Here is a 140,913-nt window from a genome sequence, read left to right as displayed (position 1 = left end):
ACACCTCCTTGATGTATAGAATCGGGGATACCCACCTCACTCAGGATTTTGGTAGATTGGTGAGCTTCTCTCTCATTTTGCAGATGCATTTCAAAGGCTACGTTGGTTGGAATACTTTCAAAGGCTGTTAGATTTCTCTAGTTGGCCCATTCTTGCTTTCCCATCTGGCTGTTCTTCAGGCCTATTGCTTTTTAATAGCTTTGCTCTGTTGCCTGCTATATTACTTTCTGAAATGTGAGGTCAGGATTGTGCTGAATCCTATCCCATGGGTGTTAGTCTTCACAGCCAGCTAAAATGTAGTTATGAATCTTTTCATTTTGTTGGGTGTTGTTTTATTGAAGGTTGCATTTCTGGGCACTAGAGAAAGTCTCTAATTCTTTACAAAACTGTCTAATAACTGTCTTTCAGTTTAAATGAGCAGGTTTATAAAAGCTTCCTCCCCATCCCACTAGTCAATGACACTCACTACCTTTTAATACAAAATGGAATATTCCCAGTATCATTCAGGTCTCTAGAATAAACTTACACCAGCTTTTAATGTATATGTGTCTTGTTCCTTCTCTCACTCTTGCCATCTCTTGGACAGTGTACTGTGGTATGGGGACCTGGCTGTGGCTCAAGTCATCAAACTCTCACCTATTAGTCAAGAGGTTGCAGATTCAGGCCCCGCTACAGAGACTTGATCACAAAATGTGAATTGGCACTGCAGTACTGAGGGAATGCTGCACTGTTGACATGACATTTCTTTTGCGAGATTAAATGGACTTGAAATGTTAATTTGCTTCTCTATTGAAGAGTTATATAGCCTCGAAATGTTTCTCTGTGGAAGAGTCTGAATGTAGACTCTGTTTCTCTGTGGAAGAGTCAAATGGAGTCGAAACGTTAACAAAGTTTTTCTCAGTAGTAGATTCATACAGACTCGAAATGTTAACTCTGTTTTTCTCTCTGTAGAAGAATCATATGGACTCAAAACTTTAACTATGTTTTTCTTTGTAGAAGAGTCATGCAGACTCGAAACCTTAACTCCGTTTCTCTGTGGAAGAGTCAAATGGACAAGACATCTTGACTATGTTTTTCTCTGTAGAAGCATCGTACAGACTCAAAACGTTAATTCTGTTTCTCTCTCTGTCGAAGAGTCATACAGACTCAAAATGTTAACTTTGTTTCCCTGTAGAAGAGTCATACAGACTTGTGATGATACTGTGTCTTTAAGAAGTATATTTGAGTCCTGATTTTGTGCAGGATTTTTTAAAAAGTCTGTTCTAACATTGGTGCTGCCCAGTCTGTAACCGGTAGCCTCTGTTGTTACTGCAGCAGCATAATTGCTCCTAATTGTTTTGATCAAGGCTAATGCTGTTCTGTGATTTTAGTGTTTTCCCTTGGGGTTTTTCAGAGAAGGGCTTGATTAGGTTGATTGACAGAAAAATCAGATGGCTGGGTGGAGCTAGGCTTACACAGAGAAATCAGGCTCAGTTTGCTGCTTGGAATTGTTCAAGAGTCTCTCTTTTTTCTCTGGATTTGGAGATTCGGTTCTGTAAAAAATAGGTCTCTTTCTCTGGGATTTTGCTGTTTGAGATGGATCTTTCTTTGGAGGTTTCTGCATGAGGGTCAGAAGATAGGTGTCTTTCTGTACTTGTCTTTATGGGTTAAAGCCTTATATTAATACTTTATAGTAAGTTGACCTTTCTCTTCGCCCTAGCTATGACTTGAACACTACATTCTACACCCTCCTTTCCTTCTGAATGAAAGGTATGCTTTGTCTGAATAGTGCACAAGAAACAATACTTTTGCATACCAAAACATGTGACAATAATAAATCAAATCAAATCTAAATTTTTAAAAAAGGCTGGAAACATACTCAGCATTTCTGTTTTTCTGCTGATTCAAAAAGGAATTTATGTCTATGGGGATGCTGCTTACACTGGAACTTTAGAGATAGCTAGCTGTTAAGAATTATACCATGTCATGTTTAAGTATTTCCAATTGGTAAAATGTATGTTAATTCTTTTTGTTATATTTTTAACCGTGTTGTTAAAAATAAAGTTTGTTTTGACAGTTTCAAGTGGGTCAATTGAATCATACCTGGAGTGAAATACCTTATGCTCACCCTAATGCCAAAATCAAAAAAACGTTGGGGTCTAAGTTAACTCCATAACCTATAGAAACATACAGTGCAGAAGGAGGCCATTTGACGCATCGAGTCTGCACTGACAATTCCACCCAGGCCCTGTCTGTGTAACCCTACACATTTGCCTCACTAATCCCTCTAACCTACGCATCCTGGGACACTAAAGGGCAATTGACCATGGCCAATCAACCTAACCCGCACATCTTTGGACTGTGGGACGAAACCGGAGGACCCGGAGGAAACCCATGCAGACATGGGGAGAATGTGCAAACTCCACACAGTGACACAAGCCAGGAATCCAACCCAGGTCCCAGGCGCTGTGAGGCAGCAGTGCTAACCATGTGTCACCGTGCCACCCTAACTTTTTATGTTTTTTTCGAATATGCAATTGATTTTTTTAAAGAATTAAAATAAATGTAACAAGCCGAGCTCCATTCAGTCATGCAGCTTTCAAGTTTTAATTGGCTTCTTAAAAAATAATGTCTAAGTCTGTTTTAGTCATGATGTGGAGATGCCAGCATTGGACTGGGGTGGGCACAGTAAGAAGTCTCACAACACTAAGTTAAAGTCCAACAGGTTTATTTAGAATCATGAGTTTTTGGAGCGCTGCTCCTTCATCACTCATCTGATGAAGGAGCAGCGCTTCGAAAGCTCATGATTCCAAATAAACCTGTTGGACTTTAACTGAGTGTTATGAGACTTCTTACTAAGCTTGTTGTGAATGCGGAATGGGCAAATAATTGGCAGATGAGGTTCAGCACCAATAAATGTGAGTTGGTACATTCTGATAGGAAGAATGGAGAAGATGAAATGTGGAAGTGAAAGTCTAGATGGGATAGCAGATCCTATGTGATCTCGGAGTACAAATACATCAATCTTTGAAAGTTGCAGCACAGCTCAGCATGGCCATAAATAAAAAGGAAACCAAGCACAAGGTTTATTTCCAGAGGGATAGGATTGAAAAGGAAAGTCATGCCAAATCAATATTGAAACTTGGTTTGACCACACTTAGACTACCGCATGCAGTTCTGGTCACCGTATTATAAAAAAGGATATCGAAGCACTGGAGAGGGTGCAAAGAAGATTTCCAATAATACTAGAAAAGTGAGAGTATCAGGAAAGGATTGATGGGCAGGGCCATTTCTCAATTAGGGCCAAGGGATGACTATACAGAGGTCTTTAAAATTATGAAAGGTTTGCTAGAGTGGTGAATAGCTTAAGTGGAGGCTACGAATATAAGATAGTCGCTAAGCAATCCAGTAGGGAATTCAGAAGAAATTCTTGGCACAAGTAGTTGTAAGAATGTGAAACTTGCTACTGCAAGGAATGGTTAAAACAAGTGGTATAGATGCATTTAAGGGGAAACGAATAATAGGAAATAAATGGTAAACATAGAATCCATACAGTACTGAAGGAGACCATTTGGCCCATCGAGTCTGCACCTGCAACAATCCCAACCAGGCCTATCCCTGTAAGGCCATGTATTTACCTAGCTAATCCCCCTGACACTAAAGGACAATTTACGATGACCTATAAACCTAACTTGCACATCTTTGGCCAGATTTAACTGAGAAGAGATGAGAGGAGGCTTGAGTGGAGCATAAACACTGGCATGACTGATTGGGCCTATGCCATGTATTCTATATATCTTGGAGTTTCTGATCTGGTCCCTAACAGAAGAGTCTTACATACTTGAAATGTTAACTCAGTTTCTCTCTCTACAGAAGCAGCCAGACCTGCTGAGTGTTTCCAGCACTTTCTATTTTCAAATTCATTCACAATTTATTCACTGATTACCTACAGCCTGATTGCAGCCTGTGAGATATAAGAAGGTAATTCCCTACTGAGTGCAGAAGGTCTCCAAGCCCCTGAACATGCATAATGTATTAGTATTATCAGTAACCTGAATAACTCTATAGGGAGCAGTCAGGACAGGAGGGTATGAGCCGCCCTCCACAATTCAGATAAATCACCTCCATTCTGCGTTCAGGGCAGAATTGAGTACTTTTGTTTTTAATACAGAGAAGCATCGCAGGTAGTTAAACTAGTTGTTACGTAGTTACACATCAGTGAATGCAGGAAGGATACTTCAACTGATAGAATCTGCTATTGTGTGAGAGCTTGGAGGAGGGAGGTGAGAGACAAGCAAAAAAAAGGAAATAAAGAAAAGCTCGTTAGCTCTTCCAATATGTCAGAACTGTTTCCCCCCACCCCCACCTATTTTGTCCAAAAGTATATTGCCATAGTGATGAAGAGACAGACACTTCTGAACAATCCTGTTGCGTTTAATCACACACTCAGCAGGCCATTATCCCGAGTGTTACATTTAATGTAACATTTAATGACTAAATCTCTCAGCTTTCTCGTCTCTGTGAATAAACTAATTTGAGTATCATTGCGATGACCACACTGAAACGTTTGTAAAGTTATTCTTATTGCATTGAAGCACCTTGTAGTTCAGCAAGATCTATATACTTCCTGTGATGGTCATTTTGAAATGTTTTGTCATGTGCTTTTAGATATTTTAAAGTCTGTATTTTGGAATGCTAACTTTCCTGTTTTGTTGGCGGGGTGTCAGTTTGGCCCAGTGGTCACACCCTCTCAGCTTTGAATGAGAAACGAGTACAGCTCTAAACCCCTCTCCTGGGCCTTGAGGACATAATGCAGGCTAGCACTTCAGTGTGGCACCAAGGAAGTACAGCAGTGTTAAAGACGCCAAATTTTGCAGATGATATTAAACCAGATGTGACATCTGTTGTAAGGACCCAAACACATAAAGACCCAAGGCATCATTTTAAAGAGGACATGAGGTGCTTCCTTAATTTTGCCTAATATTCCCACCTCAATCAACGAACTAGAAATGACTATGAACAGAAATATTCAGCTGATCTGGCAACATTTGTGAAGAGAGAAATCAAATTTATGTTTCAGGTCGATGATCTTCCATCAGAATTGGAATAAAAAATCATCGAATTCCTTCTGGCAGAAGAAGGCAAAATGGACAACAATCCCATCCAAACCTTAAGCCCTGCTAGTCCCCCTGACACTAAGGGGATAATTTAGCATGGTCAATCAACTTGACCTGCACATCTTTGGACTGTGGGAGGAAACAGGAGCACCTGGAGGAAACCCACACAGACATGTGCAGAATGTGCAAACTCCACACAGACAGTCACCCAAGGCCAGAATTGAACACAGATCCCTGTCACTGTGAGGCAGCAGTGTTAACCACTGTGTCACCATGCTAGAGGAATAACAAGGTTTAAGTAAGTACACAACCTGTGAGAGTGGGGGGAAGGTGAACAAAAGGAAAGGTCAGTGAGAGGGTGGAAGACAGGAAAGATTAAATGACAAAAGGAAGGGGGTGATAATACAACAAGTAAAGAATCAAAAGATGTGTCTAGAAGAGGTGTAAATGGGAAAAGAAAATCAGTACTAACAGATACCATCCAAAAACCAAAGTTAAAAAAACATAAGAGGGTCAGAGGTTATGATCTGAAATTGTTGAGTCTGCCAGAAATTTAGCCTATATGCCATGGGTGAGCAAATTTCCTACGGCCTGCATAACAGTTGTGCACTCTAAAGAGTAATTTGTCATTCAACGTTTTGGGATGTCCTGTGTTTGTGATTAGGCCGGTCATCCCTGTGTTCACTGACTTCAGTTGGCTCCTGGTAAACCAGATCCTCAAATTTAAATTTCTCATCCTTTTATTCATTCATAGAGTCACAAAGTTTACAGCATGGAAACAGGACCGTTGGCCCGACTTGTCCATGCTGCCCTTTTTTTTGGAGCAGCGCTCCAAAAGCTTGTGATACCAAATAAACCTGTTGGACTGTAACTTGACATTGTGAGACTTCTTACTGTCCCCACCCCAGTCCAACACCAGCATTTCCTCATCATGGCTTTTTTTTAACCACTTAGCTAGTCCCAAGTGCCCATGTTTGGCCCATATCCCTCTATACCCATGTTACCCATGTAACTGTCTAAATGCTTTTTAAAAGACAAAATTGTACCTGCCTCTACTACTACCTCTGGCAGCTTGTTCCAGACACTCACCACCCTATGTATGAAAAAAATTGCTTCTCTGGACCCTTTTGTATCTCACCTCTCACCTTAAACCAATGCCCTCTAGTTTTAGACTCCCCTATCTTTGGGAAATGATGTTAACTATCTAGCTGATCTATGCCCCTCATTATCTTATAGACCACAGTAAGATCACCCCTAAGTCTCCTACGCTCCAGGTGTGGGATGTGGGTGTCGCTGGCTAGGCCAGCATTTATTGCCCATCCCTAATTGTCCTTGAGAAGGTGATGGGGTACTGCTTTTTTGACCTGCTGCAGTCCATGTGTAGTTGGAACTCCTGCAGTGCTGTTACGTTCAGTTCCTTCCAAGGCCTCACCCCTACCTAACTCCATACCCATCTCCAGCCTTACAACCTTCCGGGAATTCTGCATCTTACTAAATCGGGCATTTTGAGTATCTCTTGGTGACACTATCACTCTCTGGACTCTAAGCTTTGGAATTCCCACCTTGAACCTCTTCACCTCTCTACTCTATCCCCTCAAGGTGCTCCTTAAGACTCACTGTTTGGCCTGATTTGATTTGATTTATTATTGTCACATGTATTAGTATGCAGTGAAAAGTGTTGTTTCCTGTGCACTATGCAGACAAAGCATACTGTACATAGTACATAGGGGAGAAGGAAAAGAGACGGTGCAGAATATAGTGTTACAGTTATAGCTAGGATGTAGAGAAACAACAACTTAATATAAGGTAGGTCTATTCAAAATCTGAAAATAGGGAAGAAGCTGTTCTTGAGTCGGTTGGTACGTGATCTCAGATTTTTGTATCTTTTCTGGAAGGAAGAAGGTGGAAGAGTATGTCCGGGATGCATGGGGTCCTTAATTATGCTGGCTGCTTTTCCGAGGCAGTGGAAAGTGTAGACAGTGTCAGTGGGTGGGAGGCTGGTTTGAGTGATGGACTGGGCTTCGTTCATGACCCTTTGTAGTTTCTTGTGGTCTTGGATAGAGCAGGAGCCATACCAAGCTGAGATACAACCAGAAAGAATGCTTTCCCAATGAAGAAGGTGAAAGAGATTTTGTCTGGGGTGGGTGGGGTCCTTGATTATGCTGGCTGCTTTTCCGAGGCAGCGGAAAGTGAAGACAGAGTCGATGGATGGGAGGCTGGTTTGCGTGATGGATTGGGCTACGTTCACAACCCTTTGTAGTTTCTCGTGATTTTGGTCAGAGCAGGAGCTTTACCTCGCTGTTATACAACCAGACAGGGTGTTTTCTATGGTGCACCTGTCCTAATGTCCCTTTAACTGGTATGGTGTCAAGGCTTTTTGTTTGATGATCAGCCTGTGAATCACTGTGGGATGTTTGACGATGTTAAAGGTGCTTTAAAAATTCAAGTTCTCGCTTTAATGATTGTGAATGCTGTGCACGTATTTCCAGGGACTTGTCATGGCACCCAGGCGGCCATTCTCCAGACGCAAGCCCATGTCGGCTCAGTTAGTGGGGTTGGAATTTTGTAAAGTAGCATGGTGCTGCAGAAAGCTGGCAGCCCAGAAAAGTGCAGATCATGGAGAAATCCCAATGGTTATTCAGTCATTGGCACATTGGGCAGAATTTTCCAGCCGCTTGCCCCAAGACTGGAAAATCCCACCCAAGACCTTTACATGGTCCATATCCCGCCGGCTACAATTCCTGTGGCGGGCGGGATGGGAAAATTCCGGTGATTGTTCAGGATCTTGTTGTGCACAGTATGGCTTCAAGTCTTGAAAAGTGCAATATAAATGCACAATCTTTCTTTTGATCCAGGAGTAATGCCAACCCCCAACAACCACCCGCACCCCCCACCATTTTTTAATCCCAACACTTCTATAAACACTCAGTTGAAATTCACCTGACACAACAGCATAGTCGAGATTGAGGGGCAAGTACGCTTTATTACCTCACCCTCCCCTTGGCACATTGTGCCAGGGAGAACCTTGCAGACAAACTCTGCCACGATCAGCACACCTCTCACACTTGCAAAGCAAAGTTTTACATCTGCATAACATAAATTGCTGTGGGCAACACAGTCATCATTCCCACACACATGCGATATTAAAGATATATTTTCTTTCTTTTTCCGCTCTTAAAATCACCTTGGATCCATTCCAACACTAGAACATTGGTTGTGGCTGCATGAACTATCTGATTTTGTTTTCGAGGGGGTGAGAAAGAATTCTGAACGTGGTCAATTCTGGCTCGCAAAGTAGGTGGTGCAATTTTAATTACAAATTAGATCACAGTTGAGAGCTGCGGTGGGGACATTCAGTCTGCTGCACATCCCGGGAATGAAAGACCTGACTGACGGATTCTCAGAGGCTCAGGAAGTTTGTGGTCAGGCAGATTTGAACATTCATCTGAAGCAATTCACTGAAACTATTAGTTGAATTTGGAGAATGAGCAGGAACGACTGCTCTGGGCAACTGTTTAGAAATGCAGGGTAATAAAACACTTGAAGACGTTACAGTGTGGGCATGTTTAACCGATGAATAAGTTGGTTGGTTTAACATCTCTACCTTAACTTTTCAGGCTACTGCCTCATTATTTCGTTGCCTTCATCTTTGTGGAGAGGGGATAGGGTTTCTCCCTGCCCTTCCACCAGCCCAAGTAGCATGGTCGGTCAAGTGTTTCACTGCATTGTCAGCTGTGGCAAGGCTGTAGCATTCTCACCTCTTGAGTCTGAAAGTTGTGGGTTCAAGTCCTGCTCCTGAAGCTGAGTACAGAATGGGTCAACACTCATTACTGACTATGTTGCCTCCAGAGATGTAAAACTGAGGCCCTGCCTGTTTGAGTTGGGTGTAAAAGGTCATGTGTCACTGCTTTAAAAAGGAGTTGGGATATTCTCCCTAGTTTCCTAGCCACTATTTACCCCCTCAACCAACACCATCAAAACAGATAACCATTATCACATTGTTGTTTGTGGGAGCATTTACTACACTATAACATCCACTTCAAAAGTACTAATTGACTGAAGCACTTTGGAACATATTGCAAGTACAATGTAAATACATGTTTTTCTTGTTGTAATATGTCTTTATTTGATTCGATTTATTAGTGTCACATGCATTAGTATACTGTGAAAAGTATTGTTTCTTGCATGCGATACAGACAACACATACCATTCATAAAGGAAAGGAGAGACTGCAGAATGTAGTGTTACAGTCATAACTAGGGTGCAGAGAAAGATCAAATTAGTGCGAGGTAGGTCCATTTGAAAGTCTGATGGCGGCAGGGAAGAAGCTGTTCTTGACTCAGTTGGTATGTGACCTCAGGCTTTTGTATCTGCTGCTTCACAGCTCCAGGGTCCCGCGTTCGATTCCTGGCTCGGGTCACTGTCTGTGTGGAGTGTGCACATTCTCCTCGTGTCTGCGTGGGTTTCCTCCGGGTGCTCCGGTTTCCTCCCACAGTCCAAAGATGTGCGGGTTAGGTTGATTGGCCAGGTTAAAATTGCCCCTCAGATGCGTAGGTTAGAGGGATTAGCGGGTAAATATGTGGGGGTAGGGCCTGGGTGGGATTGTGGTCGGTGCAGACTCGATGGGCCGAATGGCCTCCTTCTGCACTGTAGGGTTTCTATGATTTCTATGATCTTTTTCCCAATGGAAGAAGGTGGAAGAGAATATGTCCGGGGTGCGTAGGGTCCTTAATTATGCTGGCTGCTTTGCTGAGGCAGCCGGAAGTGTAGACAGAGTCAATGGATGGGAGGCTGGTTTGCGTGATGGACTGGGCTTCATTCATGATCTATTGTAGTTTCTTGCCGTCTTGGGCAGAACAGGAGCCATACCAAGCTGTGATACAACCAGAAAGAATGCTTTCTAAGGTGCATCTGTAAAGGTTGGTGAGAGTCATAGTGGACATGCCAAATTTCCTTAGTCTTCTGAGAAAGTAGAGGCATTGGTGGGCTTTCAGGAATTTCAGTATGATGTTACTAGAAAGTAATATGCTATGCTGCATATATGACTCTCATGACATGCTTGCTTTCTAGTGATGTCATGCTGCAATGCTTTAAAGGCATATTACAACAATTACTTTTATTCTTTTGCAGTTTTGGATTAAATCTGCCCTCTCAGATAGATGTGAAATATCCCATGTCATTATTTGAGGAAGAGACGTAGTCTCTGACCAGTATTGTGCCTCAACCGACACCTAAATCAGATTAAAAGCAAATTACTGCGGATGCTGGAATCTGAAACTAAAAGAGAAAATGCTGGAAAATCTCAGCAGGTCTGGCAGCATTTGTAAGGGGAGAAAAGAGCTGACGTTTCGAGTCCAGATGACCTTTTGTCAAAGCTAAAAGCCATAAAAAGTGGGAGATATTTATACTGCAGGGTGAGGGAATGAAAGATGAGTCATAATCACAGAAACCAGGGAAACCAGTTAATAGCTGTCCACAGAGAGAATAAAGGGTGTGAATGGCCAAACGACAAGAGAAGCTAAAACAAAGATGTTGGGGAGGTAGTGGGGGGAGGGGGGAGGGTGGGGGAGGAAAATGGATGGGACAGAGGCAAGATTTAGAAAAAGAGAAGCAAAGGAGGAGAAAAGGTAAGGGAAGGGGCATAAAGTAGGGGAAATGAGTGGGAAGAAAAATGAAGACAGACAATAAAGAAATAAAAGGTAGAGAACAGTAAAAAATTCAAATAAAATAGAATGAAAACAAAGAGGTTGAGGTGGGGTTGAGCAAATCATCTGAATTTGTTGAATTCAATGTTGAGATCGGAAGTCTGTAAAATGCCTAGCCGGAAGAGGAGATGCTGTTCCTCCAGTTTGCATTGAGCTTCACTGGAACATTGCAGCAAGCCAAGGACAGATATGTGGGAATGGGAGCAGGATCGTGTGTTAAAATGGCAAGCAACTGGAAGGTCAGGGTCCTGATAACGCACAGACCGAAGGTGCTCAGCAAAGCGATCACCCAGTCTACACTTGATTTCTCCGATATAGAGGAGTCCACATTGGGAGCAGCGAATACAATTGACCAAATTGAAAGAGGTGCAAGTGAAACACTGCTTAACCTGGAATGAGTGTTTTGGACCTTGGATGGTGAGCATGGAAGAGGTAATGGGACAGGTGTTACACCTTCTGTGATTGCATAGGAAGGTGCCATGAGTGACGGGAGAGGTGTTGGGAGTAGTGGAGGAGTGGACTAGGTTATCCCAGAGGGAATGGTCTCTGTGGAATGCTGACCGAGGGAGTGAAGGGAAGATGTGTTTGGTGGTGGCATCACGCTGGAGTTGGTGAAAATGGTGGAGGATTATGCTTTGCATGTGGAGGCTGGTGGGGTGAAATGTGAGAACAAGGGGGACTCTATCCTTGTTCTGGGAGTGAGAGGGGGTGAGGGTTGTAGTGCGGGAGATGGATCGCACGCTGTTGACGGCCCTGTTGACAACTCTAGGTGGGAATCCAAGGTTGAGGAAAAAGGAGCACATATTAGAAGCACCACTTTGGAAAGTGGCATCATCGGAACAAATGCGACGGAGGCGAAGGAGCTGAGAGAAAGGGATGGAGTCCTTACAGGATGTGAGGTGTGAAGAGCTGTAGTCCAGATAGCTGTGGGAGTCAGTGGGCTTGTAGTGAATATTAGTAGATAGTCTATTGCTGGAAATGGAGACAGAAAGATCAAGGAAGGGAAGTATCTGAGATGGATCAGGTGAAGGTGATGGAGGGGTGGAAACTGGAAACGAAGTTGGTGAATTTTGAGAGGTCTGGATGAGAGATGAAGCGGCACCAGAATTCAACAACTTCAGATGATTTGCTCTACCCCACCTCGACCCCTTTGTTTTCATCCTATTTTATTGAATTTTTTACTGTTCTCTACGGTTTATTTCTTTATTGTCTTTCTTCATTTTTCTTCCCACTCTTTCCCCTACTTTACGCCCCTTCCCTTACCTTTTCTCTCCCTTTGCTTCTCCTTTTCTAAATCTTACCTCTGTCCCATCCATTTCCCCCCCCCCCCCCCCCCAACATCTTCGTTTTAGGTTCTCTGCCATTTGGCCATTCACACCCTTTATTCTCTGTGGAAGATATGAACTAGTTTCCCTGGTTTCTGTGGCTATAACTCATCTTTCATTCCCTCCCCCTGCAGTATAAATATCTCCCACTTTCTATGCCTTTTAGCTTTGACAAAGGGTTGTCTGGACTCGAAACGTCACCTAAATCAAATTGTCTAGAGATTAGCACATTGCTGCGTGTGGGAGCTTGCTGCACACAAATTGACTGCCACAGTGACTGCAGTTTAGAAATTCAATTCTTTCTTTCAGCGTGAGGACAGTGTATGGTGATTTGAGAGGAGGTGAAAGGGAGATTCCCTGCAGTATGGCATGAAAAGGACGGTTGGGAGAACAAACATGGACCTAGCCCTTCTGAAAGACAGAGTGCAGAACACTGAGGCTCAGTAGTGGCTATTAACACATTCAGCTATCTAACCTTTATCCACTATTATCACCTCTCCTCATCTTTAAAACTATTACCACTTCATTTGTCTTGTATTCATGACATCTTTGTCTTTTAATCTCTCCTGAGCTCCACAACCTGACTTTCTAGTTTGATCCATCTGCTCCACCCCCTCTCTTCATCAGCATAAAACCCGCCATATTTCGCCTTCTCTTCAGCTTTGAAGAGCCTTGTGGACTCAAAACATTAACTCTTGTTTCTCTTCACAGGTACTGCCAGATCTGCTGAGTTTATCTAGAATTTTCTGTTTTTAGTGGGATTGTCATGTGGGAGTTGAAAAATGTGGAAGGGGTGGGATGAGGATGGGGTCATTTAGGTAAGAGCAGAGAAGAGGGAGGACATGTTCAAATGTCTGGTTGACCACTGTACAGGGTAAGCTTCAACTGAGGCTAAGTGATCCACTTGAGAATCTCTATTGTGGCAAGAAGGATGGCTTTGCATTTCGTTAGCAGCATTCCTGACCTCAGAACACCCCAACACACTTTACTGCCAATTAAGTACATTTGAAGTGTAGTCCTTGTTATCCGTTACAATTTAACAGGCATGATGTGGAGATGTGGGGTGGGCACAATAAGAAGTCTCATAACACCTGGTTGAATCACTGGTGCTGTAAGAGTTCTTACTAATTTAACAGGTGCAGAGAACAATATGTGCACAACGTGGTGATAATGACCACTTAATATTCCACTTTAGAGATAGTCAAATATCGGCCTGGAAACCAGGGAGAATTTCCCTGCTCTGATATGAATAGTGCCACTCCTTTAACATCTCACCTGATAGATGGCACCTCCAACAATGGAACACCCTCTCAGTACAACCCTGGAACATTAACTATGTAAGAAGTTTAACAACACCAGGTTAAAGTCCAACAGGTTTATTTGGTAGCAAAAGCCACACAAGCTTTCGGAGCTGCAAGCCCCTTCTTCAGGTGAGTGGGGATTCTGTTCACAAACAGAGCATATAAAGACACAGACTCAATTTACATGAATAATAGTTGGAATGCGAATACTTACAGCTAATCAAGTCTTTAAGATACAAAGAACGTGAGTGGAGAGAGCACCAAGACAGGCTAAAAAGATGTGTATCGTCTCCAGACAAGACAGCCAGTGAAACTTTGCAGGTCCAGGCAAGCTGTGGGGGTTACAAATAGTGTGACATGAACCCAATATCCCGGTTGAGGCTGTCCTCGTGTGTGCGGAGCTTGGCAATCCGTTTCTGCTCAGCGACTCTGCACTGTCGTGTGTCGTGAAGGCCGCCTTGGAGAACGCTTACCCGAATATCGGAGGCCGAATGCCCGTGACCGCTGAAGTGCTCCCCAACAGGAAGAGAACAGTCTTGCCTGGTGATTGTCGAGCGGTGTTCATTCATCCGTTGTCGCAGCGTCTGCATAGTTTCCCCAATGTACACAGATGCCATCATCTCACGTGAGAACACCATCCACCAGGTACACGGTACATACTCTTGCAACTTGGCCAATGTTGTCTACCTGATACGCTGCAGGAAAGGATGGCCCGAGGCATGGTACACTGTTCTCTTCCTGTTGGGGAGCACTTCAGCGGTCACGGGCATTCGGGTAAGCGTTCTCCAAGGCGGCCTTCACAACACACGACAGCGCAGAGTCGCTGAGCAGAAACTGATAGCCAAGTTCCGCACACACGAGGACGGCCTCAACCGGGATATTGGGTTCATGTCACACTATTTGTAACCCCCACAGCTTGCCTGGACCTGCAAAGTTTCACTGGCTGTCTTGTCTGGAGACAATACACATCTTTTTAGCCTGTCTTGATGCTCTCTCCACTCACGTTCTTTGTATCTTAAAGACTTGATTAGCTGTAAGTATTCGCATTCCAACCATTATTCATGTAAATTGAGTCTGTGTCTTTATATGCCCTGTTTGTGAACAGAATTCCCACTCACCTGAAGAAGGGGCTTGGAGCTCCGAAAGCTTGTGTGGCTTTTGCTACCAAAGAAACCTGTTGGACTTTAACCTGGTGTTGTTAAACTTCTTACTGTGTTTACCCGAGTCCAACGCTGGCATCTCCACAACATTAACTATGTGTCAGAGTCCCTGGCATGGGGTTTGAATCCACAATCACCTGACTCAGAGACAGGCATCTTATTGAATAAGCTAAAGCATTTGGGATAGTGAGAGGAACCAATAATGGAGGAGGGGTAGCAGAAAGTTTGGAGTCCTTACAGGGGACAGGATAAGTAATAATACACAGTAATCAAGGTATGTGTGGCTTTATAACAGGTATTTGTGGAAACCCCATTACTGAAAATGGGAGAGAATCAGTTATTATACTCTTCCCACCTCATTCTACGGCAGAATACAATGCATTCTGGGCCTGGGTGCTTCTTAAACCATTGTATCAACATCAGTGAAGCAATGAACTGTCAGTTTATATTATTCTTTGTAATAAATATTATTTAAGTTTTATGGTGCTGAGCCCAAAATAAAATTGGACATTTGAAATTAAAGAATTGGGCACTCTAAATTAAACTACAGTCAGCTCCAGCAAATAGCCTGCAGAAAATTGGACCTGGCCAAAGTTTGAATATGATGTGGAGATGCCGGCATTGGACTGGGGTAAGCACAGTAAGAAGTCTCACAACACCAGGTTAAAGTCCAACAGGTTTATTTGGTAGCACAAGCCTTCAGAGCGCTGCACCTTCATCAGGTGAAGGACTTTAACCTAGTGTTGTGAGACTTCTTACAAAGTTTGAATATACAGAACTCAAGGCAGGCTGCTGTGGCATGTCTGGATGAACCCCGATAACCCATCAAGAGATCGTCGCTCATAGTTGATATGCACCGGCCTATTGTCCACAGCCGTGATGGGGCCAGATTCCAAGGCACCCAGGGTGGGCTCAGGTATCCTGTCAACTAGACCATTGGGTACTGAGACCCCCCCCCCCCCCAACCGAGACCCCATTGACAGAAGGCCAAGGGTAGGTGGAAAAAGTGTGAGGCCACAGGGGGATAAAAATAGGCATTCCGGAGACCTTGGGAGTGAAAACCCGAGACGGGAGACGACCGAGACCAGAGAAGGAAGGAAGCAAGCAAGAAAGAAATAGCTAGCGAGAATCACATTCACAAAGATGAACTAGAGGGACGCACGGACCGGATCTGCAGCCTACCAAGCCATCCTTATGGGTAGTATAGCCAATCCTGGGTGTTTTCTTGTAAGAAGTCTCTCAACACCAGGTTAAAGTCCAACAGGTTTATTTGGTAGCAAAAGCCACTAGCTTTCGGAGCGCTGCTCCTTCGTCAGGTAAGTGGGAGTTCTGTTCACAAACAGGGCATATAAAGACACAAACTCAATTTACAAAATAATGGTTGGAATGCGAGTCTTTACAGGTAATCAAGTCTTAAAGGACTCCAACGCCGGCATCTCCACATCATGTTTTCTTGTATACATAGTGGGTAATTTATGGGTTAACTATATTTAATAAAGTTTGTTGCATTATAAAACTGTGTCCGTACTTTGTTGTTCTTATAAATAAAGGCACCTGGGTAAAACTTTGATTAAGAAGCTGGTTGAAGTATCTGAATTGGACAGATACAACAGTTTTAAACTAAAAATTTTGTCAGTCCTTTCTTGAATTTCCAGAAGAGGAAACAAGTTCAAAAATGTCCAATTCCAGAAAAAAAAATCAGTAATACCAGCACCAATCATACTGGAGTTCCATTCTGAGGTTGCAAGATCGGTTCAGACAAGTTTGACTCGTAGATTTCACTTCCAAATGCTATGTTTTTTTCTCATGCGACTGATCTTCATATGTGGCAGGAACCAAGCTCACAGTGACCACAGTCTAGCCCTAGTTCTCACACAACACCAGGCACTAGATTGAGATCAGGAGCAGAGAATGTGGCTGATCATTCATTCCCCTTCATATCCCAGAGGGTGCTATGGTTAGTCTGGAGTTCTCCCACTTAGCAAATAACCGAGAGATTGTTTAAAATGATCTGGTCTTTATAGTTTTTCAAAAGCTGAGCTAAAGCAGTTGCTAATCACACTGCAGTTGCGGAACAGGCTTGTGCATGGGTAGTAAATGGGGTTTCGTGTTGGCAACCTTCCAGGATTAGCCTGGAGTCTTCAGGAACTGGAAGATGAATCTCCAGGACATCTCCGCATACAATCCAGGAGAAAAATCAACAGAACATTAAAAAGTATATATATTTAAATTTTATTTGAACATTTCTCTGTATCAGATATTAAAATATTGGAAATGGGAAAACAAAGGCTGTTGGGTCGACAGTGAAGTACCATTCAACTGGAAACTTAGATTTCTGTTTACTAATATCATAACGAATGATTGGAGTGTGGGGGGGGGGGGGAGTCATGCGATGAAACCTCCAGGAATACATTTGATGACAGTTGGCAACCCCACTGATGTTATCAGGGCTTATGGATGATGACAGGTCATCAACCTAAAAAATTAGCATTATGCCTGCCATATGACTGTGCAAGATGATCACTGATACCCATCTGCTTACGGGTATGTGTCTACGCCTGTACAGAAATTCAGTGTGGTGATTGTCCCTTTAAGGGCAACATGGCAGAGTAAGGGTCACCTGGTCTGGATGACCAATTGGGACTCATACAATTGAATGGGGATTCACCCCATGGGGATGAGTCCCTCTTCCGCTGAGGTATTTGGGAATTAGCTGCAAACATGCTGCTGCGCGTGACTTGTTAATAGATCCCTTGTTCACTAATTAAGTCTCTGAAAGTGCATCATTATATCCAGGCACAGGTTAGAAAGTAGTTTTTTGAACGTTGTTCTAATCAGACCTTACCTTCACTTCACCTTAAATAATTACAAATGGTTAACTTAGAGCTTGGAGCAATGATTTGTATGTAGGAAAAACTCTGATGTACATTTCTATTCTTATAATTAATGGGCAGAGAACTTGAGATGTTAGATTGGTTGTCTGTTTTACATCTTACTAATGGGAACAAATAACAGGCGGGGTATAAAAAGGATGCCCAGGCCAATGCTGGGTAAAGCTCCCCTATCAACATTCTCCCCTAACCCAGTCCGCTACAGGAGTATAGCACCACAGCAAACACCAACCCCTTCCCCATACTGGACTCAAGTGGGCAATCTTAATGTCAGCCCACAGAAGGTATAACTGGTGTTATCAGCAAGTTTGTGGCTGGACTTGCGGATAGCGATGAACATTGTCGGACAATACAGCAGGATACAGATAGGCTGGAAAATTGGGCGGAGAAATGGCAGATGGAATTTAATCCAGATAAATGCGAAGTGATGCATTTTGGAAGAACTAATGTAGGGGGGAGTTATACAATAAATGGCAGAGCCATCAAGAGTATAGAAACACAGAGGGACCTAGGTGTGCAAGTCCACAAATCTTTGAAGGTGGCAGCACAGGTGGAGAAGGTGGTGAAGAAGGCATATGGTATGCTTGCCTTTATAGGACGGGGTATAGAGTATAAAAGCTGGAGTCTGATGTCGCGGCTGTATAGAACGCTGGTTCGGCCACATTTGGAGTACTGCGTCCAGTTCTGGTCGCCGCACTACCAGAAGGACGTGGAGGCTTTAGAGAGAGTGCAGAGAAGGTTCACCAGGATGTTGCCTGGTATGGTGGGTCTTAGCTATGAGGAGAGGTTGGGTAAACTGGGCTTGTTCTCCCTGGAAAGACGGAGAATGAGGGGAGACCTAATAGAGGTGTACAAAATTATGAAGGGTATAGATAGGGTGAACAGTGGGAAGCTTTTTCCCAGGTCTGAGGTGACGATCACGAGGGGTCACGGGCTCAAGGTGAGAGGGGCGAGGTATAACTCAGATATCAGAGGGACGTTTTTTTACACAGAGAGTGGTGGGGGCCTGGAATGCGCTGCCAAGTAGGGTGGTGGAGGCAGACACGCTGGCATCGTTTAAGACTTACCTGGATAGTCACATGAGCAGTCTGGGAATGGAGGGATACAAACAAATGGTCTAGTTAGACCAATGAGCGGCACAGGCTTGGAGGGCCGAAGGGCCTGTTTCCTGTGCTGTACTTTGTTCTTTGTTGGCAGCAATGCGTTGTTTCACTGCAGAAGCATTGCGCTACCAACCTCATTCTGCTCTCCTGCCACTTAAGCTGAAACGCCTGGGAATCACACCCAACATGGGGGATGTGAGTACTCAGAGAAGTATCAGTCAATGACTAACATCCGGTGAGCTCTGTCAATCACCTACTGAAGTTACCACAGGAGATCTCCATTGAATCTCAGGGCCATCAAGACTAATTGCTACTACATTAGGGTGATGCTGCAGAGAGGTGAAGGCTCATTAGGCAATGGGGAGGGAGATGGCAGGAAATGGGAGGCTGGACTCAGAGCTCAGGGAGAAAGACTTGTATGTCTGTAGCATCAGGCCATTTCAAGTGTAGTCACTGAAAGAAATGCAGCTGCCAATTTGTGCACCGTAAGATCCCACAAACAGCAACAAGGTGATGAGCTGATTATTTGTTTTGATGTTAGCTCAAGGATCAATATTGGCCCAGACACAGCGAGGGAGGGGGGGGTGGGGGGAGGAATCTATTCCTCATCTTCCAATTGAAACATGGGATTTTAATCTTACTCCAAGGAAGCTAACAAGACCTTGGTTTTAAACCCTCATGTGAAAGATGGCACCTCCAACAATGGAGCACAACCTTAACACTGCACTGCAATGTCAGCCCGGATTATGTGAACATAGAACATAGAACAGTACAGGCCCTTCGGCCCTTGATGTTGTGCCGAGCTTTGTCCGAAACCAAGATCAAGCTATCCCACTCCCTATCATTCTGGTGTGCTCCATGTGCCTATCCAATAACCGCTTGAAAGTTCCTAAAGTGTCCGACTTCACTATCACAGCAGGCAGTCCATTCCACACCCCAACCACTCCGAGTAAAGAATCTACCTCAGACATTCCTCCTATATCTCCCACCATGAACCTTATAGTTATGCCCCCTAGTAACAGCTACATTCATCCGAGGAAATAGTCTCTGAACGTCCACTCTATCTATCCCCCTCATCATCTTATAAACCTCTATTAAGTCACCTCTCATCCCCCTCCGCTCTAAATAGAAAAGCCCTAGCTCCCTCAACCTTTCCTCATAAGACCTACCCTCCAAACCAGACAGCATCCTGGTAAATTTCCTCTGCACTCTCTCCAATGCTTCCACATCCTTCTTATAGTGAGAATACCAGAACTGCACACAATATTCCAAATGTGGTCTCACCAAGGTCCTGTACAGTTGCAGCATAATGCCACAGCTCTTAAACTCAAACCCCCTGTTAATAAATGCTAACACACTATAGGCCTTCTTCACGGCTCTATCCACTTGAGTGGCAACCTTCAGAGATCTGTGGATATGAACCCCAAGATCTCTCTGTTCCTCCACATTCCTCAGAACCTTGCCGTTGACCCTGTACTCTGCATTCAAATTTGTCCCACCAAAATGAATCACCTCGCACTTATCAGGGTTAAACTCCATCTGCCATTTTTTCAGCCCAGCTCTGCATCCTATCAATATCTCTTTGCAGCCTAAAACAGCCCTCTACCTCATCCACTACTCCACCAATCTTGGTGTCATCAGCAAATTTACTGATCCACCCTTCAGCCCCCTCCTCCAAGTCATTGATAAAAATCACAAATAGCAGAGGACCCAGCACTGATCCTTGTGGTACACTGCTGGTAACTGGTCTCCAGTCTGAAAATTTTCCATCCACCACCACCCTCTGTCTTCTATGAGATAGCCAGTTACTTATCCAATTGGCCAAATTTCCCTCTATCCCACACCTCCTTACTTTCTTCATGAGCCGACCATGGGGAACCTTATCAAACGCCTTACTAAAATCCATGTATACGACATCAACTGCTCTACCTTCATCTACACACTTAGTTACCTCCTCGAAGAATTCAATCAAATTTGAGAGGCACCCTGGTCATTCTTTTATTTCTCACATAAGAGTAAAAAGCCTTGGGGTATTCCTTGATCCGACCCGCCAAGGACTTCTCATGCCCCTTCCTAGCTCTCCTAAGCCCTTTATTTAGCTCATTCCTTGCTACCTTGTAACCCTCAAGCGACCCAACTGAACCTTGTTTTCTCATCCTTACATACGCTTCCTTTTTCCTCTTGACAAGACATTCAACTTCTTTTGTGAACCATGGTTCCCTCACTCGGCCATTTCCTCCCTGCCTGACAGGGACATACCTATCAAGGACACGCAGTATTTGTTCATTGAACAAGCTCCACTTTTCATTTGTGCCTTTCCCCGACAGTTTCTGTTCCCATCTTATGCTCCCTAATTCTTACCTAATCGCATCATAATGACCCCCCCCCCCCCCCCCCAATTATAAACCTTGCCCTGCCGTATGGCCCTATCCCTCTCCATTGCAATAATGAAAGACACCGAATTGTGGTCACTATCTCCAAAGTGCTCTCCCACAAACAAATCTAACACTTGGCCCGGTTCATTACCCAGTACCAAGTCCAATGTGGCCCCACCTCTTGTCGGCCTATCCACATATTGTGTCAGGAAACCCTCCTGCACACACTACGAAAACTGCCCCATCCGAACTATTGGACCTATAAAGGTTCCAAACAATATTTTGAAAGTTAAAGTCACCCATGACAACTACCCTGTGACCTCCACACCTATCTATAATCTGCTTTGCAATTTCTTCCTCCGCATCTCTATTACTATTTGGGGGTCTATAGAAAACTCCTAACAACGTGACCGCTCCTTTCCTATTTCTAACTTCAGCCCATATTACCTCAGTAGGCAGATCCCCCTCGAACTGCCTTTCTGCAGCCTTTAAACTATCCTTGATTAACAATGCTACTCCTCCACCTCTTTTACCACCTTCCCTACTCTTACTGAAAACATCTATACTCCGGAACTTCCAACAACCATTCCTGTCCCTGTTCTAACCATGTCTCCGTAATGGCCACATCGTAGTCCCAAGTACCAATCTACGCTCCAAGTTCACCTACCTTATTCCGGATGCTCCTTGCATTGAAGTAGACACACTTCAACCCACCTTCCTGTCTGCCGGTACACTCCTGCGACCTTGATACCCTCCTCAGTACCTCACTACACTCAACACTGGCTTCTGGACTACAGCTCGTTTTCCCATCCCCCTGACAAATTAGTTTAAACCCCCCCGAAGAGCCGTAGCAAATTTCCCTCCCAGGATATTGGGGCCCCTCTGGTTCAGGTGCAAACCGTGCTGTTTGTACCTTCCCCAGAATGTGCTCCAATTATCCATGTAACTGAAACCCTCCCTCCTACACCATCCCTGCAGTACAGATACAGTAACACCATTACAGTACAGTAATGTGCTCAAGTCTCTGGAGTTAAGTAAGGCACTGAAAGTCCGAAATGGGTCAGGGACTAAAACAGGGTCTCTACAACGATGGGACCATTTTATCCCATGTAGAACTCTGCGGAAAGTTCTTCTGCTTCCAGCTGGCAACCAGATGTTAACAATGCAAATCCTGCCCTTTGACCTCATCTATTGTGTACATATCGGTAATCTGACTTCCTGGTTGAGGAACTGATACAGAGAATAGTCCAAAGAGAGTAGTCACCACCTAAACAGCCAGTGAGAAATCCTGAACCCTCTCAGGATGTCACCTTTGACAAGGAATTGAAAGAACATAGCACAGCTGCCCTTCAATAACGAGGAAGGCTGGAAGAAACAGTTGCCGTGTGGTGGGTTGAGGAAGGTCTTCAATGAATGCGGCTGTTTGATCCATACTGAAGATTAACATTTTTAACAGGAATATTGTACAGGAAGGAAATATTGTAAAATACCCAGGCAGTGGCCGTTACACACACCAGTCATTTCACAAAATAACACAGCAATCGTGGCTGGAGCATTCAATGTATTCAACGCAGTTTGACAGATTTTTGAGCTAGAAGGTAGCCAAGAGTTATGAGGGGCAGGTAGTAAGTGGAGTTAAGGCCATGATCTTATTGAATGGTGGAGCAGGCTTGTTGGGCTGAATGGCTACTCTTGCTACTAATTCTCATGATCCAAGCCCACCCCTCACAATTATCTCCTATCTTTTGCTGAGGATGTGTCATAGAATCCCTACAGTACAGAAGGAGGCCATTCAGCCCATCAAGTCTGTACCAACCACAATCCCACCCAGGTCTTATTCCCGTGACCGTACACATTTACCCTGCTAATCCCCTTGACACTTTAGCATGGCCAATCAACCTAACCCGCAAATCTTTGGACTGTGGGAGGAAATCAGAGCACCCAGAGGAAACCCACGCAGATGCAGGGAAAAAGTGCAAACTCCACACATAGTGACCCAAGGCTGGAATGAACCTGGGTCCCTGGCGCTGTGAGGCAGCAGCGCTAACCACTGTGCCAATGAACAAAGTGCAGCAGCACTGACCAAGTTGCCAAGTCTCCCAAGTTGCACATTTGCTATTCTTTGATAGGACACGAGCATTGCTGGTAAGGCCAGCATTAGTGGCCCATCCCTAACGGTCCTTGAACCAAGCAGCTCACAGTTAAGAGTCAATCACATTGCTGCAGGTCTGGACTCACACATAGGCCAGATTTCCTTAATGAAGCAGATGGGATTTTTACAAGATTTGATTAAGGTTGTCATGGTCACCATTACTGAGACTAGCATTATATTCCAGATTTAATAATCAAATTTACATTTAAATTCCACCAACTACCATGGTGGTATTTGAACCCATGTCCCCCAGGGGACAAGGCTGTGTTCTCAGGCCCGTACTATACTCCTTATACACCTATGACTGTGTGGCGAAATCACCCTCCAACATGATTTTCAAGTTTGCTGATGACACCACCATAGTGGGCCAGATCTCTAACAATGACGAGGCAGAGATTCTGGTGAACTGGTGCAGTGACAATAATCTCTCCCTCAATGTCAACAAAACGAAGGAGAATGTCATCGACTTCAAACAGCATAGTGGAGAACATGCCCCTGTCTACATCAACGGGGACGAAGTAGAAATGGTCGAGAGCTTCAAGTTTTTAGGTGTCCAGATCACCAACAACCTATCTTGTTCCCCCCATGCCAACACTATAGTTAAGAAAGTCCACCAACGCCTCTGCTTTCTCAAAAGACTAGGGAAATTTGGCATCTCAGCTACAACTCTAACCAACTTTTACTGATGCACCATAGAAAGTATTCTTCCTGGTTGCATCACAGCTTGGTATGGCTCCTGGCTCTGCCCAAGACCGCAAAAAAATTACAAAAGATTGTGAATGTAGCCCACTTCATCACGCAAACCAGCCTCCCATTATTGACTCTATCTATACTTCCTGCTGCCTCAGAAATGCAGCCAGCATAATTAAGGACCCCAGGCACCCGACATTTTCTCTTCCACCTTCTCCCTTCGGGGAAAAAGATACAAAAGTTTGAGGTCAAGTACCGACCACCTCAAGAACAGCTTCTTCCCTGCTGCCATCAGACTTTTGAATGGACCTACCTTCCATTAAGTTGATCTTTCTCTACACCCTAGCTATGACTGTAATACTATATTCTGAACATTCTCGTTTTCTTCTCTGTGAACGGTATGCTTTGTGCGTATAGCATGTAAGAAACGATACTTTTCACTGAATACTAATACATGTGACAATAATAAATCAAATCAGGGCACTAGCCGGGCCCTCTGGATTACTAGTCCAGTGAGATAACTACTATACTGACGTCTCCTCTGGTCTTCACCTATTTCTTATGAGAGCGCCCAGTTTGGGGAAGGGGTAAGGACAGTCTGATCCCACCCTCCTATGTGCACTACACATTCAGAATCACTTGCCCCAGCTCAGTAGGACAGTTAGTATCTGCTGAGCTATGGGAGAGGGAAGCAGGGCAGAAGATTTAAACATACCTGTAACAATCCCCACAGCTCCCTCCACTCCCAGATGCAGTTACACAGAAGCGAGCGCATGCTGCCATCAGACCCATCACCCAAATATTAAAACCTGAAGCAGTTGCTAGCAGAGTAGCGTATTGTACAATATTTATTTAATATCCATTTGATTTTGTGTAAACAATTATTGACTGTTTCTTATAGTCCAATAAAACTTTAAATATAATTACTTGTCACTGATATAATACAGTAAGTGGAAGATTGAAGTCTTTCAACTGTGACTGTTGACCTAGACAGGCCATTGTGCATTTGCTGCATATTCGCTCCCACCTCTCCTCCTGCAGGCAATGAATTAAGACACTGATACGTTAAGACGCAAAATCTTTTGGTCCTTCGGGCAAGCCTGACACCACGTGTCCACCCTTTTGCAAAGTCTCTGCACGTGTAAAATGACAAAGGCTCCTGTGCAGCCCACTGCATTGCTATGCCATGCAAATTAGCATTTCACCTCTGGTTCCGTTTATGCTGCGGAGATGTTAAGGCTCAACTCGCTGGATAGGACCTCAAATGAAAGTCCAACTTGAAATGATTTAGTACCTTTCATGACCTCAGGACATCGGAACGTGTTGTACATCAATTAAGTATTATTGGAGGTGTAGTCACTGTTGCAATGCAAGCAAACACCGTAGCTAATTCATATACAATAAGGTCACACAAACAGCAACGGTCTGGTAATTGGCTTCAGTGACATTGGTTGAGGGGTAACTCCTGTGTTTCTTCAAATAGTGCTACAGGATCCTTTTATATCCAACTTGGGTGAAAGGGCAGACAGAGCTCAAGCAAAAGAATACAGGACTGCCTCAGTACTACACTGGAGAGGTAGCCTAGATTTTGTGGTCAAGGCTCTGGAGTGGGAATGAACTCATGACCTCATGACTCAGCAGTGCATGTACAACTGTCTGATCCACAGCTGACAGGGAAGGAAAGCACTTTGTGGGAAAAGATTTGACGACAGACTGTGGCTGTTTGGGTGCACTTAGCATTGCAGTCCTTCTCCACTTCATCTAAGTAATACCCAATGGTTAGGTTAATGAGGAGAGTTAACCCAAGGAAAAGGTACCTTCCCTGGAATATGACTTAGGGCTGTGCAGAGGAAGAGAGGGAGAATTTTTCTGCTGGTTGGGGAATCAAGGATAAAGGTAGATAACTGTATAAATCTGAGGAAGGCCATTCATAGAATACCTACAAGTATAGGAGGCCATTCAGCCCATTGAGACTGCACCGACAACAATCCCACCCAGGCCCCATCCCCATAACCCCATGTATTTACCCAACTCATCCCCCCCGACACTAAGGGGCAATTTAGCATGGCCAATCAACCTAACCCACACATCTTTGGACTGTGGGAGGAAAGCGGAGCACCCGGAGGAAACCCACACAGCAGAGAACATGCAAACTCCACGCAGACAGTGACCCAAGCCGGGCATCGAACGCGAGTCCCTGTGAGGCAGCAGTGCTAACCACTGTGCCACCGAGAAGAGAAAAATGTGGAAACTTCTCCCACAAAAAGCAGCAGCTGCTAGCTTAATTCACCATTTTAAACCAGAGCTCAATAGATTTTTCCTCACCAAGCAATATGAAACCAAGGTTTATGAACTTATGGGATGAGGAACATATCAGCCATGATCGAATGGCGAAGCAGACTCAATGGGCCAAATGGCCTAATTCTGCTCCTATATCTTAGGAGGGTGAGTAGATCGAAATAAGATTGCTGAATGGTGGGATAGGTGAAGGGCTGGATGGACTCCTCCTGTACCCATTGGAACAGAGCTGGTTAGAAACTGGAACTGTGGATGGAGATTCTCAGCAGGAGGGAGGACCAGGCCTTGGGCAAACAATGGTCAAATGGGTTTTGTCAACTCCAGGCTGGACACCTTGGGGTGTTCACTCTCCTGATTCTCTTGGGATGGGTGTGTTCAGACATCGCAGCCTCACAGAATGATGTTCCATCGCCAATTGGCACTGGCAAAACTTTAGCGATATTGGCTAACACACTGGATCACATGTGCACAGCAGCTCCTAAGTGCCTGTCACTGAGCTGAACACTCTGGGTTTGATCCTGGATCTATGCCGAATTACTGGAGCTCAGAGAGGACATTCACAGAAGCCCTCCAAAATGGCTGCCCTGGTCCTGTGCTCAGGTTCCTGTGGTGGATGCTGGTGTCCACCAGGGGAGGACAGGATCCAGCTCAGCCACAATTCCCTCTGTTGACCGAGGATCACACATCAGTAATGAAGGAGGTCTGATGTTTGTGGAACTAAATCCAAGGAAGGAATAGAGACAATGCTTTGAGGAGTGGGTGAGAACAAGCACAGGGAGGAGTTAATTTACACAAGCTGAAACATGAGGTAGTAATTCATTGCTAAGCGAGTTTGATTCCGCAAGATTTGAGCACTTCGACATTGATCCACCCACTGGTGGGGCCTTGCTGTGGGACGCGGGGGGGGGGGGGGAGGTGTGGGGGGGGGGGGGGGTGTGTGTGGAGGGGGGGGGGGGGGGGGAGAGGTGTGTGTGTGTGTGTGTGTGGGGGGGGGGGGGGGTGGGGGGAGCATGGTGATGGACGAACGATACCTAAAGCCCAAAACATCCAAGCCTACATCTACCCAAGGTGCACACAGACAGCAGAGGATTCATGACAGCTCTCTTTAGCCTCAGAATAACTGCAGCACAGTAACAAGAGCCATGGGGGCGATGGTTAAGCAGCAGCAAGTGTCTTCCTCCAGCACAGGCAGGGCTCTTAACAGGAGGACATCGGTCCAAAGTGCCTGAAATCTTGGCGAGGGAGGTGGGGCGACAGCCAAGCTGTCAGCTGATGGCTTCTAGTAATCGATTGGTAAACAAAGATGTGGCACCAGCAACTCCGCCTACAGCTGCTTTCTCATCTGTCGTCGCTCCTGGCGTCTCTGTTTCTTTTCAGATACCTCCGGGACGGTGGGGGGCTCCGCCGTAAACCAAGGCCCCAGGATGTTCACCCATAGCAGGTAAAGAGCCCTCCCTGGTGCCTGAGAAATAGAACAGCCAGTCAAACAATCAGTGCAGGCACCGAGTTCAGTTGAAATGCTCAAAAGCAATTTTGTGAAAAACACCATGGAAATAAACCATCTTTCTTTTTTGTGGATGCATCAAATTAAGGGTGCTGGATTGGAAAGATTTGCTCAGAGTTCAGGGTCACTGCACAGTTCCACTCATTATCTCCACTCAGTTGGCAGTCGACATGGGGCGGCATGGTAGCACAGTGGTTAGTACTGCTGCTTCACAGCTCCAGGGACCTGGGTTCGATTCCCGGCTTGGGTCACTGTCTGTGTGGAGTTTGCACATTCTCCTCGTGTCTGCGTGGGTTTCCTCCGGGTGCACCGGTTTCCTCCCACAGTCCAAAGGTGTGTGGGTTAGGTTGATTGGCCATGCTAAAAATTGCCCTTAGTGTCCTGAGATGTGTAGGTTAGAGGGATTAGTGGGTAAATATGTAGGGATGTGGGGCTAGGGCCTGGGTGGGATTGTGGTCGGTACAGACTCGATGGGCCAAACGGCCTCTTTCTGTACTGTAGGGTTTCTATGATTTCTCTACCCCAGTCAGACGGTTATGAAGTCAAGTTGCACTTTTGAGGTTTAAGCACACAACTCAGGCTGCCACTCTGCTGCGGTACTGAGGGAGTACTATGCTGGAGGTACTGCCTTTCAGGTAAGACAAACTGAGACCCAGATGGGCACAGACGACCCCCACAACACAATTTTGGAGAGCAAGAAATTTGTCTCCAGTGGCCTGGCCCATGCTTATTCTGCAACAAATATTGAAAAGATTTGACTTTGCACTTAGCACCACAACCACTTGATCATGACAGTGTGATTGGGAAGCAGACAACAACCGTGCACAGAGGGATCCCTAGGTGACAATCTCCCCTCTTACAATGGAGGCACAGAGACCAATTACACCAAATGAGATCACCTCACTCAGTATGGATCAATAGTTGAATCAGAGACTCATTAGTAGACAGAGCTACTCACCAGGGAAAGTGAAACATTGAATATTTAGGTGTGGACTCCAATGAGAAACTCTGCCACAGAGAAGCACCATTTTGGCAAGGTTCACACTGCACTTCCCATGCCTAGTTTGGGGGCTTTGTGGAGAGGGAAGCAGGCAGCTGTGCATCCGTGCAATCCAGTCTGAATCACCACATACACAGCCTTTAAACCAAAGTGCCCATGTTTGAGAAAAGGCTGCCACCCTCACCTCACAGCAGCTGTTGGGAGAGGGCGATCTGAATAACTCGCTTAGGCTCGTTATTTCTCTTGCTGCCCCCCACACCGCCCTTCTAATCAGTCATCAATACATAAATTGCAACTCCCTCAGCTAAAGATCCCTTCAAGTTAAAAGTTTTTAAAAATGTATTAGTCATAAGTAGGGCTTACATTAACAGTGCAATGAAGTTACTGTGAAATTCCCCTAGTCACCACAGTCCAATGCTTGTTCGGGTCAATACACCTAACCAGCACATCTTTCAGAATGTGGGAGGAAACCGGAGCATCCGGAGGAAACCCACGCAGACACGGGGAGAACGTGCAAACTCCACACAGACAGTGACCCAAGGCAGGAATCAAACCCGGGTCCCTGGCACTGTGAAGCAGCAGTGCTAACCACTGTGCCACCGTGCCGCCCCAGTTGAAGTTGAAGAGCTGTTGGATGCAGTGAGAACTTACCAGCAGCCACAAGTACCAGAAGGACATGGATATACAACTGAGGACCTGCAGAATGGCAGTCAACAAGATCACATCCTTTAGGTGCCTGGAAGGTAAATAGCAGTAGGTTAACACCAATACAGCGGAACGCTTCAGAACACACTGAATTTATCAGATGCAATAACAATAGCATGGTTAAAGTAAAACATCCCGCTAGACTAGTGGTAGCGTGGCCGAGCGGTTTAAGGCGCTGGATTTAGGCTCCAGTCTCTCTCGAGGCGTGGGTTCGAATCCCACCACTGCCAGACTGCAAGTTTTCTTTCCACATGAACGGAGTGGGAATGGAGGGATACAAAAGAATGGTCTAGTTGGGACCAGGGAGCGGCGCGGGCTTGGAGGGCCGAAGGGCCTGTTCCTGTGCTGTATTGTTCTTTCCACTTCACCAGAGTGCTATCAAATCAAATAACGGTAAGCCACATCAGGAGAAATGAGGGCAGAATAAACAAAAGTTTGGCCAAAGCATTTAAAGAAGCACCCTAATGGATTGAGAGGTAGAGGGGGTTAGGAAAGCAATTCCAGACTTGGGCTACTGAAGACACGGCCACCAATGGTACAGCGATGTACAAGAGGCCAGAGATGGAGAAGCAGAGTTATCTTGGAAGTGTTGTAGGAGGTTAACAAGGCTATTCACAGGCTCAGCTAATATTCCTGTACAAAGTTACCAATGGAGAAAGAAATTGCCCTGAAGCCAGCATGCTTCAACAGTGAGCAGGTAGGAGGCTGTGGACATTTGGTACAGGGCTGCTTTCGTTCTGGGGCTGGGGGACTTCACTTGGCCTATCAGTTTGTCCAATTTTAATGCGAAACCTGATCCATGGATCTTCAATTCTTCTGCTACTGCCTGAGAAATTCATGGCCTTGAATGTCCAAGCTCCGGAGCATCGTAATGTGGGAGTGGGGGCATCCCAAAGGTGTGCTGGGGATCTTCACCCCCTGGATGTTTCCAGGTAACAATTGCACAGCAATCGCCCAGTTAGCTGAAACTTAGAAAGAGAGCCACCCAAAACTCTGATTTAAATACAGATTTTGGATGGTTTCGACTGTAGTACAGGAATAATTACCCAGAAAAAGAATTAAAATCACTGGGTAATTATACTACCGACCTACACCACCCCCCCAACTCCACCCAGACCCACTATGGAGCCCCCAACCTGACTAGCCCTCTACCCACCCCCTGCCTTCGACTAGCCCTCTACTCTCACACAGAAACCCAACTACCCCTAACTGCCTTAACCACCCTGCGACCTCTCACAGGATGCCTCCCCTCCATGAACCCCCTCTGACTACCACCCTTCCGTAAGACAACCTGACTCCCCTCTCCCCCACCCAATGACTGTCCAAACCCACTTCACCCCCCCACTGACTAGACCATCTCCCAAATCCTGTCCACTTGCCTTTGCTTCTCAAAGTGGCAGGACCTTTAAACCGACACCTAATGCTGCAATAAATGGCCAGTCTTCTCAGCTTTGATCCCCCTGCTCTCAGCACAAGACCTCAGGAACTCGCTGCACTGCCACTGAACAGGCCTCAGCTCATTCATTGATACTTGTCATTTTTGACTCCCCTCCCATTTGCTCACATTCCATCTGATGCTCAAATTCACACCGGAACCCAAGCTCACCTCAAAAGACATGGCAGCAAACAGCGGGAACTGGCTTTGGATGGCGAGAGTGGGTGCTTGATGGTGAAGGAAAACAGTTACACTCTGCTGGATTGCTATTAATATTCACTGTTTCTGCTGCCACTCACTTCTGGGACAAGTCACTGTTCATTGCCTCTTCCCCCGTGTTCTGTCCCATCTCAACTCAAGCAAATGTCTCCCTGATTTGTCAGGCAAACTCCTCCTCCTTGAGGTTATCATCAAGTGCACAGTGATCCTGAAGTTGAACCGTTGACTGATTAACCATTACTCAATGCTCCCCACAGCCCAGGAACACTGAAGCTAAGTAACAGCAATTAGCTCACACAGAAAAGGAGACATTTCCCTCCTTTATGCAGAGATTTGTTTGCAACATGGGCAAATTAACGTAATGGAAAATTCTGCAAATACTCAGCAGGTCCAGGATGAACAACAGATTACCATTTATGTAGCACTTTCTAAAGCTGCTGAACATTGCAAAGTACCTTTTAGCTCATGAAATACTTTAAAGTGTGGTGATATAAACAGGGCCTAGTTTTAAGGCTGATAAAATTGGATATCCTAAATTAAAGAATTGGGCACATTGAAATCAAACACAGTCACACCTCAGGCAGGCCAATTGTACAATACACAAATGTGTCTGGGCCTGACCCATCAACCACCCATCAAAGGTCGTTACACTCTACTTGAGACTTAGCAGGAGATCATGGCACCTCATTGAAATGCATCGGTCTATTGTTAGAAGCCCAGATCGGGCCAGACTTTCTGTCACCAAGAGAACCTTACCGGATAACAAGTTTAACAACATGAAGATGGACACCTGGGGGGCGGACCCTGGTGTCCTGTCAGGCAGACATCAAGAAACCCACTGGGTATTGGAACCCCCTCCTGGGACCTCATTGGCCAGAAGCCAGAGAAGTTTCTGGAAAGGCAAGCAGGCTGGGGATAAAGGGACACACTCAGAGGCACACAGCAGCGAAGACTCGACAGGGTAGACGGCCGTGACCATTCGGAAGACTGACCAGAGAAGGAAGGAAGGAAGAAGCGGCCATCGAGACTCACCTTCGTGCCGACAGACCAGGGGGACTCAGAGAATCGGGCCTGCAGTTTAACCAAACCACCTTTACGGGTAGTATACTTGAATCTGGGGTATCCTCTTGTTTTATGTGGGTAATTTAAGGGTTAATAGTGTTATTATTAATAAACTTGTTGAACCTTTACTTGTGTTTGTCCTTTGTCCACCTTGCAAATAAGGGCACCGGGGTAAAACCTTGGAGTAAGTAAACTGGTTGAAAGTATCTGAGAATTAACAGGTACAACAAAAGTGTAGTCACTGTTGTAATGTAGGAAATGCAGCCATATATCTGGACACAGCAAGTTCCCACAAACAACAATGATCATGACCAGATAATCTATTGTTTTAAGATATTGACTGAGGGATGAATATTGGCCAGAACACTGGGGATAACTCCCCTGATCTTCTTCAAAGTGACCCAGAGGTGAGAGTGCTTGCAATCGAGACATGGGTGGCGCCGAGACAAAATGAAGGGTCACAATCCTGAAGCGTTCTCTTTCTCAAAAGATCCTGCCCGGCCCACTAGAAATCAGTATGTTCTACCTTTCACCTCTGGCTGACACCACTGTACAATCCAAGGAGCATGAAGTGGGGATTCAGATGGTCAGACACTATATGGGCTAGTTGGTACAAGACAGGGATCTACAGAATGATGGATACTCACTCTGCCATACCCTGCTCCATGTTGAGGTCAATGCCTCCGTCAAGTAGGGTGCGGTCCTCTGAGAATATGGGTTGTGCCATCCCCTGCATCCATCGGTAGCTGAAGCTGTAGACAACAAAGGCGAAAGCCAGCAATCCCTGTCAGCAAGAGAGAAAAGGTTCCATTAAAAGGAAGAAAGAGATAGGCCTGGTTTGTTCCATTTCCAATTCTCCATTATAAATCCTTCACTGTATTGCACCCAAATATCACTCCCAGGTTTCTCATCAAGACACTGTGACTGCTTTCCTCCCTCAGCTTCTGCAACAAACATCTTTGCACCCACCATTATTTTAAACCCACCTCAACTCTCATTGTTCTCTCTCCTGGATTTACTGACTTCTTTTCTTCATGTCCATGTGAACTCCTAACCTACATATAGCCACCCCTTGATCACGTAATCTCAGCTCTTGTTACTCTCCATCATGCCTTGATTAGACAAAATCCCTTCATTTTCTGCTTTGTCCTCCATCCCATACACTCCATACCTCACTCCCTATTGGTGTCTGTCCCAAGGGAGGTGGGGAACCTTCCTTCAAACCACTTACCTCTGCACTTTCAAAGTGCCAACCACCTATCCTTCAGCATACAATGTCATAACATTTTAGCAACTAACAAATCACACCCTTCCCTGAACTACTGAATTAGGCCACATGATTCACAACTGTTTTATTTTGAGACTGTAGTTCAATACAAATAAGTTTCCATTCTTCCCTTATGGATCCTCTCCCTGTGCAGAAACATCCCCAACTCGGGAAAAATCGAGCTCTTAAAAACAGGCTTCATATGAGCATTACCTGCTCTCAACTCATTCAAACTCGAACAAGACCTGGCTTACTCTGAAATGGACCTGCATTTTTAACATTGTCACTTGTCCTCATTAGAACTATGACTCTATCCCATCCTATTTAACCCCCCCCAACCCTGCCCACTCCACACCACTAATATACCTCTCACCTTCACTTCCTCAAGTACAAAGGAACTCAGATTTGAAAAGGTTTGGCAAACAGCTGATTTAACCATTCATTTCCAGATTACATAAAACATTGTAGGATTCTGCTTTCCATCACTGAAGCTGCTGACTATTGAAAGATCAGTAAGAAGTTTAACAACACCAGGTTAAAGTCCAACAGGTTTATTTGGTAGCAAAAGCCACACAAGCTTTCGAGGCTCTGAGCCCCTTCTTCAGGTGAGTGGGAATTCTGTTCACAAACAGAACTTATAAAGACACAGACTCAATTTACATGAATAATGGTTGGAATGCGAATACTTACAACTAATCCAGTCTTTAAGAAACAAAACAATGGGAGTGGAGAGAGCATCAAGACAGGCTAAAAAGATGTGTATTGTCTCCAGACAAGACAGCCAGTGAAACTCTGCAGGAACTGTGGGACATATTGAAATATCTCCACATATTGAAAGATCATCCAGGAATCTAAATATAATGCCCGGATTCTCTCCTACACTCCAAACCAAACTGCAAACTATCCATTCCTGCCTCCTTCACCCGCGCCAACTGTGGGAGCTCACAAACCTCATCACAAAGAACTAGGCAACCCATTCAGTGCTCTGCTGCTTCCCTCCTTTCTCGTAGCCCTCCAAGACAAAGCTCCCAAAACATTCCCCGCTGCCCTACCTCTGAACTCTCTCTCTATCCTATCGGCCGCAGTCCTTTCTCCAACCTCAACTTGTCCACGAACCCCTGTTCCTGCTCCCTGGATCCTCTTCTGACCAAACTGCCCGATGTCCTTACTTAGGGCCCACATTAGCTGACATTGTTAATAGCTCATCCCCTCAGCTACTGTCAAACCTTACTAATCTGCTGTCACCACCCCTTTCCTTATAGGACCCACCTCTCAACTACTCTGTCCTGGTATACTGCCCTTACTCCAACCTCCTTGAATGTGTTGTCATTTTCCAAATCCATGTCCATCTTTCCTATAATTCCACATCTGAATCCCTCCAAGGGAATCTTTTCCTCCTCATCCTCTGACAGTCAACCATGCCATCCACTGTCCTTGCTCGGCTCCATTTAGACCTATTGAATCGCAGCCAGAAAATTTACTTCACTTTCCACACCCACTGTTAAAGAAACATGGAAGATAGGAGCAGGAAGAAGCCATTTGAGCCTGTTCTGCAATTCATTACGATCATGGCTGATCATCCAACTCAACAGCCTAATCCTGACTTTTCCCCATAACCTTTGATCCCATCCGCCCCAAATGCTATATCTAGCCGCCTCTTGAATACGTTATCTCTGGTGTCAACCAAGGATTTATCTTTGATCTGCTTCTGTATCTCATCTGCATCACCATCCACTAATAACATCTGAAAACCAGTCCCATGTGTACATGGACTCACAGCTCTATCCCACCATCACCTCCTTACACCTGCCCATTGGTTCCGATTCCTCAGCCTCCTTATCCAACATCCAATATTGGGTGAGCAGGAACATCCTCATTGGCAAAGCTGAAGCCATGGTCTTTGGATGCTGTCACAAGCTCCATTCTCTGACCTCAATTCCCATCCCCAGTCCCATCAAGCAGCTGACACTTGCAGGGCTACATGTTTAGTCTGCTTCTCAGAGTTGATTACCTAATGGTTATTCTTCACCGCAGATCTCAAAATTTTCAAATCTAGTTTCAATGGGGTGCTTGACCAAGCCCCATTCTGTCCGCCCCAAGAGGGAAAACTTTATCCGGGGCAGTGGGAGGGGTGGGGTTAGTGGGTGATGACAGGCATTATGTTCCACTCTGTGTGGCTCAGTTACAGACTCTCCTTCACCGCCTCAGCTGTAGAGAGATGGGGAACTGTGCCTGTGAATCAAGTTTGTGCTTACTGCAGGAACATGGTGTTGTATTATGGAAACACTTCGCTGTTCAATGGAAAAAGGTTGCAGCTGCCAGCGTTTTGCCTACAGTTTTCCCCAAGACAACACAGTTTCATTTTCAATCAGGGCCTGTGCATTCAGCTCTTTCACTGAAGGCTGAGAGCGCCAGAGTTAAAGAATATAAAGAAAATGACCCTATAGGCTTACCCAGGTCCAGAACGTGACAGAGCTGTAGAAGAGAAAGAGGTTCACAGCCCCATAAATAGCCTGTGGGAGATATAATGCAGCCATTAGTAAGAGCAACAAAATACAAAAAAACCTGTCTCTTGCCAAAGGAGCCGTTTTAAGAAACTATCAAAGGAAAGTCAAATTAGATTATGGGACAGGCAGGTCTCTGCACACAGTTAAACCCGTTTGCAATGTTGCGCCCTTGATTTTGTGTTAAGACAGCGTTCTCTTAGCTGATCCCCACCCACCTCATGGACAGGCGCACACCATTCAACTCACATTAGCTCCCAGAATAATTCTCAGGTAGAAAGTCAATGTCTCCTTGTTCTCTTCAAAAATCTGCTTCTTCCCTTTCGTTCCAACCTTGCTTCCCTTTGGCTGCTCCAACGAGAAGAAAATTTTAGCGGCTTCAGGGACACAGATGGATCCGCATCGCAACTCAAAACAACATTAACACAATAAAATGCTGCAAATATGCACGTCACGCAACATCTGGTGAAACAGTTAAGATTTCTGGTTCATGTCCTTTTGCAGAATTCGGCTACTAATTGACTTTATTCTGCTCTTTTTAACAGTTTGCCTCAAATTTTCTCCCTGATGCCCTAATTCATGAATGCACAGAGATTAACAAGACTATTTCCAGTTCAGTGACCTCTGCTCCAAAAAAGCTCAATGCAAGCTTCAGTAACAGGCACAATCTTATCCTTCTGGCTGGGCAATGGCCTGAACACTGACAGACGAGTTCAGATCACAGCTATACCACTATCATGATGTGGAAATGTTGGCGTTGGACTGGGGTGGGCACAGTAAGAAGTCTCACAACACCATCAGGTGAGTCAACTGATGGGGACTTGCACTTGGGGCGAATGGGATCAAAGATTATGGGGAGAAAGCAGGATTAGACTATTGAGTTGGACTATCAACCACGATTGTAATGAATGGCGGAGCAGGCTCGGAGGACCAAATGGCCTCCTCCTGCTCCTATTTTCTATGTTTCCAAGAAGGAGCAGCACTCTGAAAGCTCATGATACCAAATAAACCTGTTGGACTTTAAGCTGGTGTTGAGACTTCTTACTGATACCACTATCAACTACATGATAATGAGTGTTCAATCACGGGCTGGGACTGTTGAAGGGGTGAAACTGGCAATGGCTAGCTAGGAACATGGTGCGGTGGAGATGCAAGTTTGCGTGGTGGACAGGCCTGTAGCTGGTGGATCCACAGTCTGGTGTTTGCATTTTTTTTTAAGTGAAGGTGTGTGCTGTAACTACAGCTTGAATTCATCCCTCTCTATACTGTTCCTCACTTTCTCTTGTGCAGTTTGTGTACCTCTTGGTTTCTTCCCCATTGTTCCACTCATAACTCTACTTTCTTACAGATATTTTACATCACTCAACTAACTATATTCTCTTCGGCAGTAAATAGGTCTATTGATCTGAGGTGATCGTACAGCTGCTGATTTTCTCTCCAGCCCTTATTTGAGGATACCTCAAGCTTGTGTTCTGATGAAGGATTACACACTCACAAGCAACCAGAAACTGAATGCAGCATTTTTTGTTTCACTACTGCCTTGGCAGCAGATTGGATAGAGCATGTGCAGACACCTGGTGAGGACAAAGGTGAAGTCTATCCCACTCACCCATGATCAATTGGACGGCATATTAAGGTCACTGCCCCAAGACCTGATTGCCAGCCTTTCACCAAGGTAGAGGGGGAAAATGGGAGGTGAGCAGGATATATAAGGCAGCAACCAAGAAAACAAATAGACAAAAGTAAATTACTGCAGATGCTGGAATCCACAACCAAAAGACAAAATGCTGGAAAAATCTCAGCAGGTCTGGCAGCATCTGAAAGGAGGGGAAAGAGCCGACTTTGAGTCCAGATGACCTTTTGTCAAATAGACAATATAGTAATCCAGTCTCAATAAGGTCATCGTCAGGAATATGACTGAATCAGAGTAGCAATTTCCAGCTTCAATCTCAGGATGATGCTCAACTATCAGGTCTCTTGCCTTCCAAAATAGCTCACCCAGTCCCAAAACCCCCCACCCTTCCCTCAGAACTCTGAAATCTCTCTCTACAGAGAATCAGCCCCAATGCCCTCTCGGAAGCCACCTTACAATCTCTCTACCATGAACTTTTGGGCAGAGGGATGGGAAGTAGGGGAACAGAGACTAACCCACACTCCCATGTCTGACAATGTCTTTGGGGGTATTTCGCTCACATTTGAGGCGATGGTGAGCGAGCCCACCCCGGGGTTTACCCTCCCCCCGGCCCTTGGAGGGTCTTCCCCTCTCTCCGGTCCTCACCACGGGAAACACAGGCCTCCTCCACACTCACCGCCATAGCCCCGGCCCCTCAATCCGCGGTGGGCCAGTAGTTTCAGAGCCCGCTTCCTCTCCCGGCACCAGATCACAGAAGAGACAAATCATCAGCTCAGCATTTCCGGCCCATCGCGATGGTGTCACCGGACGTGACGACGGTGCGTCATGTCACGTGAGGTTGGAGCGCAGTGACGCAGGCAGCTGAACAAGTCCTGCCCCCTGTGCTGATATTGGGGGCGGGGACTGTTTACCCATGGGAAGGGTTCACCTGGATTCTGTGTGTGTTTACCCATGGGGAGGGGAGTATTCACCTTCATTAGTGACTTCATTAGTAAGTGTGTAGAAAACAGTGTGCCAAAGAAGCAAATCCGTATGTTTCCCAACTGGAAACCATGGATGAATTGGGATATCCACTGCCTGCTGAAGCCTGGGTCCGAGGCGTTCAAGTCAGGCGTCCTGACTTATGCAAGAAATGATGTGGAGATGCCGGCGTTGGACTGGGGTAAACACAGTAAGAAGTCTAACAACACCAGGTTAAAGTCCAACAGGTTTATTTGGTAGCAAACGCCACTAGCTTTCGGAGCGTGCTGCACCTGACGAAGGAGCAGCGCTCCAAAAGCTAGTGGTGTTTGCTACCAAATAAACCTGTTGGACTTTAACCTGGTGTTGTTAGACTTCTTATGCAAGAAAGCCAGATAGGATCTACAGAGATCCATCAAAGATGCCAAAAGACAATACCGGATCAAGCTAGAATCTCAGGCTAGCCGCACAAACTCCTGCTGACAATGGCAAGGTCTGCAAGACATAACAGGCTACAAGATGAAGGCAAGTAAAATTGCCGGTTCCAATGCACGCCTCCCCGATGAGCTCAACGCATTCTATGCCCGTTTTGAGCAAGAGATCAGCGAGAGCATGTCCTCCATCCTGGAAGCCTTGGGTGAACCTGTGTCCGAGGTCACTGTTGCCAACATCAGAGCAGCTTTCTCAAAAGTCAACCCATGATAAGTAATTGGACCAGATGGGGTGGCCGGATGAGCACTCAGGTCCTCTGCGGACTAGCTGGCGGGGGTATTTGCAGACATCTTCAACCTCTCTTTACACCAATCTGAGGTCCTACCTGTTTCAAGAAGATGACCATCATCATCAGCATGCTTTAATGACTACCATCCCGTGGTTCTGACATCCATCATGATGCAGTGCTTCAAAAGGTTAGTCATGGCACAAATCAATTCCTGCCTCCCAGACTGCTGGGATCCACTACTGTTCACCTATCGCCGCAACAGGTCCACAGCATCTCCATGGTCGTACACTCAACCTTGGAACATGTAGATAACAAAGACACCTATGTCAGACGCCTATTCATAGACTACAACTCAGCCTTTAACACCATTATTTCTACGAGACGCATCTCCAAACATCGTGGCCTGGGCCTCGGCTTGTCCCTCTGCAACTGGATCCTAAACTTCCTAACCCACAGACCGCAGTTAGTAAGGATAGGCAACAACACCTCCACGATCATCCTCAACACCGCTGCTCCGCAAGGCTGTGTCCTCAGCCCCTTACTATACTCCTTATATACCTCTAACTGTATGGCCAAATTCCCCTCCAACTCGATTTTCAAGTTTGCTAATGACACCACCTTTGTGGGTCGGATCTCAAAAAATGACGAGACACAGTACAGGAAAGAGATAGAGAATCTGGTGAACTGATGCGACAACAATAATCTCTCCCTCAATGTCAACAAAATGAAGGAGATAGTCATCGACTTCAGGAAGCGTAGTGGAGGGCATGCCTCTGTCTACATCAATGGGGATGAAGTACAAATGGTCAAGAGCTTTAAGTTTTTAGGTGTCCAGATCACCAACAACCTGTCCTGGTCCTTCCATGCGGACGCTATAGTTAAGAAAGCCCACCAATGCTTCTACTTTCTCAGGAGACCCCAAGTCCGCTAAAACTCTCACCAACTTCTACAGATGCACCATAGAAAGCATTCTTTCTGGCTGTATCACAACTTGGTATGGCTCCTGCTCTGTCCAAGACCGCAAAAAACGACTAAAGGTCGTGAATGAAGCCCAGTTCATCACTCAAACCTGCCTCCCATCCATTGACTCTATACTTCCCATTGCCTTGGAAAAGCAGCAAGCATAATCAAGGACCCCTTGCACTGCTGACATACTCTCTTCCATCAGAAAAAAAATACAAAAGTCTGAGGAGACATACCAACCAACTCAAAATCAACCTCTTCCCAGCTGCCATCAGACATTTGAATGGACCTACCTCGCATTAAGTTAATCTTTCTCTACACCCTAGCTATGACTGTAACACTACATTCTGCACTCTTTTCCTTCCTATGTATGGTTAGTTTTGTCTGTATAGCGTGTAAGAAACAGTACTGTACACTAATACATAATAAATCAAATCAAACCTGAGGCTCGGGTAGTGTCCACATGAGGCTTGGAGGAGTGTTTACATGGGGTTTGGGGGAAGTGTTTACCCTGGGGGATGGGGGAGAGAGAGTGTTTACCTGGGGCTCAGAGGGAGTGTTTACCGAGAATCAGGGGGAGTGTTTAACCGGGCTCAGGGGGGGTGTTTACCCAGTGGGGGTGGGAGAGTGTTTATCCGGGGCTCAGGGGGAGTATTAACCTGGGCACTGACGCTGATAGGAAAACAACATACAAATCCTGCAGCATCTGTGGAGAGAGAAAGAGAAGTAATGTTTAAGCTTGGTGATCTTCATCACCAAGACCTCACACACACAATTAACTTCTGAAAATGAATATTGTGCATTAATATGAATTTTAAAAATCAGTATTTGTAATTACAGATTTATTTTGCATGGGAAAGGAGAATATGATGATGCTGATTGTACATTCTCATTGTTCTCCACGTTTCACAGGATATGTATTGGAAGAAATGTACATCATAATGTGTAAAATGGCTCCCTTGATGCAATACAAGGTGTTCCTGCAACATGCTGGATGGTTTTATGTGCAATATATAATCATTATGATAGAGTGGGCTGGAGTAAATTTCCTTCTTCGATATTATTTACTGGTTTGCAGTTTTGGAATATAGTGTAGATGTACAAATTGGTAAAATAGTTGCATAACCATTTCCTCAATTGAGATTGAGGAAAAAAAGATGAAATTTTGGGAAAGACCGCAATGTAAATACAAGGAAATCTATCTATATGTCAGTGTTTGTGGATGTATATCAGTATATCATAGAATCCCTACAGTGCAGAAACCTAAACCTTTCATTCCCACTGCTGAAGCCTATTTATTTTTCAGTTTTATGAATAATTCATTCAGTCTTTTGCACCCCAAAATTTTGCTACACCAGGTAACCACCTTATTTGCTCAGTGGTTGCTCTGGTCCTTTTCATCGTCAAACAGTAACAAAAAGCTTCAGAAAAGAAGGAGCCTTTCGTAACCTCAGATGCCCCAAAGCTCTTTGCAACTAATTAAGTACTTTTGAAGGTGTGGTGATCGTCCTCCTTGAGGCAACATAGCAGAAGAGGGTCACTTGGCTTGAGGGACCAATTGGGACTGAGAGTGGTAATCACCCCAGCGGATGGAGTCCTATCTTGGGCAGAAGACATTTTGGGGGAAGACATGTAGAGACTGGGGCAGTCGGTGGGACTAATTAATAAATATCTTTTGCATTCCTGATGAAGTCTGTGAACGTGCATCATTACAGAAAGGTTTGCCGCCTTTATAATGTAGGAAACGCAGCACAGGAAGATCCCACAACAGCAATGTGATAATGATCAGATAAGCTGTTTTTGATTTTGTTAATTTAGAGATCAATATTGGCCAGTCGATAACTCCCCAGCTCTCTCTTCAAAGTAGCATGTTGAGATCCTTTACCTCCCCTTGTGAGAGTAGACAGAGCTTCAGTTTAACATCTCATCTGAAAGACAGTGCCTCTAGCAGTGCAGCAGTCCCTCAGTACAGCTCCGGAATGTCAACCTACATTTTGATGTTAATCCTGGAAGGAGATTTGAACCCACAACCTCCTGACTCAGAGGTGAGAATGATGCCAGCTGAACTGCAGCTGTCAAGGAAGTGCCCAAGGGCAAATACAATTAAACAATAAAGCATCTTTGGCTGCTGTATTTCCTACATTACAGCAATGTTTATACCTTTAAAGTATAGCTCTGTATGAATGGAAGTGTTTCTTTCTATTTGTCTTTTTTGCAGTTCCCAGTTATTACATAAACTGTTTAGATGAGGCCAGTTATCACCAGGTACAGCAGCAAAGCCACATTGCCCATTTGGTTACAACAAGCTGGGCTGAGAACTGAAACGTCTGCTGATACACGCACTTACACACACTGCAAGTTCTCCAGCCCATGGTAAGAGGCAAACTCCTGCTCCTAGTTCTTATGTTCTTAAACATCTGGGTCATCTACCCGAAGGACAAAGAGCTGGACTGTGGTTGCTTCAAACGCTAAAATATTGTGCAAGAGCGAATCAACTTTTTTCCCAAAAAATATACTTCATAAAATTTGTAAAAGTACATTACAAAACAATTCAACTTAAAAATTACAGGAAGTGCCGTAAAACTCAACTTGTCTTATTCCAATGTGTTCCGCTCTTACAATTGTGATTCTTTGATATTTACAATATGCATTTAATGTTAGCCTGGGGCAAAACATTTCAAATTGAAAAATTACAAAAAGTACAATAGAATTAAATTCTCCTTATGATTTGTTCATCTCTGAGGTTTCTCTGTACAATTTCAATACTTAAGTATTCATATTAAATGTCTGACATACAGCCCAAGAATTTCTATAAATTTTCCAACCGCTTGGTTCACGCTTGGTCTGTCACGGTGGCCTTTCACCATTGCGCCTTTGTGGCAGCTACCCAAAGCTTTAGTGCATCCCTCAGCACGGAGTCTTAGCCCTGGAATGAGGCAGTTTGCAACACCCGGTCAGGGGCAACTCCTTGTACTGGAAAACCAGCAAGATTTAGGCAAACAAAGATCATCTTTCGCTGAGTTGGTGATAATCCAGCCACAGTTGATGTTAGTCTCGGAGTGCATTCCTGGGAACAGCACAGAGTCCTGTGTCACAGAGCTGCTTGGGATGAACCCCTCATCTCTCTCCAGACCTTCCGTGCAAATGCACATTCCAGCGGTCTCTCAACAATGGTCTGTTCCCAACCACAGCCACCATGAGGGCAACATGCAGATGGGGTGAGACTCCAGACATACAGGAAGGATCTGACATGGGGGTGTGGGGTCTTTCTCATACCAGTTAACCTTTTACTTTTTACACTGTCACACCAATCCCCTTCAGAATTTCTACTCTTTATGAGATGTGACTGAAGTCTGAGGGAACCTGCCCATGCATTGCTCCCCCCCCCCTTACATGTCGGAGTGTCTCTCACTCACACTCCAGCTCAATGACTCAGAATCAGAGAGATCTGAGATCTTGCATATGCAGATTCAGTCTTGCTGTCCATAAACTCCCATATACTTCCAGACATGCAACCTCCTCTGCCATATCTTATCCTGGGTTATTTATGTTTACTTTTTAATTTGTATTTTTTTTCTTTTCTACATATTAATTTTCTCTAAGCAATGAAACATTGAATGGTTACTCTATTGTCTTCATAACCTTTTCCTAACCTCTCATGCTGTTCTTTTGGTGATAATAGGAAATTTATTTCTGCTCATGACTGACTCATCGACAAATAGATATATTCAAATAAATCATGAACAAAGGTACACTGATTCTATTGGAGTGGGAACCTCGGCTAATACTTTATTTTTAATACTTAAAACTTTTAATCACTTTGAAAACCTCTAGCAAACCTCTCTGTCCGATGAAAAAGCCCAATTTTCCACGTTTTACTCCATAAATAAAACCTCATCTTGTTGATTTTTGTTGTGATAACACTCCTGTGGAACACCGTGGGATGTTTTACTATGTTAAAGGTGCTGTATCAACACGTTTTGTTGCTATTAGGCAAATTCAGTGTTGTTTGCTCTGAAGTGCAATGCCTGTAGGTATATTCAAGCAGACTCTTCTAATGTGGCCTGCCTCTGTTAATGTCTGTGGTAGTCATGATGTGGAGATGCCAGCGTTGGACTGGGGTAAACACAGTAAGAAGTTTAACAACACCAGGTTAAAGTCCAACGTAGCCATGATGTGGAGATGCCGGCATTGGACTGGGGTACACACAGTAAAAAGTCTCACAACACCAGGTTAAAGTCCGCCAGGTTTATTTGGTAGCACAAGCCACTGGCTTTCGGTGCGCTGCCCCTTCATCAGGTGAGTGGGAGTTCTGTTCACAAGCAGGGCATATAAAGACACAAACTCAATTTACAAAATAATGGTTGGAATGCGAGTTTTTACAGGTAATCAAGTCTTAAAGGTACAGACAATGTGAGTGGAGAGAAGGTTAATCTCAGGTTAAAGAGATGTGTATTGTCTCCAGCCAGAGTGTTCTCTTCCTGTTGGGGAACACTTCAGTGGTCATGGGCATTCGGCCTCTGAACTTCGGGTAAGCGTTCTCCAAAGCGGCCTTCACAACACACGACAGCGCAGAGTCGCTGAGCAGAGACTGATAGCCAAGTTCCGAACACATGAGGATGGCCTCAACTGGGATCTTGGGTTCATGTCACACTATCTGTAACCCCCATGACTTGCCTGGGCTTGCAAAACCTCACGAACTGTCCCGGCTGGAGACAATACACATCCCTTTAACCTGTGCTTTACCCTCTCTCCACTCACATTGTCTGTACCTTTAAGACTTGATTACCTGTAAAGACTCGCATTCCAATCATTATTTTGTAAATTGAGTTTGTGTCTTTATATGCCCTGTTTGTGAACAGAACTCCCACTTCCCTGACGAAGGAGCAGCGTTCCGAAAGCTTTTGCTACCAAATAAACCTGTTGGACTTTAACCTGGTGTTGTGAGACTTCTTACTGTGTGTACCCCAGTCCAATGCCGGCATCTCCACATCAGGTCTGCCAAACACAGGTACAATTGGATAGACTTATCTTTTCATTTCACCCTCAATTCTGCCGAAAGCAGGCTCTAAAAGAGATAATTTTAAAATTATCTTTCATATATGTTTGGATTGTGAGTGATGAGGTAACAGAAGGGGAAGCAGGTTAAAGCAAGGTTAGGCAATGAAGAGTAAGGGGTTTGTAGATTGTGAGTGTTGGAAGCTGAGGACTAAGGGAGGAAGACAGCAAGACACGGAAATGTGGGGAAAGGAAAAAGGAAAGACACAGAAGACTGAGCCACAGGACTGCAAGCCTTTAATTAACGGGATAGGCAGGCAGCTGATGCCTTGGGCGGCGCTCTTTGGACCACACTTGATTTTTAGCCTTTGTTGATTTATCATTCTGAAAGGAATTAAAGGATGGCATTTTTAAATCAGGTTTTGAAGTTGAATGGATTAATGTATGTCAAACTTGACAAATTACACTTTAATTTCTGAAGCTAAGAACTGGTAATGGAATGATTATCTGGAGTAATAACAATGTTGTAGCTGTCTTTGATGACCTTAATTCCTGAAGCTAATTACTGGTAATGGAGTGATTATATAGTATATTGTAAGGCATGATCACAATGTAAATTTGTTTAATTCATTTGTTAGATTCATCTAGTAAATCATTTGAAAAAAATTTGCCCAATCTTGTCTGCTCTCTGAAGCAGACTTGGGACTGGTTAATAATTAAATGGGACATTCCCTGGGAATAATACCTGGTACACACAGCAGAGACTGCTCACTGTTCTGCTCGCTGCCTTCAATTGGCAATATTTTGGCTGATCAGTCCTTCATGCTTTCTCTCTCTTTCCTCCTCTGCATCACTTTTTCTCTTGTTCTCACTCTTGTTGGCTCCCTCTCCCTCACTTACGCTCTCTTTCTTGTTCCCTCTCGGTCCCTCTTGTTCTTTTCCTCTCACTGGCTTTGGGTCTCCCTCTCTTGCTAACTCTTGAATTTTCCATCACTTTTAGTCTCTCTGTTTCTCTTCTTTCTTAGGAACATAGGAACAGGAGTAGGCCCATCGAGCCTGCTCCGCCATTCAATACAATCACGGCTGATAGGACTCTTCAATGCCTTTTCCACCCATTAATCCCTTACTTTAATCAAAAATCTATCCCTCTCTACCATAACCATACACAGTGACTAACCTTCCACAGCCCTTTGGGGTAGAGAATTCCAAAGATTCACAACCCTCTGTGTAAAGAAATTTCTCCTCATCTCCTCCAAAGTGGCATCCCCCTTATTTTGAAATTGTGACCGCTGGTTCTAGACTCCTCAACCAAGGGAAACATCTTACTGCATCTACCCTGTCTATTCCTTTAAGTATTTTGTAGGTTTCAGTGGGATCACCTCTCATTCTTCAAAGCTCTAGAGAACACATGACTAGTTTGCCCAATGTCTCTTCATAAGACACACCCGCTGTGGAAGGGGATTTTTAATCAGCTAATAAATTTATAGGTAGAATGCAGTCTTTCAGAGGACAAAGAATCAGTAAAGAGTTAAATGATTATTGGACAATCTAACACAAACACCTTACACATATGTGAATCAAAACAAGTAATAAAAGCAAATTACTGCGGATGCTAGAATCTGAAACCAAAAGAGAAAATGCTGGAAAATCTCAGCAGGTCTGGCAGCATCTGTAAGGAGAGAAAAGAGCTGACGTTTTGAGTCCAGACGACCCTTTGTCAAAACTCAAACAAAGGGTTTGCTTTGACAAAGGGTCAGCTGGACTCAAAACGTCAGCTCTTTTCTCTCCTTACAGATGCTGCCAGACCTGCTGAGATTTTTCAAACAAGTAATTATGATTTTAGAACATATATGCTGATATTTTAAGTGTATTTCAATGTGTATGCTTTGATCAAGCAAAGTTACCGAAAGGCATGGAGATGGAGTCAATAGTTTAAAGCCAAAGGTCTGGGAACAGACTAGTCAACAAGTCTTATCGGGTGGCAGTCCTAAGAGGGCATTATGCAACATTATGAATAATTCTATTCATTGCCCAGACATAGAATAGATATGAACCTGGACACAGGAACACATGTCTACTCAACTTGGCAGTGAGCCGGTGTGAACATCCATTGTGGTAGCATCTGCCGTTACCAAGTGACAAGAGTTAGTTATTGCCAAGGGGAGACTATATCCAGAATTAGTTGGACGAATAAGATATCACCATGCTATTAAGTCTCTTATGATTGGCTGAGGTAACTGACAAAAATTTGTATTGATGTGTAACTATTAAATGAAATTGATTTTAAGCTAATGAAAGGTGGAATTATTGATTATGAAAAAGTATAATTGATCTGTATTTGACTCTGTAATCTAGTTCTTTTGAAGAGGTTCTGTCACTCTATGCTTAGAGCTATCTAACCCTTTGTGAGACTCCGGTCGGCTGTATGCATTGTCTTGTGTTTTTATGTTTTATGTTTAATAAATTTGTTACTTTTTAAACAGAGATATTTGCCTTGCGAGTTTTGAATTGTCTTAGTTTAAGACACAATTGGCCACCTCTTGAAATTTCCCCACAACATCTGCCAAACCCGATGGGCCCTGGATGGTCACCCTCTCCATCTCTCTTGCTCTCACTCAGTCTCTTCCTGTTTCTCCTGCTCTATCACTCACTCACCTTCCCTCTCTCCCCTCTCCTTCCCTTCCTCTCTCCCCAAAAGGAAAAAAAAGTTCAGACCTGTATTTTTATTTCCCTGCTTTACTGTTTTTCCTTCTGGGTCTCCCTCTCTTGCTCCCTCCCTCTCTCTCTCTCTCCCTCTCCCCCTCCATCTCCCTCTCCCAAACTCTCTCCCTCCCTCCCAGACTCTCTGCCCCTCTCCCCATCCCCCTCCCTCTCTCCCCTCCCTCTCTTCTCCTTCCATCTTTCACTGCCCCCCTCCTCTCTCTCTCATTCTCTCTCTCCATTTCTATCACCAACTCTCTCTCACTTTTCTAATTCTCTTGATGCCCATTGTCCAGCTGAGTTGCCCTCAGATAGAGCTGGAGCCAGGTGCTGTTTTTATCCATGTGGAGAAAGGTCCACACCTTGTTGTGACATCAGAGAGGTCAAGAATTTACAGTGTGAACTTGAGCCTTTGGCAAGCAGTGGGACCTGGGTTTGCATGAGGATGAAATTAGGTTGTTTCATGATTGTATTTTGAAGTTTCTTGCAACGGGGGTTGCCAACTTGGACTGGACGTATTCCTGGCGGTTTCGTCAAATGAACTCCCACTTCTAACTGCCCTACCCAGTTAAACAGCCTAAATTACCCTTCTCCAGTATTTTTACACAAAAGAAAAAACAATTCATAATTTTTAAATTCCCCTATGATTTTTTTCATGATTATTAATGATTTTAAAAACATTTTTAATGTTCAATTCCTGAAGACTCCACGTTGGGAGGGTTAGTTATCGTAGTTCAAACAATCAGTATTTGGCAGCTGTGCAATGAGAGGTGAGGAAATAGTTCACAAGTGGCCACATCTCCCTGGACACTAATCAGTGTTTAACTTCAACAACTTGATTAGTGGCCCAACCAACCCCCACCCCATCCACCCTTATCCACTGGCTGAACTTGTTCTCACCTTCAACAGCTCTTTTATCAGCTCTCACTTCCCCGAGATAAGACGTGTTGCTATGGGAACCTGCCTGGGTGCCAGCTATATGTCGTGTAGTTTTGTTAGATAAGTTGAAACTCTCTCCATTCTTATGTTGCTCTGCTGCCCCACCCCATTTCCTTTGTTAATGTTGAGAATTGTTTTCAGTTTCCTTCCATTTGTTGACTTGGAGAACTTAATAGACTGAACTTCCAATTCCCTCAGCCATCTATTACCTTCATATTGTCGATGCGATCGTGCAACTTAGGAACAGGAGTAGGCCACTTGAGCCTGCTCCGCCATTCAAATGGTGAACAAATTTGGGAAGTCGGGAGGTGAGTTACTTGCTGCAGGATTCCCAGCCTTTGACCTGATCCCATGGAAGAAGCCACTTCCATCGTTATTTCCATTATGCTTCTTCCCACCCGGTCTCCTGGACCACTTAGGCAAGGCAAAGACCCTGTGGGCTACCTACCGTCCCACCCACCCACTTTAGCTTGCCAGGGCCAAACAATTTATCAGAATGAATGGGACAAACCTGGCTTATTTCCCAGTTCAGAAGCAAAAGTTCAACCTACAAACGCACACACACACGAGCACATTGCTCATGCAGACAGACACACAAAGGCAAAATATACAGATGCAGAAACACATACAAACTCAGACATATATACAGGCAGAATCACAAAAACATTTGTAAAGGCAGATGCACTTACACACAGACAGACAAACAGACACTAACTCACAGACAAGGTTTATTCAACAACACTTTAGCAGAGAAGTGAAATATCCTTGCAGGAATATTGGTTAGAGTGTAAAATGGCACACAATCCCAGAATCACCAAGCTCAGACTGGGCAAATAGGCCTAAAAAAATTGATCAATGAGCCATTTTTAGAGATATATCTGGAGTTGTGATATGATTTCAATAGTGGATTCTTCAAATTTCAGATCATGTTCTGGTGAGATACATTTATAACCTTAAAAGAAATCCATTACAAAGGTGCGACAAATTTATTTTTATAGATTATATGAAGTGTTTGATGAAGCAGCTGAATATGTTCCTTTTGACTTGTTATTTGAGAAGAAAGGCACCACACTCTCTGTGTCCCAGTCCATTGTGCTTTTATTTCAGACAGAAACAAACATGAGTTGGAAGTCAGCAAAAGAGCCTGTGAACCAAAAGCTTTCAGCAGTTTCCCCAGGAAACACAATAGTCCTGGGACCATGGAAAAATTGGATGAGGAAGTCAGCCAGTCAGTGTTGTTGCCTGTGGGTATTGGGGATTTTCCTTTTGGCATCGCTTGAGGTGGGGACAAATTCTATCAGCTGCTATTAGACTTGGCACTAACTTAATATTGACTCTTGGAGGCTGAAAACATGGGAATGTGATTCGTTCATGAAGATAAATATGGCTGTGAAAGAATGATGGGCCAAATGGGCTCTTGCTGTGATGAAATGACTCAATGAATGAGAAGAACGTTGGAAGCTAGTTCGCTGGCCCTAGACTCTGGGAATCCAACAACACCTGTATCAAAGAGGCTTTGGGGATCTTTCCTCCTTTGGGTTTAAACCAGGGGAGTTGAGTCTATGACAGATTAGATTGTACACGCTCTGGAAAAAGTGGCTCTGATGCACAGAAGCTCCTGATTTGGTTTTGAGTTTTCTTGTGTGATATATTTAGCATCATTCAGATACCCAATGGCTGTGAATCTTAGGTTCAGAAATACCTAATGGGAACATTAACGACTCCTTGTGAAGGTGGAGAGCTACAACGACTCATCATGTCAGCCATGGCTTGCTGATAAGCTCCGATCACAGGGTTGTGGGTTCAAATCCCACTTCCAAGACTTGAGCACAAAAAGAGCTGCACTGTTGGAAGTGCCACTTTTGTATGAAGAGTTAAACTGAGCCCCAGTCTACCTTCTCAGGTGTAAATGTTCCCACAGTACTGTTTCAAAGAAGAGTAGGGGAGTTTGCTCCTGTGCATTGGCCAATATGAATCTTTCCATTAAAGTAGATGATCACATTACTGCTTGTGGGAGCTTGCTGTGTGCAAATTGGCTGCATTTCCTACATTACAACAGTGACTACACTTCAAAAGTGTACATAATTGATTGTAAAACTCTTTTGAACATCTGAGGTTGAGAAAGATGTCATATAAATGCTAATCTTTCTTTATGGACTGATTGTCAATTTACATGGGAAGTTGGACCTTGGCTTCCTACATGCGGGTTGTGAGTGTTAAGAAATACTATCCAACATTCATGGGACCTGACATTAATCACTGCCAACATTGAGTCAACAGTGGTTATGTGCTTCAGTGTGCCAGCACAGTTTTAAGTTGTCTGAGGAACCGAGTGTTTGAAGACCAGAACCTCAGACCCGACATCAAGCTCAAGTTCTACGGAGCAGTAGTGATGCTCGGCCTCCTATCTGGTTCAGAGACATGGGCCATGTATAACAGGCACCTCAAAACTGGAGAAGTACCACCAGTGCTGCCTCCGTAAGATCCTGCAAATCCATTGGCAGGATAGACGCACCATCGTCAGTGTTGTCGTTTAGGCCAATGTCCCCAGCATGGAAGCATTGACCACACGCGATCACCTTCCCTGGGTGGGCTACATCATCTGCATGGCTGACTCGAGACTCCCGAAACCACCGCTCTACTTGGAGCTTTGATAAAGCAAGCGAGCACCAGGAGGGCAGAGAAAACGCTTCAAGAACACTTTCAAAGCCTCCTTGAAAATATGAAACTTCCCCACGGACATCTGGGAATCCCTGGCCCCAGACCGCTTGGAGTGGAGGAAAAGTATCCAGGAAAGAGCTGAACACCTCGAGTTTTATCGCTGAGAGCAAGCTGAACCTCAGCCTCAACAATGAAATGAGCACGTGGCAACTTGGGCACCCCACCCACCCACCATCTGCCCCACCCGTGACTGAGACTATAGGTCATACATTGGACTCCTCAGTCACCTGGAAGCAAGTCATCTCCAACTCTGAGGGACTGCCTTACAGAGAGAGAGAGACGTGCAACAACTCTGCTTCAAAGTAGAGAGTTCCACCTGCTGGACTAGTCAATTTACTGCTAAATTGAGACATTCCCTTGGCGTCAAAGAGAAGTGTTCTCATTCCTGCTCTACTAATGCCACATCACATCCTAATTCAATTCAGCAATCTGGTCAGGTGTAAGTGACAGTAGAGATGAGATGGGCAGGGATGAAGGAAGGCAATGCTTTGGGAAACATGTGGACAGGGTCCCTGAGTTTGTGTTAAAGGACCGGAACTATATAGGAGCCAGCAGGAAACAGAACTCACTGGAGTAAGGTTTGGGTAGAAGTGACAGTACACTCTGACTGCGGTGTGTGATTCTTTCGTATGCAGTGAATTTGTTTGAAAGGACACAATTCTAACCAGGCTTGTGTGGCAGACATGCAATGGTCCTCCAATTAAAGGAAAGATGAGTATTCTGTAAAGCTCTCCCCCCTCTCATGCTCTAAAATGGGGAGTGTATGCAAGTTACAGAAATCACTATTTCAACTTCATATGAAAACAATCGATCGGAGAAGGACGTGACAGTGTAGGAAAGGATATATTCCAACCCCACATGCTTGGTGGCACATGGATAGGGTCCCACTTTGAATGAACATTGAAACCAACAATGTCCAACTAAAACACTCCAATTTTAAAAGCAGAATGTTTGTTGTGAATTTCTGAATTGATGTTTTGCTTACCGTTTTCCTGTGTTCATGTCATTAACTTTACCAATTTGAATCCCTCAATTCATGCGGTCACCCCTGTGAGAGGGAGGGTGACAGCCCGGACCAAACAAAGCCTCCTATATAAACACATTAGAAGCTGTTCAGAAAGGGTTCATTTGACTGATACCTGGGATGAAGGGGTTATCTTACGAGGAAAGGTTGGACAGGCTGGGTCTATATCCATTGGAGTTTAGTAGATTGAGAGGGAATCTTAATGGAACATATAAATGTCTGAGAGGACTCGACAGTGTGGATGCTGAAAGGATGTTTCCCCTTTTTGGGGAGTCTAGAACCAGTGGGTACAATGTAAAAATAAGGGGTCTCCCATTTAAGACAGACGATGAGGAGAAACCTTTTCTCAGAGGATTGTGAGTCTGTGGAATTCTCTTCCCCAGTGAGGCTGAGTAATAGAATATTTTTAAGGCTGAGGTAGATTGATTCCAGACTAATGGTTATTCGGAGTGGGCAGAATGTGGAGTTGAGGTCAAATCAGATCAGCCATGATCTTATTGAATGGTGAAACAGGTTTGTGGAGCCAAATGGCCTACTCCTGCTCCTAATTTGTATATTCGTATGTATGAGAGTTAACAGCCCGAGTCATTCATTCACCATGGGAATCACTGTTATTTCTCAGGCCCCCAAAATCAACAAGGAGCCAGTTTCAATACTGGGTGGTTGAACAGAGGGAGGGCACTGGCTGCTGCCCAGGGAGCATTCACGGCTTGGGCACCCTGAAATCTTGTCAGTGAGCTGCATTCCCCAAACGTGGGGTTCCTACAGCAATTTGCCTGCTCTGGGCAGGGGGCAATAATGGTCACTACATCAACCTCCCACGTCAATAACTCCCTGCAAATTCCAAACTCACCCCCACAACTCTTTTCTGCAGATGGATTTGACCTTGTAACTTGGCTGGTTTGTTTTTGAAGCAACCACCAAGCTTCACTCACATTTCCCCAAAATTCCAATTGGGTTGCTGATCCCAGCCACCCTGGTAAAGGCCCTTGAAAATGGCAGCTGCTTGGGTTGAGGGGATGGTGAATCCACCAACCCCATTTTGAAATGGGGTGAGAGTTAGACCTCCAGGACTACCCATGGACAGGAAGCCCCAGCTTTGAGAATGAACAGAGGAAAGGTTGATGTGACATTCCTGAGCTATCCTCAGCTTTGTAAATGTTTCCGCCTCTTCCTAAAGTTGTTGGTTTGTGTGAGGGTCCGATATCATGGGAACCCATGGTCCTCTGGTGTTTGCTCTTCACATGGACACTTTTGGCAGTGAACCTTGGCAGGATATTCAACCATGCGGAGTGTCGCAGTCAAGCATGACTCTGCCTCTTAGTTGATATTCACACATCTTGCCTTTTCCTATAGAGAACACAATAGCTAACAATCAGCAGCAGGAACCGTGGTAACTCAGTGCTAACTGATGCCTGAGACTTTCTGCTTGTATGGAATTGCCACATGTTGGCTATATTAATTGTGCCATGGAGGAAGGATCACTCCTATGACCTTTAACATGCTTTGCAATTTTGACAGACTCTTGTATGCCTAGGGGGATGAGGGTTGGGGGGGATGAGTGTGGGGCTGGGGAATTTAATGGATGAATACCAGTGCCTCACTAACCTTTACAGCTATGTTGCCTGCCTACTCAATTTGGACACCTTTTCCCCAGTTAGGACTCCAGTATCCATGGCACGTCCCAGGGAAGCACGTCCCATCTTGCTTTGATGGTATATGTCTGCAATCGTCAGGCGACCTCTTTCTCCACTCCAGGGTCCTTTCACAGGTCCACAATGAAGCACATGGACCTAGCCGCATTTGACAGCAGGGAGACAGAAGGGCAGAATGGGAGCAGGCACCAGGATATCAGAGAAGATGGGCTGATAGTCTTCGGGAGGTGGCTGGGTATTCTGTTCCAACATCTCCAGCACAGTCCCACGAATGTCTCTGGACACATCCCCTCTGATATCCAACAGGACCGAAATATGTTCATCACTGGGAAAAGAAAATTGGAGAAGTGATTCGTTATGAAGGCACAGAAACCATAGAATCCCTACAGTGCAGAAGAGGCCATTCAGCCATCGAGTCTGCACTGACTCTCCGACAGACTATCTTACCCAGGCTCTCTCACCCACTATATCCCCGTAACACCACACCTTTCCCATGGCTAATCCATCTAAACAAAGGGTCAATCCACCTAACCTGAACAACTTTTGACCGTGGGAGGAAACCAGAGCATCCGGAGGAAACCCACACAGACAGGAGTTTGCACATTCTCCTCAAGTTTGCGTGGGTTTCCTCCAGGTGTTCCGGTTTCCTCCCACATTCCAAAGATGTGCGGGTTAGGTTGATTGGCCATGATTAAATTGCCCTTAGTGTCCTGAGATGCATAGGTTAGAGGGATTAGCGGGTAAATATGTAGGGATATGGGGGTAGGACCTGGGTGGGATTGTGGTCGGTGCAGACTCGATGGGCCGAATGGCCTCTTTCTGTACTGTAGGGTTTCTATGATTTCTATGACACGGGGAGAACGTGCAAACTCCATACAGACAGTCACCCAAGGCTGGAATTGAACCCGGGTCTCTGGAGCTGTGAGACAGTGTTAACCACTGTGTCAACGTGCTGCCCCTCCCTCTAGCTGTGTCAAATTAAAAATAAGCACTATGTTAGGTGCAAGGACAATTTAAACTGTGATTCCTGGGATAATGCCTACTTTCCACCGGCTGCCCTTAAATCATCATCTTACAGAGAACTGTGGCATAGGTATCAGCTCCCTCTCTCCAACAACAAGTTCACCCCAAAACATCTCCAATAATTTAATTGGCTTGTCAACCCAACAGTGCCAGGATTCTCCAGGGCTCAAAGTGAACCCACTACTCATACCTTGTAGCCTGAAAGGAGGAGCATGTCCAGATGATCTTTTACAAGGTATAATACTCCCCTTTATAGAAACACCTGACTTACCAGGCATCACCACATGAGATTCTCAAGAAATATACTGAAAATGGCGGTGTTGAAATTCAGCTTTTTTTAGGGGAGGAAAAGCAGAATGGGCAATATGAGTCAGAGGCACGAGGACCAGGACATCAGTCACTTTACACCATCTCCCAAGATGAATTTCACATCTCTCTCCTCCCCCGCCTGCTTACACTTCCTGTTTGTCAGGTTTTGTTCATCTCACTTCCTGTGTCAACTCCTGCCATTGCATGGGGGCATTGAACTTGGCTCAGAGAGAATCGCCAATGAATCAGAGCTGAGGGGCATGTGGAAAAGCAGGGAATCTTCAGGAAAATGACCAAATCTTCACCCAGGAAACCATAACCACTAAAATGAATGAAAAAAATCAATCACATTTGCTCAGAATATTTCTTAGACATTTTTTTCTGAAGACTTAGTGACCTCACAATAAACGACCCCAAATCTTTGTTTCCTCAGCAGTGCGTATGAGTGGGTGACCATGAACCCCACTCCAGAACCAAACACTGCTCCTGACCGCTTCAGTGACAGATTCCCAATCGGTTGGCTGGAGAACCAATTGGGAATTCGAGTGACCTGGATCGCCTCTCACTGGTTCTGTGCAATGTGAAAGTGAAGCAATTCATTTTATAGGGTGCTCTTAAGAACTGTATTTCCCCACAGTCACTAAGACAAAGCAGAGCTACGGGCAGCCCACAGTTAGTCAGTGTTTGTGGGGAAAGCCATTGGGAAAAGATTCATTTTGGTAGGAAGAAAGCAAAGAGACAATATAAAATAAAAGGCACAATTCTAAAGGACAGAGGGACCTGGGTGCATATGTCCCTAAGTCATTGAAGGTGGCAGGACAGGTTCAGAGTGCCACTTTTCCTGCCTGAGGTGACATCTTGCCAAAAAATGGCAAAATCCCACCCGTTAACTCTGTTTCTGTGTCCACAGATGCTGCTTGGTCTACTGAGAGTTTCCAGTATTTTCTGATTATATGTCCGATACCCAGCATGTGCAGTATTTTGCTGTTAAGTGCTCCCAAGGCAGTCATTATTACCATTAAAATGAATAAACTTCATGAATAAATAAAGTTATTCATGATGGCCCACCTTCTCAACCTTGCCCCTTGCCTGAGGTGTGGTGATCTCAGGTTAAATCACCACCAGTCAGCTCTCCCTCTCAAAGAGGAGAATAGCCCATTGTTATCTGGGACTATGACGACTTAAATATGAATGGGTTTTAAAAGGGTGGTTGCAGTCTCACTGTTATTGCTACTCCAAACACAGATCTGTGGTCATTGAGAGCTAGCTGGGAAATCGGTGGCCCACAGTTTCTGATTTTCAGTCCAGTTAATTGGATGGACAGAAAACCATTTAGCACAGAATTAATAAAATATCCAGTATCCTTTTTGATTTGATTTATCAGTGTCACATGTATGGTATACAGTATCTTGTGTGCTATACAGACAAAACATACCGTACATAGAAAAGGAAAGGGGAGGGTGCAGAATGTAATGTTACAGGGAAGAAGCTGCTCTTGAGTCGATTGGTACGTGACCTTAGACTTTTGTATCTTTTTCCTAACGGGCTTTATTAATAGGGACACAGAGTAAAACGACAAGGAGGTTATGTTAAACTTGTATCGAACACTGTTACAGTTGAGAAAGATCAACTGAACACGAGGTAGGTCCATTCAAAAGTCTGACAGCAGCAGGGAAGAAGTTGCTCTTGAGTCGATTGGTACATGACCTTAGACTTTTGTATCTTTTTCCAAACGGAAGAAGGTGGAAGAGAGGATGTCCAGGGTGCGTGGGGTCCTTGATTATGCCGGCTGCTTTTCCGAGGCAGCGGGAAGTGTTGACAGAGTCAATGGATGGGAGGCTAGTTTGAGTGATGGATTGGGCTACATTCATGACACTTTGTAGTTCCTTGCGGTCTTGGACAGAGCAGGAGCCAAACCAATCTGTGATACAACCAGAAATAATGTTTTCTATGGTGCATCTGTAAAAGTTGGTGAGAGTTGCAGTGGACATGCCAAATTTCCTTAGCCTCCTGAGAAAGTAGAGGCATTGGTGGGCTTCCTTAACTACAGCATTGGCATGGAGAGACCAGGACAGGTTATTGATGATCTGGACACCTAAAAACTTGAAGCTCTCAACCATTTCCCATTGATCTAGGCAGGGGCATATTCTCCACTATGCTTCCTGAAGTCAATGACTATCTCCTTCGTTTTGTTGACACTGAAGGAGAAATTAATGTCATCACACCAGTTCACCAGATTCTCTATCACTTTCCTGTACTCCATCTCATCATTGTTTGAGATCCGACCCACTATGGTGCTGTGATCAGCAAACTTGAAAATCGAGTTGGAGGGGAATTTGGCCACACAGTCATAGATGTATAAGGAGCATAATCAGGAGCTGAGAACACAGCCTTGTGGGGCACCGGTGTTGAGGATGATCGTGGAGGTGTTGTTGCCTATTCTTACTGATTGCAGTCTGTGAGTTAGGAAGTCTAGGATCCTGGGCTTTATTAATAGGGACACAGAGTAAAACGACAAGGAGGTTATGTTAAACTTGTATCGAACACTGTTTCAGCCTTAACCAGAGTATTGTGCCCAGTTTCGGGCACTGTACTTTAGGAGAGATGTGAAGGTATTGGAGAGAGAGTGTGGAATGATTCCAGGGATGAGGAACTTCAATTATGAAGGTAGATTGGAGAAGTTAGGACTGTTTCCTCAGAGATGAGAAGGTTGGGAGGAGATTTGATAGAGGTATTCAAAATCACAAGGGATTTGGACAGAGTAGATAGGAAGAAACTTCCCATTGGTAACAGGATCGAGAACAAAAGAGCACAAATTTAAAACAATTGGCATTGCTTCTTTTGTCAATTATCTTAAACCTGATTGTTGGTCCTTCCACCAATGGGAACAGTTAGTCCATATCATCAACCTGAAATATTGGGGGGGGTTTCCACTCCCGTTTTTGGGGGGCAGGAGTGGCAGAGGGGGTGGAGAATAGCGCACGAGTTCCAAACGGCTTTTACGCTGGTGGGACTTCCCGTCCTCTGACAATGATAAAATGAGGATCCAATTTTTAAAAGTTGGGATTTCCATTCACTTACGTGTACATATCATTGTCTGGCCTTCATGCTTGCTTATCCCTCCCATATTAAATTGTCCATTCACACCGACATGAATCACAGGTCCCCCACCGCATGCAACTGGTGACCAGAACCTGCCAGAGGTACAGGGGAGGGGGGAGGGGGGGGGGGGGCGGTCATGCCTTGGCACTGTCCCCAGCACTGTCATTTGGCAGGTAGTGCTGGGGGGAAGATATTCTGTTGGGGGAGGGTATTACACAGGTTTGGGTTCCTTTTCAATGAGAGGGGCGCTCTGTGGTGGTGGGGGGGGGGGGGGGGGGGGGGGTGCGGAGCTCCATGGGGGAAGAGCCAGATGGGGACTCGATCGTTTTAATACCTAGGTTGCTGGCAGGGAGTGTTCAGTCAGAACTTGCCCATCAGCATGATGTTGTGGGGCCCCTCCTTTCATTTTCTTTTGGCCAAGTGGTTAAAAATACAGTGGAACAGGCTAACAGCACAGCCAACAGGTTACCCTCCACTTTTCCTGCCTGAGGTGATATCTTGCCAAAAAATGGCAAAATCCCACCCGTTAACTCTGTTTCTGTGTCCACAGATGCTGCTTGGTCTACTGAGAGTTTCCAGTATTTTCTGATTATATGTCCGATACCCAGCATGTGCAGTATTTTGCTGTTAAGTGCTCCCAAGGCAGTCATTATCACCATTAAAGTGAATAAACTTCATGAATAAATAAGGTTATTTATGATGGCCCACCTTCTCAATCTTGCCCCTTGCCTGAGGTGTGGTGATCTCAGGTTAAATCACCACCAGTCAGCTCTCCCTCTCAAAGAGAACAGCCCATTGTTATCTGGGACTATGACGACTTAAATATGAATGGGTTTTAAAAGGGTGGTTGCAGTCCCACTGTTATTGCTACTCCAAACACAGATCTGTGGTCACTGAGAGCTAGCTGGGAAATCGGTGGCCCACAGTTTCTGATTTTCAGTCCAGTTAATTGGATGGACAGAAAACCATTTAGCACAGACCTGTAGATCTCAGTGAGTGACAGCTCACTATAGAATCTGACCTTCAAAAGAATTCAGACAATGGCAGGTTCGCTCACCCATGGTGCTCAATGATACCACTAGGCCGAGCTTCGTGCTGCATTATCCCCATTGCGAGTGTGCATTGCTGCAACCTAGTGGCGGAGGTTGAATACCCTCCTGTACACAAGAGGTCAGTAGATGCAGAGAACTGACATGAACAACAACTTATAATTATATAGCGCATTTAATGTAATAAATACCCCAAGTTGCTTCCCAAAAGTATTATAGAATAAAGTGTAACACTGAGCCACATGAAAGGATATTTGGATAGCTGACCAAAAACTTGGTCAAAGAGTGTCGGAGGAAAAGTGAAGTAGAGAGGAGGAGAGGTGTGGGCGGGGTGCATTCCAGAACTTGAGGCCTAGGCAAATGAAAGCAGGGCCATCAATGATGGAATCATTAAAATTGGGGACACACAAGAGGCCAGAATAAGGGGACACAGATATCTTGGAGGTCTGTGGGCCTGGAGGAGGCTACGGAGCTAGGGAGGCGATGGGGTGGAGGGGGTGTGGGGTGGTGGGGGGGGGGGGGGGTGGTGTCATGGAGGGATTTGAAAACAGAGATGAGAATTTTAAAATCAAGGCATTGCTTGACCAGGGGCCAATGTTGGTTAGCGAGTACAGAGGTGATAGGGGAACAGGACTTGCTGGGAGATAAGACACAGGCACCAGGGTCTTGGATGACCTCCTGTTTACAGAGGTAAAATGTGGGAGACCGGACAGGTGCACTTTGGAATAATCAAGTCTAGAAGTCATAAACAAAGGTTTCAGCAGCGGATAAACTGAAATGGGGCGAATTTGGGCAATGTTAAAGAGGTGGAAACAGGCTGTCTAAGTGGTGACTCAAAGATGAGGTTCGAAGCTGATCTGGGGATCAAATGTAACACCAAGGTTGTGAACAGATTAGCTTAATCTTAGGTGGCTGCCAGGGAGAGAGATGGAGTCAATAGAAATCATAGAAATCATAGAAACCCTACAGTACAGAAAGAGGCCATTCGGCCCATCGAGTCTGCACCGACCACAATCCCACCCAGGCCCTACCCCCATATCCCTACATATTTTACCCGCTAATCCCTCTAATCTACGCATCCCAGGACACTAAGGGGCAATTTTAGCATGGCCAATCAACCTAACCCGCACATCTTTGGACTAGGGAATGGTGTTTGGACTAGGGAATGGTGTTCGGTGAGGGGACAGAAAACAGTGGCTCCAATATTCCCAACATTTAATTGGAGGAAGTTTCTGCCCATCCAGACCTGGATGTCAGATAAACAGACTGGTTGGGCTGAATGGCCTCCTTTCTGTGATGTACATCTTATGTAATCCTGTGAATAAATATTGGCCTTGAAGTAATGCCACATTCCAAGGATGAATTAAAACAATGTTCAATTTCCCATTTTGGGATGGAGGGAGACTGCCTTCGTACTGAGGCTGTTCCCTATTTGCTCACATCCCAGTTCTTGTTAAAGTTAGAATGCAGAGTGAAATATTCCTCAAGGTGAAGGCTGTCAATGCTGGAGATGATGTGGAGATGCTGGCGTTGGACTGGGGTAAACACAGTAAGAAGTTTAACAACACCAGGTTAAAGTCCAACAGGTTTATTTGGTAGCAAAAGCCACAGGCTTTCGGAGCCTTTAGCCCCTGGAGGGACGGGCTTAAGTCTCCGAAAGCTTGTGGCTTTTGCTACCAAATAAACCTGTTGGACTTTAACCTGGTGTTGTTAAACTTCATGCTGGAGATAACAGCCATTCTTTGTAACCAGTCGGGATACAAAAGAAACTAACTGCCCATTATTCCCCCACCCCCGACATGCATCCCCCCAACATCAGCTCATTGGTGCATGTACTACCTGCTGTAATAGTCAGTTGATCCCACCAAGCAATGCTACAATTGGCTGCAATACTCTTGAGTCAGGAAAGGGAAAATCAGCCAGGGTTCCTGTTGCTGATTATTGGGCAGATAGCAGAAACACAGGTATGGGAGTCGACTATGGTTGGGGTCAGGCTGGACTGAAAGGTCCACCATACTCAGATAGGCTACAGACTGACCCTTTTTGTAAGAAATGAAGGCTGTCCACATGGGTTATGTACTGGAGCGCTGTGGAGCTGTGTTGGCTGTATACTTAGAAACATAGAAACATAGAAAAACTACAGCACAATACAGGCCCTTCAGCCCACAAAGTTGTGCCGAACATGTCCCTACCTTAGCGATTACTAGGCTTACCTATAACCCTCTATCTTACTAAGTTCCATGTACTTATCTAAAAGTCTCTTAAAAGACCCTATCGAATCCGTCTCCACCACCGTTGCTGGCAGCCCATTCCACGCACCCACCACCCTCTGAGTGAAAAACTTACCCCTGACATCTCCTCTGTACCTACTCCCCAGCACCTTAAACCTGTGTCCTCTTGTGGCAACCATTTCAGCCCTAGGAAAAAGCCTCTGACTGTCCACTCGATCAATACCTCTCAACATCTTATACCCCTCTATCAGGTCACCCCTCATCTTTCGTCTCTCCAAGGAGAAAAGGCGGAGCTCACTCAACCTATCCTCTTAAGGCATGCCCCCCAACCCAGGCAACATCCTTGTAAATCTCCTCTGCACCCTTTCTATGACTTCCACATCCTTCCTGTAATGAGGCGACCGGAACTGAGCACAGTACTCCAAGTGGGGTCTGACCAGGGTCCTATATAGCTGCAACATTATCTCACGACTCCTAAACTCAATTCGATTGATGCCTTCTTAACCACAGCCTCAACCTGCACAGCTGCTTTGAGCATCCTATGACCTCGGACCCCAAGATTCTTCTGATCTTCCACTCTGCCAAGGGTCCTACCATTAATATTATATTCCGCCATCCTATTTGACCTGCCAAAATGAACCACCTCACACTTATCTGGGTTAAACGCCATCTGCCACTTCTCCGCCCAGTCTTGCATCCTATCAATGTCTCACTGCAACGTCTGACATCCCTCCACACTATCCACAACACCTCCAATCCTTGTGTCATCAGCAAACTTACCAACCCATCCCTCCACTTCCTCATCTAGGTCATTTATAAAAATCACAAAGAGTAAGGGTCCCAGAACAGATCCCTGGGGCACTCCACTGGTGACCGACCTCCATTCAGAATATTTGTTAGACTAGGTGGTAAACTCAGCCACAGAGCCACATGGGTTGGGCATTGTTTGTGTCCAACAATACGGGATCTAAATTCAGTGTCACTGGTCCTGGTTGGTCTGTTGGAGGTGCGATATATATGAAATATATCCTGGGGAAGAATTACCTGATGTCAGGATATTTGGCCACAAGACCAGAAACTTCCAAGCTGAGCAGGGAGGTGTCCCTCAGTTTGATGAGCTCTGACACAGAGGAAATCACATTGGTTAGACGATTGGGTTCTTCCAATCCCTGCAGGGAGAACAAAGACAGAGATTCACAGCACCAGATACTGTGTGTGTGTGTGTGTGTGTTTCTTTTTTGCATACACAGTGCATATGTTAGTGCATTTGGGTACTGTATGTGAATCTTTGTGTGTGTCTGTGTGTACATATGTTTCTGTGCATCTATGTATATGTCTGTGTGAACATCTGTGTACATGTACTTCTCTGTATATCTGTGTACACGTATGTGTGTTATAAAAATATTGATTTGCCTTTACATTACTTTTGTTTCTAACAAAGACAAAACTAGTGGATTTTAATCAGAAAGTCTGTCAATGATGCTGATAATGTTAGTAAAGGATAAATTTCAGGATCTGGAATATTCCACTGTACAGACAGGAACAGATAAATAAACAAGCTCGGTGGGGAAATATTGAGGTTAAAGAGGCGCAAAAATTGAAACATAAACTTTTAAAATGCAGGCTTTTCATTGCAGCAGGGGGCAGTGTAAGGCCAGGGGAGCACAAAGCTCCAGACTCGGAGGGTGGTGGGGGGCGGTGGGGGGGGGTGGAGGTTGTGATTGAAACTAACAGAATGGTTTGAGAAAACATGGAATCTTTCATCTCTGTTCCACAATCAGTTCAAACACCTGTTTGTGGTCACAGTTTGAACATCAGATTAGTGTTGCATCCATCAGGAATGGGGCCAGAAAATAATCTTTGCTTAGTTAGAAAAGAGAGAGGCCCTGGCTACCTTTTGATTTGATTTATTGTTGTCACATGTATTAACATACAGTGAAAAGTATTGTTTCTTGCGTGCTATGCAGACAAAGCATAACGTTCATAGAGAAGGAAACGAGAGAGTGCAGAATGCAGTATTACAGTCATAGCTAGGGTATAGAGAAAGATCAACTTACTGCTAGGTAAGTCGATTCAAAAGTCTGACAGCAGTAGGAAAGAAGCTGTTCTTGAGTCGGTTGGTACGTGACCTCAGACTTTTGTATCTTTTTCCCCGACGGAGGAAGGTGGAAGAGACAATGTCCAGGGTGTGTGGGGTCCTTAATTATACAGAGAGCTGGCAGGGTGAACAGGCTTGGGGAAGCTCCCTTCACAGCAGCTCACCAGTACTTCCTCCAAGCTGTTGCATTGCAGAGAACCACAGGCCGAGCACCAGCTGCAGTTCGTTATACATGAACGCAGGTGCGGCCACGCAACAATCTTAAAGGGACCACGCGTTGCCACAAACGGACTGTGTAGAGTGAAAGGTAAATGGAGGAAACATTGGTCCTCATTAGGGTTGCCGAATGTGATTAAATGTATTCCTGGAGGTTTCATCACTTGACTTGCTCCCATACTCCAGTCATTATTCAGCCAACGCATCCACCCTTGTGATGCACTGCCTTCTTCTGCCAATTGGAAAGCAAAAAACCTCATTACCCAATTGGGTGATGCTTGACTGTCAGCCAAATAATACTCCCCACCCACCACCATTGTCAGTATTTTTATATTTGGAAATGAGAAACTTTCAAAGAGAATGACAAAAAAAATCCTTTTTTTTAATGTCGCCAAGATTTTTTTCCAGGGTCACACACAGCAGCGTTCTGGAGATTGAGCTTCAATTCCTGGAGACTACAGGCCAATCCTGGAGGGTTGGCAACCCTAGTTCTCACTGACATCCATCCTTGTTGAGTTTTGGATGCAGGGGTAATGGATGCTATTGTCTATGGTTGGTTAAGGTGTTTAAGGTGAATTGTTTCTCAGTAATTAAATGATCAAACTATTAGTGCCTGAGCTCACTCACTAGATTACAGAAGAGTTCCTGCAGTCTCTCTGCATCATGGGACATTCTGTCCGACAACCTCTCTCGCTCCGTGGGGTTCTTGCAGACAATTTTCTTCAGCATCAGTGTGCGGACATACTCGATGATTACAAGACGGAGGCCTTCAAACAGCATGAACTGTGGAGTCAGCACATCATACAGACATTACAACTCATGCCCAGGAACCTTCCCTGATCACATAAAGTTGGCTTCACATCTGCAGGGATTATTCTGCCGCTTTGACATTTATTTGCCACTTGCTTAATGTTCCCCCTTACCTCCCTCTTGTGCCTCCTGCACCATCAGGAAATCCTTTAGGTAAAACAAATAAAGAAGCTCGGAATGGCTGAGTGGCTAAGTGCACTCAATGTGGAGTTCAGTAGGGTTGTTGCATTTGGTCTCAGTGTACCTGGACTACATGTGGGTGGATAACACAGAAGAACTTTTTTAATAGCCTGGGTTTCTGCTACTGATTCACATCAAGCAATCACTGGAATATTGTGTGTATATGGGTAAGCGAGTGTCTATGTGTGCATGTGTGTGTGTGTGTGTGCATGTGTCTTTCTGTGCACATGGCTGTTTGTGGGTGTGCATTTTTTTATTCATTTGTGGGACATGGGTGTCGCTGGCTGGGCCAGCACTTATTGCCCATCCCTTGTTGCCCTTGGAGGGCAGTTGAGAGTCAACCACTGCTGTGGTTCTGATGTCATATGTAGGGCAAACCAGATAAGGATGGCAGATTTCCTTACCTAAAGGACATTAGTGAACCAGATGGGTTTTTCCGACAATCGACAATGGTTTCATGGTCATCAGTAGATTCTTAATTCCAAATATTTTTTAGTGAATTCGAATTCCACTATCTGTTGTGGAGGAATTCAAATCTGGGTCCCCAGAACATTAGCTGAGTTTCTGGATTAATAGTCTTGCAATGACACCACTAGACCATCGGCTCCTCCATGCAAGTATGTGCTCCCAAGTGCAGGTTTATGAGTATGTGCATGTGAGTCGCATTCCAACCATTATCTTGTAAATTGATTTTGTGTCTTTATATGCCCTGTTTGTGAACACAACTCCCACTCACCTGGTGAAGGAGCAGCGCGCCGAAAGCTTGTAGCTTGTGCTACCAAATAAACCTGTTAGACTTTAACCTGGTGTTGTGAGACTTACTGTGCACTATTCTTGGCCAGGGCAGTGTGACCAACTCCCGGCCAAAGATTCATGTGACACTTTGGCTTGGGGGCAACAACATGAAAGACCAGGGTGGGGTTTTGACATAGTTGCGAGAACCTGGGGCTTCTTCTAAGCAGAGTTTTTTGCGTGGCTAGAGCGGAAGTCAGAGACCATGGCACAGTGAACATACATACTACACAAACAAATCTAGCCATTACAGGCATCCCAGGTGCTGATGGCCTGGGACATGGGACAACCACCCCGAATATGGGACAACCAATTTCATAAAATCCCAGACAATTGGTCAACCTGGGCCAAGGTGTCAAAACTACTATATTGCCTTGACAGCATTTTCATCACAAGCTTGTTGAGTACAAGTCAGGAAACTACAATCGAGAGGAATTAATCTGACTTCCACATACGCTTCCCCTTCTCACTTACCCTAACCATTTTGGACTTGATAACTTGTCTTAGCTAAATAAATAAAAAAAAGGGGCAACATGGTGGCACAGTAGTTAGCACTGCTGCCTCACAGCACCAGAGACCTGGGTTCAATTCCTGGCTTGAGTCACTGTCTGTGCGGAGTTTGTACATTCTCCCTGTGTATGCATGGGTTTCCTCCGGGTGCTCCAGTTTCCTCCCACAGTCCGAAAGTTGTGCTGGTTAGGTGCTTTGGCCATGCTAAATTCTCCCTCAGTGTACCCAAACAGGTGCCGGGTGTGGCGACTAGGGGATTTTCATGGTCCCCTAGTAACTACATTGCAGCGTTAATGTAAGCCTAGTTGTGGCACTAATAAATAAACTAAACTTTATAGGAATTTGGGCTAAACTTTTAACTGTTTGTTCTTTCTCTTAAAGCATTGCTACACTTTTAAGAAGTTTATGTTGTCACAGTAACATGGACTTCCTGAGTGAAGTTTAACATACCATCATGAAAGAAAAGAGAGAAAATTAAATAATGATGTAATAGCACATTTCTGCTATTAAGTTTTCATGTTGCACTGTTGGTGATGATGGTATATTAGAGTTCACCTAGGGAGTCCAGGTTACTGTGGCAACATGAACTTTTACATACAAGTTGTATCTGGAGCTATGGATAGTGATGGTAGAGGCTCCAATTTCTTTTCCACCACTTGACTGAGCAGGAATCTCTCTCACTCTTAATGTCCATCTTTTGCGTGCACTGGAAAAATTTGCAAGTTGATACTCAACCTGTTTGACTGGGTTTTGAACACATCTTTCCTGGTCATCAAGTCCTGGGGTGGGTCTGAAACTCAGAGCTTCAGCCTCAGAGATAGCGATGCTACCCACTGTGCCACAAGACCTCAGTGTTACAATAGGTAGAACTATTAGCCATTGGCTTGCATAATTGGGTGGCATCTTTACCCCACTTCTAATCTCCTAAAAGGGCTTGATATTTTCTTGTTTAGTTACATTAGAGATAGAATGGGGAAAGGGCAGTGAGTGAAATAAGGAGCTTATCCCTCACCTGAAAGACAGGCTCTCTGATGCGGGTGAAATAGCTGCAGTATTTGTCCATGACGGTACAGATGGTATCGATAAAATCAGAGTCACTGAGCCAGGAGCTAGACAACAGCTGAAGGAAATGAGGCTAGAGAGAAGAATCACAGTGAGTTTAATACTTAATATTGTACAAAGCTTCATTAACATGGTTACAGATGCTTAATGGGATGAAAGATCTTAAATTTGAATAAAGAATGCTTTCACATTTTCTGTAAACACTATCCCCATCAAACACTCCCAGGATAGGTGCAGCACAGAGTTAGGTACAGAATAAAGCTTCCTCTATACTGTCTCCATCAAACACTCCCAGGACAGGTATGGCATGGGGTTAGGTACAGAGTAAATCTCCCTCTATACTGTCTCCATCAAACATGAACAGAACAGGTACAGCACGGGGTTAGATACAGAGTAAAGCTCGCTCTATACTGTCTCTGTCAAACACTAACAGAACAGGTACAGCACGGGGTTAGATACAGAGTAAAGCTCCCTCTACACCGTCCCTATCAATCTCTCCCAGGACAGGTATAGCATGGGGTTAGATACAGAGTAAAACTCCCTGTACAGTGTTTCCATCAAACACTAACATAACAGTTACAGCACAGGGTTAGATACATAGTATAACTCCCTCTGCATTGTCTCCAGTAAACACTCCCAGGATAGGTACAGCACAAGGTTAGATACAGAGTAAAGTGCCTACCAGTTTGCAGCAACTAAATGCCTTAGCACCAGTCGCAGAAGAGCATTTGTTCGTACACTGTCAATTCTTTAGGTCTCTCTCTGTGAGAATTTGTTTTGTGCCACTCAATGGAATGTTTTCTCATCTGGTACTCGACTTAGTTAGCCACAAATGGATCTCCTGACAGACCCAGACAGCAGGGAGATATTTGTCATGAATGGTCAGATTGGAAGAACCAATGATTAAATAACACAGCTTTCCTCGCAGTCTCCACGATTGAGACAAACTCAACAATCAGACAACTACTTCATTCTGATCCATGGAGTGTGAAATGATTATTATGCTGCTTTAGAAATGATCAACCATTTAAAAAAAAATTACTCTCAGGATCTGGATTTTGTTTACAAGCTGGGTATTTATTGCCAAGTTTGAAACATCTGAAAGGCTTACTAGATTCTTCAGAGGACAGTTAACATTGATGTGGGACTGGGGATCACAGACTGGGTAAGTATTGCAGCTTTCCTTCTCTAAAGGATATTGGTAAACCATTTGGTTTTTATGTCAATCTGGTTAGATAATTTTTATTGATGTTAATTTTTCAAGCTGAATTCAAGTTCTCAAATTGCTATGGTGGGTTTTGAACACACAATTTTCTAGATTATTAATCCAAGCCTCCAGATTATTAATCCTGTAATATAAGCATCATGTTACTGCACCCAATAAACACTGGCCTTTTAGCTTCCAGAAGCACACCAACTCTCTCCGATATTTGTACGATAAAGTACCTTTAGTTCTGAAAGCATCTCATCTATTAGCAGTCTGCAGCCTTTTTTCAGAGCTCGGTCTACAGCGGTATCAATGGAGTGAGGCAATTTACTGCAATAGTCTCCATGGGAACCCTGGCCGCACTGTTGCTGCAGCCATTGGACAGATCTCCTAAAACACAAAGAGGATGGTGTTAATATTAACTTAATGTTGCAGCACCTGTCCAATTAAAACTAAATCGTTCCTATTCCTTCCGACATAGAGAGCAGCTCCCAGCTCTCCTCAAGTTTCTGTCTTTCATGTGTGAATATTAACAGTCAGTTAGTCATTGAGCCAACATACTGGTTCTTCACCTGATGATGGGTAACATGAGCAAATCAGCTGTGGCCTGCAATACCAAAATGGCTAAGTTTCTTCTTCCTCTAATATCCTCACTGTCCTGCCTGGGGAATCTAGAGCACTGGGTCACAGTCTCAGGAGAAGGAGTCAGCTACTTTAGATTGGGATGAGGAAACATTTCTTCACTCAGAGGGTTGTGAATCTTTGGAATTCTCTACTCCAGGAGGTTGTGAATGTTCAGTTGTTGATTACATTCAAGACTGATGTCAATAGATTTTTGAAAACTAAGGGATGTGGGGACATTGCAGAAAAAGGAGCTGAGGCCAAAGATCATCCATGATTGAATTGAATGGTAGAGCAGGCTCAAAGGGCTGAATAGTCTCCATGCTATTTCTTATGTTTTTATACCTGCAAATGCACTGTACAGCAGTGGTTACTGGGCAGGAGGATCCTCCCCTGCCCCTTTGTCTTTCAACTCTCAATCCCGGGGCATTAGATGCTATCGTGGCTCCAATCTACAGTTCCATGGCTTGAGTCCTGGTGCTGTGGCCTTTTGATCTCTAAGACTTAGTAGCACAATGTGAGGAGGGTAAAGTAATAATGTACATATGTAAGGATCAAGATACTTCCATTTATGCAGAACCTTTCGCAACTTTAGGATGTCCCAAAGCACCTTACGCCAATGAAATAAGTTAGAGAAATATTCAAATGTAGGAATTACAGCAGATAATTTACACACACCAAGATCCACCAACAGCACTCAACTGAATGGAGTGTGGCTTGGATTTTGTTCTCGAGAGCGTGTCTCCAACACAGGGCTTCTGACTCAGAGACAAGAGTATGGCAACTGTGCCACACCTGACCTTTAAACTTTAAGGATTACTCCCCAATGGTTCCAGAACTTTCAGGATAAATTCAAGCTGGGCTGCAATTGACAATTGGCCATTCTACAAGATGTTAAGTTTTGGTGTCCTATTTGACCACAGTTAACATTCTGTGTTCACCCCAGCACTTGCACACTTGCATTATCCAGATGAGATCACTGACCACTGACCAGGGGTTAGAAGCCTGTGGGATTATTCACCCCACCCCATTCGAGGTCTGAGGTTCACGGAACCTGAGTGAGCAACACACTCAGCGTAGCCTGAAGCTAGGTCTGAAGCCTTCTTAGCTTGTGTGTGTCAGTAGATTGGGTGGTGACTTTATCAAGGGGAAAGGGAGGCGTGTAAGACTTAATCTTACCCTCCTGCTGACCATGTTTCACATGAGACTGCGTCTCATTGAGCTGCAGCACTTGACTAATGTAACTGTTCAGGTAAATTGTGGCTCTGTTGGCAGCACTCTCACCTCCTGGGTTTTAAATCGCACTCCAGGGCTTGAGCATGAAGGAAAAAAATGAAGATAACACTGTACTGGTGGAGTGCTGCTCGGTTGGAGGTGCTGCCTTTTAGATGAGATGTTATAGAGATTAAACTGAGGCCCACTTATTAAAAACACAATTAGGAAGCTGAATGGTATGCTGGCCTTCATTGGAAGGAGATTTGAGTACAGGAATAAAGATGACTTGTTGCAATAGAGCCTTGGTGAGACTGTACCTGAAGTACTGTGTACAGTTTTAGTTTCCTTATCTGAGAAAGGATATACTTGCCACAGCGGTAGTGCAACAAAGGTTCACCATTCTGATTCCTGGGATGGCAGAATTGTCTTAGATGTATAAGATCAATTACACTATTTCGAAGAAGAGCAGGGGAATGACTGCCAGTGCCCTGGCCAATATTTATCCTTCAATCAACACCACAATACAACAGATTTACGGACATTATCACTTTGTTGTTTGCGGGAGCTTGCTGTGCACAAATCAGCTGCCATATTTCCTACATTACAGGAAGTGGTTACATTGCACAAAGTACTTCAATGGCTACAGAGTGCTTTGAAACATCTAGGAGCCATGTTCAGGCTGCGTACCTGAATGCTATACAATTGTTGACGGCAGCCAGCAGGTACAGCAGGTAATACTTGGGTTGGGATTCCTTTTGTCGTTTCTTTCCATAACTGATGGCAGCCTCCCGGAACCTATAGAGAAAGGTACATAAAGATTAAATTGGAGAAGGTTCAGGAAGATTCCCCGCCACTTACACCCTCCCCACTTATTAAAAACACAATTAGGAAGCTGAATGGTATGTTGGCCTTCATCGGAAGGAGATTTGAGTACAGGAATAAAGATGACTTGTTGCAATAGAGCCTTGGTGAGACTGTGCCTGGAGTACTGTGTACAGTTTTAGTTTCCTTATCTGAGGAAGGATATACTTGCCACAGAGGGAGTGCAACAAAGGTTCACCATTCTGATTCCTGGGATGGCGGGATTGTCTTAGAGATTGAGGAAAGTGGGCTAGTCGTCTCTAGAGTTTCAAAGAATGAGAGGTGATCTCATTGAAACTTACAAAGTTGTTATAAGGCGTGATGGGTTAGATATAGATGGGATGCTTCCCCTGACTGGCGAGTCTATAACTAGGGGAAACAATCTCAGAATAAAGGGCAAGCCATTTAGGACTGAGATGAGGAGGAACTTCTTCATTCTGAGGGTAGTGAACCTTTGGAATTCTCTACCCTAGGGGGCTATGGAGGCTCAGTCATTTAAGACAGAGATCGATTTATGAATACTAAGGACATTGAGGGATAAGGTGATAGTGGAGAAAAATGGCATAGAGGTAGATGATCAGTCATGATTTGTTTGAATGGCAGAACTGGTTGGATGGCTTATTCCTGCTTCTATTTCCTATGTTCCTATGTTATCATCGCCTATTGCTGGCATAAAGGCAGAGAATGCTGGAAATACTCAGCAGGTCTGACAGTATCTGTGAAGAGAGAAACAGAGCTAATGTTTCAGGTCAATGATCTTTTGTCCAGTAAATGATGCCAAGCATTTACCTTGACATTACAAAGGCATTGTTTATAAGGTATTCAATGACTCTGCAACCTGAGGCATGTGTTTTGCATCCCTTCAGCACATTTCAGAGACTTGCACAGACTGGGGAGAGTGAGGTAAGGTAATTAGCCTAGTCCACATGGGACCATCAGCATCTCTATCAGAGAGAGAGGGAGAGACACTTGGTTATATAGCTCGAGGGGCACCACTCTGCAACCAGCATGGTGGAGGTGAGGAGGCAGTGCCCAAGGCTACCTCAGCTGGAATGGGATCTGAACCTGGGCTGTTGGCATTATTCTGGACCACACGCTGAACTGGAGATAAAGAGAGGGAAATGTTAATAAACATCCCCTTTTACATTGCATGTCCCACAAGGTTAGAATTCCTATGTTCAAGGAAAATACTAATATTCCAAAAAGATAATGAAGAAGCATTTTTAATTACAAGGAATTTTCAGGAGTTGATTCAGTAATGTGATCCTCTCATTATTTCCCATCCTGGGCAAGCTGCATTAATAGCAACACTCCACTATAGGCAATGGGGAGTGTATTAAATGCAATAATTGGTGACCACCAGTTAGCTAACAAGCAACAATGGGTTTATTACTAGTTAACTACAATCGATGTGTTCATTCTCAGCTCCCGGATCAATGCAGCTGCAAAAGCCCACACTCTGCTCTGAGATCGCTGTATTCATTCCCCACTGGGCAATCGGGTCACTTCTGATATACACCTCTTAAAGGTGCCCAACTATCACAGGGACTATATCTGATTCTGAACTTTCAGATAATTTAAAGTAATTAGATATAGTCCACAAAGGACCACAGAAGGAGGGAGACATTTGGTTGCAGAGCTTGAGGGTCACCACTCCACATGAACGTAAGGAGACAGGCCTGCATTCACTACCACAGTTGTTGGCATTATTCTGCTCCACACTCGAGTCATCTAGCCAACAGAGCCAATTGAACCCTATACTGAACTCTCACATTAGAAACATCACCGGACGTTGGAGTGAAGGGTCTGTCAAGGAAAACAGTGCTTGTTAAATCGGTTACTCAGAACACATTCCAACTCAGTCAGACCTGTGAACTGCTGATTAAAACCAGCCCCTTTGTTTTTTTATTATTTATGGATGTCGCCGGCAAGGGTAGAATTTACTGCCCACTCCTAGGTAACCATGAGAATATGTGGGTTGCCCTCATGTGTTATCAAGGTCCCAAAATTCTGGTCTGGCCTGTGTTGAGTTAGTTGACCTCAGCTATAGCAATGAGGGAACTGTGATGAACGTCAGCATTCCTGGGTTGGAGTGAGGGAGATAAGTCTGACTACTATTCCCTGTCACCATTGAGTGTGTGTGTGTGTGTAAATATTCAGTGCTGATATTTGAGAAACTCCTCCCCCTCCACCCCTCCCCTGACTCTATGGTTGAAAATCTGCCGCCAGTTGTGTTGACCTGAGCAGCTGTATCCTGGCAAAGTGTCAGAACTTTACTTAGACTGGTTTGGGGGTAGAATGGTTTCTACAGGCTGGGGAAATAGAGTAAAATACAAAGAACCCCAGACAATCAGCAGGTTTGAATTATTCACCAAATCTGTCCAACAGATTGCGATGAATATGTGTGATGCGCAGCAGAGGAGATGTCACATTTAAGATACTGTGGAACCAGACTTCCACAGAAATCCCTCTTTTCTGAAGATCGGTGGAAAAACAGTGGGGGTGATTTTACGCTCCCTTTTTCGGTGGGCAGAAGCCAGAAATTCCCTTAGGAGGCCCAAAACGCGATTTACGCTGGTGGGACTTTCCTTGTGATTGTCCCTACTCTCTCGCCAACGATATAGCAGGAATCCCCATTGGAATATATTAACATCTGATTACCCGGCCTCTACATCTGATCATTCCACTCCACCCCCTTACATGAGGGCAAGTTGACATGAATCATGACAGTAGGTTTGGTACTACTGGAGCTGGTTGAGGTAAAGAATCAGGCGGGGTTCACCCCAGATGTGACCTGTGCCGGTTGCCACATTGCTGAAAGTGATGGTGCAGGTATTACATGTGTTTATCGACAGGATGCTGAGTAGGCAGATCAGCATCTTACTCTGATTTTAGGCATAACCTGACATTTTGGACCTCACTGCTCCAGTTAATACCATTCCATAAATGGGTGCAGCTGAACATGCATTCAGCTGTGCAGAAGTGCTCCACCCTCAAACGCCTTCCCTCTGCCATTTAAAGACATTACCATCCAATTTGCAGGTTAGTTTAATTTGACTATTTACTAGCTGTTGCAGAGTTCTTGGGAGTACTGGATTATTGGAGGACTTGGGAAAAGTTGGTTAAGTCAACTGGGAGTGGGTGCTGTGCTTGGTGGCAGTAAGTGTAAGCTCCAAGATGTAAGTGTCCATCTATGGGTAAGGGTTTGTGAAGCATATATGTGGTTTGGATTGTAGTTGTGATATATTTTTGGTAGGTGAGTGAAGGGGGTAAGGTGAACAAAGCAATGTGGATGCCAATGGTGCACTTGGGGGGACATAGCATAGAACCCCTACCTTGCAGAAGGAGGCCATTTGGCCCTTCGAGTCTGCGCCAACTCTCTGAAAGAGCATCCCACCCCTCTGTCCTTTCCCCGTAACCCTGCGCATTTACCATGGCTAATCCACCTAACCTACATATCATAGAGTCATAGAAGTTTACAGCATGGAAACAGGCCCTTCGGCCCAACTTGTCCATGCCGCCCTTTTTTTTAAAAAACCCCTAAACTAATCCCAATTGCCCGCATTTGGCCCATATCCCTCTATACCCATCATACCCATGTAACTATCTAAATGCTTTTTAAAAGATAAAATTGTACCCGCCTCTACTACTACCTCTGGCAGCTTGTTCCAGACACTCACCACCCTCTGCGTGAAAAAATTGCCCCTCTGGGCACTTTCGTACCTTTCCCCTCTCACCTTAAACCTATGCCCTCTAGTTTTAGACTCCCCTACCTTTGGGAAAAGATATTGACTATCTACCTTGTCTATGCCCCTCATTATTTTATAGACCTCTATAAGGTCACCCCTCAGCCTCCTACGCTCCAGAGAAAAAAGTCCCAGTCTATTCAGCCTCTCCTTATCACTCAATCTATCAAGTCCCGGTAGCATCCTAGTAAATCTTTTCTGCACTCTTTCTAGTTTAATAATATCCTTTCTATAATAGGGTGACCAGAATTGCACACAGTATTCCAAGTGTGGCCTTACCAATGTCATGTACAAGTTTAACAAGACGTCCCAACTCCTGTATTCAATGTTCTGACCAATGAAACCAAGCATGCCGAATGCCTTCTTCACCACTCTGTCTACCTATGACTCCATTTTCAAGGAGCTATGAACATGTACCCCTAGATCTCTTTGTTCTGTAACTCTCCCCAATGCCCTACCATTAATTGAGTAAGTCCTGCCCTGGTTCAATCTACCAAAATGCATTACCTCGCATTTGTCTAAATTAAACTTCATCTGCCATTTGTCAGCCCACTGGCCCAATTGATCAAGATCCCGCTGCAATTGGAGATAACCTTCCTCACTGTCCACCATGCCATCAATCTTGGTGTCATCTGCAAACTTACTAACCATGCCCCCTATATTCTCATCCAAATCATTAATATAAATGACAAATAACAGTGGGCCCAGCACTGATCCCTCGGCACACCGCTGGTCACAGGCCTCCAGTTTGAAAAACAACTCTCTACAACCACCCTCTAGCTTCTGTCAAGAAGCCAATTTTGTATCCATTCAGATACCTCACCCTGGATCCCGTGAGATTTAACTTTATGCAACAACCTACCATGCGGTACCTTGCCAAAGGCCTTGCTAAAGTCCATGTAGACAACATCAACTGCACTGCCCTCATCTACCTTCTTGGTTACCCCTTCAAAAAACTCAATTAAATTTGTGAGACATGATTTTCCACTCACAAAGCCATGCTGACTGTCCCTAATCAGTCCTTGCATCTCTAAATGCCTGTAGATCCTGTCTCTCAAAATACCTTCCAACAATTTACCCACCACAGATGTGAGGCTCACTGGCCTGTAGTTCCCAGGCTTTTGCCTGCAGCCCTTTTTAAACAAAGGCACAATATTTGCCACTCTTCAATCTTCAGGCACCTCACCCGTGACTATCGATGATTCAAATATCTCGGCTAGGGGACCCGCAATTTCCTCCCTAGCCTCCCACAACGTCCTGGGATATACTTCATCAGGTCCCGCAGATTTATCTACCTTGATGCGCTTTAAGACTTCCAGCACCTCCTTCTCTGTAATATGTACACTCCTCAAGACATCAATAGTTATTTCCCCAAGTTCCCTAACATCCATGCTTTTCTCAACGGTAAATACTGATGAGGAATATTCATTTAGGATCTTTGGATTCGAAGGGACAATTTAGCATGGCCAATTGAATCCACCTAACCTGCACAGCTTTGGACTGTGGGAGAAAACGGGAGCAGCTGGAGGAAACCCATGCGGACATGGGGTCGAATGTGCAAACTCCACACAGGCAGTCACTCAAGGTCAGAATTGTGAGGCAGCAATGCTAACCATTGTGCCACCATTCCGCATGTGAGGATACATTCACTGACCTTGACCACTTGTGTGAGGTCATTGAACTTCTTGCAGCACTGCATCCAGGTCCTCAGTGTCAGACTGATGGCATTGATCACTACTGCCTCATAAGTACCTGTCTCAAGGGCCTCCTGGCCCCCTGAGGTGTGAGAATCTCTCTCCTCTAAACCAGCTCCTGCATCAGTAACTCCAGTGCAAAATCCGAAAACCTGGAGGGTATATCCTCTTGCCTGATGTGCCATTTCAGGTACTGCTTGAAAGTTTACAAATATCTCCCCAGACAGCTCCAGCCCCTGCTGCAGCGAGAATTTGCCTCATCTTTCAGTGGTGCAGTCTAATTATAAGTGGTGCAGTCTAGTTATAAGTGGGTGTGAATCTTGCATGAACCTGGGCCCAGCTAAGGTGTGCTACCATTCAGCGGCGCATTCAGTGCTGCATTGCACACCAAATTACACAGATGAGCAGGTTCGTTGAGATCTTTTTTGGCAAATAATTCCTGAAAGTCCAAAATAAATCAAATTTGCTAGGATAAACTTATATGGTGATTCTCTTGGTCTCCAATTACACAGTTGCTCAAGAAGGACAGATAAGCTAGAAAGATGCTGTAACTGACTGTTTTTTACCAGGATTTCTGGGAAAGCAATGGTGGAAATTGGGAGAACCCCACAGATTTGACAAACTGGCCATTTGATAGACACTTAACTAATCTGGTGAGTTTGCTTATTTGAGCTGCTCAGCGTCCTTTCAAACACCCTTCAACTTCTTGCTTGTCTAGTTCTGTTCAAAAGACACAATTATTTATAGTCAACAGATTTATTTATCTGTTGGGTTGGGAAATTGTGACACACTTTAACAGTTTCTCTCAAATAAAAGGCACTATTTTATGGTCACGGTCTGAGCTATGAGCTGTGCAGAGAGTATGAACAATAACACCAATTCCTATATTAATAGGTTACCTGTAGAGGAAAGACTCCAGTTCCTGCAGGGCCATGGCCACCACTTGATCCTTGAGGGAGTCACCGATCACCATCGCCACCTGGACATTCTCTTCCAGCATCTAGATGAAAAAAGAGCAAAGTTTGAAGGTTGAGGCAACTGTGCACAAAACACAACACAAGGTATAACTTAACACCTGTCAGGAAGCTCCAATTGAATGAGGATAGCTGTTCATCTCCTTTAAAATTTCAGTTATTATTCATTTTACTATTATATTAGTTATATAGAAACTGTTGGAACTGCATTATTGAGTTGGTTTTCTAACTGGTCAGTTTATGCACTGCATCCACCTAGATGCTGAGCGCTAGGGTGTATCACAGGTTCAGATAATGACCCATACTTATTAGATAGTCACCGTTCCCATTCCGAATTCATTCTTCATTACGTGAATTATGATTTCAATTGAATTGGCTAGAGCAGCATTTATTACCCACCCCTGATTACCCTTAACAAGGTTGTGATGAGCTGCCTCCTTGAACCGCTGTAGTCCGTGAGGTGTATGTGCGCCCACAGTGCTGTTAGAGAGGGAGTTCCAGGATTTTGACCAGGTGATAGTGAAGGAACGGTGATATTTTTCCAAGTCAGGATGCTGAGTGACTTGGAGGGGAGCTTTCAGGTGGTGGTGTTGCCAGGTATCTACTGCTCTTGTCCTTTTAGATGGTAGAGGTCGCGGGTTTCGATCGTTCTATCCATCAGTTCATGATCCGAGTTGGGATATTGGTGAGGAACATTAGAACAGTTTTGAAATTTTAATTTGATTGAAGCTTTTTGAGAGGAGGGACTTCCAGATTTTCACCACGCTTTGTGCGAAAAAAGATTTTGCACCCTTGCTCTGGACTCTTCCACCAGATAAATATTTTCTCTCAATCTGCCCTTTCAAATCCTCTCATTGCCTTCAAGACCACGACTTGAATTACTGGCCTTTTGGTGGTGGGTTGAGAATTGGGAGGGGAGGGGTAAAATAGCGGGGGAACCATGTCAGCCATGCTATGGGATATTCCTCTGAAGCCAGCTAAGATGCAAAGGGCCCCCTGGGGGGAATTTTACAGCTAAGCCATTGACATTTGACAGCTAAGCCACTGACATTTTGCTGACAGGTGATCCCCATCCCCCACCCCACCCCTCTCTAAGGCCCAAAGAGGGAACTGCAAGCAGGGAACTGAGGGCGCTTCAATCTCCCCAGAGGAGTGTCGTCTCTGAACCCCAGCCCCCCAAATGTTTTATTTTTGGAAATTACTTGCTCTCGCACTCAAGCAACCAGTGCTTCAGGCTAGCTGCTGGCCCTCTGATTGGGCTGGCAGCATCAGGAACCTACCTGCTGTCCCAAGTCAGGTGACAGGCTCATAGATGACCAATTAGGAGGCTACCTGTGGTAAAATTACCAGGGAGGTCCCACTGTCAGCGAGTGCAGATTTGGTGCCCTGACCACTGGTGGAAATTTCAGGCCAAGTGTTTGTCAGATTGGTATGAATGTCCCTGGGTTAAGTGTGGGAGAAAATAACAACCAGTGTTCTTGCTTCGGATCCCAGTCCAGTAATCCTGTGTGTGGATATTTGGTGAGGCTAGGGCAGTTTCATCTGTGCTGTCCAACATGGTCAAATAGCCTATTCTCATCGTCAACCCCACCCATGGAAAATTGGGTGGGTGCGGGTGGGTACCTGACACTAGGGGGGCTTTGGCACAGGTGAGTCAGCAGCTAAAAAAAACTAAAAAAGGAAATGATTTTCACAACCTTCAGATGTCCCAAAGCACTTTACAGCCAATAAAGTATTTCGGAGGTGTAGTCACTGTAGGAAACACAACAGCCAATTTGCACACAGCAAGATCCCACAACAGCAATGTGATGATGTTCCAATAAATCTTATTCATAGAATCCCTACAGTGCAGAAGGGGGCCATTCGGCCCATCGAGTCTGCACCGACCACAATCCCACCCAGTCCATATTCCCATAACCCCACATATTTACCCTACTAATCCCCTGGCACTAAGGTCAATTTAGCATGGCCAATCAACCGAACCCACACATCTTTGGACTGTGGGAGGAAACCAGAGCACTCGGAGGAAACCCACGCAGACACGGGGAGAATGTGCAAACTCCACACAGAGGCTGGAATCAAACCCAGGGCCCGGCGCTGTGAGGCAGCAGTGCTAACCACTGTGCCACCGTGCTGCCCCAAACAATGTGGGTTGAGAGATAAATATTGGTCAGAGCACCAGGGATAACTCCCCTGCTCTTCTTTAAGTTAGTGCCATGACATCTCATTTTTACATCCACTTGAGAGGGTAGGCAGAACCTTGATTGAACATCTCATCCAAAAAAGATACTTCCAACAGTGGCACACTCCCTCAGTACAGCACTGATGTGCTAGCCTAGATTACATGATCAAGTTTCTGCAGTGGCATTTAAACCACAAACTTTTGACTTGGTGATGGTGCTACCACTGAACCACAGCTTCCGAACCCCCAGGTTAGGGGTAAAAATTGGTACCATGACCTCAGGTTATCAGGGCTGTAGATTCATAGTGTCCGAGAAGTTTGAGTTACTCCAATATGACTGATTGTGCTAGCAATCCGTGTGCAAAGGGATCATGAAAGACTCGGGTTTTATTTCAGTTAGAGGGCCTCACCATGGCAACCATGGAGCTTCGGGGAGGCCCTGGGAAGAAGGAAGAATCTTCCCTTCTGCTGAGAGTAGGGTCATAGAACATAGAACATAGAACAGTACAGCACAGAACAGGCCCTTCGGCCCACGATGTTGTGCCGAGCTTTATCTGAAACCAAGATCAAGCTATCCCACTCCCTATCATCCTGGTGTGCTCCATGTGCCTATCCAATATCCACTTAAATGTTCCTAAAGTGTCTGACTCCACTATCACTGCAGGCAGTCCATTCCACACCCCAACCACTCTCTGCGTAAAGAACCTACCTCTGATATCTTTCCTATATCTCCCACCACGAACCCTGTAGTTATGCCCCCTTGTAATAGCTCTATCCACCCGAGGAAATAGTCTTTGAACGTTCACTCTATCTATCCCCTTCATCATTTTATAAACCTCTATTAAGTCTCCCCTCAGCCTCCTCCGCTCCAGAGAGAACAGCCCTAGCTCCCTCAACCTTTCCTCATAAGACCTACCCTCCAAACCAGGCAGCATCCTGGTAAATCTCCTCTGCACTCTTTCCAGCGCTTCCACATCCTTCTTATAGTGAGGTGACCAGAACTGCACACAATATTCCAAATGTGGTCTCACCAAGGTCCTGTACAGTTGCAGCATAACCCCACGGCTCTTAAACTCCAACCCCCTGTTAATAAAAGCTAACACACTATAGGCCTTCTTCACAACTCTATCCACTTGAGTGGCAACCTTTAGAGATCTGTGGATATGGACCCCAAGATCTCTCTGTTCCTCCACAGTCTTCAGAACCCTACCTTTGACCCTGTAATCCACATTTAATCACTCTTACTTGTTGCTTTTTTATTTCAAAACAAGCAGATATGAGTTAATCTACATACTGTATAAAAGAAAACAGAAAATGTCATGACAGCAACTGGATGCTGGCCCTCAGTGCCCCAAGGTACTCCCAGCACATCATGCCCCATGCACCGTCCATGACTCTCAACAAGCTAAATGCACTGGGCTCACATTATAATGCTGGCCTTTCACTGACCTGGGTCACAATCACCGGCAAGCTGGAATGGCAGTAACCCTCATGGTCAGACTCAGGTTCCTCCTCTCTGTACCAGTCATTCACCTCAGCTTCCAGAGCTTTCTGCATCCAATCTGACACAGCAAGCTAGAAGGAAGAAATCATGAAAATCAAGGTTCATTTTAAACAGCTCGGACTCTATTGACAATTCTGGCTTTTTCGCTCTCAGTTTAATCAGCCACCCGAGCAATGTTTTACTTTTTTGATTTGATTTATTATTTTCACATGTATTGGTATCCAGTGAAAAGTATTGATTCTTGCGTGCTACTCAGACAAAGCATACCATTCATAGAGTACCTAGGGGAGAAGGAAAGGAGTGGGTGAATAATGTGGTGTTACAGTCAGAGCTAGAGTGTAGAGAAAGATTAGTTTAATATAACGTAGGTCCATTCAAAAGTCTGACAGCAGCAGGGAAGAAGCTGTTAAGTCGGTTGGTACGTGACCTCAGACTTTTGTATCTTTTTCTCGATGGAAGAAAGTGGAAGAGGGGGTGCATGGGATCCTTGATTATGCTGGCTGCTTTTTGAGGCAGCAGCAAGCGCAGATGAAGTGGATGGATGGGAGACGGGTTTGCGTGATGGACTGGGCTACCTTTTGTAGTTTCTTGCAGTCTTGGTCAGAGCAGGAGCCATACCATCTGGAAAGGATGCTTTCTATAGTGCATCTGTAAACATTGGTGAGAGTCGTAGTGGACATGTCAAATTTCCTTGGCCTCCTGTGAAAGTAGAGGCGTTGGTGGGCTTTCTTAACTTACATCGGCTTGGAGGGACCAGGAGAGGTTGTTGGCTATCTGGACACCTCGCGATTTGAAGATCTCGACCATTTCCACTTCATCCCAGTTGATGAAAGCAGGGGCATGTCCTCCACTACGCTTTATGAAGTCAATGGCCATCTCCTTCATTTTACTGACATTGAGGGAGAGATTATTGTCCTCACACCAATTCACAAGATTCTCTATCTCTTTCCTGTCCATCTCATCATTGTTTGAGATGGTGACATCAGCAAACTTGAGAATCAAGTTGGAGTGAAATTTGTCCAGACAGTTATAAGTGTATAAGACTTATAGTAAGGGGCACCAGTGTTGAGGATAATCGTGGAGGAGGTGTCATTGCCTATCCTTACTGATTGTGATCTGTGGGTTAGGAAGTCTAAGATCCAGTAGCAGAGGGAGGAGCTGAGCCCCAGGCCACGGTGTTTGGAGTTGAGCTTTGTAGGAATAATGGTGTTGAAGATTGAGCTATCATCAATAAATAGGAGTCTAACACAAGTGTCTTTGTTATCCAGGTGTTCCAGGGTTGAGTGTACTCCAACAGACAGGACAAGGGACCTGGCCTGCACTAGCCTCTCACTAAAGCTCCTACCAGGGATGGTTATGTGACGGCTGAATCACTGGCTAGCTATACTGTGGCCTATTTATGTGGTGTGCTGGAAGTCAAAGTTTTGAGCTTTATTGTGCCAGGTCAGCAGGGTGGATAGTTATATCAGATCACCTGGTCTTCACGACTCAGATGGGAATGTTCTCTCTGAACAATCATACCATGTTCCACCAATACTGTAAGGCTGGTCGACCCAGCAAATTTGATGGGTGATATTTCAATTAGATGCCACATCACTGAGAGAACTACAAGTCTCTGAAATTGGGTGTTCAGACAATATAAGCTTTTGACCAATACTTGGTACAATGACACATTTGGCAACAAATATTTTGTAGTTACCAGACATGCGAAAGACATTTTGGAATGAGGTATAATTACTGCACAAACCACAAACTCCACACTCAATGGAGATGGAATTGATCTTGTAAGCTGGGACAGTGAATTGAACTGGTTGAACTTCTCACTCCATTTGATCTCAATTCCCCAAGACCAATCTCATCACCCTTGAAACTTAAAAATAAGTATTTAGTTGGACTGGAACCAGAATCTTAATCTAGCATTGGGGCAGGAGCATCTGACTTGTTTTTTTTATCCTTTGAGAGAATAGTACAGCAACCAGAATCTTTATGGTGCAAAAGGAGGCCATTCGCCCCATCTAGTCTGCACTTGCTCTCTGAAAGTGCATTCTATCTAATCCCACTCACCTGCCTTATCACTGTAACTTTACACGTTATTTATTTTCAGAAAGCAATCCAATTCTCTTTTGAATACCTTGATCGAAGCTGCCTCCACCACCCTCTCAGGAAGTTTGTCCAGACTCCAATCACCCACTGAGTGAATTTTTTTTCCCCTCACATCACTTTTACTCCTTTTGCCCATTATTTTGAATGTGTCCTCCAGTTCTTGGTGCTCTCTTGAGTGGAAAACAGTTTCTCACTATTTACCCTGTCCATACCCCACAGGATCTTGAATATCTTTATCAAGTCTCCTCTCAGCTTTCTTTTCTCCAAGGAAAACAGTTCTAATCTATCCTCAAAGATACAGTTCTTTGTCCCTGGAATATTCTTGTGAATTTTCTGTGCACTGTCTCCAATGCCTTCACATCTTTCCTCCAGTAGATGCCCAGAACTGGACGCAGTACTCCAGATGAGGCCTAATTAATGTCTTCTTATACAATTTCAACATGACCTCCTTATTCTTGTACTCAATGCCTCAATTAAGCTTAAGATACTTCACAGTGAGTAGCAATCCTGCCTTTGAGCCAGAAGTTCCAGGTTCGAGAGCCACCCCTGGGTTTGATGGCCAAGGAAGATGTGTTCATAATGTGGTCAAACAGATTGAGTGTCAACCTGCAAAATCTTCCAAACACATCAAGGGCTGGCAATAAGAGCAGGAGAAACTCCTGGTCAGCCACACCTGATGTGGAATTGTGTCCTTCAAGCTATATGCCCCTGGCAACAGACTAACAACCTGTTCCACGAATTACTAGCAATGGAAACAGACAAAAGTCTGTCTTAATGCACCATTAGGTGTGGAAAAAGAATTGGAATGGGAGATACTAGATGTTTATTAACTGCCCTTTCCACATGCCCTACCATCTTCAATAACTTCTGCACATATACACCAAGATCCCTCTATTCCTACACCTCCTTTAGAGTTTCTCCCTTTTCTTTATACTGTCTCTCCATATTCTTCCTGCATTACCTCACACTTCTCTTCATTGAACCTTATCACCCAAGATAAATCTCCCTCTTACTTTTCCCCCATTCTCAATGTTTTTTCTCTCCTCCCCACCCACCTCTGCTATCCCCTCTCTCCTCTCCTCACACTCTTTCCTTTATCTTTCCTTCTCCATTATATTTCACTGCTCATTCAGTGAGCAAAAGAGGAATCTGGTGCCAGTTGTTCCTTAACATAGATTTATTCACAGAACCACCCCCCCATCCCCCTCACCCCCACACCAACCACACACAGAGAAAATACTTAAGAATAATGCCCCCACCTTTTTCCCACTTACCAAGAGTATGCACTTCATTGTGGCAGGATGAATACTCTGTCCTCTCTCTCCTGATTCCTTTCTTTCCTCTCCTCTTCCCTCCCTACACTTAATATGCCGAAAACCTCCATGTCCGTGGCTGAGATTCTCCAGTGCCGCTGCAGTGAATGGAGATTTGGCTGGAATGCCAAATTCTCCGTTCTCACTTGCATCAGGGCAGGCATGGATAGGATCAGAGAATCCCTCCCATAGAGTTTTACACCACAGAAGGAGGTCCTTTGACCCATCATGTCTATGCCAGCCATCAAGCACCTATCTATTCTAATCCCATATGCAGCACTTGGTCCATAGCCTTGTATGCTATGACGTTTCAAGTGCTCATCTAAATGCTTCTTAAATGTTGTGAGGGTTTCTGCCTTTACCACCCTTTCAGGCAGTGAGTTCCAGATTCCCACCATCCTCTGGGTGAAAAAGTTTCTCCTCAAGTCCCCTCTAAATCTCCTGTTCCTTACCTTAAATCTATGCCCTCTGGTTATTCATCCCACTGCTAAGGGGAAAAGTTTATTCCTGTACACCTCATTCAAGTCCTCCCTCAGCCTTCTCTGATCTAAGGAAACCACCCCAGCCTCTCTTCATAGTTGAAATGTTCCAATCCAGGCAACATCCTGGTGAATCTCCTCTGCACATTCTCTAGTGCAATCACATCCTTCCTATAGGGTGGCAATCAGAACTGCATACAATACTCTAGCAGCAGCCTAACGAGTGATTTAGATTGCTCCAAAATAACCTCCCCGATCTTAAATTCTCTGCTTTGGCTAATAAAGGCAAATATCCCATTTGTCTCCTTAACCATCTTATCTACCAGTCCTGCTGCCTTCGGGGATTTTTTGGCCATGTAACCCCAAGGTCCGTGTGGTTCTCTGTATTTCCTTGTGTCCTACTGTTCATTGTGTATTCCCTTGCCATGTTGATCTTCTCAAAATACATCACCTCACACTTTTCAGGGTTAAATACCATTTGCCACTGTTCTGCCCATCTAACCAGCCCGTCCACATCACCTTGTAATCTAAGGCTTTCCTCCATGCTATTTACAACACCAACAATTGTCTTGTCATCTGCGAGCTTACTTATCATACTTCCACAATCACGTCTAGATCATTAACGTACACTATACAGAGCAAGGGACTCAGCACTCATACCTGCGTACACTACTGGATAGAGGCTTCTTCTTCTTCTCCATTTGCTCACCTCTTTTCTCCTCCCTTCTCTTCTCCCATTCCATCCCCTTCTGTTTCATCTCCTCTCCATTCCCAATTCCCATCCCTCCCCATCAACAAACCCAAAATATTTGATACTGAAGTTGAATTTTCATGACCTGTTGTGAACGTTGTACTGTGCTAACCTCATACAGCTGCAGTGAAGCCAGTAGATATGAAAACTGGGAGGAGTTTCTAACAGGTCACTGATGCAAATTGCCTATTTTGTACAGTCACCCCCATCCCTCCGCCTGCTAACCTTGAGTTTGATCCTGATTACTGTTCACTGCCAGTAACAAACCAAGGTCCGATTTCTGGCAGGAGACTATCCCCTCTTTTCGCCATCGTATAACAGAAGCAAGAGTCCAGTGGGTTGAACAAAGGGACAGCCAGCTTAAAGGGGCTTGATAGTATGCTGAGGTGAGTTAGTGCCATTCAGCAGTTTATGAAATAACTATGCTGGGTGGACTCTCAAGCTTTAACAAATTGTTGTTTTCCACCAATGCTCTCCGCTCCTCTCGATGCTTGCTGGGTTCTGGCTTTGTATGTACAATTTGGTTAGTAGTTATTGAATTCATTGGATATACCCTGGGAATTTAACTAGATTTATTTACTATTAATGAGTAAAATAATGTTTTTTCCAAATGTTTTATACCGAGGCTCCAGTGAAGACACCAATCAGCAAGGTCACTGATTTCTAATTTTCATGGAAAGACAGATTGTATCATGGAATACTCTTCCCTGAGCAAAGTTCATGCAGAATTTGACTTATTCATTCATGGTGAATGTTAATCTGAATTCTCTCTGGAAACCACAGTCATATACTTGCCCAGCAGAGATCTGCAAGATTTCGGAATCACAAAGAGAAAAGAGAGTTTTACCATAATTCACTCCCATCCTCACTCAATCTCCACATTCACACACACCACTCACACACGGTACAGCCCAATCCTGTTCCCACGCGATGTCCCATCTTTATACCCAGCGTGACACCATCATGTGGTTAACTGTAATACCACCCCATGTTTACCAGCAAGATGCTGTTGCTTGGTTACCAATGTGACATCACCCCATGGTTACCTGTGGGTTTTTAAAAATTCATTTATGAGATGTGGACGTCACTGGTTAGACCAGTATTTATAGCCCATCCCTAATTATCCTTGAGGAGGTGGTGGTGAGCTGCATTCTTGAACCACTGCAGTCCATGTGGTATAAGTACACATCCACAAGAAGGGAGATCCAAGATTTTGATCCAGCAACAGTGGACAAACAGTGATGTATTTCCAAGTGAGGTTGGTGAGCGACTTGGAAGGGAACCTCCAGGTGGTGGTGTTCCCAGGAATCAGCTATTCTTGTCCTTCCAAATGGTAGCGGTCATGGGTTTGGAAGGTGCTGTCCAAGGAACCTTGCTGAGTTCCTGCACTGCTTCTTGTAGATGGTACACACTGTTGCCATTGTTCGTCAGTGGTGGAGGAATTGAATGTTTGTGGAAAGGGTAGCAATCAAGTGGGCTGCTTTGTTCCGGGTGGTGTCAAACTTCTTGAGTGTTGTTGGAGCTGCACTCATCCAGGCAGGTGAAGAGTGTTCCGATATGTTTTGACTTGCACTTGTAGAAGGTGGACAGACTTTGAGAATTAGGAGGTGAGTTACTCGCCACAGGATTCCTTGCCTTTGACCAGCTCTTATAGCCATTTTACCAGTAGTTACCAGTGTGACATCACTCATGGTGACCAGTAGTTACCAGTGTGACATCATTCTTGGTTACCAGTGGTTACCAGTGTGACATCACCCCATGGCTACCAGCGTGACATCATTCATGGTTCCCAATGGTTACCAGTGTGACATCACTCCATGATTATTGGTGGTTACCAGTGTGACATCACTCATGGTTACTGGTGGTTACCACTATGACATCATTGAGTGATGGAGTGTAGATCCATTTCCCAAGCTACAGGGCACCAGGACCATATGAACAGGATAGTTAATGGAAACTATTTGGGTCTCCAATCCAGTTGTCAGAGGTCTCCTTGATTATACAAATAACTGGTGGGGGGCTTATAGAAACCAATGTTCTAGACAAACTGTCAGAGACCTTTGTTTGCAACAGTTGTGCAGTTAGGTTGCCATTGTTTGATGAAACTTAACACGAAAGGAGTGCAAGAATGCTGACCCATGGGCACTCCAGAGGTAATGGTGCATGGGAGGGAAGAAAAGCCACTGCAGGAGATTCCCTGGCTATGACTGGATCGGCTAAAGTAGAGCCAGGTGAAGGCAACACCACACAGCTTCCCTAGGAAGGCGAGGCATTGGAGAAGGATGGTGAAGTCAACTGTGTCAATGGATGCACACAGGTTGCAAATGATGAGTTTGGGTAGTTTTCCACAGTAAGAGTTCCAGGATGTACTTGTGACCTTGATAAGGACTTGTTCAGTACTGTGGCAGGGGATGAATCCTAATTGGAGTGGTTCAAATGTAGAGTTGCAGGAAAGGTGGGCATGGATTTGGGAGTTGAAAGTATATCCAAGGAGTTTGGAGTGAAAAGGAAGGTTATAAATGGGGTGGTAGTTTGCAAGGACAGAGTGATTGAGGGTGGTTTTTTTTGAGGAAGCGGGTGATTGCAAGAAATTTGAAAGGAAGGGTGATGACAGTACCTGTAAAGAGGGGAATTGCTTACAATATCAACTAGTATGGGGGTCAGAAAAGCAAGTTTAATGGTTAGCAGTTTAGTGGGAACACAGGAGGAGGAGATGGGTTTGATGGATAAGAGTGCAGGAGGGGAAACAGGAGAGGAATCCAGAGTAAAATGTGAGCCTTGGGGCTAGAGCAAAGAGGGGGAACTCGGGGAAAGTTTTGGCTGGGGGACTAGAGGATGGAAGGATGTGGTATAGCCACCTGAACAGATGGTAACCACCTTACCAAGAAAGAAATTCATGAGGTTCTCACACTTCCTGAGGCTGAGGGTAGAGGTGGAAAATGAAGAGAGGTTTAAGCAGATAGTTGCTATTGAAGAAATTAAGTCAGGACGGGAAGCGACCATTACATTCCAGCATGATCCTGCAGTAGTGAGCAGTTTTGGAGGAGGGGAAGCTGGATCTGATAGTGTTTGATGTGATCCAGTCAGATCCAGCTCAGTCAGATGTTACAATTGCATGATTACCATTGTGATAACATACCATGGTTACCATTGGTTGAAAGGATATACAATATGAACACAACTAGGCAAAACACAACCAGCAGGTAAATTCTCTTATTTACTTTTTATTTATTAGAGATTTAAAAAGAGATCCAGGAAAGAGAGCAGAGGAGACTAATTTTCGGATAAACGTGGATGTTATGGAATGCATTATGGGTATTCAAAGCTGAGGCCAGGTCAATATTTAAGAATTGGTTAAATAGATGGCTAAAGGAAAGACAGATAAAAGAATACAGGAACCAGGCAGGGAAATGGTAAGGACTGCTGCTATGTGGAAGATAAACACCAACTCAAACAGGGTGAGCCAAATGGCCCGTTCCTTTGTTGTAATTCCTCTGAAGTTCTATTAGTTGGACTGTCTCCCCAATATTACATGGCACATTTTCCACACAGATATTTTTCCACTCCTCTCTCGGTGATGCAGCTACACACCTCAAAGGGTACTGGCACCTTGACTGAGCCTCCGGGATATTTGACTATCGGGGCCATCACTGCACAGACTGATCCTCTGTTTCTTTGCACGTGTGCTTTCCATGGGTGGTGGGGGGAGCGGGGCGGGGTGGGGGGGGCGGTGTGGTTGGGTTGGTGGTGGTGGTGGTTGAAACCTCTCTTCACATCCTGAAGCTCTGAGTTCAGTGATGGCTTTTGATGCTTGGCTCAGGTGAGGTTATTAGCTCCGGCTGAGAATTGTATGTTGGGCCTGCATAACCCAGCAACACACAGTGAACCATCGCTTTGTTTTTCTTAACAGTATTTATCTATTTTTTTAAACTTGGTTTGCACAGACAATTTAACAAATACAAATTTTGGTGGGCCCTCCCAAGTTTAAAATTATTTAAAGGTCTCAACTCACCCGAATAGCATTAACATATTTATTCTGCAGCTGCTCCAGTGCATCCTGGGAAATCAGGGGGCCCGGTGAGGCAATGTCAACATCAGGAGAGAGATCAGGGTGAGCTACTTCTGGACTGCTGGGGAAAAGAGACAAAACAGGAAAACAGGAAGCAAAGTTGTGATAACACCATTACAGGAAAAGCATCACAAATGATTAACGTTCCAAGGCAATCACTGGAAGTATTTACTGTGGCTTCTTCTGAGGTGGAGCTCTTCCTCTCAATAGTCGGAGGCTTCCTGCCAATGGTCAGTAAGATTATTTGATGGTGAGATGGGCAACATGAGGGAGGGAGACAATTTATTCAGGTGCATGAGAGAAAGGATGACTTAAATTATTGGTTCTTTCAGCCCATTGTGTTTGTACTCACTTTTTGAAAGGGCTGCCCAATGTTCCCAGCTTGTCAGAACAGCAACTTTTTCCTTTTCAACTATTCCCTTTCGAAAGGGCAGCACGATAGCACAGTGGTTAGCACTGCTGCTTCACAGCTCCAGGGTCTGGGTTCGATTCCTGGCTTGGGTCACTGTCTGTCTGGAGTTTGCACATTCTCCCCGTGTCTGCGTGGATTTCATCCGGGTGCTCCGGTTTCCTCCCACAGTCCAAAGATGTGCAGGTTAGGTTGATTGGCCAGGTTAAAAAAAATTTCCCCTTAGAGTCCTGGGATGTGTAGGTTAGAGGGATTAGCGGGTAAAATATGTGGGGGTAGGGCCTGGGTGGGATTGTGGTCGGTGCAGACTCGATGGGCCGAATGGCCTCCTTCTGTACTGTAGGGTTTCTATGATTCTATGAAAGTTACTATTAAATCTACTACCATCCTATATGGCAGGGCAGAAAATGTGACCATCTTGGTCAGGAGTACTAATGGAACAGCTTGAAAATACTTCTTGCCTTTAAAAAGTAATAGGAACATAGGAATTAGGAGCACAAGTAGGCAAATTCCGCCCTTTGAGCCTGCTCCGCCATTCAATCAGATCATGGCGGATCTCTCCCTAGTCTCCACCTCCCCACCTGTTTCCCATATCCCCTTATCCTTTTTTAAAATTAGAAATGTATCTATCTCCTTCTTGAAAACATTCAATGATTCAGACTCCCCCACGCTATGGGGCAGCAAGTTTCACAAATTCACCACCCTCTGCGAGAAGCAATTCTTCCTCATCTCAGTTTTAAATCTACCACCTCTCAACCTATATCTGTGACCTCTTGCTCTAGATTGCCACACAAGAGGAAACATTTGGTCTACATTTACTTTATCAATCAATCAACCTCGATCAGATCCCCTCTCATCCTTCTAAATTCCAGTGAGTACAAGCTCAAACTGTTTAATCTCTCCTCATATGTCAGCCCTTCATCCCCAGAATCAATCTGGTGAACCTCCTCTGAACTGCCTCCAATGCCACCACATCTTTCCTCAAATAAGGAGACCAAAACTGGACATAATACTCCAGATGTGGTCTCACCGACACCCCCTATACAATTGCAACAACACTTCTCTACTTTTATACTCCAGTCCTTTTGCAATAAATGCCAACATCCCATTTGCCTCATTTATTACATGCTGCACCTGCATACCGACTTTCCGCCATTCATGAACATAGATACCCAGATCCCTCTGCCTGGATGCATTTTGAATCTACTTTCTATTTAGGTAATAATTTGCCTTTCTATTTTTTCTGCCAAAATGGATAACCTCACACTTATCCACATTAAATTCAATCTGTCAAATTTTGGCCCATTCTCCTAGCCTATCTATATCCATCTGTAAAATCTTTATATCCTCTTCACTGCCTGCTTTCCACCTATTTTAGTATCATCTGCAAATTTTGCTGTGTTACACTCTGTCCCTGCGCGCAGATCTTTTATACAGATTGTGAACAGTTGAGGTCCAAGGACTGACCCCTGCGGCACCCCGCTAGTTACATTTCACCAGCCAGAGAAGGATCCATTTATCCCGACCCTCTGCTTTCTGTCAGTCAACCAATCCTCAATCCAATCTAGTACTCTACCCCCAATCCTCTGCGATCTCACCTTCTAGATCAGTCTCTTATGTGGCACCTTGCCAAACTCCTTCTGGAAGTCTAGATATACCACATCTACAGGTTCCCCACTATCCACCTTGCTGGTTATGCCCTCAATCAACTCAAGCAAGTTTATCAAGCATGATTTACCCTTCATAAAACCATGCTGACAATGGTGGATTGAGCTTTGTCTTTCCAAATGTTCCATCATCTCCTTAATGATAGATTCCAACAACTTCCTCACCACAGAGGCCAAGCTAACCGGCCTATAGTTTCTTACTTTTTGCCTCTCTCCCTTTTTGAATAGGAGTGTCACATTAGCGTGTTTTATATCCACCGGGCCATACCAGAATCCAAAGAATTTTGAAATATCAACACCAATGCATCCACCATCTCCGTTTGTCACCTACTTTAATACCCTAGGGTGCAGGCCATTAGGTCCTGGAGACTTATCTGCCTTTAATCCCATTCGTTTATTCAATACCTTCTCCTTAGTGATGGTTATTGCACCAAGTTGTTTCGCATTAACTACAGTTTTTGGAAAATCTTCATTATTTTCTACCATCAAGACAGGGGTAAAATATTAGTTTAGTACCTCTGCCATCTCTGTGTTCCCCATTAATGCCTCACCAGTATCATAGCTATTCTCTTCCTCTTTAAATACTTACATAACATCGACATTCTTGAAGTGCATGACTGCAGGAGAATGCAGTAGCTAAGCTTTCTTTAATTAATTAATTTGCTGCCAATGTGTATTGGCCACCCCTAATTGCCCTTGAGAAGGTGATGATGAGCCGCCTTAAACAGGGATGAAACCATGATCGAGTAGGGGACAGGGCTGTAGCCCATTGTACTTGGGGAGTGCTGATGCCTGTGATGGTGATTTGCCCAAGCTAGGGTAGAGTAAAAGGATCAGGGTAGCCAATGAGGTTAAACCGAGGCATCACCTGATGCAATTTTTCAAAGCCATCTCAGCCTTTTGGCTAAGGTGAAGTGCATGACTGCCGGAGAATGTAGAAGCTAAGCTTTCTTTAATTAATTAATTCACTGCCAGTGTTTATTGGCCTCCCCGAATTGCTCTTGAGAAGGTGATGGTGAGCGATGGCCTAGTGATATTACTGCTCGACTATTAATCCAGAAACCCAGATAATCCTCTGGGGACCTGGGTTCAAATCCCACCACGACAGATAGTAGAATTTGAATTCAATAAAAAATATCTGGAATTAAGAGTCTACTAATGACCATGAAACCATTGTCGATTGTTGGAAAAACCCATCTGGTTCACTAATGACCTTTAAGGAAGGAAATCTGCTGGCCTACATCATTTTTTTGCTGTCATCTGAACACTAAGCAGCTGGAGCTGACCTCCCTGGTGACTGCCAATGACCTGTTTTAGCCAAACTAAACAGCAGGCTGCAAGTCACATTCCCCACCAATCTCTGGATCTTTCACTACAGGCTAAACAACCTCGTCCTCCACTCTTTCACACCATCTACATGTACAATTGCCAAGTTTGTGGATGACACAAAAATAGGTGGGAAGGCACGTGGTGAGGATACAGAGGGATACAGACAGGTTAAATTAGTGGGCAAAAACTTGGCAGATGAAATGTAATGTAGGAAAACGTGAAGTTATGCATTTTGGTAGGAAGAATAACGAAGCTGAGTATTATTTAAATGGAGAGAGACTGTGGAAAGTTGCAACACAGAGAGATTTGGAGGTCCTCATGCGTGAATCACAAAATGCTAGCATGCAAGTTCAGCAGGGAATAGGGAAGGCGAATGGAATGTTGTCCTATATTTCGAAGGGAATGGAATATAAAAATAGGCAGGTCTTGCTAAAACTATTCAAGGCACTAGTTAGACCACACCTGGAATATTTTGAACAGTTTTGGTCCCCTTATCTAAGGAAAGATATACTGCTATTGGAGGCAGTCCAGAGAAGTCCAGATTGATCTTGGGTAGAGGGGTTTTCTTATGAGGAGAGGTTGAGTAGCTTGGGCCTGTACTCATTGGAGTTTAGAAGAATGAGAGATGACCTTATGTAGACATATAGGATTCTCAGGGGACTTGACAGGGTAGACGCTGAGAGGTTGTTTCCTCTTGTGGGAGAGTTTAGGACCAAAGGGCATAATCTCAGAGTACGGGGTCGCCCATTCAAGACAGAGATGAGGAGGAATTTCTTCTCTCTGAGGGAGCGAATCTGTGGAATTATTTCCCAACAGGACATAAGAGGCTGAGTTATTGAGTATGTTCAAGGCTGAAATAGACAGATTTTTAATCAGTAAAGGAATCAAGGGTTATGGGGATAAGACGGGAAAGTGGAGTTGAGGATTATCTCTTCAGATCAGTCACAATCTCATTAAATGGCAGAGCAGACTCAATGGGCTGAATGGCCTACTTCAGCTCCTATGTCTTATCGTCTGAGGAGGTCATCAATTCAAACCAATGGAGGGCTGGAAAGCCAAGTGGTTGGGCCAGACAGTGCTCATTTCACATGGGCCACCCCCCTCATTACTCAGGGATCTCCAATCGGAAAGTACACAAGAATAGGTGCAGGGGGGTGGGAGGGGGCGGGGGGTGGGGGCATTGTGCTTATCAAACTGATCCATTCAAAAAATGGTCACCTTTGGTGCTGTACCCATTCTATTGTTCTAATGTTCCCATCAACACAAGTGTTGGATATTAACAAAACCAGCCATTCAGAGGGCCGATTGGAGTGGGGCTGGAGTCACATTTGGTGCAATCAAGAAATAGAATCTCACAACAACCCAATGGCTGTGCAGTCACTTTATTTTCATTGAAATTATCTTTTTTCCAAAGAACGGAATTAAGATTCTCAAACTGGCATTGTGGAATAGATCTAATCTTCTCTGGATTACTCATCATGTAATGTAACCTCTCTGTGATTGTATAAGGCACAAGTCTTCAGTACTATTGCTGGAATATTGTCAGGGCCCATAGCCTTTGCTGCAAGAGCATCAAGCATTTCTTGGTACCACATGGAGTAAATTGAACTGGCTGAAGACTGGCATTTGTGATACTGGGCCCTCAGGAGCAGACATACGTGCATCATCCACTTGGCAATTCCAGCTGAAGATGGCTGTAAATGTTTCAGCCTTGTCTTTCATGCTGATGCGTTGGGCTACCCCATCACTGAGGATGGGGGTATTTGTGGTGCTTCATGCTCCAGTTAGTTGTTTAAATGTCCACCACAAAACATAACTGGATGTGGCAGGACTAAAGAGCTTTGACCTGATCTGTTGGTTGTGGGATCACTTAGCTCTGTCCATCGCATGCTACTTCGGCTTTGTAGCATGCATACATAAAAGAATATAAGAATATAAGAAATAGGAGCAGGAGTAGGCCATCTAGCCCCTCGAGCCTGCCCCGTCATTCAATAAGATCATGGCTGATCTGAAGTGGAGGTTGGCATCTGATTTTTAGGAGGGCCTGATGCGGCTCCAGGCATGCCCTCCTGCACTCCTCATTGAACCAAGGTTAAACTCCTGGCTTGATGGTAATGGTAGAGTGAAGACTATGCCGGATCATGAGGTTATAGCTTGTAGCTGAGTACAATCTTGCTGTTGTTAATGACTCTCAGTGCCGTATGGGGCCCAATGTTGAGCTGGTAGATCTGCCAAAAATCTATCCTATATAGCACAGGTGGCAGTGCCAGACAACACAATGGAGATTATCCTCAGTATGAAAACAGAATGTTGACTACATAAAGACTGTGAGGTGGTCACTTTTACCTATGCTGTCATGGACAGTTGCATCTGCATCAGTTAGATTTATGAGGGCAAGCTCAAGTAGGATTTTCCCTCTTGTTGTTTCCCTCGCCATCTGCCAAAGACCCAGTTTAGCAGCCACGTCATTCGGGGCTTGGCCAGCTCAGTCAGTAGTGGTGCTTCTGGTGCCACTTCTGGTGATGGACATTGACGTCCCCTACCCAGAATACACTCTGTGCCTTGCACTTCTTTCAAAAGGTGTTCAACATAGAGGAGTACTGATTCATCAATTCGCAAGAGATTTGCTTGGCCATGTTTGACCCAATGCCATGAGAATTCATGGTTCTGGAAGCTTGAGGACACCCAGGGCCACTGCCTCCAGAAGACTGTGTGTCCTGTGCTGCCATTTTGATGAGTCTGCCCTGTTTCAGGAAAGGTGGAGAAAGAGTCTGAAATGTTTGAATGGTACGATTCTATGAGCATGACTAGACTGTGGGACAGCTCTTCCAATTTCACCACAAGTTCCAACATTTTAGTGAGAAAGTCTTTGCAGGATCAATTAGGCTGGGGAAGTGGCTTCATCATGTCTGTTGCCTAGGTCGGAATCAAGTGGTCTGTCTGGTTTTCTTCCAGCTGTTTGATACAACTGAGTGGGCTTTCTAAACTATTTTATAGGGGCAGTTAAGGGTCATTTTGGGGTCACATAGTGGGTCTGGAGTCACATATGGTCTAGATTGGGTAAGGACGGCAGATTTCCTTCCATAAAGGGCATTTGTGAAGCAGAATGAACTTTTATTCCATATTGGTTTATTGAACAGAATTTAAATTTCCTAGCTGCCTTGGAGGGATTTGAACTAATATCCTTGGGTCATTAGTCCAGACCTCTGGGTTGCTAGTCCAATAACGTAACAACCATGCTACCATACATACCCTTAATCATAATCATCTTAATTTTGTGTACTTTTGTTGCAATGTCAGAGACCATCACTATTCATAACAGAGGTCTTGTGGTGCAGTAGGTAGCATCCCTGCCTCCGAGCCAGAAGCTCTGGGTTCGAATCCCATCCCAGGACTTAATGGCTTTCATAATATGAGCCAACAGGTTGGGGCAACCTGCAAAACCTTCCTACATAGCTATAGCTGGCAGTAAGAGCGGGTGAGATTCCTGGTCAGCTGCGCTTGTTGTGGAGTAGTGCCCCTTAAGTTATAAGCCCCTGGTGACAGACCAGTGACCTGCTGCGTGAAATACTAGCTATGGAAACGGATGAAAGTCTACTTTAGTGCACCACCATGTGCAGGAAGAGAATTGGGAATTCGAACTATTCATAACTCACCATTATCAGTAAACTCTCCATCAGGGGACTTCCTCATCTATAATGAAAAGGTATCTCAATTCTCAAGCCACTCTTCCCAATGATAACTCTTCATCCATGACTTAGAGAATGCATCCATGTCCTTCCTGTAATGGGATGCTCCTAACTGCCCATGACACTTCAAAGAAGATGTTGGACATGTTCAGCATTCCATTGCTCAGGAGCTGGCTTTGAGAAATTGACACTGACTTCTCCAGATTAATGTTTCCTCAAGTCCTTTAAATTGTGTTCAATATTGTAGACTCTACAATGCATATGACAGCAGAAGGCTTTTAATGTCCTGTTCCTGTCTCCCTCTTTGAATGAGTTGGAGTGAGCAGGGGAAGGGTTCATATCCTCCACTCCTCTGGCACAAATTTCCTTTCAGAGGACATTTTGGAAAATAATAGCTAAGAGCCAATGTCATTGTTTCCGTAGCTTCCTTCAGAGATTCTGGGATAGAAACCATCTGATCACAGCGACTTGGCTGTATTTATTTTCAGTCACTTCTTCAGTACCTTCCCCTTCTGAAGATTAGTTACCACTCACTGTTTGGCTCTCAGCTGTAGCTCTTGCCCATGGGGAATGATCTTCTGGACAAGGCACCATGGAATCGCTACATCAGAGGTGAAAAAAGATGTATTCAAACTGGACAAAATGGGAAGCACCACTACCCACTCCAGGCCCATTATCTCTCCCCAATGTGCCTGACATGAGAGTCTTTATTAGATTCATTTCATGGACATAACACCCAATTGGGATACCAATAGAGAGCTGGTACTATAAGGTGTATGGTGAAGTTTTACCAGATTAAAATGTCAGTCGTCTTCGATTAGCTATCACATTGAATTAACAACTCTAGGCTTGATATCTGATTTGATTGTGTTAAAGGCAGACTAATTCTGTGAGACAAACAGGAACCAGATACCAGGAACCACAGCCACTCAGAGCCAATAAAAGGGCCAAATCTAAAGGAAGATGAAAACTGGAAGCACTATGGATAAGATTCCTGAAATAGCAGTGTTAAGATACAATGTAGGAGGGACATGGCAGAGTATCTTCATGGATACAGTGTACTGGAATATTTACAATGTTCAAAAGAAATTGACTTTAATACAAATTGGGGTGGAAATCTTTAGACAAGATAAATGGGGTTAAAGCAAAAAGATTCCCTTGAGATAGATGATATTGATCCCAAATTATTAAGAGAGACATGGGAAATGTTTGTGAGGCAGAGAATTGCGTGAGGAAATAGTGAACGCAGCTGGAGATCCAGTGGATTGTAAACAGGTTAATGTGGGACACCTTTTCAAAAGGGTCATAAAATAAGCAGAAAATTTTTTTTTTCATTATTCCATCATGGGATCTGAGTGTCGCTGGCTAGGTCAGTGTTTATTGCCCATCTCTCATTGCCCTTGTAGAGGTAGTGATGAGCTGCCTTCTTGAACTGCTACAATCATGGTGGTGGAGGTACATCCGCAGTGCTGTTAGGGACGGCACGGTAGCACAGTGGTTAGCACTGCTGCTTCACAGCTCCAGGGTTCCGGGTTCGATTCCCGGCTCGGGTCACTGTCTGTGTGGAGTTTGCACATTCTCCTCGTGTCTGCGTGGGTTTCCTCCGGGTGCTCCGGTTTCCTCCCACAGTCCAAAGATGTGCGGGTTAGGTGGATTGGCCAGGTTAAAATAAATTGCCCCTTAGAGTCCTGGGATGCGTAGGTTAGAGGGATTAGCGGGTAAAATATGTGGGGGTAGGGCTTGGGTGGGATTGTGGTCGGTGCAGACTCGATGGGCCGAATGGCCTCCTTCTGCACTGTAGGGTTTCTATGATTTCTATGATTTCTAGGGAGGGAGTTTCAGGATTTTGACCCAATTAATCCTGCTTCAATATCAGGTCCATAATCATAGAAACATAGAAACCCGACAGCACAGAAAGAGGCCATTCGGCCCATCGAGTCTGCACCGAACACAATCCCACCCAGGCTCTACCCCCATATCCCTACATATTTACCCACTAATCCCTCTAATCTACGGACACTAAGGGGCAATTTTAGCATGGCCAATCAACCTAACCCGCACATCTTTGGACTGTGGGAGGAAACCGGAGCACCCGGAGGAAACCCACGCAGACACGAGGAGAATGTGCAAACTCCACACAGACAGTGACCCAAGCCGGGAATCGAACCCAGGTCCCTGGAGCTGTGCAGCAGCAGTGCTAACCACTGTGCTACCTAATATCCAGATATTATAATGAATAATATCAGGAGTAAATTTGGGCATTATCTTGAAAATAACCTGCTTTGCAGTAGTGGGCATGGATTGAGAAAGGAAAGTTCCCATCTCCCCAAGTTTCCACAATTTCCTTGAGAAAGCGACATCCTAACTAGATTGTGAATATCCCTAATACATAAGGCAGTAATAGTAGCGGATTTTAATCACCCAAGTATTAACTGAGATAGTTTTAGAGTGCAAAGTAGGGAGGGAGGAAAATTCTTCAATTGCATCTACGAGAACATTTTTAGCCAGTAGAAAGCCCAACAAGAGAGGGGGTAATTCTTGATTTAATATTCGGAAATGAGCCCAGACAGGTGGAAGGCGTATTAGTAGGCAAGTGTTTTGGAGATAATGATCATAATTCAGTTAGATTTAGGATAGGTATGGAAAAGGATAAGCTTGGGTCGGGAATAAAAGTTCTTAACTGGGGAAAGGCTAATTTTACTAAAATAGGATACAAGTTGGCCCAAGTGGCATGGGAGCAGTTACTTGCAGATAAAAATGTGTCAAAGCAGTGGGAGACTTTCAAGGAGTAGATAACAAGAGTACAGGGCAAATACATTCCTGTAAAGGCAAAAGGTGGTGGGACCAAGACCAGAGAAACCTATATGTCAAGGGACTTAATGGTCAGGATTAAGAAAAAATGGGAGAAGCTTATGATAAATACTGAGGGCTCAACATGCAGAGTCCCTAGAGGAGCATAGAAAGTGCAGGGGGAAACTTAAAAAGAAAATTAGGAAAGCTAAGAGATTGCATGAAAAAGCTTTGGCTTTTCCTTTGAATAAAGGAAAACCCAAAGAGGCTTTTTAAATACATAAAGAGCAAGAGAATAACCAGGAAAGAGTAGAGACAATTAGGGACCATGTAGGTAATTTGTGTGTGGATCCGGAAGATGTTGGTACAAGTCCTCAATGAATATTTAGTGTTGTTCTTCAGAATGGAAAAGGACAATACAGGTGCAGACATCAGGGTAGAGGACTGTGAAATATTAGAGGAAGTTAACATAGGGAGAGAGGAGTTACTAACACGTTCATCAGCCTTAAAAGTGGATAAATTCACAGGCCCAAATGAGATGTATCCCAGCTGTTGATGGCATGAGGTATCAGGAGCACTGGTAGTAATTTTCAAATCCTCTCTGGTCACAGATGAGGTACCAGAGGACTGGAAAATGCTAACATTGTCCCATTATTAAAAAAGGGAGGTAGGGAAAGACCAAGAAATTATAGGTTAGTCAGCTTAACCTTGGTGGTGAGGAACTTACAAGAAAGAATTCTGAGGAATGGAATATATGTGCACTTGGATAGGCATGGATTAATCTGGGATAGTCAGCCTAATTTGTTAAAGGAAGGTTGGGTTTGACAAATGTAATCAAAGTTTTTGAGAAGGTAACCAGGAGTGTTGATGAGAGTATTGCATTTTGATGTCTGTATGTTTATATGGACTTTAGCAAGGTTTTTGATAAGGTCCCTTGTGGTAGACTGGTCAAGGAAGTAAGGGCCCATGGGATCCAGGCAAAATGGCACATTGTATCCAAAATTGGCTGAGAGGCAGGAAGCAGAGGGTGATGATAAAGGGATGTTTATCTGACTGGAAGTTTGTTTCCAGTGGGGCTCCGCAGGGCTCGGTGGTGAGGCCCTGGTTATTTGTGGTATACATTGATGATTTGGACTTAAATGTAAGGGTACAATCAAGAAGTTCGCGGATGACACAAAAATTGGTAGAATGGTAACTAGTGAGGAGGACAGCCGTAGACTGCAGGAGGATATCAATGGATTGATTTGGTAGGCAGAACAGTGGCAAATGGAATTCAACCCAGAAAAGTGTGTGGTAACGCACTTGGGAAGGCTAACCATGCCTGGACACTGCCGGGCAAGGGGGCTTCCATTGAGGAGGTCTGTGGGGTGATGGTTCCTGTGTCAGGGGGGGGGGGGGAGGGGGATTTACTGGAACTGGGTGGGGGGGTAGTTGGGTGGATCTGTTTTTAAAAATTTTTTTGATTGAGGGTCACTTTTAAAATGGTACCCCAATTTCTTGAAAGCCATGGTTGCTGGAGGAACGGGGTCTGAGCATGATGTTGTGGGACAAAAAATATGTTGGGAAAAGCCAGCAGTGGGGTTGATGAGATACAAATGGGGGCAATTCTCCCAAAGAAATCTCTAAGTGTCGAATTTGCATAAAAACTGGAGTAAATCACACTTTTTTTTCAGCGGGACTTTCAAAATGAATCTCCCACACCGTGTGCACTGCAGAGTGCTGCAGCATAGATCAGCCCAAAAATCAGTGGGCGGGGCCTATTCCCACTGGAGAGGCCGACAGCATAGCACTGAGCGGGCCACCGCGCATGTGCCGATCTCTCAGTGCCGAGATCAGCACATGCGCAGTAACCCCATACTGCTGACCTCCCGATCTCTGGCCAGCTCAATCGTTGGCCAACCCCATGATCCCTGCATTACTGGCTATGTGACACCCCCCCCCCCATGGTCCGAGCGCGGACCCCTTGGATGTGTCCAGGCCCACCCTGGTCACATGGGATCGTGGGATCTCCCCCCACCCCACGATCTCATGAATTCCCCCCCCACTGGCAGCTCCAACCTCCTGGCGGGGGGAAGACGCTAGCGGGCTGGGAGATTTCAATCCCCGGCCCACTAATGAAATGTAAAATAGATGGTAATGAACATTTGCATAATTTCTTTAGCTCCACTCCGATTTCTGGCTCGGAGCTGACGGTGCTGGGGACTCGCAATAGTTTCAAGTTTTGTGTCATAAAGAACAAAGAACAAAGAAAATTACAGCACAGGAACAGGCCCTTCCGCCCTCCAAGCTTGCACCGACTATGCTGCCCCACTGAACTAAAACCCCCTACCCTTCCGGGGACAATATCCCTCTATTCTCATCCTATTCATGTATTTTATCAAGACGCCCTTTAAAAACCACGACCGTATCCGCTTCCACTACCTTCTCCAGCGGTGAGTTCCAAGCACCCACCATCCTCTGTGTAAACAATCTGCCTCGTCCATCTCCTTTAAACCTTGCCCCTCGCACCTTAAATCTGCAAATTTTGAAATTGTGCCCTATGCGCCCAAGTCTAGGTCATTATAATGTTCAAAGAAACGCAGTAGTCCTAATACTGATATCAAAGTTAAAGGAAACAGCAGGAGTTGGACAAAAAGTGAAAGGGGCAGAAGAGTGACAGATGAAATATAACGTGAACAGTGCAAATGAAGGTCAGAGACACAGATCACACTGTTCACCATGAATAGGAACTTGAAGGAGACCTAGTCACCTTAACACTCAACATGTATAACCAATACAGAGCAGCAGTCAGCAAGGCAATAGGATGTTTGATGCATTGGAAACAACGGAATGTAAGTCAGAGAAATTCATTATCAGATTGCACAGTGCTTTCATTAGCTCATTTCTTGAGTATTGCATCCAGTTTATGTCACTGAGATACGAAGGAGCAAAGCACCGAAGGTGATGCTGAGAAGAATCACAAAGCTGTTTTCTAGGGGTGGTATCTATGGAGACAACAGGGATTTTTCCCACCAGCTGGAGAGCCAGTGAGAGCCACATGTCACTTTCTACCCCCACCACATTAAATGCGAATAAAGCACTTCAGCGGAAAGCAACGGGCCTTCCCTGGGATCAAGGACGCGCGCGGAAATCCTGTCCACCAGACAGCACCAATGGGAGCAGTGGTTGCTGTTGGTACTACACCCTGATGTGGAGATGCCGGCGTTGGACTGGGGTAAACACAGTAAGAAGTCTCACAACACCAGGTTAAAGTCCAACAGGTTTATTTGGTAGCACAAGCCACTAGCTTTCGGAGCGCTGCCCCTTCATCAGGTAAGTGGGAGTTCTGTCCACAAACAGGGCATATATATTCTCTTTAACCTGTGCTTAACCCTCTCTCCACTCATATTGTCTGTACCTTTAAGACTTGATTACCTGTAAAGACTCGCATTCCAACCATTATTTTGTAAATTGAGTTTGTGTCTTTATATGCCCTGTTTGTGAACAGAACTCCCACTTACCTGATGAAGGGGCAGCACTCCGAAAGTGGCTTGTACTACCAAATAAATCTGTTGGACTTTAACCTGGTGTTATGAGACTTCTTAAGGTACTACACCCAGCAGAGGCACAGGATCACTGAGGGACCCTGGGCCAAAGATGGGTTGTTGGTCATGGGGTGGGAATCCTGTAGAAGGTAGGGAGAGGGTCACCAACAAGGGCAGCAGCTTGGCTCTAGCAGGTCGCCAGTCCCAATTCTGGATCTGTTGGTGAGGCACTGAGTTCCTGATAACAAGGGAGCCCAGAAGCAAACCCAGCAGTGGCAGGATGCGGCATTAATTGCCCACTTATGGGCCTCAACTGATGTCAGGACAGCCTTCCACCCCAGACTTAATTGGGGCAAAGGCAGGAAGGCTGCCTGGTCCCAATCTGTCAGCCTCCCACTGGCTTAAATACCCCGACCCCCATCCCACCTCCAAACTCGCCTCACAATCCAGATGCCTGTTTGAATAAATATCCTCTCATACACCCTTATGAGGACAAGTTGAAATATGAGATTACAGGAACAATGCCCTTCACCCCAGGCACATGGACTGGCACATTATTTGCTCAAGCTCAACATTGTCAGAGTGAGGACGAAACAAGTGAGGTCCTGATACCTAAACCTCTCAGATCCCAAGGTGCTGAGACAAAATTGTATTTCAAAAAAATAACCTCTATAAAAAAATATTTATTCACCACCTTGTCAGTTTAACAAGTCAGGTAGATCTTACCAAAACCATTCCTAGATCTTAACTTCCTGCATCTAACATTACAACATTGTTCACCAAACTAACCCTTCTGAAACACTTCCAAATGCCATTCCAATTCAGGTCAGACTGCTGTGCAGGTATGCCACCTGTACCCTACCACCTACCTGTGATAGATGTGGCGTATCCAGTTCAGCACTGTGTAAATCTCACTCTTCTCTAGGTCCCAAGAAATGATATCCTGCAGATGTCCTGAAAGACAACTATGGTGTAGCAACACATAGGTCTGAAGAATATTATAGTGGGGAGGGCAGCACTGCACCATTAAGTGTTTTACTACTTCCAAATCATTCTGAATATTGTTCTGCAAGGCTGCTAGATGATTGGCCAGTCCTGGTCCTTTTGTGTCAGTTTGCCTTGCTCTGAACTGTGCTGCAGTCGACTGCTCAATAACTTTAAAAAACATCTGTCGCAGATTTTTGGGCCGTCCGGGGGGGAGAAACATATGCTGGTTTTGGCTGTCCGCAGCCATTTGGTCAATCTTCTCTTCTCGCTCGATTATACGAACTGCTGAGACAAACAGGGATGGGTCCTGTTTAACCAGGGTTAGGCCACAGCTTACAACATCCCAGAGCTCCTTGGCAAGGTCTTCGTTAAGCTGACCGACAGCGCTAAAGTACGACAAGACGATCTGCTCCCCTTCTGTGTTCTGTCTCCCAGCTCGGTACAGTTGGTGCAGAATGTCATCACGCCAGCACTCCATTGCCATCAGCTTGCTGTGGGCCTCCAGCAGCTTCCTGTCCTCAATCAATTGCCGTGTCTCAGTCACAACCTCAGGGACTGCAATGAAATAGATCAGGTTTGGTCAGTCAGTTCATTGTCACTTTGCATTCTAAACAGTGAGTTTTGATTTTTACTTAATCTAAGTTTTATCAGAGCTACAAAGCTCATGTACTTTGATCCCTGTCCTATCCCTTTCCATCGATTCTCCACTTCCTCCCTGAAAGACTAAATTAAAACCTTTCCTAAAATAACCAATTAGACCTCCCAGTGTAATCAACAAAAATTCCCCCTTTTTAGAGGCACAAATAATCAAGAACTTTGGTAAAACTAAAATTCAAGAGACTCCTATAACTTTAACAATGTTGTCCCCAGCAACCCTGATATTAGTGTACTGGCAGACACCACATGCTCCTTCCTCATAGCCAGTCAGACAGAAGAGAGGCAGGCAGAGCAACTACCTTTACAGACCGCACCCAACCTGAATGTGTATGTGGCCTCCTCACAGAACAGGACCACAGACATTACATTTATAGAGATGGAGTTGATAATTAATTTCTCTATAGAAGTTCTTGCTCACTATCAACTGGAGTGTGAGTTTGTATGCACAACATCTGATCATTTGGTACTGTCACTTTATTTAGCTGGTATCACCCTTGCTTTCAAATCAGGAGATTCTGGATCCAGCTCCATTTCAGAATTGCATGGAATCTTATGGCTGAGAAGGAGGTCATTTGGCCTCCTTGTACCTGCGCCACAAAAGGCTCTCCAATTAGTCCCATTTCCTTGCTCTTTCCCCATAGCCCTACAATAATCTCAAAGCACATAATCCAAATTGGCATTCTTAGTCATGCCTGTGCGGCTGCATTGCCAGAAGTGCCATTTTCAGATGGGTTGTTAATTCAAGATCCCGTCTGCTTGAATGGAAGTAAAAGAGGCCAGGGCACTATTCAAAGAAGAGCAAGGAGTTCTCCCCAGTGTCCTGCTCAACAGCACTCCCTCAAGAGCATCACTAAAGCAGAATCATTGGTCATTCATCTCATTGGTCACTCATCTTGCTGTGTGCAAATTGGCTGTTGCTTTCCCCACTTTACAACAGTGGCTCCATTTCAAAAACAATCAATAGCCAGGAAGTGTTTTTGGACCTCCCGAGGGCTTGATCAGGCATGGTATAAACAGAAATTCTCTCTTTAATGCAGTATTGCCCATGTTTGAACAGAAATTTGTTATTGGTTTTAGTTCATTGAATTGACACAAGTCCCTGTATTTTCTCATGGTCTTTGAATGATGGAACAATAAGCACTGGCTCAGACCAGGGGATCTAGGCTGTGAACAATGAAGCAGGTTTTACTGAAAACAAAGATTAAACAGCAGCAGCAACAGCAGGATGTTGAAACAGTACTTTTGACTTGTTACACTGGCCCTGGAATTCTGCCTGGTGATCAATTTCACAGTAACTTCATTGCAGTGTTAATGTAAGCCTACTTGTGACTAATAAATAAACTTTACATTATTTTTACTTTACTAGCTTCTTGATATAATTTTAGTAGGTAAGCTGAGTGGCTGAAAGTGGCTGTGTGTGCAGTTTCACTGGCTTTCTGCCCAGCGTTATGCCAAAGCTCTGGTGTCATCCCACACAATTCGAAGGACACAATTTGTAACTTGTACCTCCTCAAATAAAAATAACAAGACCTCTCATCACCCAATTGTTGCGCTGGTTTCCTGTTCTATTTTGTTACTTTAAGCAGCACAGTTATCCATTGTAATCTGCAGAATCAGAGCTTTGTCTTTAATAAGTTTGTGTTACATAATCCCACATGGATAATCAATCAAAATCATACAACACAATTCAGTATTATATGATTATTGTTGAGCTCAGATTCATTGTAAGAACTCAGGTTATCACTCTTCACACTTCCAGCACGACTACAGCAGTGGTTTACTCGAAACACTTGTACCATCTCTACCTAGGATCTTCACATCCATGAATACTAACTCTAAATTAAAATACATCAAAAGACACAGTGAAGATTTCAGATAACATGTTGCCAAGAGGACACACTTATGGTCATCTCAATCTCTCCCAATAATTCAAATACCATGGTTATGTGGTCCACTCATGTTCCTCAATCACTTTATTACCATAAACAGTGATGAAACCAACTCTAAAGACATGAATGAGTGACCTTTCTTCAACTAGGCCTGCATCATCTGCTGACTTCACAAACAATGAGGCACATGGGCCATGTGAACCCACATTCCTACACTACTTAGCAACATCAAACTTGGACCAATGTCCATAACTATAAACTTATTGAAAGAGAAAACAAAGACTTATTTTTATTTAGAGCCTCTCACAATGTCTGGACACCACAACCAGTTAATTAGTTTTGAAGTGTAGTTGCTTTTGTAATGTAGGAAACACAGCAGCCATTTATCCACAACAAGGTCCCACAAAATTTGATGAAATAAATAAACAGATCACCAGTTTTTCCTCTTGTCTGGGTGAGACAAGCCCTCCGTATACACAGGATCTGCTCAAATGAGGAGGATCGCAACAGACACCTCCAGACGCTGAAAGATGCCCTCATAAGAACAGGATATGGTGCTCGACTCATCGATCGGCAGTTCCAGCGCGCCACAGCGAAAAACTGCATCGACCTTCTCAGAAGACAAACACGGGACACAGCGGACAGAGTACCCTTCGTCGTCCAGTACTTCCCCGGAGTGGAGAAGCTACGACATCTTCTCCGGAGCCTTCAACATGTCATCGATGAAGATGAATATCTCACCAAGGCCACTCCCACCCCCCCACTTCTTGCCTTCAAACAATCGCACAACCTCAAACAGACCATTGTCCGCAGCAAACTACCCAGCCTTCAGGAGAACAGTGACCACGACACCACACAACCCTGCCACAGCAACCTCTGCAAGATGTGCCGGATCATCGAAACGGATGCCATCATCTCACGTGAGAACACCATCCACCAGGTACACGGTACATACTCTTGCAACTCGGCCAACGTTGTCTATCTGATACGCTGCAGGAAAGGATGTCCCGAGGCATGGTACACTGGGGAGACCATGCAGACGCTATGACAACGGATGAATGAACAGTGCTCGACAATCACCGGGCAAGAGTGTTCTCTTCGTGTTGGGGAACACTTCAGCAGTCACGGGCATTCAGCCTCTGATCTTCGGGTAAGCATTCTCCAAGGCGGCCTTCACGACACACGACAACGCAGAATCGCTGAGCAGAAACTGATAGCCAAGTTCCGCACACATGAGGATGGCCTCAACCAGGATCTTGGGTCCACGCCACACTATCTGTAACCTCCATGACTTGCCTGGGCTTGCAAAATCTCACTAACCGTCCTGGCTGGAGACAATACACATCTCTTTAACCTGTGCTTAACGCTCTCTCCACTCACGTTGTCTGTGCCTTTAAGACTTGATTACCTGTAAAGACTCGCATTCCAACCATTATTTTGTAAATTGAGTTTGTGTCTTTATATGCCTTGTTTGTGAACAGAACTCCCACTCACCTGATGAAGGAGCAGCACTCTGAAAGCTTGTGGCTTGTGTGACCAAATAAACTTGTTGGACTTTAACCTGGTGTTGTGAGACTTCTTACTGTGATAAATGTTTGCCAGGGCACTGGATTAAACCTCCATCTCCTGCTCTTTTCTGAATTGTGTGTCAAATCTTTTTCTCTTTGTTTCAGAGGGAAGGCATGGCCTCAGTTCAATGTCTCCTCCACCTCCAACAGTGTAGTATCCCTTAAGCACTGGGCTAGAATGTCAGCCTAGGTTATGTGTTCAAGTCTCTGAAGTCTTAGTTAGGTTTCAAACACCCAATGTCTAGGTACTTGCCTGTATCATGATAATTTGTGTTGGACTGACTACCTGCTGACCATTTTATACTGCAGAACCGTAGCTGTCGGCTACTGAGCTGTCTATCAATGAACTTGAAAGCACAAGAGCCATCTCTCCACAAAAACATATCATTACCTCCATTGCCTTTCAAGTAGGGAGTGAACTGAGGTAAAGGATATCACATGTATGAGAGAATTAGTTGCATCAAGAGTAACTGATTGCCAAGTTTTGGAAAGCTTGACTATTGGGATTTCTGACCAATTTACATTAAGACAAGGCTATTAAGTTGCATTGCACTCCACACAACCCGACCTGCTTCTGGAAATGTAAATTATTTCCTGTTTAAATGTCTGCCCAAAGTTTTTCTATTTCAGTCAAGGCTGTTAAGACGTCCCGGTGACTTGCACAGCTCATCATCATCATCATCGGGGTATCATTCTTCAATGGAATAGCTGCCAGCAGCTCACACCTGAGAGAGCAGTAGCAAGTTTAATTGGTAACTCAACTTGCCAATCCCTGGGCACAGGGGAACTGGGGAAGGGTCACAAGTCAAGTTTATGTTCAACTAAAGAAAAAGTGTAATTTATATTGGAGACATTCTCTTAGGGAACAGAAAGTTTCAAGAAATGCTAGTTTGACAAGTGAGCTTTACTGACTTAGTGTGATACTTATATGATTCGGATGACATCTTATATCATTTACTGGGAGATAAATATACAGATATACTTCCAGTTGTACATTCTGCTCTATATTTGCAGTATTTAATGTTCATGCCTTTGTAGAAGGACAAAAATAATTTAATGACGGTCCCAAGTTTCTCGCACACACAATGGTCTACCTTGCAACAAAGACAATCTGCTCCAGGAAAATATTTGTTTCTTTATTTTAAACAGGAAAAGGAAAGGAAGCGCTGTCACAATGGCAACAGATGAACTTTCGGCAATGAATCAGATAGGGCAGAAACAATTGTAAAAGAATTCAGAATCCCATGCAAAAACAGAAAATGCCAAAAGTACTCAGGAGGTCAGGCAGCATCTGCGGAGAGCAAAACAAAGTTAACAGTTGGAATTCCGACTGGCGGATTTGATGGCAGGTGAGTGTGGTGAATCTGCTGGGAGTCAAAAAGTCAGAAATCTGCCGGCATTAAATCCCATTGCTTTCTCCTAATGGCATGTTAATGGTGGGTCATTTACTGGAAGGGATGGATTAAGACTCCAGATGTGGTGGATAGAGATCCTAATGGGCACGGGCACCTTGTATGTGATGGGCTCATGGAGAGGGTCATTGAATTGTGGAACAGACTTCCTATTGAGGTTGCTAACCTGTTTCTTCTGGTATCTGAGATTCTGTATGGTCTGGTGAAGACAGATGGGTTGGAGAGAATGATTGGAGTGTGCTGAACTGGTATTTAAATATGCTGCCAGGACCTTCAAACCTGTCAGCTGAGGATGGGCAAACGAATCAGCTGCCAGGAGAGTTGGAGGGGCGTTTGCTTCATTGCACATGGTCCTGATGTTCCAGTTCGCCAATCGTGAGCTTCCAAGTGCAGAAATTGGCACGGATCCTCTTATTCTGGTCAGCAGGACCAATGTTGCTAGAACTGCCCTTCATCACACTTAGTCTCAAAATGGGAGAATTTCACCCAATGTTTCAGGTTAATGACCTTTTATTGGAACTGGAAGAAGTTATTAAACAGTTATAGAGGCAGGGATATAACAACGGTAAATGGATATTTGGTAATGGTTCTGGATCCTCATTTACAGTTCAATTGGACCCACCTTGTTTCTTTGTCCCATTACCACCTCTATTCCATTTGCAACAACACTCTCCAAAAGTGGTAGCGACCAACTTGTCTCCCTGGTCAGTCATTGCCCACTTCAGGTTGAGCAGCCCCCCCAACTTGCAAGGTGCTGACATACTACAATCCATCTGCTTCAATGGCTGCTTGGAGTTCAGAGTGTCTGCTCAGCAAGTGGACGGAATCCATTGCAACTGACAAGCAAACAAAACAAAGAAAAAAAGAAGACGCTAACTCTTTGATTGGCAGATTGGAACATCAGGACCACGTCCATGGGATTGTCGGATGACTTGCAACTGGTCGATAATGGGCGCAAGACAGTGTGATCAATATGGAACCTGATAGGCTGAACATTGACATAGCACCTCTACAATAGACCAGACTGACCAGGAGTGGGTCACTGACAGAAAAATGTGACACCTTCATCTGGCAGGAGGAGAGTTCAGCCAAAACATGTAAGGTGTAGGCTTCGCTGTATGGAATTCACCACTCTCGACGATAGACGCTCCACAAATGGTTCAGAATGTGTTCTCTCCATTTGCCTCTCAACTCAAACAGGGTCAGTTCACTCCCGGATATTTGTGCTCCAACACTCTGCTCCATTACAGAGGCAAACGATCAAGTCTATGAGCAGCATTGACACTACATCAGCAGAATCCCTAAGCCAGAACATCTTTACCTATTGGGGCATTTCATCAAAAGAGCAGACCATGAAGCATGGCCTTCCTGCGTCGGACATCATAGCCAAGGAAAGATAAACGATAACAGACAGAGACAACTTGAACCTTGCAGCTCCCATGAGCTTTCTGTAACTAACAATTTCTTTCAGGACACTCCAGATCAGGGCATTGGCATCAGTTGGGTTGGATCATCACGAGGTATGACTCTCTGAACAGCATTTGCAACACATGCAGCTAATACAGCACTGATTGTGATACAGATTACTCCATGGTGTGCACTGGGTGAGGATGCAACTCTTAAAAGTATTTTTCATTCAAAGCAGTAATGCCGTCTTTGCATCAACACCAGCCATACAGCCAACCCAGATAAATCCAACAGTTCTGTGACTCAACTGAACAGGCGCTTTCTGGCATTCCCACACAGGGAGCAGAAATGAAATGGAAAATACTTAGAGGCACCATCTACAACGCTGCACTCTCAATATATGGGAAACAAGAGCGGAAAAGTGCAACTGGTTCGAGGCTAACATAGCTATGATGAAACTTGTTATTGGAGCCCAGTGATCCACTCTCGTTAACTACAAGAGAGATCCGAGCAAGAATGCTCTGAATGCACTAAGAGCTGCTCAAAGTAAAATCCAACAAACCGCTCAGCATTGTGCCAGTGATCACTGGTTACAACTCTGAGAATATCCAGACATCCTTCAACACAGGAAATGCTAGGGGCATGTATGAAGAGATCAAAAAGGCAACAGATCCATCAGCAAAGAAAACAGTTCCATTGAAAACAAAGGCAGGGAGGGTCCTCACTGCGACTGCAATAAACACTTGGAGAAATGGGTGAAACACTAACTTAACTTGTACCCCAAGGAGAAAACTGTCACTGAGGAAGTTCCAGGCACCAGAAAAAGCCTGCTTGTCATGGCAGAGATGGATATTGAACCCACTGGAGGAGGAGTTGACCAAAGCTAATGACTCGCTTGCCATGAGCAAAATCAGGTGCTGATTCCACACTGTTTGAACTCGTCAACCACAGGAAGCCAGCACTCCTGTAGCATCTTCACAAACATCTCTGTCTTTGCAGGAGGGAGGGGCAGTGCTCCAGGGTGTGTGTGATGCAAGGATTGCGACCCTGTACAAAAACATGGGCGACCACAGTGATTGCAACAACTATTGACACAGCTCCCTGCTGAGCATCATGGGAAAGTGTTTGCCCATGTTGCCCTTATTAGATTGCAGATCCTGGCCGAACGCATTTACCCCAGATCTCAGTGTGGTTTCAGAGCTGGAAGGTCTACAATTGGCATGATCACCTCAGTCCAGAAGCTCCAAAAGGAATTCCGTTTACAAAGAAGACAACTATATATTTACCTTATCGATCTCACCGAGGTATTTGACGGTGTGAGCTGAGGCGGTCTATCTAAGCTGCTGGAGAATATTGGCTGCCATTGAAGCTGCTCAATGTGATCTCCTCTTTCCAGGACAACATGGTGGGTAAGGTCAGCAATAACAGAGCAACATTGGATCCCCTTGAGATCCGCAGTGGGAACAAACAGGGTTGTGTTCTTGAACTGACACTCCTTGGCATATTCCTCTCTTTGCTGCTGTCATAAGCCTTCAGGTCATTCACAGAGGGGTCTACATACATTCCAGAACTGACAGAAAGCTGTTTAACCTTGTCAAGCTGGGATCCAAGACAACATTGCACCGAATCCTCATCAAAGAGTTGCTCTACACTGACAATGCCGCACATTTCATACAGAGGAATATCTTCAGTAGCAAATGGACAGACTCTTTCACATCTGTAAAGGATTTGGTTTGACCTTCAGCATCAGGAAAACAGATATCACGGTCCAGGATGCTACCATATCACCATCTCTCAGCATTGACAATGTGACAGTGGAGATTGTTGATCTTTTCACATATCTAGGCTCCACCATCACCAGCAATCTCTCACTTGATGCTGAAATAAACACACACATCACAAAAGCTGTAGGTGTTATGTCTCCAGTTGGGCGGCACGGTGAAACTTTGGTTTGCACTACTGCCTCATAGTGCCAGGGTTCGATTCCTGGCTCGGATCACTTGTGTCTGCGTGGTTTATTCCGGGTGCTCCAGTTTCCTCTCACAATCCAAAAAATGTGCTGGATAGGTACATTGGCCATGTTAAATTCTCCCTCAGTGTACTCGAACAGACACCGGAGGGTGGCGACTAGGGGGTTTGCACAGTAACTTCATTGCAGTGTAAGCCTACTTGTGACTCTAATAAATAAACTTAAAAATTGAATAAGAAATTGTGGAACAGTAGCAGCCTGACTGAGAATGCCAAACTGTGAGTTTACCAAGCCTGCATTCTATTCTGCAGTAGTGAGACTTGGGCAACATATACTCAGCAGGACAAAAGACTGAAGTTTTCACCTCCACTATCTCAGGCGTATCCCTAGTATCTCTTGACAGGACAAAGTTACTAACGCAGAGGTCCTGGAGTTGCTAATTTCATAAGCACACACTCATTGCTAAGCCAATGGTGTCCGTGCTTAGTTCATCGGATGGATGATGGTTGTATATCCAAGACATTCTATATTGAACTGGCCACTGCCTCATGATAATCTGGACATCCATACCTTTGCTACAAGGACACCTGCAAGTGCGATATTGAGATGGATCATTGATACTGACAACTGAGAGACATTCTTTAATGGCCATGATCTCGAGACGCTGACTGTTCAGAAGGTCTTTGGAAGAGGTGAGCGGGAGAGGACTGAGAGGAAAAGGGCCAGTGAATTGTGCACCTTCTCAGTTCACTGTCTTCCTCTGCAGCAGGTACAGCAGAGATTGCTAGATTAGAGTGGGCAGGTAATGTTTAACGCAGATTTGACAACACGGCGCAAACCATTGTCTTACACGATGGAAGGCTGGCACCAATCATCTCCTTTGTCATATACTCTCATGCTCTCCACCCTAAACCCGGCCTTCACTTTTATTCTCCAACTCCCCTGCATCCCACCCCCAAGTGAGTGACTTGGACAGGAACTTGCAGGCGGTGGTGTTCTCAGGTATCTGCTGCCCTTGTCGTTCTCAATTGTAGCGGCCATGAGTTTGGAAGGTGTTATCTGAGGAACTTTGGTGAGTTGCTGCAGTGCATCTTGTAGATGGTACACATGGCTGCCATTGCTCATCAGTTGTGGTGGGAATGAATGTTTGTGGAAGGGGTACCAATCAAGTGGGCCACTTTATCCTGGATAGTTTTGAGCTTCCTGAGTGTTGTGCAAGCTGCACCCATTCAGACAAATGGAGGGTATTCCATCACACTCCTGATGTCTGCCTTGTAGATGATGGACAGGCTTTGGGGGATCAGGAGATGAGTTACTAGCCGCAGAATTTCCAGTCTCTGACCTCCTCCTCAGCCTCAGACAGTGGGCCTGCTCATTTGAATTCACCCCCATCGGAGAATGTATGTGTGGTATTCCCTGTAACAGGAGAATTAATTAGACAGCAACATGGACATTGTAAACAGTCCAGATAACAGTCCCCCTTACCTGAGAACACTTGTTGCAGATTGTGTACCGCAGTGGCCAACTGGACATGATCAGAAACTAGGCTGCTGAGCTGCCCCAAGCCTTCAAATCCATTGACTTTACTCTGCCAGTCTTCACGGACATCAACCAATGTGTGCCGTATGCTTCTAACATCATCAAGAGACGCCCTTAGCTGTCCAAGGCCAGTTCCAACCCCTTCCAGATAAGACTGAACAGCAGACTGTGGAGAGAGAAAGAAACTTTTATCTCAGTCTTCATTTAGACTTTAAGTTGGAAAGGCTGAAAGATTCCTCTTCTGCCAAGAGGTCAATGCCCAACGCTACTGTACTCAACGAGCTGAACTAACGAGTGACCAAATAGAGAACAATTAAATATGGAAATGTAAGAAGCAATGGCAGTCTAAACTACAGGCGCTCTCAGGCTATGTGGCATTCACACATCAAGCCCCTCCCCAATGTCATTGATTCTTACAGCACACAAGGAAGCCATTCTGCCCATCATGTCTATTCTGGCTCTTTAAAATAGCTGTGCAATTAGCCCCACTCCCCTGATCTTTCCCCATAATACAGAAAATGTTTTTTTCAAGCATATACATTTACAATTCTCTTTTGAAAGTTACTATTCAATCTTTTGCAGTGTATTCCAGATCATAACTTATGTTCAAAAAAACTTCTCTCCACTTTTGCCATTGATCCTAAGTCTGCGTCCTGTGGTTACTCACCCTCCTGTCAATGGAAACAGTTTCTCATTATCTTCTCTACCTAAATCCATCATAATGTTGAGCACTACTGTTTTTCCTCAACTTTCTCTGCTTTAAGGAGAATAATCACACTTTCTCCAATCTCTCCGCATAACTGTAGTTCCTCATTCCATTCCAGTAAATCTTCTCTGCCTTCCTCTCCAAGGCCTTGACATCCTTCCTAAAGCGATGAAGTCTTGAGAGTCCTGTTCATGGAGGTTGGATTGACATCAATGAGAATAGTCCAAGGACGTCTAAATATAGTAATTGTCTGGATTCCTGCTTTATAAACATATTTTATAATTAGTGATTAGTTTCAGAGCAGGCTCAAGGGGCTGAATGGCCTACTCCTATTCCTAACTCATATGTATGTTTGTACCTTGACATTGAAGAGATTTGGATTCATTTTTCCATAAATAGTCAGGAGGTGTGGGGATGTTGTTTGCTGAGACATCCTTCCTGTGGAAATATTTAAAATACTTCTTTTTGCAGAATAGATTTACCTTATTAATATGAGACTTGAAAACTCACATTCCTCATCCCTGTATTCGAGCTGTACAGTTGGCAGCAAACCAGGTCAAAGGTCGGAGATCACAGTGTGAGGGGGCAGGCCGAGCATTCCTTAAGCTGACCTCTCAGGACTGTGACAGTCTGAACATCTCCATGGCTACAGAGTTTTCAGACCAGCTTCTTCCACTCCAAGATACCAAAGGGACTAAAGCAATGATACAATAACTGCTTTTGCTCTTAATTGGAGTATTAACACCTTTTTAAAGCAATTAGTTTCCTTTTTCCCAAAGGCACTGATGGATGCCTCACTGAGTAGTTGACCCAATTTGCATGCTTATTAATTAAAGCAATATCATGCCTGTTCTTGAGAGGGTTCAAAAGAGTTTTACCAAAATGGCTCCACTGATGGTGGGGCTGGGAGTTTAGTTACAAGTTTTGGTTGGATAAATTGGGGTTGTTTCCCTTAAATGGGGGTGGGGGGGGGAGGGTGGTGGTGCGCGGTCCTGCCTGGGTGGGGCTACAGAATCCTGGCAAAGGAAAACCTGTTCCCATTAGCGATGTGAGAAAGAACATTTTTACTTGGTGAGCGTAATAACCCGTAACTCGCTGGATATGAGGGTGGTGGAAGCAGGAATGATGAATGATTTCAAAAGGAAACTGGGTAGGCACTTGGAGAAAATAAACTTGCAAAGCTATGGGGAGAGAGTGGGGAATAGGACTGACAGGACTGCTTCACAAAATGCCTGCATAGACTCGATGCATCAAAAGGGCTCCTTCTAGGCAGTAAATGACTCTATGACGTGATGACTATACTTTCCATCAGGACCAGAAGTGGGATATGAATTCTTGCCCTGTCTTTCTTGTCCCTGACCCAATGCTCGTTAAGCCCCATCATCATGTTGGATGAGAGCAACTAATTGGATACAGAGAACGATTGAGCTTGAGACCTCCCTGAACTGCAATGTTCCACCAATCTCAGGCTGCTTGTGTGTATTATTCCTCAGTTGGTACTGAAAATAACAGGAGTACTTGGCTTGTTGTTCACTATGAAATATTTGTTTTAAATGTTTCCATTGTTTTCCACCAGTGAGCAATTCTTCGTGAGTGAGCTTAGGTACTGGGGCTATCCTCGGTCACTTTGTTCATTGGAGCATCAGAGCCCAGTCCTAGTTCAGTTCATTTCCATACATGCACTCACAAACTCACAAACACATTTAAACACACACACACACACAGCTATATATTTAAAGGGTTGCATGGTTGCTTTAAGAACTGTTCACGTGATCCGATGTTGATGTCATTAGGGTGTTTGCAGAGGCTGCTGTTTCACTTTCAGTTTTGTACTCTGTGCAGAGCAGGGAACGTAGTTTGAATCTACATGTGCAAACAAAGTCTTTTCTTTCTGTGTAAAGCCCACAACCCCTAACATAGTTAGGACATTACAGAAAGAAAATTGGAGGTGAGTTGGGATTTTGTTTCAGCAAGAACATTGAGAATCCTAAGTTGAAGGAAAAAACATAGTGGCCCCTCACACTTTGAATATTAGAATGCTAGGGAAAAGCTAGGATTAAAGATTGAAGTGCCAGTGCAGGAAGACAAGTAAGAAAAAATGGCTCTGTGTGGTTTTAAAGAGGAGTTTCTCTGATAAGAAAACGGTGAGACTCCAAGCAGTATCTGCCATATCTGCAAAGTGGATGCTTTGCTGTATAGCTGGGGTCATTTGAAAAAAAATCAAGACAATGGTCTCCAAGATAAAAAGGGAAGACTGGGAAGACAGTAAATAAAAATATATACTGAGCAGTCTTGAGTCACTAGTGCCTGCAAAAGAAATAACGGGTCAATTAGGATCCATGGGCCCTTCCAGTGAAGTAAATGAATCATGGAGTCCCTATGCAGAACTGTTTCAGTGCTTTGTACAAGTGAACAAAACTGCAAACAGTTTTCTCTTACCAGTTTTTCTCAGTACAATAGGGAGTAAAACCTTCAATTTGCTACAGAACATGATTCATCCAGCAAAGCCAGGAACCAACGCCTTTGATGACTTGACAAAGATCCTTGAAGAGCATCACTCTCCAAAGCCATCGATTATTGCGAAACAGCTCAGGTTCCACCAAAGGAATCAAGTGGAAGGCGAAAGCATTGCTGAGTTTTTGACAACCTTAAAAAGGCTGCCACAATGTGAGTTTGGTCATTGGTCATTAAAAGGTTCTCTTCGAGGTCATCTAGTTCGTGGTCTCCACAATGAGGCTATCCAAAGAAAATTGCTTACTGAACATGCCTTGGCTTTAAAGACAGCAGTGGAAATCGCAGTGTCGATGAAACTGGCTACTAAAGAGGCTATACAATTTGGTGCAGGAATGCAGATCCACAAGTTGGTAACTGCCCGTAAGAACTCAAAACAGCAACAAGCACGTCACAGATGTGTCAAAATGGTCTAAACAGTGAATGAATGATGGAGCAAGGATAGTCAATGTAACAATTGTGGTAAAACGGGTCACATTGCAAAAACTTGTTGGGCTAGACCAGCTTCCCTTGAGAATAATATTAAGAGGAATCTGGATATATTCAAGAAGAAGAACAGGTTGCATTCTACAAAAATAAAAGTAAAAAAAAATTTACAACATGGAAGAAAAGAATTACAACCGTGAAGAAGAAAATGTCCAGAAATATGATGAAGAGCTCCAGCTGAAGGACTTATCTATACATGGTGAATCACATAGATTCTGGGTGATTCCGAAGTTATGTGGGCAACCTATTAGGATGGAGGTTGATATTGGTGCTGCTGTATCTTTAATTCCTGAGACTGCAGACCAGCAAAAGCTGAAACAAAATCCCTTAAAACAAGGTGATGTGATTTTAAGGAGAAAGACAGAAGAGGTCGTGCCATTAAAAGGTTACATCATGGTCAACATAGAGTTCAAAGCAAATAGTAGAGTTGCCTTTCCATCAGGTCTGTGGTAATTTTCCAGCTCTATTATGGAGATTATAGTTGGAGAAGATAAAGCTTAACTGGAGTGCTGTCAACAGATTGGTCAACACTTGGCTGAATGAAGAGAGTTGAACAGAAACTCAAGGTAAGGCCTAATAGTCAACCAAACAGTCTCAAAGCAAGACCGGTGCCATTTCAATTTTGTGCGAAGGTCAAAGAAAAATTAGTACAACTTGTTAACACTGGTGTGTTAGAAAGAGTTACAATGAGTGACTGGGCTCGCTATCATGAAATCAGATTGTTCAGTTCATGTTTGTGGTGATTTTAAAACAACTATAAATCCGGTGTTGTGTGTTGGTCAATATCGGCTTCCTTTAATTGAAGATTTTGTTTGCTCGGTTATCAGGTTGGCAGAAATTTAGCAAAATCGATCTTTTGCAAGTATATTTATAGATGAATGTATCTGCTGAATCACAACCATTACTTACTATTGTTACACATAAAGATCTTTTTTGTTATAAAAGATTGCCTTTTGGAATAACATCTGCACCAGCCCTAATTCCAAAGATCGATGTCCAGTTATCTGAGTGATATTTTAATTACAAGGTCCAGTGAACAAGGACACTTGAATAATTTAGAAGCACCATTGGAACGTCTTCAAGCACATGGCCTGCATATCAAGAAAGAAAAATGTGACTTCTTCCAAACATCAGTCCATTGATAGTAAAGGCCTATATAAAACACCAAAAAAAATGGATATTATTTTATAAGCATTGCAACCGACGAATGTGATGCAATTGAAGTCCTTCCTAGACAATTATGGCAAGTTTGTTTTTAACTTAGCTACATTATTGAAGCCATTGCATAATTTACCATGTGTGAAACAGTCATGGGATTGGACAACAGACTGTGAGAAAGCATACAAGGACGTCAAAGATGCTTTGCAAAAGTCTGAAGTATTGGTTCATTTTAATCCAAAGCTACCAACACTGCTTGCTGGCGACGCTTCACCTTATGGAGGGACAACAGCCTCACATATCATAACTCTGGCTAGTGCTGGATCTAACGTCTAACTCAGCTAGAAAAAGGAGCATTAAGTATAATTTTTGGCATACAAAGGTTTCATTATTTACTTGATCGTCATTTCACATTATTGACTGATTGTCGACACTTAACTATTATTTTTGGTCTGTATAATTGTAGGCGATTCCAAGGATGATCACTGATCTTATCTGCAAACTCCTATGATATAAAGAATCATCAATCAGAGTGCCATGCTAATGCTGATGCATTATCATGCTTATATTTACCTATTGAGCAGATACCACCAGCTAATTTTGCTACTATTCTTTATTTTTCGCCAGTAGATTATTTGCCTGTGACATCTTCTCAAGTTCAGAGACATACCAGAAATGATCCCATGATGGGGAAGGTGAGGAATATGGTATTGAAAGAAACGATAGCTAGAATGCTTCATGCCCATCGTGATATAAAAGTGTATGTGTCAAGAAAGCTTGAGTTGACTGTCCAAGTGGAGATCTGTTGTGGGGAATCAGAGTGATCATTCCTCCTAGTCTGTGTGGAAGAGTCCTTGAACAACTACATGAAGAACACTCAGGAATAGTCTGGATGAAGGAATTAGCACGTAGTTAGTTTTGATGGTTGGGTCTGAAGAAAAAGTGGAACATGTCAATTCTGTGTACAGATAAGAAATACCACTATTGTCTCCTTTACACCCTTAGGAGTGACCTAAAATGCCTTGGCAACAATTGCCTGTTGATTTTGCTGGTCCATTTAAGGGTTACACATTCATAGTCATAAATGATGTACACTCAAAGTGGCCAGAAGTTGCTATCATGAGATTTACTACATTTGAACAAACCATTGAAAAACTTGATGAAATTTTTGCAATATTTGCTAAACTGCAACAGATGGTTAGCAATAATGGTTCACAGTTTACTTCACAAGAGCTTCAGGATTATCTCAAAGTAAATGGTATTCAGCTTATAAAATCTGCCCCTTATCATTCATCAACCAATGGATTAGCTTAAATATTCATACAATCCATAAAACATTTTTAAAAGCTTCAAGAGAGCAAGGTTCATTATCATGTCATGTGAATAGCTTTATGGCATCTTATACCCAAAGCTCGCTTGCATTACGTGATATAGGCCAGGAGTGGCCAGGGGAAGTTTTGGAGGGTTTAAAAGTGCACCAAAGTATACAGCGGGCAGCATCGTAGCGGGCAGCAGAGTGAGTGGGAAGTTGAGTGAGCTGTCAGGGCTTTGGCTCACAGGGCTTGGACGAGCAGGGGTGAGTTTTTGTTTCCTTACATTCTTATTAACTTTTCACTGTCTTACTTGACATAAAGTGTCCAGTATGAGTGTGAAACCAATGTGTTGTTCCCAGTGTAGGATGTGGGAGGTCCTGGAGGCATCTGGCCTCCCGGACATCCACATCTGTGAGGGGTGTGTCGAGCTGCGGTTCCTGAGAGACCGTGTTAGGGAGCTGGAACTACAGCTCGAGGATCTTAGGCTGATGAGGGAGAATGAGGAGGTGATAGACAAGAGCTATCATCAGGTGGTCACACCAGGGCCACGGGAAGAGGCCAAGTGGGTGACGGCCAGGAAGGGTAAGGCTAGGGTGGTTGAGAGCACCCCGGAGAATTTGCCCCTGCACAACAAGTACTCCTGCTTGAGTACTGCTGGGGGGGACAGCCCGCCTGGGGGAAGCAGCAGTGGCCGTGTCTCCGCAGTGGAGTCCAGCCCTGTAACTCAGAGGGCTAAGGAAAAGAGGAGGAAGGCAGTAGTAATCGGGGACTCGATGGTGAAGGGGACAGACAGGCGTTTCTGCGGAGGTAGGCGGGATTCTCGCATGGTGGTCTGCCTCCCTGGGGCCGGGATCCAGGATGTCGCTAGTCGCGTCCCAGAAATCCTGAGGTGGGAGGGAGAGGAGCCTGAGGTAGCGGTACATATTGGTACCGCTGATGTGGGTAGGAAGGGAGAAGGGGTCATGAAAAGGGAGTACAGGGAATTAGGGAGACAGCTGAGAAAGAGGAAAGCAAAGGTAGTAATCTCAGGATTACTGCCTGTGCCACGGGAAGGTGAGGGCAGGAATGGAGTGAGGTGGAGGATGAATGTGTGGCTGAGGGACTGGTGCAGGGGGCAGGGATTCAGGTTCCTGGACCATTGGGACCTCTTTAGGGGCAGGGGTGATCTGTATACAAAAAACGGGTGGAACTTGAATCACACGGGGACCAATATCCTGGCCGGTAGGTTGGCTAAGGCTACTGGGGAGAATTTAAACTAGATAGGTTGGGGGGAGGGGAGCTAGAAGAGTTGACCAGGATCAAGGAACTAATTGATGGGGGGGAGGATGCAGGGGTAAGGGGAATTACAAAATTAATGGTAGAGGAGAGGGTGCAAGTGAATGAAGGCGGTAATTTAGATAAGGGAGTAGAGGGAGACGGTGTTCGCGACTCATCAAAGCGGATTCAGATAAAAGCTGGAATAAGGACACTTTGCCTGAATGCACGAAGCATTCGGAACAAGGTGAATGAGTTGATGGTGCAAATCAGCACAAGTGGGTACGATCTAGTGGCCATTACAGAAACGTGGCTGAAAGGTGACCAGGACTGGGAGATGAATATCCAGGGGTATCAGGCGTTTAGGAAGAATAGACAGGAAGGAAAAGGTGGTGGGGTCGCGCTATTAATAAGAGATAATATCAGGGTAGTACTGAGGGATGACATAGGCTCTGAGGAACAAAACGTGGAATCGTTATGGGTAGAGATGAGGAATAGTAGAGGGAGAAAGACACTAGTAGGTGTGGTATATAGGCCCCCAAATAATAATGTTGAGGTAGGGAGGGCTATAAACAAGCAGATAAGGGATGCGTGTAAAAACGGAACGGCAATAATCATGGGGGACTTCAACATGCACATTGACTGGCAGACTCAAGTCGGTAAGGGTGGAATGGAGGAAGAGTTCTTAGAATGCTGTCGGGATAGTTTCCTTGAACAGCATGTTACGGAACCGACGAGGGAACGAGCTATTTTGGATCTGGTATTGTGTAACGAGGTAGGTAGAATTAAGGATCTTATTGTGAAGGACCCTCTTGGGTCTAGTGACCACAATATGGTCGAATTTCTGATTCAGATGGAAGAGGAGAAAGTTTGGTCTCAAACCAGTGTCCTCTGTTTGAACAGAGGGAAATATGATAGGATGAGGGATGAATTGGCTAAGGTAGACTGGGAGAGCAGGCTGGCAGGTAGGATAGCTGAGGAACAGTGGAGGATTTTTAAGGAGATCCTTTTCAGTTCTCAGCAAAAATATATTCCAGCAAAAAACAAGGATTGTAAGAAAAGGGAGAACCAGCCGTGGATAACGAAGGAAATAAAGGAGAGTATTAAAATAAAAACAGCTGCGTACAGAGTGGCCAAAAATAGTGGAGAAACAAGTGATTGGGAAAAATTTAAGAAACAACAAAGAGAGACTAAGAAAGCGATAAAGAAAGGAAGGATAGACTATGAAGCTAGGCTAGCAATTAATATAAAAAATGATAGTAAAAGTTTTTATAAATATATAAAAAGGAATAGAGTGGCTAGAGTGAATGTTGGACCCTTGGAGGACGAGAGGGGGGAGTTAATAGTGGGAAATGAGGATATGGCTGAGTCTTTAAATAAGTTTTTTGTGTCGGTCTTCACGGTGGAGGACACAAATAGTTTGCCAAATATTAACGATAGAGGGTTGGCAGCAGGAGAAATACTTAATACGATTAATGTTACCAGAGAGGCAGTGCTGGGTAGACTAATGGGACTGAAGGTGGACAAGTCCCCGGGTCCGGATGGAATGCATCCCAGGGTATTGAAAGAAATGTCAGAGGTAATAGTGGATGCGTTAGTGATTATTTATCAAAACTCGTTGCATTCTGGGGTAGTGCCGGTTGATTGGAAAACGGCTAATGTTACGCCGCTGTTTAAAAAAGGAAGGAGACAAAAGGTGGGTAACTATAGGCCGGTCAGCTTAACGTCTGTAGTAGGGAAAATGCTGGAATCCATTATTAAGGAGGAGATAGCAGGGCATCTGGATAGAAATGGTTCGATCAATCAGACGCAGCATGGATTCATGAGGGGAAAGTCGTGCTTGACGAACATGTTGGATTTTTATGAAGATGTGACTAGGGCGGTTGATGGAGGAGAACCGGTGGATGCGGTGTTTTTGGATTTCCAAAAGGCGTTTGATAAGGTGCCCCATAAAAGGCTGCTGAAGAAGATTAGGGCACACGGAGTTGGGGGTAGTGTGTTAAAGTGGATTGGGGACTGGCTATCCGACAGGAAGCAAAGAGTCGGAATAAATGGGTGTTTTTCCGGTTGGAGGAAGGTAACTAGTGGCGTGCCGCAGGGATCGGTACTCGGGCCGCAACTGTTTACCATTTATATAGATGATCTGGAGGAGGGGACGGAGTGTAGGGTAACGAAGTTTGCAGACGACACAAAGATAAGTGGAAAAGTGAATCGTGTGGAGGACGGAGAAGATCTGCAGAGAGATTTGGACAGGCTGAGTGAGTGGGCGAGGATATGGCAAATGGAGTATAACGTTGATAAATGCGAGGTTATACACTTTGGAGGAAATAATAACAAATGGGATTACTATCTCAATGGAAACAAATTAAAACATGCTACCGTGCAAAGGGACCTGGGGGTCCTTGTGCATGAGACGCAAAAGCCCAGTCTGCAGGTACAACAGGTGATCAAGAAGGCAAATGGGATGTTGGCCTATATTGCGAGGGGGATAGAATATAAAAGCAGGGATGTCTTGATGCACCTGTACAGGGCATTGGTGAGGCCGCAGCTGGAATACTGTGTGCAGTATTGGTCCCCTTATATGAGGAAGGATATATAGGCATTGGAGGGAGTGCAGAGAAGGTTCACCAGGTTGATACCGGAGATGAGGGGTTTGGATTATGAGGAGAGGCTGAGGAGATTGGGTTTGTACTCGTTGGAGTTTAGAAGGATGAGGGGGGATCTTATGGAGACTTATAAGATAATGCGGGGGCTGGATAGGGTGGAGGCGGAGAGATTCTTTCCACTTAGTAAGGAAGTTAAAACTAGAGGACGCAGCCTCAAAATAAAGGGGGGTCGGTTTAAGACAGAGTTGAGGAGGAACTTCTTCTCCCAGAGGGTGGTGAATCTCTGGAATTCTCTGCCCACTGAGGTGGTGGAGGCTACCTCGCTGAATATGTTTAAAGCGCGGATGGATGGATTCCTGATCGGTAAGGGAATTAAGGGTTATGGGGATCAGGCGGGTAAGTGGTACTGATCCACGTCAGATCAGCCATGATCTTATTGAATGGCGGGGCAGGCTCGAGGGGCTAGATGGCCTACTCCTGCTCCTATTTCTTATTACGGTTCTTGATTTATTATTACCTCAGAAACTTCAGAGATAGTAGAGTGTCAACAACAATCTTAAGTTGCTAGATGAGAAGTAAAAGCAAGATAATGCTCATTTCAACAAGGAGATCGAGTGTTAACATGCCATGAGTGAGAAATGGGGACCAGCCATTGTTTTAGCAAAAACAGGTCCAATTAAACCAAAGATGAACTAGTTTGGCAACGTCATGCTGAGCAATTGTCATCTTCAAATGATTTCTCAGAATCATTTCCAGAAGTCCCAACTTCTTTAGTCCCTAGTGTTGTGAATACTAGTGCGGAAGACTTACTTGAATCTGAATTGCCTGGTGATTGTTTCTATGCTATTATACCATGTGAGAATGATGCAGAATTAGCTCCAAGAGGAGAAGTGTCTACTGAAGTTCAAAATTATCTTTCTAGGGTCAAGGATAGCCTAATTCCCTAACATCATATACAACCAAAGAGGAATAGACGTCCTCCTGATCGACTTTCTTATTGACTGTGTATAATGATTAATGATGCATATTACTGTGTCTAGAAGATTATTAATCTGATTATATAACACCATAGTGATTTGTCATTATGACCACAGAAGTAAAGGGGGAGGGATGTTATATATTTAAGAAGTTGCATGGTTGCTTTAAGAGCTGATCTCATGATTTGATGATGATGTCATTAGGGTGTTTGCAGGGGCTGCCGTTTCACTTTCAGTGCAGAGAACATCATGCAAATGCATTTAAATCGCCATTGCGCCATTTCGGGCGCGAATCGGATCGTGGCCATTTTTGGGCCTTGGTAAAGTGGGCATCTGCGTAGACGCGGGCGCAGATCGCGTTAATGGCCTCACGCCCGACTTTACCACATTTTCGCGCCCGTTGCAATGGTAAAATCGGGCCCACACTGTCTCTCACACGCACAAACAACCACACTCACACATATTTACACGCTTACTCACACACACATTTTCCCACATACTCACCCTTACACATGCATGCACTCACACACTCACTCACACACTCTTACATAAACTCACTCACATACAGATTCATAAATACTCTCACACTCTCACACACAAAATCATGCTCTCACTAATACACACACACACACACAATCACACGTGTACACTCTCTCACTTATACAATCACAGACTCTCTCATAATCCCATTCACACACATGCATGCATTCACATACACACACACACACACTCTCTCTCTCTCATATACATAATCACACACTCATACACAATGAAGGAAATCTTGGGTTCCCACTCGCTGTCTGCGAGATTGCCAGTGGGAGCTCAAGATTCAGAAGTCGCAGTTCTCGCTGGTGAGAACGTGACTTTGGATCTTCCCTGCCCCTTGCCCCATAGCGGGCATGAACATCCTTTGCATGCATTAGCATGCATTTCAATACTATTAACCCATCTCCCCCTGCCATATCTTGACACCCCCGCCATATATTGACACCATGCCGTGACACCATGTCGGCGTGGTTCACAGCAGGTTCATGCAGATGTGTGGGTCTCCCCGGGGGCGTAAAGGTAAGTATCACCTTCGGGGAGAGGGACAGGGCAGGCAGTAACACCCTGGCAGTGCCAACCTGTGCCAAGGGGCATGTCCCAGTGGGAGCCTCATGGAGGCAGAGTTACTGCTTCTATGCTTGTGGGCCGGGAGCGGTCTGACAAGCATATGTGGGCTGCCAGATGCTGGTGATAGCCATTGCGGATGGGAGGTTGGTGGTTGGGGGGAGGTTTATTGGAGTTTTGGGGCGCTCTTTAAAGATGGTGCCCTGATTTCTAAGCAACCAGGCTTTGCTGGCGTGTTTAAGTCCTGACTTAAACACGCCAGCACTCCTGACCTATGTCAGAGTGAATCACACCCCCTTGATTTTTTGACAGAGTGGCAGAATCTGGAGAGAAAACGGACTACTTTGCTGAAGAGAAACATATCAGTTTTCTTGCCAGAAACAACACCTTGCCGCTCTTTGGTAAGATTTCGCCAACACTCTCTCACACACACAATGACACACACTTACTCGCAGACTCTCTCACATAAACATTCAATCGCACTCACTCACACACAGACTTTCAGTCTCACATTCACTCACTCTCACAAACACTCTCACACTCACTCTTACATTCACACGTTCATTCTCAAAGATACGGTCAATGACTGTCTCACACTCACTCTCACACTCTCTCGTACACTCACACATTCACTCTCGTACTCACGTACGCACTCACCCTCACACGGATACATACACTCACTCACTTTCACACACACATACTCTCACACTCTTACACTCACTCACTCACTCACACACATTCACTCACTTTCATTCTCACACACATGCACTTTCACACTCCTTACTCACTCTCACACACTCTTACACTCACTATCGCACACACTCACTCTCACTTTCACAAACACACATTCTCACACATTATTACACTCACACACATGTACTCTCACAGTCACATACACACACTATCTCACATACACAGGCTCACACACACTCTCACCCACACTCACATTCACCCTCACATACTCATGCATTCTCACACTCACACTCACACTGACACTGACACACACATTCACTCTCAAAGACACAGTGAATGACTGTCTCACACAGTCTCACACTCATTTACTCTTACACTCACACACACACTCATTCTCACACTCACACACACACTCAGCCTCAAACACACTCTCACTCTCACTAGTGCATTCACACTCTCTCACTCACTCTCACACTCTTACTCTCTCACACACTCACTCACTTTCACTCTCATACACATTTACACTCTCTCTCATTCTTACACTCACTCACACTCACTGTTTCACTCTCACAGTCATTTACTTTCACTATCACATTCACTCCTTTAACAAACATACTCACTCTCACACTCACTCTCACACTCACACACTCAGCAACATAGATTTCACTGTCAGCGCAGTCAGCAAACACTGACTCTTTGAAGGAGTCAGAATGGGGTCAGTTCCCGAGGTCTGAGAACGGGAATGACTTTTCAGAAGCTCAACCTGAGTTCTGGAGCCCAGGTTGGGATGGGTTGGACATCAGCTAACCCCACACTCTCTTACAGTCCTGTTAGATACTTGCCTTTAATCTGGACTGAACAGAGGATGTTCTTTGCGTCTCCCTCTTGCGATACTGGCCCAGTCTCTCCAGTTGATCTGGGTGGTAAAAGATTCCTGAGGCCCATTTTAACGCAGCTCCTCGGGCCAACTTTTCAGCTTTCTCGAACTCTGGCCACATAGCATCTGAAAAATCAGAGTGGACAATGGTTTCAAAAATATCCCTCCTTTCTAAAAATAGAAATATCTCTTTCACATTTGAAATACTCGAATGATTATTCCGATTAGCCGGAGCGAGCAGACAGAGCAAGTCTTTCTTTCTTGCAAAAGCAGAACAAATATATCATCAGTCTTCAAGGTCATCACAAGCCAAGCCGTACTGCAACATTCAGTCATCACTCCATTGTACCAAGTGCCCAGAACCTCATGCACCAAAAATATAACAATGTAAAGTAACCAAAGGACAATTGTGCAATTTTCCTTAACCCTCTGTACAGCTTGAGACCCTTGAGTTCCATGAACAGATTTTGTTTTGATGATTTGCTTATTATGTATCCAACACTTATCAAAAGTGACATCTATTCACCTACTACCTGTTGGCTCATATTCAGTTTGGCTTCTACCAGAACCACTGAGCTTTAGTTCCCATTTCAACTTGATCCAGAACAGTGCTTCCAAAATGACCCCATTTAATGCTACCAACTTTGTGTGATCTCAGAGTGACAATCTGGGGGAAAAGGAGAAGGAGTACGCGAGCTGATGAGTTGGGCGGCGGGGGGGGGGTGGGGGGGGCGTGGTGAGGCTTCAGTTGTTGAGCAAGGTACGGGGGAGGGGGGGGGAGCTTTAGATCCTGACTGGGAAGATGGGCATGTGGGGGAACAGAAGCTGCGCATGTTGGGGGAGTTAATGAAAACACTGGCATTCTCCAATTGGCTCCTCTGTATTCAACCTCCTCAGCTGGTCACAACAAAAGGTTAAGTTTCTTTTTCATATGGATGTGCCTTTTGCAAATCAGAACGTATTTAACTATTTACACAGTGAGCAACAAGAAGCCAATCAAAGTTTTCTTGAGTCAAAAAAGAGTAAATTTATTAACCACTAAACCAGAGAAAAATAATTAAAACATGACATCAAGCATTCAGCCCTCATGCTATCATTTAGGCTGACACATATCAGAAGTAAGGAGTCCAATGTGAAAATGTTGAAAGAATATATGGTGAAGTGTCCTTTGATTGTCCTTCAGGCATTGATTTTAAACACTGTGGCTGATTTAGGTTAGCTGTTTTGTTTTGGAAGCAGTCTAATGTACAGGGTATTGTAATTATTCCGAGGTCTCAGTTTGTTAGTATGTTTCTTGGAGTGTTGGCTTCTTGAGTTGGGCAACACATTTATTCCAAAAGAGAGAGAGAGAGAGAGCAACCTTCAGCCTGTTCCCTTTGCAGAAAACTTCCTTGACACCACCGATGTCTCTTGCAATCTCTCTAAAGTGGCTGGGCAGCCTTGTCTTGAAATATTTCACCCATTTTTTATTTCCAAGAGGTTTTGGGTTTGTCTGTCTTTTAATATTCAGTGCTTTGCATTTTTAATGTCTCTCTTTTAGACAGTTACAAGTTTCGATGTGCCTCTGGATTATAGGCAATGTCTCTCCCTCCACACTCCCCTGAGTGTAGCGCTCTCTCAGTACTGACCCAATGACAGTGCAGCGCACTTTCACTGCTGTCACACCAACAGTGCAATGCTTCCTCAGTACTGGTTCTTCGACAATACAGTGCTCCCTCAGTACTGACTCTCCGATAATGCAGTGCTCCCTCAGTACTGACTCTCCGATAATGCAGTGCTCCCTCAGTACTGACTCTCCGATAATGCAGTGCTCCCTCCGTACTGACTCTCCGACAATACAGTGCTCCCTCAGTACTGACTCTCCAAAAATGCAGTGCTCCCTCAGTACTGACTCTCCAACAATACAGTGCTCCCTCAGTACTGACTCTCCAATAATGCAGTGCTCCCTCAGTACTGACTCTGACTCTGTGGTGCTCCCTCAGGACTGACCCTCCAACAGTGTATTGCTCCCTCAGGACTGACCCTTCGACAGTGCAGCACTCCCTCAATACTTACTCTCCGGCAGTGTGGTGCTTCCTCAGGACTGACCCTCCAACTGTGCGATGCTCCCTTAGTTATGACCTTCCGAATGTGCAGTGCCCCCTCAGGGCTGACACTCAAACAATGCAATGCTTCATCAGTACTGACTCTCCAACAAAGATGTGCTCCCTCAGTACTGACTCTTGAACTTTGTGGTACTCCCTCTGTCAGTGCCGGATTTAGACTTGGTGAGGCCCTAAACTATATAAAGCTTGGAGGCCCCTTGTTAAAAAGTTACACCAAAAGGTCTCACAAAGGTGCGTACCAAAACAGGACATTGGGTCACCACAAAAAATTGAAAACATAATTATGCCTTTTAATTATTTAATAGCAAGGTATTTAAAGTGAAAAATACAAATTATTTTCAAATGAATGCATTTGCTGATTACATATTTATCATTTGGCTGGCTTGATCTCGCTCATAGATTTTGGTAATTTTGTTAATTTTTTGAGTTGCTCTTCAAGCTGGTGCTTTCTTTTTCTTTTCTGGTATCCGCTCTTAAATATTCTCTTCATTGTAAACCTTCTGAAATTTTGTGAGGCCCCTGCGGATTGTGAGGCCCTAAGTTGTAGCTTGTTTAGCTTATGCCTAAATCCGGCACTGCCCTCAGTATTGACGTGCCAGTCTGCTTTTTTTCTAGCAAGTTAGCGCTTCCTCACAATGCCAGGGACCTGGGTTTGATTGCGGCCTTGGGTGAATGTCTGTGTGGAGTTTGCACACTCACTCGGTGTGTGCGTGGTGCTCCAGTTTCCACCCGCAGTTCAAAGATGTGCAGGTTAGGTGGATTGGCCATGGGCAATGCACGGGGTTATGGGGATTGGGCAGAGGGAAGGCCTGAGTGGGATGCTTTCTGAGAGTAGGTGCGGATTCAATGGGCAAAATGGCCTCTTTTTGCACTGTAGGGATGCTATGGTTCTACATTTCCGGAGTGGGACTTGAACCCACAACCTTCTGACCCAGAGCTGAGAGTGCTAGCCACTGAGACACTACTGATGTCAAGGAAAGACAGGTCAGTGTATTTTCCAATGGTGAGAAGCTAGGAACTGTGACTGGGCAGATTCAGGGGTGATGCGATAGAGGAAGGCGTACAAAATTATGACAGGTTTGGATAAAGTTGGCAAGGAAAAACTGTTCCCAATGGCTGATCATAGAAGTACTCAGGAACCCAGATTTAAGGTTTTGGGCATGAGATGTGAGGGAGATATGAGGAGGTTGTATTTATATGCAGTGAGTGGACATAACCTTGAATCGCTGACTACCAGTGTGTCTGAAGAAATGGAGGCAATCAATGATTTCAAAAGGAAACTGGGCAGGCAGTTGCGGGAAATAAACTCACCATTATACAGTGAGGGAATGGGATTGACTGGTTTGTGTGACAGAGAGCTGGCATGAAGTCAATGGGCAGAATGAGCTCCTTCTGTGCTGTAATAGCTCTATAAATCTTCTGTGTTCTGTGATCTTTACCATTCACCCAAGTAGGCAGACAGGACCGTGATTTAATGTCTTGTCTGATTGATGGATCCTTCTGGCAATGCAGAAGTCCCTCACTAGGTGTAAATCAGCTACTCGAGCCTGATCTTATTGCTCCAATATTCTAGCGATGGAAGCCCAAAAGGGACAAGCTGAGTTGTTGAGATCTCCGCCGAGTGAATCCCTAGAGAAAGCACTGTCCTTTGGCCTGATTAACAGGCTAAGAGTTAAAATGTGATTAATACAAGCATTTTAACAGCTTTGGGAGGCCTAGGTCCTGAACACAAAAACATCTGAAGATTTAATTTAAAATAGCAAACAAAAACCTCTCAAGCTATAGGAACAATAGTTTACAATCCACAGTTACCTCAACAGACAGGAAATCATATCTGGGCCTTTCAAAACCCAATTTAAAAATAATTCTGAATAACTAACATCCTCTCATTTTTCCCTTTTTTTATGTGTTCGCATCTGGACATGTTTCTTTTAATTTCCATATGATTATTTCTCTCTAGTTTCCTCCCTTCCTGAAGGCGCTGACTCATTTTCCCACTGCATTGAATCAGTGTGAAGGGTCAAGGCCCTTACCGGAGGACGAAGCAGGCAAGTTTGAAAGGGATGGGAGAGAGAATGAGACCAGTTCAGAAGAGGTGGCCAGGTGACACAAAGTTTGAATACCAAAATTGTCGGAAAACTGATGCCCATTTATAATGTGCTATCTCAACAGTGTTGCAGACTATTTGGCCATAGAGGGCACCACAACAGAGCCTGATGTGCACTTACCAATGGGGTTCATTGCTGAGGTATCAGGTGCAGGAACCCCGGATGAGTTTCCCCCTCACGTACCCAGAGTAATGAGGTTCATCGTCGTCCCCTCCCTCCCCTGCCCCAGGACACGAGCCAAGGCTCAGCGTAGATGAAAGCATCAAAATGTTTCTGCCTGTGTGGTTCAGCAGCTCCACTGACTGCCAGTGTCATCGAGCGAGGGGGATGGGAACCTCACATCACAGACTGTCTGGTGCCCATTTCTCACATGCAAACCCACAGTCGACACAGGGCTGTTGGCACATAATCAAAGCATTCAGCCTTGTTTCCTGTTGGTCTGTTATCTGACTGAAGTTGAAACAATGACAGCCATACGATAGGTCAGCTGAGGAGGCGGGTGGGTGAGTTAGGAGGAGGGCACTGGAGAAGAATGAACAAGCTCCATTCAACAATAGGAGAACAATGATAGAGAGACACACCAGGAAACAATGTTACTACCAAGCACAGCTGCGGAGGTCTGTGCAAGAAGTGCAAGGGCTCCTTGTCCCTAAAAGATCAATAGGCCACAAACTGGAATAACGCTCTGTCAGGTGAGATTCTATTTCACCGAATCTCACTCATACTCGGAAGGTGCTGATCCTCCTGTGGGAGGGTCAGGAATAGGTTTCAATGCACTGGTCAATCTCCACACTGCAGCCAAATGACCACTCTTTTCAAATGAATTTAGCAAATGGATGCCAGTAGGCCGACTGATGATAGGGGGCATCGTAGACAAGCCCATTCCCCCACTCCACTCAATTCAGGCCAGGTACCTGCATGGCAGTGCTTTCCAGCACGAGTCAGCAAATAATTATCATGAATTGCCTTGGCTGAGATCTCAGCTCTAACAACATCCCATTGCCCAAATATGGAGGCCAAGAGATATAAGGAGCAGCATCTTGAGAAAGTGGTGCTGAGCTGCCTTCTTGAACCACTGTAAGCCATTTTATCAGCCAGAATGTGGTGAATCTATGGAATTCATTGCCACAGAAGGTTGTGGAGGCCAGGTCATTGAGTATATTTAAGACAGAGATCGATAGATTCTTGATTGGTATGGGGGTCAAAGGTTATGGGGAAAAGGTGGGAGAATGGGGTTGAGAAACTTATCAGCAATGATTGAATGGTGGATCAGACTTGATAAGCCAAATGGCCTAATTCTGCTTCTATATTTTATGGTCTTCATAGAATCATAGAATCCCTACAGCACAGAATGAGGCCAGTCAGCCCATCCAGCCTTCACCGACAACAATCCCACCCAGGCCCTATCCCTGTAACCCTATGTATTTACCCTGCTAGACCCCCTGACACTCAGGGGCAATTTAGCATAGCCAATCAACCTAACCCACACATCTTTGGAGTGTGGGAGGAAACCGGAGCACCCGGAGGAAATCCTCGCAGACATGGAGAGAACATGCAAACTCTGCACAGACAGTGACCCGAGACCGGAATTGAATCTGGGTCCCTGGTGCTGTGAAGCAGCAGTGCTAACCACTGCGCTACCATGCCACCCAACAATATGGCCTTATGTGGTGTAGGTACAAGCACAGTGTTGTTAGGGAGGGAGTTCCAGGATTTTGACGCGGTGACGGAGAAGGGAAAACAATATGGTTCCAAGTTTGGATCGTGGGTGGCTTGGAGGGGAACTTGCAGATGGTGGTGTTCCAATGTATCTGCTACCCTTGTCCACCTAGGTGGTAGAGGTCATGGGTTTGGAAGGTGCTGTTGATGGAGCCTTGGTGAGTTGCAGCAGTTCATTTTATTGATGGCACATGGCTTCCACTGTGTGTCAGTAGTGGAGGGAGTGAATGCTTAAGCTGATGGATGGAGTGCTGATCAAGCAGGCTGCTTTATCCTGTATGATGTCGAGCTTCGTGAGTGCCTTTGGGACTGCATTCATTCAGACAGGTGGGGAGTAGATTCTCATCCTTATATTGAATCTGGTGTGAAATGAGACAGATAGTACATGGAACTGTCTGTCCTCAATCTCTGTAAAATAGGAAGAATATTGAATGTGGTTCGTTCACTCATGGTTTGATTCCAAAGGAAGCCAAGTAGAAATGGCTGACTCTGTCCTTATTCAATAACTTAGGATGCTCCCAGTCCTGTTCTCTAATGCATGAGAAACCACCATCGGCAATGTGCAGCTGGAGACATTGCTGTCCATAACACTGATCCCACATTGGTTTTGTATACCAGAATTCCAAGTGGTGGTATTCCCATGTGTCTGCTGCTCTTGTCTGAAGAAGGGGAGGGCCTATTATTAAAAACGATTGTTCAGAAGGAACAGTGCTTCTCAGGAAAAACAATAGTCTTACTCAGCTGGAGTAGGAGGGCCTGGTTTGATATTCCCATTCCAGTCGAGCTCTGCAAATCAGGAATGCCACTTGGCCTCAAAGTACTTCTGGGTTTTGTTTTGGTACAAGGGTTGTCCTGGAGCTTCCAGGAATTAGGATAAATCTTCTGGACACTGCTGCTGGTAACTCCGGGAGACAAAATGGTGTTTAAGAAATAGAAATAGAAATAGAAACACTACAGTACAGAAAGAGGCCATTCGGCCCATCGTGCCTGCACCGACCACAACCCCACCCAGGCCCTACCCACATAAACCTATATATTTACCTACTAATCCCTCTAACCTACACATCTCAGGACACTAAGGGCAATTTTTAGCGTGACCAATCAACCTAACCCGCACATCTTTTAGACTGTGGGAGGAAACTGGAGCACCCGGAGGAAACCCACGCAGACATGAGGAGAATGTGCAAACTCCACACAGACAGTGACCCAAGCCGGGAATTGAACCCAGGTCCCTGGAGCTGTGAAGCAGCAGTGCTAACCACTGCGCTACCGTGTCGCCCCTCTGAAAGTTTAAAAAACTTTCAGCTCACAGTTATAAAAAATATTGGAGATGAGAATAAGTTTTTTGACTGGAGTGGGGTAACTGGAGACCAGAGTCTTGTGATGTGATGAAATCTCTGAGAATTCCAAGTGGTGGTGTTCCCATGTGTCTGCTGCTCTTATCCTTCTAGATGGCAGAGGTCATGGGTTTGGAAGGTATTCCCTACACTCCTTGGTGAGTTCCTGCAGTGCATCTTGTAAATGATACACATGGCTGCCACTGTGCATCAGTGGTGGAGGGAGTGAATGTTTGTGGAATGGGTAGCAATGAAACAAGCTGCTTTGTGCTGGATGGTGTTGAGCTTCTTGAGTGTTGTTACAGCTGCACTCATCCAGGCAAGTGGAGAGTATTCCATCACACTCTTGACTTGTGCCTTGTAGATGGTTGACAGGCTTTGGGGTCAGGAGGCGAGTTACCCACCACAAGATTCCCAACCTCTGACCTGCTCTTGTAGCAACTTGATGTGTGGCATCTCCACATCATGACTACCATCGACACCGCAGGCATCTCCACAGCATGACTGCTCTTGTAGCCACAGTATGTATATGGCTAGCCCAGTTCAATTTCTAGTCAATGATAACTTCCAGGATATAGATAGTGGGGGATTCAGGAATAGTAATGCATTTGAATGTCAAGGGGCAATAGTTAGATTATTTCTTGTCAGAGGAGATGGTCATTGCATGGCACTTGTGTGGCCTGGATATTGTCAAGGTCTTGCTGCATTTGGACCTGGACTGCTTCAGTATCTGAGGAGACGCAAATGAAACTGAACATTGTCCAGCCATCAGTGAACATTCCCACCTCTGACCTTATGATGGAATGAAGGTCGTTGGTGAAACAGCTAAAGATGGTTGGGCCTAGGACACTCCCCTGAGGAATCCTGCGGGAATGTCCCGGAACTGAGATGAGTGACTTCCACTCACCGCAACCACAACCATCTTCCTTTGTGCTAGGTATGACTCCAACCAGCAGAGTGTTTTCACCTGATTCCCATGGGCTCCAGTTTTGCTAGGGCTCCTTGATGCCATACTCGGTCAAATGCTGCCTTGATGTCAAGGGCAGTCACTATCACCTCACCCTGGAGTTCAGCTCTTTTGTCCATGTTTGAATCATTGCTGCAATGAGGTCAGGAACTGAATGATCCTGGCGGAACCCAAACTGAGCTTCAATAAGCAGGTTGTTGCTGACTATCAAGTTGCCACTTGATAGCACTGTTGATGACCCCTTACATCACTTTACTGATGATTGAGACGGAAGATGGGGCGGTAATTAGCTGGGTTGAATTTATCCTGTTTCTTGTGTACAGGACATACCTGGGCAATTTTCCACATTGTTAGGTAGATGCCAATGTTGGAGCTGTACAGGAACAACTTGGTCAGGGGCGTGGAAATCTCTGGAACACAAGTCTTCAGCACTATTGCTGGAATATTGTCAGGGCTCATAGCCTCCGCAATAGGCAGTGCATTCAACCATTTCCTGATATTATGTGGGTGTATCAAATTGACTGAAGACTGACATCTGAGTTGCTGGGAACCTCTGGAAGAGGCTGAGATGGATCATTCACTCTGTATTTCTTGCTGAAGATTGTTGCGAATGCTTCAGCCTTATCTTTGGGCTCCTCCACCATTGAAGATGGGGATATTTGTGGAGCTTCCTCTTCCAACGAGTTGTTTAATTGTCCACCACCATTCATGACTGGATGTGGCAGGACTACCAAGTATAGATCTGATCTGTTGGTTGTGGAATCTTTTAGCTCTGTCTGCTTTAGCACGTTCTGCTTATGCTGCTTGGCATGCAAATAGTCCTGTGTTGTAACTTCACCAGGTTGACACCTCATTTTGACCAGGTTGACACCTGTTGCTGCTCCTGGCATGTCCTCCTGCACTCTACATTTAAGCAGGGTTGATACACTGGTTTGCTGGTAATGGTAGAGTAGGGGATAGGCCGGGCCATGAGTTTGCAGATTGTGACTGAGTACAATTCTATTGCTGCTGATGGCCACAGCGCCACGTGGATGCTCAGTCTTAAGTTGCTGGATCTGTTCAAAATCTGTTCCATTTGGCATAGTGGTAGTGCCACAAAATATGATGGAGGGTATCCTCAATGTGAAGATGGGACTTTGTCTCACAAGGAATCTGCGGTTGTCACTCCTACAGATGCATCTGAGGCAGGGATATTGGTGAGGATGAGGTCAAGTATGTTTTTCCGTCTTGTGGTTCCCTTAGCACCTGCTGCAGTCCCAGTAGAGCAGCTATGGTGGTTCAACATACATTGAAGTCTCCACCCTGAGTACATTCTGCACCCTTGCCACCCTCAGTGCTTTCTCAAGTGATGTTTAACGTGGAGGAATACTGATTCATCAGCTGAGCGGGACGTTACATGGCAATCAGCAGGAGGTTTCCTTGCCCCTGTTTGATCTGGTGCCATAAGATTTCATGGGGTCCAGAGTCAATGTTGAGAACTCCCAGGGTAATTCCCCTCCGACTGTGCCGCCACCTCTGCTGGGTCTGTCCTGCTGGTGATACAGGACATATCCAGGAATGGCGATGGTGGTGTCAGGGACATTATCTATGTGAGGCTGTTGCTTAACTAGTCTGTGAGACAGCTCTCCAAATGTTGGCACAAGTCCCCAGGTGTTAGTAAGGAGGACTTTGCAGGGACCACAGGGCTGGGTTTGCTGTTGTTGTTTCCGTTGCCAGGTTGATGCCAGGTGGTCAGTCCAATTTCATTCTCTTTTGTTGTCTTTGTAGCAGTTGGATACAACTGATTGGCTTGCTGTAGGGCATTTCAGAGGGTATTTAAGAGTTATTCATGAATGAGATGTGTTTTTACGACAATCATTGTTGTCATTAGACTTTGAATTCCATGTTTTTACTGAACTCAAGTTCCACCAGCTGCTGTGGTGGGATTTGAACCCGGGACCCCAGAGCATTACTCTGGGTCTCTGGATTACTAGGTTCAGTGTCAATACCACTGTGTCACCACTTCCTCCACCAGATGACTTTGCTATTCCCTTTTATGTTTCCTCTTTTGCTTTACGTGTTCCATTAAAATCTTTTGCCTTGCACCATCACCCCTTTTGTCATTTAATCTGTCCTCCCTTTCACTCTATCCTAGACCTTCCCTTTAGTTCCTTCCTCCTTTACCTGCATTGCCTACACCTTGAAGTATTTTCAACTTTGTCAAAAGCTTAAAACATTATTTCTGTTTCTCTCTCCACAGAGGCTGCCTGACCTCCTGAGTATTTACAGCAGAGTGTTTGTTTTATTTCAGATTTCCAGCATCGTTCATATTTTGTTTTTCTAAATATTTCCCCCCTTTCCTTCCCTGACCTTAGAACTGAGTTTTGATTTAGCCAATACACTTCAAATTAGTATTTGATGCTGAAAATATATTGTATATATTGTAACACAGGTCTGGGTGGTAATTTAACATGCTCAATGACAGGAGCTGAAGCATAGAGGGTAAGAGCACCACAGGCTACTTTCAGTCTGGAGGCTCTGTAACAGCGACATCCTGAAATATATTTATAGAAGATAGAGGCTCTGAAGCAAACATGCTCACATTACCTTACAATCAGAGGCACCTCATCAATCTTCTGAGCACTCAGTGCTGTCACTTATCAGCAAGCTCCATTATTCATACAACGTAAGATAAAGCAAACACATTCAGTTTGAGGTACACGCACCAAAGTCATTACTTAGTACTCTAAGCATAACCACCAAGAATAAAGAGATGATATGAATTCTCTTTGCAACCCATTGCAGGCTCTCCCATTCTCTCACTCTTGTTCCACTTCAATATTATTTTAACATGTTGCAGCAGCCTATGTCGGTAAGTTAATGTCAGCATCAAGTGAATCCCAAGTCAGCAACAGCATGGGTTACAACTGTTAACAACCATAAACAATAACTCGCACCTCCAAACAGAGCCCCACCTACTGCAACCCGGATGATATTTTTATTTCCTGCATCCCAGGCTGAAGTTTTTGTGGCCCCACGATTGGCAGGTTTAGGTGTAGCTGAGAACCGGGATAACAAGGGGGCGCTACATCAGAACAGCTTCCCAACACATTCCCAAACTGCCGGAGAAATTTTGCATGGGTGGATGGAGATATGAGTTAGCTGTCTGCATTATAGAGGCAGGTAGCCAATTAAACCAATTATGGGCAAAATTATGCCAGATTTTTTGGCTGCATCAGCATATTGCCACAGCAGAGCAACTGCCAGCCACAAGCAGAGGTTGCCAGCTCAATAGAGGCAGCTACCCCATGGAGGCTGGGTAACATTTGGAACCGGAGGCCCCAAGGCCTCAAAGAAGGGCCAGAGGGCAGAAAATGATGCACCCCACTTGGACTTCCCCTCTGCTTCAAAGGGCCTAATAACTTTGGACGTAACTGTTTAACCATTAGCTACCCGGCATGTTGAGGCCCCCATACGGTTCCCAACTTGCCTCAGCAGCACCCACCTCTCCCAGAGGTCCTGCTGAAGCTTCAGAATTTCAGTATTGAGTATTGAGAGCCGACCTGAGAGCCTTTAATGTTGACACCAAGGGTGGAGATGTCCAATTAGGAAGCCATTTCTGTGGAGATTGCACTGGTGGATGCGCTGCCAGTAATTGTGGCTCCGGGATCCCTATTTGGTCCTGATGTTGGGATCCCAAAGCCCATGAGAAAATCAAGCCCCCCTGATCCTCTCTGACCTCATTTGATTTGCGGCAATTTAGTACTGTGGGTCTAGGCCAACACGCTAACCTGACAGCTGCTTCAGAAATGATCCTTACAGAGGCAGTCAGAGGAAACTGCAGAAAAAGCAGAGCTTCCATACTCTGGCAAACAGGAAATTCTGTGTCATTATTTCAGACAGTTTTCAAAATAGCTGGAGTTTAAATGGATATTGTCTCCTCTTCCCAAATTGAGGATCACAT

General features: G+C 44.7%; 2 protein-coding genes and 1 non-coding gene across 3 annotated transcripts; 1 reads left to right on the top strand and 2 right to left on the bottom strand.

Moving 5' to 3' along the window:
- Positions 1–27,069: 27,069 nt before the first annotated feature.
- tmem208 (transmembrane protein 208) lies at positions 27,070–38,214 on the bottom strand. Its single transcript, XM_078211134.1, has 6 exons — positions 38,102–38,214; positions 36,042–36,140; positions 35,742–35,801; positions 32,669–32,805; positions 29,252–29,336; positions 27,070–27,558 (listed from the first exon to the last, which is right to left on the bottom strand). The coding sequence occupies exons 1-6, from the start codon at positions 38,105–38,107 to the stop codon at positions 27,421–27,423; spliced, it is 525 nt and encodes a 174-aa protein (XP_078067260.1). The 5' UTR covers positions 38,108–38,214; the 3' UTR covers positions 27,070–27,420.
- On the top strand, positions 29,454–29,535 carry trnal-uag (transfer RNA leucine (anticodon UAG)). Its single transcript has one exon. It is a non-coding gene; the product is annotated as a tRNA-Leu (tRNA).
- Positions 38,215–54,244: 16,030 nt separating the features above from the next.
- Positions 54,245–128,855, bottom strand: exoc3l1 (exocyst complex component 3-like 1). The gene is made up of 12 exons (XM_078210289.1): positions 128,700–128,855; positions 114,990–115,209; positions 104,485–105,157; positions 90,151–90,268; positions 81,438–81,563; positions 77,732–77,832; positions 71,219–71,326; positions 68,935–69,085; positions 67,439–67,561; positions 64,762–64,917; positions 62,865–62,989; positions 54,245–54,431 (listed from the first exon to the last, which is right to left on the bottom strand). The coding sequence occupies exons 1-12, from the start codon at positions 128,853–128,855 to the stop codon at positions 54,245–54,247; spliced, it is 2,244 nt and encodes a 747-aa protein (XP_078066415.1).
- Positions 128,856–140,913: the final 12,058 nt, after the last annotated feature.

The sequence above is a fragment of the Mustelus asterias genome, chromosome 4 (genome assembly GCF_964213995.1).
Source record: "Mustelus asterias chromosome 4, sMusAst1.hap1.1, whole genome shotgun sequence".
Classification (NCBI taxonomy): Eukaryota; Metazoa; Chordata; class Chondrichthyes; order Carcharhiniformes; family Triakidae; genus Mustelus; species Mustelus asterias.
This window is presented reverse-complemented; position numbering and strand designations above follow the sequence as displayed.

What these genes read in the sequence shown, in the direction of transcription:
- tmem208 (XM_078211134.1), bottom strand. An exon ending in GAATTATTCTGGGAGCTAAT is followed by an intron (nt 35,802 to 36,041) that starts GTGAGTTGAATG and finishes TATCTCCCACAG; the next exon opens with GCTATTTATGGGGCTGTGAA. An exon ending in CTGTCACGTTCTGGACCTGG is followed by an intron (nt 32,806 to 35,741) that starts GTAAGCCTATAG and finishes TCTTGCTGACAG; the next exon opens with GGATTGCTGGCTTTCGCCTT.
- exoc3l1 (XM_078210289.1), bottom strand. Translation starts at nt 128,855, where the DNA reads ATGTGGCCAGAGTTCGAGAAAGCTGAAAAGTTGGCCCGAGGAGCTGCG. An exon ending in ATACGCCACATCTATCACAG is followed by an intron (nt 90,269 to 104,484) that starts GTAGGTGGTAGG and finishes TCTTTTCCCCAG; the next exon opens with CAGTCCAGAAGTAGCTCACC. An exon ending in TCAGAGAGCCTGTCTTTCAG is followed by an intron (nt 64,918 to 67,438) that starts GTGAGGGATAAG and finishes CTGACTCCACAG; the next exon opens with TTCATGCTGTTTGAAGGCCT.